General features: G+C 45.6%; 1 protein-coding gene across 1 annotated transcript; it reads left to right on the top strand.

Annotated features, from left to right (window-relative positions):
* The first annotated feature begins 46,598 nt into the window (after window positions 1-46,598).
* LOC309553459 (beta-1,3-galactosyltransferase 5-like) lies at window positions 46,599-135,108 on the top strand. The gene is made up of 3 exons (XM_082254667.1): window positions 46,599-46,709; window positions 129,873-130,446; window positions 134,284-135,108. Exons 2-3 carry the CDS (start codon window positions 129,879-129,881, stop codon window positions 134,739-134,741), a joined length of 1,026 nt encoding a protein of 341 aa, XP_082110793.1. The 5' UTR covers window positions 46,599-46,709; window positions 129,873-129,878; the 3' UTR covers window positions 134,742-135,108.
* The last annotated feature ends 9,071 nt before the right edge of the window (window positions 135,109-144,179 follow it).

Genomic DNA, 144,179 nt, shown 5'->3' with positions numbered 1-144,179 from the left:
CGCAAATTTAACGTGTCACCGGAGGCAGGGTGTCAGCATGGTGCACTTTCTGAAATCCGCCAGAGGGTGGAGGCAGAGTTCCTTCCGACAAGCTGACAATTTAGAATTGCAGGGAAATGTGATGAGAATTTTAAACTTTAGGCAGAAGTAGTGCAGCTGAATGGGAGAATTATTCCCACTCTGCTACTTTGGCCTCAAGTTTTCAATTCCCTTTTCAAATTCCTGTAATCCTCTCTTTATGAAGTAGACCCTATAATCTGATAAGTAGGCGGAGATTAATTATGCAGAGTGGGCGAAGCTTCGGGGAAGTAATTGATAGCTGTGCTGCAAAGTGTCCCTGGAAATTTTTTTCAAATGTTGGCAACTATGTAATCACCGTTATTATTTCTGAAAATTGGCGGGAAACTCAATTTAGAATAATAAATCGGGCTTACTATCCTTTTCGACATTGCCCAGATGATCCTACCCAAGCGCAATGTCCGTGGTGTAAAGTCACACGTCCTACACTTTAACATCGACTCTGGGAATGTCCGCATATCAGCAATTTTTGGGACAGCGTGCAGGGTTATATTTTTCTTATTTCGGGTATGGGTGTACCTAAGACTCCTACTACTTGCCTTTTTAACTGCATATCCTTTTCTTCACAATGGACTCACCTCTGCCTCTTGGCAGCACGCAGAACGATTATGGCTTACTGGATTAACTCCACCCCACCAAATCCCTCACAGGTCCAACAATCTTTGCTGTCTCTATGCCAACTGGAAAGACTTGACGTTATGCTTTCCAACTCACGTACTACCCTGAGATTTCTTACCAGATGGAGATCATTTCTGGAATATACATTTTCAGACGAGAGCTTGACAGATATGATACGCCCTTTTAGATTCACTGAATGGTATTCTTCTAGGGACACGGCCGATTTTTTTGGCAACGTAAGGGTTGCAACCTAGATAGGCTCAGGCTGAATCTTGAATCTCCAATACCCCCCCCCCCCCCCTTTTTCTTCTGGGTTTTTTTTTCTTTTGGTGTTTGTTTTGATTTTTTTGTTTCTTTTTTCGTGTTTTTTTTTTTTTTGTTCTTCTCCTTTTTTTCTTCGTTGTCTATTTATGCAAAGCCTTGGAGTGTTTGACCCAAGTAATTGGCTGCATTAACACTGCTTTATATTTTTTGTCTGATTTTGTATGTTAAAAGGAAAAAAATAAAAATTTATATAGATGTGTATTCCATGTACTTCAATGTAGGAGACGGACAGACTGTCACTGGCAGGCTCCCCCTATTGTCTTTTTCATTGAGGTGTGATGTGGATTGTGTTAAGTCTGTCTGTTCCAGGGCTTTTTTTCAGCAGGAACGCAGGAGAACGCAGTTCCGGCACCTCCAGGACTGAATATATGTAATAGCAAGGGGTGTGGGGTGTCTTGGAGGGTCACTTGATGCTGGCTGCTTGGGGATCTATTGTCACTGGTAGGGATCTGGTATTGTGTGAGGGTCTATTGTTGCTGCTGGTGGATCTATTGTTGCTGGGGGGGTCTTATGTTGTTGGTATGAATCTCCTGTTGAGGTTGAGGTCTATTGTTGGCTTATCCATTTATACTGGTTGCTGGGAGAGCCGTTATTGGTAGTGGAGGGGGTCTAATGTTGCTGGGGTGGAAGTTTTGTTGCTGGGTGAGGTATTTTGTTTTGTGTGGAAGGTGCTTAGGGGGTGGAACCAAGAGACAGTGCTAAGAGGTGGGTAGGGGGTGGAACCAAGGGACAGTGCTCAGAGGTGGGTAGGGGGTGGAACCAAGGGACCGTGCTCAGAAGTGGGTAGGGGGTGGAACCAAGGGACAATGCTCAGAAATGGGTAGTGGGTGGAACCAAGGGACAGTGCTCAGAGGTGGGTAGGGGGTGGAACCAAGGGACAGTGCTCAGAGGTGGGTAGTGGGTGGAACCAAGGGACAGTGCTCAGAGGTGGGTAGTGGGTGGAACCAAGGGACAGTGCTCAGAGGTGGGTAGGGGGTGGAACCAAGGGACAATGCTCAGAGATGGGTAGTGGGTGGAACCAAGGGACAGTGCTCAGAGGTGGGTAATGGGTGGAACCAAGGGACAATGCTCAGAGATGGGTAGTGGGTGGAACCAAGTGACAGTGCTCAGAGATGGGTAGTGGGTGGAACCAAGGGACAGTGCTCAGAGGTGGGTAGTGGGTGGAGACAAGGGGTTACTCAGAAGGGGGGAGTTCCTGCACCTATTTTCCAAGAAAAAAAGCCCTGGTCTGTTCCATTATTAAATGTTAATGACCTCACATTAAAAGAAAATGTGTGAAGGGTGCACTGATAAATAAACGTGAGCTGCAACCAAAGATCCAAATTTTGGAAATATAAAGTGAAAAGTAAATTCCGGTGCGCTAGATGATGAGATGTCACTCTCTGAAGGAAGTCCACAAGTACAGTGTGGGTTGAGGTTCCATTACATCTATAAAATCTGATATCTATGTTCAAGACTGGAGGAAGCCATATACTGATGGAAGAACGGAAGCACATTGTGCGTCGGTCCTGTCACAGGGGGCCTGAAGTTGTTTTGTTCGGTCTGCCCATTACCGAGCTTGTGCGGGCTGGAAGAGGTGATATTGGTCGCGGGAGTGCGGAGCTCCTCTATGCTGGTGCCATTCCCGTTGAGCACCAATCCACGCCCCTCCACATAGGTTTTTTTTTAATTATTAATATTTTTTTTTTTATACACACACTTTTTTTTTTCTTTGCAATGACAATGTACCTGCCTTGTCCATTGACAGAGACAGAAAACATGGGGCTGGCTTTACAATGACTGATCAATGTGATAGCCAATCTGGGTCCCAATCGTTAGAACGGGTCTCTTGGCGAGATCCCATTCTCTGTGCTAGGAGCGCCCTCTCAGCACAAAGGCAAATACACAAATATAAGGCCCCACGGCAAAAAGCCCTGTCCAGTGGGGCCTCATATTTGGTTATGGTCGGCGTAAAGGAGATAGCCACTTCTGGACCGGAAGATTTTCCCCCTTAATGACCAGGCCATTTTTTGCGAATCGGCACTGCGTTACTTTAACTGACAATGTACCCAAATAAAATTGATGTCCTATTTTCCCCACAAATAGAGATTTCTTTTGGTGGTATTTGATCACCTCTGCGATTTTTATTATTTTTTTGTTTACAACAGCAGACCGCTGTTCTCTCTTCACGGTGAGCGATCGAGGGTGCCCGGCGGCAATCGCGGCCGCCAGCCCTGTGGATCGACTTTCATGCTGGCGAGTGGGTGCAGCTCCTGGATCGCTCCCACAGACCGCTCTACAGGTACGGCGATTCGCGGCCGGGAACCTGCCGCCACATAACTGCGGCGGCTGGTCGGCAAGTGATTAATAAAGGAAAGGTGGTATTCACTTAAAATATTTATCAGCAAGCAAATACAGTAAATGAGGTTATAATTCAGCCAAAACAGATGATGTCATCGGTCTGCTCTCCCACAGTGATCAGTGTAGTAGAAATGAACTATTGCCCTCTCCATTGTGTCTCTTTGCCTGGAAGGTTTGGACATATAGCAAGGTCAGGCTATTGTTACAAAATGCTAACAACCTTGGATCCATCCAGTGTTTGGCAGAAGGCTTCTCTATGTACAAACTGACAGCGGGGGTTTTACACACATTCGCAGTGGCTACCGCCACCAGGATTGTGTGTAAACCCAACAAGCAGACTCCTGCCTTCCTGTCTGTCAAAAGGTCGCATTTGGGTGGCTGCGCTGCCAACCGATTGCTTCCACACACCCCCAGTAGTGGGGCAACCCCCCCTCCCTCCCACCATGTATCCTGGGCTACGCTTGCCCATCTGTGAGCCCAAAATCAGGATAGCGGGTGTCGCCAGGTAGAGGGGAGGGAGAAGAATGGACACGCATCCTCTCTCCTCCCCTCCTTGTTGCTGACCCAGAAAGCGTTGTGTATGACGTCACTTCCGGGTCCGCCTATCGGTATCCCCGACCAGAATGGCTGTAAAAGAATGTATTACACTGCGATGGTCATTGCATTACATTCAGTGGAGCACAGGGGAGACATCGGGGGACTTTTAGACCCTGGATGTCTCAATAAAGAGAACCTGTCACCCAAAAAATTCAGCACATAAGGGGACTTTTTTCCCTATGTGATAAAAAACATAATGTTTTAATAGTAAAAAATGAATCCGCATGCAAATATGTGGCCTATTGGCGGGTGGGCCTTGGTGCTGAGCAGCCGCATATTTGTGCACGGCTGTCGGCGCTTAAAGTGTAACTCCACTTTTGTTGAGGAAAAAAACATTCCCCTCTGGGTGATCTCTGTACATTACAAGGTTTTAACAAATTTTGTTGCAGACTCCTACCTTTTATTATTCTGAAGAAATCCCTGTGTGTTTGTCTGTGTCCATGTAGGAAAATTAGTCTAATGGGATTGTTTTTATAAATCAGCTGAGCACCTGCAGGGCTTTAATGATGAAAATTGCCGGGCCTGCATCCCTTTAGACATGTTCCTATTGGGAGTATCTCACCAAAAAATGAAATTTTTGTTGCAGGGGATGCCAGAAATCTTACTGCAGACTTCTGGGAAAATCAATGAGCCAATCACACAAGCAGGAAATTATGTTTCTGGGGTGTGGTCAGTATACATTCTGTCTACAGAACAGCTTCAGGAAGACATATTGAATTTAAAAAAAAATGACAGCGGCTGCAGATTGAAAAGGAAAGGTAATTTTTAAAAACATTCAATTACAATATGACTTGTGTCGCAATTGTATATGCTATATTATTTTTTCACTATTTGCTATATTTTTTCCCCACAAAAGTGGCGTTACCCTTTAACGGAAAGCTGCCAATCACTTACTCACGGTCGAGAGCTTTCCAATCATGTGACAGCAATCTAAACCCCTTAAAGGGTTGGGAGGACCCAGCTCAAAGGGGTTAAAGTTACACCAGTACCATCTTCACTGGCTAATTACCCTTAGTGGACTAAGATTAAATTAAATCAAAAATAAAAATGAATATGAAAATAAATAAATAAATAAAAATCGAGTGCACGTGCGTGAGAGCTCTAAGATGGACGCGTAGTGTAGGAGCTCCGCGTGGCTCCAGGCCGCTTCTCCTCACCACAGCCGCAATAGAGCCCGGTGTCTCCCCACACTACAGATACGGGTCCCACCTGAGACAAAGAAGCGCTCAGATGTTCAGAGGCTCAGTTAGAAGGGATCTCCCCAGACTTTTGGAGACCAGACCGAGGACACGGGAGATCTCCAAGATGGCGTCGGCAGTCCCACGAGGCTCTGTGGCTGAAGAAGACTGTTCTATTGCTGATCAGGATCAGACAGATGGAGGGGAGCACATTCCCACTATGTCAGCAGTGAGTAACCCAAATCTAAATGTACCCTCTCCAACATCTACTGAATCTCTAATAGAGACGACAGCAGATGAGATCCAACTTTACACCTATGGGGGACATTTTAGCAAGCCCTGACATATTTGGAGTGGCTGCACAGGAATACTCCCACCTACCAACTGGCTTTCCATCTATGATGACGTCCTTTTCCAAAATGCTATCCAGGGTTTAGCTCACACAGCGGCCCAGATTACATCTACTTTACACAAAGATATCATACACCTGGGGGCCAGAATAGAAGCCATTGAGAAGAAAACAGATCAAACTTTTGATAGAACCAACCAGAATACTGCACGCATACATTATCTTCAGGACCAACTGGATTCTGCTATATCTAAAATTCTATTCGAGACCCTATGCTCAGATCACATTTTTGGGCCACTGTTCAGACCCGATCCCAATAGCAAAATGAACTAGACAGGGATGTCCTTTATCTCCACCTATCTTTGTCATAGCAATCGAAACTCTGGCTATAGCAATTAGGAATCACCCAGACATTAAAAGTGTCCTATGCAGTTCTCATGAACACACATGTGCACTATTTGCCGACGATCTCCTTATTTTTGTTACTTCTCCCCTTATATCCACGCCCCATATCTTTAAATTACTTAAGGACTTTGGACTGGCTTTGGGCATACAGGTCAATATCACCAAATCCACAGCTATAAATATTTTGGTCCCAGCCTCTCTAGTGGACAGGTTGGGACCCCATTTTCCCTTCTCTTGGAGCACTACTTCTATACCTTATCTAGACATTAATCTCTCTAATAGCATGGATAATCTCTATTCTGTCAACTCTCCTCCTATGTTTACAAACTAGAAGAGGATTTAAAATCCTGGTCTAAGACCGATCTATCTTGGCTGGGCAGAATCAACTCCATCAATATGAAACTCCTACACCGGATTCTTTATCTTTTCAGATCCCTATCCATCCCAATAAAGAGAAATTAATTAAATAATTTTCAGTCTAAATTCATTTTCTTTGTCTTGGGGGATAGGGGTCATCACTGCTCCAAAACCGTGCTATACAGACTGAAGATGAATAGGGGACTAGCATTACCTAATTTATGGTGGTACTACCAAGCTGCACAACTGGTCCAGTTCTCTGTGATTTACTCTCGGGGTCCCAAGCCCGACTGGGTATCGGTGGAAAGACAAGCAATCCCACGTAACACCACTGACTTCTTAATCTGGAGTCACCTACAGCTTAGACCTCCTATATTGGCATTTACTCTGTCACACTCCATGGCTCTGTGTGACACCATACACAAACTTCCCTCCATAATCTCCACAGCATGCCCCTTAACTCATCTATTTAATAACCCAAAATTTCCCCCTGACATGAACATTAAGGTTTTCCAATGGTGGCTGGACAAGGGACTCCATAGGGTTAGTAATTTTTTCAACTCTACAGGACCTATTACACCAGGGTATTGTATAAGCAAATTGGACATGCCCCCTTAGGAAAGAGATTTAGACTCTCTCAGATTTCCCATTTCCTCACTACTATCCGGTCTAACAAACTTGAACCCCCAAAACTAACTGCTTACGAGAGGCGAAAATGTACCTGGGCACCTCTCCCTTATGTTTCTGAGGATGTAACCTCTCGGGAACTATGTTTCACATATGGTGGTCCAGTCCCCATATCAGGAACTATTGGAATAGAGCTTTTCATATGTTACGTAAGGTCACAGGAATAGACATTCCACAAGACCCCAAAATAGCCATCCTAAACTATAAAGTAGAAAAAGCCTCAAAACACACAAAGAGACTTATTTTTTTCATGCTACTGGGTGTCAAGATGACGATAGCCAAAGCATGGAAGAAAATGTGAGTCTCACTACACGCGGCCAACTGGAAAATATCATGGAATACGACCCAAGAAAAACTAGTTAGCATCCAACAGGGCAAAATAAAAGCTTTTGAAGCAGTTTGGGAACCATGGGCAGTTTATACACAAATACAGATAATCCCAGGAGTTCTGAATTTATGAAGATCTTTATCCCACAATGCCATCTTTACATCTCTATTTCTACTTTTCTCCTTTACCCTTCTAACTAAGTGTTTAGCTTATTGATAGTGTTGACACTTGTCAAACTTGAAACAGTTCTTTGGTTATTCTGACATAAGCCTGGGGTTTTTTAGCATCTATGCAAATTAATCTAATTGCACTATTAGTAATCCTGACTAACCTATAATGTACTACATAAATAGCTTCAATATGGGAAACTAGATAAATATAACTGTTGACTGGGACGTCCCACCTTTATGACACAGTTTTTTCCCAGTAGGGGTGTCTAGGGCTGATTGACAGGCCCAACAGTCTTCAGTTTTCTATGGTTCTTGTCAGCACTGTTCTTTATATTGAGCTCAAGGCAATATGTTAATTTTGTTATTCTCCATGTACATACCTACATGTAATTTACCATTGGACGACAGACATAGATTGCTTTTGTTTCTGTCTTTGCTTGTTAAAATTCAATAAAACTTTGAAATACAAAAAAAAAAAAAATAAAGTTTAGGCGGCATCAGATAATAATACCACCATTAATACATAAGTACAAGGGCCATAAATAAACTTCAATCCACGGCATAAATATAAAGATCCTAGAGACATGATCTCAGGATCAAATGAAAATACCAAATGTAGGCCTATATTCATTGATGGGTATAAAATATATCACCAAACCATCCCCTTAAACTACTAATAAATGTAAATTATTATCAAAATTATTATTACTTTATGCCATACAAAAATGAAAACAGGAAGTGTCTCATATTAAGGGCATGGAGACACATGTATTGAATATCCTCTAGTGGCCACCAACCAAAATGCATCCTATTTCTGAATTGCAATCAAAATTTAAATAAAACTAAAAAATAAAATGAAGAGTAGAATATAAATTTAAAATTAAAATACCTTGTCCTAATATTAATAAACCCATAAGTTCAAATGTGAACATAATAATGTACCATTTGGTGATCATAATATAATAACACATTGGATGGTAGTGTATTCCAAATTATACTCATCCTATCCAAATCTACAGCATATTAAATTATACATTGTGACCAGATATATCCAACAAGTATTACTTCAAGAGTTATCTAAAAAGGCATTCACGTCCACATCTATATTTAGCCCAAAGGGGATATATGATTTAACTCTATGTATCCAGGCCATCTCAAGTTTGGAGATCTCCCTCACCAAGGATCCCCCCCCCCCCCCCATTCAATGAGGGCTATATTTATCTATCCCAAAAGACAAAAGAAATGGTGTTTGTGGGGTCCTTATTATGTACCAACAGATAATGTTTGGATACTGAATGTTGTTTAAAGCCCTTTCTAATATTACTAATATGTTTGTTGAGTCGAACTTGTAGGGAACGTTTAGTTCTGCCAACATATTGAAGCCCACATGGGCATTGTAATAAATATATGTAAATGAAGAAGAAAGTGGCACTTCCAGACCAGTCTGTGGTCTTGTCTGATGTTGTACCTTTGATTTGAAGAATAAAACTCAAGTTTCCAAGTTCCTGGGTCTGGAAGTGCCACTTTCTTCTTCATTTACATGGATTTCTCAGGTCACGGACCTTGGTGAGCACCCATTCCTACAGGACTGCCACAGCTGCTCGGGATCCATCCGGCTCAGCTGATTGCCTTCAGAGCGGTGTTTTGTTTCATTTTGGTTTCCATTGTAATAAATATACAACCCCGGTACTGGAACATGTAATAAAGGGCTTAATTATAAACTCTGCCGCAGTGCTGGTGGAAATAAATTAATTTATTCTCTTCTTTTTACAAGCATTACTTGAACACACCTGGCATCTCCTACATTGGTAATAACCAGTGAGGTTACGAAAGAAACTTGGTCTCTCAATGGGGGGATTAGGTATATTGGGGGCAATCTTATCACTAAGAAAGGAAGCACCTCTAAACACTATCTGGGGTTTGTTGGGCAAAACCTTACCCAACACTCGATCATTCCCCAAGATATGCCAATGTTTTTGAATAAGGCGCTTAACACTCTGATGCTGTGTGGAAAAGGTGTTAATAAAGGGAACTATAGGCGAGGAGTTAACTCTTTCTTGTGGGGATTTTTCTCCTAAGAGGTCCACCCTATTAATTTGAGTAACTTGGCTCAAAGTATTATGGAGGAAAGGAAGATCATATCCCTTCCCCACAAATCTGAGTCAAGATCTCAGCTTGGGTCAGAAACTCACTCATCTCTGTGCAATTACGCCTTAACCTCATATATTGGCTCTTAGGTACTGATTTCAATGATGAACCATGATGACAACTATCAACAGGAGTATAATAATTCCTGTGGGTAGGTTTAAATTGGTTGTGGTAACAAACTTAAACTTATCTCCCCTAATTAAATGCTGAGATCCCAAAAAAATAATCATCTCCTGACTAGCCTCATAGTTCAGGTGTATCCCTCTACTATTTTTGTTTAAAAAACCCATAAATTGCATCAGATCAGAATCTTCACCATCCCAGAGAAGGAGAATGTCATCTATATACCTTGCCCACAGTACTATCTGGAGTGGTACGCTCGAGTGAGAGAAATATTTCTAGCACTGTAACATTGAATGGATGAGCTATAGGGGGCTTTGAAAGCGTCACCTATGGAAAATATAGAGTACTGAAGTTTGTCGCCCATTTCACAGGCATGTGCAAATTTAAGGTTTGACGTGTTTGGTATCTTTTTACTCGGTGCAACCTCCTTTTTTATATTTTACAAGACAATTGGGTATTTTATTACATGTGTGTGCCCTAAAATTTACAATAATGTACTTTTTAATTGAATTTTTTTGTTTCCTAGACCTTCGCGGTAATAACATGTCAGATTAAAAAAAAAATTGAAACTAACACTATTTTATTCTCTAGGGTGTCTGCTTTCAGAAAATATATAATGTTTGGGGAGTTTTATGTAATCTTCAGGGCCAAAATGATTTTTTAATCACATATGTGAAAAAAAAAAAACCCTGCAAAAACAGATCTGGCAGTGAAAAGGTTCACATAATAATATATGTGTTTTTCTAAGTCAGTGGATTGCTCCTGCATTTATGAATATCTAATGTTATCTAATTTTCATATTGTCTTGAATTGGTCTTGTGCAAACTCTGCTTGAAATCACAACCCCATTGTCTAAGAGGTTAAATCATCAGAAATGATTTCGCCTATTTCTCAGGAATATATAAAAACTGACTGAACCTGTAATAAAACAGAAATGTTCTCTTGACTGATCTTCATGGCGGTGCAATAGATTTCTCCTGCAGTTGCCTTCACAGGTTTCTTTTTCCGAAAGGATAACAGGACTTTAACCTTTGCGCAACATCAGACTTGTAACAAGCGACAAGATGAGAGGTTGCATCAGGGGTTAATCTGTTTCAGACATTTATGAAGACAGCCAGGAACTGCACAGTTTTTACATCTCTGAGCCGGGATCTCAGTCCAGGAATTAGATGGTGGCCCATAATCCATCCTTCTAGAGCATGGGTCTCCAAACTTTCCAAACAAAGGGCCAGTTTACTGTCCTTCAGACTTAGGGGGGCCAGACTGTGGCCATTGAGAGTAGAAAAGGTCTGGGTGTCTCGTAAAAAAAAACAAATGCCCCAATTTTTGTGTCAGTGGGAGGAATTGTGTACCATTGTTGGTGTCATTGGGAGGAATTGTGTTCCATCAATGGTGCCATTAGGCCCATTGTTAGTGTCATTGGGAAGCATTGTGTCCCATCATTGGAGTCATTGGGCCCCATTGTTAGCGTCATTATGAGAAATTGTGTTCTATCATTGGTGTCATTGGGAGGAGTGGTTTCCCATCATTGGTATCATTGGCCCTTATTGTTGTTGTCATTGGGTGGAATTGTGCCCCATAATTTGTGTCATTGCGCCTCATTGCTGGTGTAATTGGGAAGAAAAGTGCCACAGGATCTGTGTCATTGGGTGGAATTATTGTGCCCCATAATTGGTGTCATTGGGCCTCATTGTTGGTGTAATTGGGAAGAATAGTGCCCCATCATTAGTGTCATTGGGAGGAATTGTGTGCCAAGATTGGTGTCATTGGGAGGAATCATGTCCCTTCATTGGGGTCAGTGGGCGGAATTATTCCCCATTGTTGGTATCAGTGGATGAAAAAGTGCCCCAAGGGTCAGATAAATACGAGTAAAGGGCCGCATCTGGCCCCCGGTCAGTTTGGAGACCACTGTTCTAGAAGAAGGTATTGGTATGGAGGAGTGATGTGATTTCTGCTAGATTGATGCATCTGATGGTAAGCACATGCTGAAACATGTACAAAAAGCAGGCAGGCATTATTGGTTTCTCAGTCTGAAAATGATAGTTGTAATCCTTTAAGATACACTCTAAGGCAGCCAGCCTCTCTCAACCTTTCCAACACAGAGGAACCCTTAAAAAAAAACTTACCAGTCTCAGGGAACCCCTGCTAAAACTTACTATATCTACAACTCCTGATACCTTATTGTAATCAGTGGGAAGAATGCTTTTTACACTTGTGGTCATTGGGAAGTATTACACCCTTACAGATAGTTAAAAAGATCAATTGTGTCATTGGGAAGAATGCTCCTTACACGTGTGGTCATTGGGAAGAATGTTTCTTACACGTGTGGTCATTGGGAAGAATGTTCCTTACACATGGGGTCATTGGGAAGAATGATCCTTACACGTGTATTCATTGGGAAGAATGTTCCTTACATGTAGTGTCATTGGGAAGAATGCTCCTTAGACGTATGGTCATTGGGAAGAATGATCCTTACACGTGTAGTCATTGGGAAGAATGTTCCTTACACTTGTGGTCATTGGGAAGAATGTTCCTTACATGTAGGGTCATTGGGAAGAATGCTCCTTACCCTTGTTGTCATTGGGAAGAATGCTCCTTAGACGTATGGTCATTGGGAAGAATGCTTCTTACACTTGTGGTCATTGGGAAGAATTACCCCCTTACAGATATCTAAAAATATCAATGGTGTCAGTGGTAGACATGTGCGTTTTTTTTCTGAATAAATATTCGGACAAATTTTTTGTTATTCTGGAAATTCCGAATTTCCAAATTACAGTATAAATGAGGTTTACCTATTGCTCCAGATACCGAAACGAAATATGTTCGAAGTTCCAAAATTCGTCCAAATTTCCAAAATTCGAATTGAAATTCAAATCTAATTTTACATTGAATTCCATTCAAACTGTAAACATATTCCTTATTAAAAGACTGTGTGAGTTATTAAGAGTACCATTTCGAAATATTGCTGTTTTTGTTAAGCCAAAGATGATTAAAAGAGTCATTGTAATCATTTATGAAGATTTTTCTTTAGTTTGTTCACTTTGTGGTATTCCAATTGAAAAAAAAAATCATTTTTGATTCAACCGATTCAAAATTTATTGATTTGAACGCTTTGAATCTAAAAAAATTGGTAAGTGCAAAGAATATTCAAAGAAGACATGAAAAGAATTCTGAATATGAATTCTGAATATGGATTCCGAATACAAAATGAATCAATCAAATTTCACAAAACAAAATAACTAGATTAACGAATCTAAACAAATGTTTTCATCATGCACATGTCTAGTCAGTGGGGACAATGTTTCTTATGCTTGTGGTCATTGGAAAGAATTTCCCCCTTACAGAGAGCTAGAAAGATCAATGGTGTCAGTGGGAACTTATCTGAGGGACAGAAATTCTTTTTTTAATGCGAAGGCAGCCCATTCACTTGTAAGGGCTGCCCCACATGTGACGAACACCGCAAAGTAGCTCCAGAACCTTTTCTTTTTTCGATGCAGGTTTGTAACGCGTATCGTTGCATGACAAACACATGGCAAAATGCGAGTCTGCTAACCAATTTTGGAGTGTTTTTAACAAATAATTGCACCGCACCACAAAGTTGTCAGTGCAGCCTGAAAAGATTCAGGGTTTAAGAAAAAAAATTATACTCACCTAGGTGAATGCAGTATCTATCCCATGCTGCATCTGTCCCTCGCTTGCTATGTACTGAGAACTGAGTGACCAAAAACTGTTGATTGCTTAGTTTTCCCCCTCTGCTCTGAGCAGAGAGCCCTGACTGTCAGTCTCTGGCTCTCTGCTCTCACTGGAGCACTAGGTTGTGGTGGGGGCAGGAGGGGCTGGACCAGGTGGTGGTCCAGGGTCCTGGGTGGATCCCAACAGTATGGTTAGGATCTTTTCATAGCTTGGATGGGCTGATGACGTATGACGAAACACGGCTGGCTGAGCTACATACACACGCTACTACGCTTGCGCGGTCGATGTCTGCCATCTTAACTACTGTATAGACGGCTGTTATCATTACACGTTTATCCCAAGGTTTTTAACATGTGAGTGTTACGCTTTCTTAAAATCATTAAATTTAAATGAGATTACGCTATGTGGGTCCTTTTATTTACATGATACCCTGGTCATCTGAGCGCTCTTTGGTAGGTATCCATCGCGAACGAGAGACGATAATGCTGGCATTGTGTATCTGGTGCCGTTCATCTGGCTTGAGGGAATGACTTCCCAGGGATTTGGATTCAGCTCCTAATTATTAAACAAAGTGAATGAGACCTGCCTTATTCGGGGGTCACTACATATAGGGTAAGCATGGTGTGAAATAACAGGCTGGTGGCAGCTTTGCAATTTTTTCATCACTGTCCACGGATTGAGGGATTTCCTATCTTTCACAGTGTCTGATGGGACTGTTTACATGGACTTTTATTATGTTCATTCATTAATCACTATAAGCGCTGCACTTGACTATATGTACCATTGACGTGCAGGACAATGACCTAGGTCGGGCCCTCAGATATTGCTTATCAAAAGCAGAACACTTGCTTTACAGTTAATCGTCATTACACTAATGATTTTCCTTGGAATTTCATGGCCACACTATGATTAAGGAAAGAATAAAAGTCAAAGTGTATGTAAAGCCAATACCTTTTTTTTTTTTTTTTTTGCATTTCTTGTCACCTGTCTGTCTCAGTGATGAAGGTCACCAGGAGGAATAGAAAGCAAGCAACAGCAATAAAACCTCCACAGGGGTTCAACCCTTCCCTACTCCATCCAAAACTGGAAAAACAAAAGTTTGGCCTTGCCTTGCCTTTCCTTTCCTTTCTTTTCCTTTCCTATCCTTTCCTTTGTGCCTTCTTTTCTTCCCCTTTCCTTTCCATTCCTTTCCTTTCCCTGTTTTTTGTGCCTTTTTTCCTTCCTCCTTTCCTTTCCCTTTCCTTTTCCCTTTTCCTTTCCTTTCCCCATTGTTTGTGCCTTCTTTTCTTCCCCTTCCTTTCCCTTCTTTGCCTTTTTTCCTTCCTTTCCTTTCCTTTCCTTTCCCTTTCTTTTCTTTCCCCGTTGTTTGTGCCTTATTTTCTTCCCGTTTCCTTTCCTTTCCTTTCCTTCCTCTATCCCTCCATTCTGTGCCCATTTTCCTTTCCCCTTCTCTCTGAAATGTGTACTCCATATTTAATTCCAGCTTTCCTATTTTGAACTATTGACGTGCAGGACATGACTCAGGTAGGGCCATGAGATATTGCTTATCAAAAGCAGAACAGTTAAACCTCATAAATAAAATATATAAGACACTAATGATTTTCCTTGGAATGTCATGGCTACAGCTTTGATTAACCACTTCAGTACCCAACATTTTCACCCCCTTCCTGCCCAGACACATTTTCAGCTTTCAGCTCTGTGGCCATACTTCTCATTTAAGGAAATAATAAAACTTAAAGTGTATGTAAAGCCAATGCTTTTTTTTTTTTTTTTTTTTGATGGAGTATGGAAGGGTTAACACCCCTATCAGGTCATTTTTGACTGTCTGTGCCCTGCTGTGGAAATTCCCTTCATGTCTCATTCTGTAACTACAACAGGAAATTAGAAAAACTTCCAAAATGAGTGAAAACCCCCTCCTAGACTGTAGTCACCAGAACAGGTGTCCCCATGAAGAACAGGTGTCCCCATGAAAAGAACTCCCATCGCCTCCTGTTCTGGGGAAAACTTAGAACTTTTTAGTTCTTGTCACTTGTCTGTCTCAGTGATGAAGGTCACCAGGAGGAATAGAAAGCAAGCAACAACAATAAAACCTCGACAGGGGTTCAACCCTTCCTTACTCCATCTAAAATTAAAAAGAAAGTTTGGTCTTTACATAACCCTTTCTTTTCCTCTTCTTTCCTCTCATGTCCTTTCCTTTCCTTTCTCTATCCCTCCATTCTGTGCTTGCTTTCCCTTCCTTTTCTTTCCTCTCTCCCTCCATTCTGTGCTTCATCTCCTCCCCTTTTCCCTTCTTTTCTTTCCTTTTCCCCTCTTTTCTTCCCTTTCCTTTCTTTCCTCTATCCCTCCATTCTGTGCTTCCTCTCCTCTCCTCCCCTTTCCCCTTCTTTTCTTTCCTTTCCCTTTCTTTTCTTCCTTTTCCTTTCTCTTTGCTCTATCCCTCCATTCTGCATTTCCTTTCCCCTCCTTTCCTTTCCTTCCTCTATCCCTCCATTCTGTGCTTCCTTTCCATTCCTCTATCCCTCCATTCTGTGCTTCCTTTCCTTTCCTCTTTTCCTTTCCCTTTCTCTCTGAAATTCCTTTCCTTTCCTCTATCCCTCCATTCTGTGCTTCCTTTCCTTTCCTCTACCCCCCCATTCTGTGCCCCTTTCCCTTCCTCTTTTCCTTCCCCTTTCTCTCTGAAATTCCTTTCCTTCCTCTATCCCTCCATTCTGTGCCCCCTTTCCCTTCCTCTTTTCCTTTCCCTTTCTCTCTGAAATTCCTTTCCTTTCCTCTATCCCTCCATTCTGTGCTTCCTTTCCTCTATCCCTCCATTCTGTGCTTCCTTTCCTTCCTCTATCCCTCCATTTTGTGCTTCCTTTCCTCTATCCCTCCATTCTGTGCCCCTTTCCCTTCCTCTTTTCCTTTACCTTTCTCTCTGAAATTTATTTCCTTCCTCTATCCCTCCATTCTGTGCTTCCTTTCCCCTTCTTTTCTTAATTTTCCTTTCTTTGCTCTATCCCTCCATTCTGTGTTTCCTTTCCCATCCTTTCCTTTCCTTTCCTTTCCTTTCCTCTATCCCTCCATTTTGTGCTTCCTTTCCTTTCCTCTATCCCCCCATTCTGTGCTTCCTTTCCTTTCCTCTATCCCTCCATTCTGTGCTTCCTTTCCTTTCCTCTATCCCTCCATTCTGTGCTTCCTTTCCTTTCCTCTATCCCTCCATTCTGTGCTTCCTTTCCTTTCCTCTATCCCTCCATTCTGTGCTTCCTTTCCTTTCCTCTATCCCTCCATTCTGTGCCCCTTTTCCCTTCCTCTTTTCCTTTCCCTTTCTCTCTGAAATTCTTTTCCTTCCTCCATCCCTCCATTCTGTGCTTCATTTCCTCTATCCCTCCATTCTGTGCTTCTTTCCTTTCCTCTATCCCTCCAATCTGTGCTTCCTTTCCTTTCCTCTATCCCTCCATTCTGTGTCCCCTTTCCCTTCCTCTTTTCCTTTCCCTTTCTCTCTGAAATTCCTTTCCTTTCCTCTATCCCTCCATTCTGTGCTTCCTTTCCTCTATCCCTCTATTCTGTGCTTCCTTTCCTCTATCCCTCTATTCTGTGCTTCCTTTTCTTTCCTCTATCCCTCCATTCTGTGCCCCCTTTCCCTTCCTCTTTTCCTTAACCTTTCTCTCTGAAATTCATTTCCTTCCTCTATCCCTCCATTCTGTGCTTCCTTTCCCCTTCTTTTCTTCATTTTCCTTTCTTTGCTCTATCCCTCCATTCTGTGTTTCCTTTCCCCTCCTTTCCTTTCCTCTATCCCTCCATCTGTGCTTCCTTTCCTTTCCTCTATCCCTCCATTCTGTGCTTCCTTTCCATTCATCTATCCCCCCATTCTGTGCTTCCTTTCCTTTCCTCTATCCCTCCATTCTGTGCCCCCTTTCCATTCCCCTTTTCCTTTCCCTTTCTCTCTGAAATTCCTTTCATTTCCTCTATCCCTCCATTCTGTGTTTCCTTTCTTCTATCCCTCCATTCTGTGCTTCCTTTCCTTTCCTCTATCCCCCCATTCTGTGCTTCCTTTCCTTTCCTATATCCCTCCATTCTGTGCCCCCTTTCCCTTCCTCTTTTCCTTCCCCTTTCTCTCTGAAATTCCTTTCCTTTCCTCTATCCCTCCATTCTGTGCCCCCTTTCCCTTCCTCTTTTCCTTTCCCTTTCTCTCTGAAATTCCTTTCCTTTCCTCTATCCCTCCATTCTGTGCTTCCTTTCCTCTATCCCTCCATTCTGTGCTTCCTTTCCTCTATCCCTCCATTCTGTGCTTCCTTTCCTTTCCTCTATCCCTCCATTCTGTGCTTCCTTTCCTTTCCTCTATCCCTCCATTCTGTGCCCCCTTTCCTTTCCTCTTTTCCTTTCTCTCTGTGCTTCCTTTCCTTCCTCTATCCCTCCATTCTGTGCTTCCTTTCCTCTATCCCTCCATTCTGTGCCCCTTTCCCTTCCTCTTTTCCTTTTCCTTTCTCTCTGTGCTTCCTTTCCTTCCTCTATCCCTCCATTCTGTGCCCCCTTTACCTTCCTCTTTTCCTTTACATTTCTCTCTCAAATTCATTTCCTTCCTCTATCCCTCCATTCTGTGCTTCCTTTCCCCTTCTTTTCTTCCTTTTCCTTTCTTTGCTCTATCCCTCCATTCTATGTTTCCTTTCCCCTCCTTTCCTTCCTCTATCCCTCCATTCTGTGCTTCCTTTCCTTTCCTCTATCCCTCCATTCTGTGCTTCCTTTCCTTTCCTCTATCCCCCCATTCTGTGCTTCCTTTCCTCTATCCCTCCATTCTGTGCCCCTTTCCCTTCCTCTTTTCCTTTCCCTTTCTCTCTGAAATTCCTTTCCTCTATCCCTCCATTCTGTGCTTCCTTTCTTTTCTTCTATCCCCCCATTCGGTGCTTCCTTTCCTCTATCCCCCCATTCTGTGCCCCCTTTCTCTTTCTCTTTTCCTTTCCCTTTCTCTCTGAAATTCCTTTCCTTCCTCTATCCCTCCATTCTGTGCTTCCTTTCCTCTATCCCTCCATTCTGTGCTTCCTTTCCTTTCCTCTATCCCTCCATTCTGTGCTTCCTTTCCCTCTTCTTTTCTTTCCTCTTCTTTCTCTCTGAAATGTGTACTCCACATTCAATTCCAGCTTTCCTATATGAATCATTGACGTGCAGGACATGACCCAGATAGGGCCCTGAGATTTTGCTTATCAAAAGCAGAGCACATGACACTAATGATTTTCCTTGGAATTTCATGGCCACAGCTTTGATTAACCACTTCAGTACACGACACTTTCACCCCCTTCCTGCCCAGACCAATTTTCTGCTTTCAGAACTGTCGCACTTTGAATGACAATTGCGCAGTCATGCAAAACTGTACTCATATGAAATTTAGATCATCTTTTTTTCCCACACAAATAGAATGGTATTTCCATAACATTGGTGGTCAGTGTGCCCCCCCTATGGTCAATATGCCCCCTGTGTACCCGCTTACCAATCAGTTATGGTCATTGGTGGTCAGTGTGTCCTATTTATAATCAATATGCCCCCTGTGTGCCAAATTGCCACTTAGATATGGCCATTGGTGTTCAGGGTGCCCCATTTATGGTCAAGTATGCCCTTTTTGTACCCCCTTACCACTCAGTTATGGCCATTGGTGGACAGTGTGCCATATTTTTTGGCAATATGTCCCCTGTGTACCCCATTGCCTCTGGTTTATGGTCTTCGGTGTACAGTGTGCCCCATTTTTTTGAAATATACCCTTTGTGTACTGCCTTGCCTCTCAGCAGGGGCGTAACTACAGGGGTTGCAGGGGTTGCAATTGCTACCGGGCCCCATGCTCCAGGGGGCCCAGTAGCAAACCAGTGGGTGAACTTCCAGGATCTCAAAGGTCACGCTTGCAACCGGGCCCTGGCATTGCACCACTGTGGAGAGGCCCCAAGATTGCAGGAAGGGGGCCCACTGCAGAACTTGTGAAAGGATCCTGCTGCAGGACCATAATAAAAGGCCATGCAACGAGAGTAAAGAGCCCCAGGATTAGTGGGAAAAGCCCCGGGCTTGAAGGGAAGGGCCCCGGCCAGGGGTTTGGGGGGCCCTTCGTGGTTTCTTGCATCGGGGCCCTGAAGGTTCTAGTTACGCCTCTGCCTCTCAGTTATGGTTATTGGTAGGCAGTGTTTCCCATTTATGGTTATATGCCCCCTTGCCACTTAGTTATGGTCATTGGTGGTCTGTGTGACCCATTTATGATCAATATGCCCCCTTTTTATCCCCGTTCTACTAAGTTATGGTCATTGGTGGTCAATGTGTCCTATTTATGTGTCCTATATGCTCCTGTGCATCCCATTGCCACTAAGTTAGCATCATTGTGCCCATATATGGTCAATATGCCCCCTATGTACCCCTTTACCACTAAATTATGGCCTTTGGTGGACAGTGTGAAATTTTTTGGCAATATGTCCCCTGTGCCACTGGTTATGGTCATTGGTGGTCAGTATCCAGAACAGTTAGCACAGCGTGGTGCTGTGGGTGCACTGCTATTACTCCAACGTGCCTGCTAATATTTGTAGCATATGCTTAACCATGGAGAAATGATGGACTTTTTAGGCACATAGACACAATATTTTCATAAAAATGATGTTGCTGTTGTAAATGTTGCTGAATAAAATTATACATTTTTATGGAAATATTATGTCTGTGTGCCTAAAAAGTCCATCATTTCTCCATGGTTAAGTATATGCTTAATAGGTGGTCAGTGTTCCCAATTTAAAGTCAATATCTCTCCTGTGTACCCCTTGCCACTCAGTTATGGTCATTGGTTGCCAGCATGCCCCGTTTATGGTCAACATGCCACCTTTGTGTAACTCATTGCCACTCATTTATGGTCAGTGTGCCCATTTATGGTTATTATGTCCTCTATGTACCCCCTTGCTGCTCAGTGTACCCCTTTGCTACTTGGCCCTCATTTGTGGTTAGCAGGCCCCCTTATCATTGATAATTGGTGGGAGCAATGTTACTTACAGTGTTACAAATTGAGCATTTGCGGGGGCTGGTGACGGGATATTCAGAGTTGGTCCTCCACACTTTAATGTACAGGGGACTACACTATAAAAGGGTAATGATTACAGTGCCCTTAGCAAGCATAGCCCCCCATTACAGTGCCTCTTTTAATCTATGCTCACTGTGCAGATCTCCAGCTCTTCCCGCCCCTGCTCCCTTACATTAGAGTCCACACAGCCCCCCTAAATCAAAGTCCACAGAGCCCCACTTACATCACAGTCCACAGGGCCCCCTTACATCAGAGTTAGCTTAGTCCCCCTTACATCAGAGTCCGCACAGAGCCCCCCCCTTTGATCAGAGTCCACACAGCCCCCCTTACATCAGATTCCGCACAGAGCCTCCCTTACATCAGAATTCGCACAGAGCCCCCCTTACCTCAGAGTTCACACAGAGCCCCCCTTACCTCAGATTTCACACAGAGCCCCCCTTACTTCAGAGTCCGCACAGCCCCCCTTACAGGACTATAAAGCCCCCCATAAAGGACTATAAATAGAGTCACTAGGATGGGGGAGAGAAGTTTGTTTTTTTGGAGCTGTGGAAGGAGCTGTGGAAGGAAAGCATGCAGCAAAAAAACTCTTCACTGTCCTGTTCCAGATGTTGAGTGCAAGTTGTTGCCAGAGTTAAGTATTATTTGACCTTTCTTTGGGATATTTGGAATAGGAGTGTATGTTTGAGTCTTGTTAATGTCTATGGTAACTTTTATGTCTAAGAAGCTTTATGTATTTTGATGTCCAGTAAATTTTTGTTTTATGCTTTTTATCAAACCTGCTTTTGGTGTGTCTGTTCATTTTAAACATTCACTAGATATTTCAGTGATTCTATACCTTCATTATAAATTTTGTTTCCATTTGATACAGCCCCCATAGAGAGATTCTACTAAAAAATGTAAGCCCTGAGTGGTTCTGCAAGCACCATCCATCTCAACAAAATCTGAATTACAAGTCAACTAAGCAGGGACCCTGGTACACCCTTCCACATCTGTTGATCCTGCCAACATCTGTGAAATATTCACTGATCAGATCAGTCCTAAATGTCTTGATAGCATGCGAAAGCCCCATTGCATACTTCTATTCCGTCCTTGACCAAAGCCCAGAGGAAGCTGGTGGGGTTTGTTTCCTGGCAGACAGCGGCTAGGGCCTGGTGGCAGCCATTTCTCAATTTCTCTGGGGTCAAGCAGCGGCTTATGGGAACTATGGTCCATGAGAAGCTCATATCTATACTCACTGATACCCACGGCAAGTTCCTGAAGTTCTGGGACCTGTGGATAATTTTCAACAATCACCTAGGCCTGGACTTTACTTTAAAACCTATATGACTACTAGGACAGCCCATTCTAGTGGCTCTCTTCTTCTACCCCAGGCAAACTTCCTTCTTCCTCCATGTGTCCCTCTCCTCTACTGGCCACTGAGGATAATAGATGGTTATCTTCCATTCCTCTCTCTCTCCCTTCTAGCACTATGCTCTCCCCTGTGCCCAAGAGCCCTTTCCTCCTTTACTACCCCTGCTGAGGTGAATGCCTTTGTTGCACTTCCCTGGACATAGAGGAAATGGCCGCACTCCGAATAACGCCAAAATTCTGATTTATTGGATGAACATCCCAGTGTAGCAAACAATAACAGGTAGACGCGTTTCACACACTTACAGGTGCGCTTATTCATTACTAATGACTAATTACTTACATTAGTAATGAATAAGCGCACCTGTTAGTGTGTGAAACGCGTCTACCTGTTATTGTTTGCTACACTGGGATGTCTGTCCAATAAATCAGAATTTTGATGTTATTCGGAGTGCGGCCATTACTTCTATTTCCATTGAGTGCGAAGGCGAGCCGAGGCAGGCACCCGTTACATCATTAGGCTTCTGACTTCACCTGGAGCAGTGAGTTTTCTTCTTGTTTCTAAATACACTAACCCTATTGGCCCACCTCTTGAGTTTTGCAGTTGTTGGGCTTGTATACCTATCGGTGCCTTTCATGACTTGCGAGGAATCATTGTATGCTTCCTTAATGTCTTGACGGATTTGTTATCATGTGTCTGCCTGCTACTTTTCTTCTCACCTATACCATTGCACTATGCTGTGTATACTGTTTAGCGTAATTTTGTAAAAAAAAAAAAACAAAAAAACTTTGAAAACTCAATAAAAACCTTTGTGAAATAAAAGTCAACAGGGCCAAATAGAGGATTATCATCCGAAGAGTGGCTCCATACTATGTAGATGTAGATGCTGTTTGGCAGCACCAACACTCCCAGAGGCTGTGGATGTCTGATTACAATAGAAATTCTTCCATTTACACCATTAGGGTGGATGGGAGGGAATTGAATGATTTCTACTTATTTCTCGGTGGGCCGAAATGGCCAAAGCCTGAGCCATCTATGCCTGCCTTTATTCAACTCTATTCATTCCCATCAAGACAACATTACCAAGAGGGCAAGCAAATGTCTGTTCCTTCTCAAGGTCTTCCTAACCTCTAGCTTAGGGGTGGGGAACCTTTTTTCTGCCAAGGGCCATTTGGATATTTAGAACATCATTTGAGGGCAAGCGAATGTCTGTTACTCCTCAAGGTCTTCCTAACCTCTAGCTTAAGGGTGGGGAACCTTTTTTCTGCCAAGGGTCATTTGGATATTTAGAACATCATTCGAGGGCAAGCAAATGTCTGTTGCTCCTCAAGGTCTTCCTAACCTCTAGCTTAGGGGTGGGGAACCGTTTTTCTACCAAGGGCCATTTGGATATTTAGAACATCATTCAAGGGCAAGCGAATGTCTGTTGCTCCTCAAGGTCTTCCTAACCTCTAGCTTAAGGGTGGGGAACCTTTTTTCTGCCAAGGGTCATATCGATATTTATAACATCAGTCGGGGGGCCGTACAAAATTATCAACTTAAAAATGTGCCTGTTATATTTTGGTCAAACATTTAAATAACTCACCCCTAATGTGATGGCAGGAACTGCTTCTCTTTGGTGAGGTGTGTGATGTTAGCTGGTATTGGTGATGTTGCTACTCGCAACTGGAACCAGGTTTGCGTCGTTCAGTCTGGAGAGCAGTCGACTCTTTGCAGTGGTAAGTTTTGAAAAGAACTGCTGGCTGGTACTGCTGGCTGGTACTGCTGGTGGTTACTGTTGGCTCAGGCTGGTACTGCTGGCTGATACTGTGCTGTGGGTACTGCTGGCACGGGCTGGTACTGCTGACTGGTACTGCTGGCGTTACAGCTGGCGGGTACTGCTGGTGGTTACTGCTGGCTGGTACTGCTAGCTCAGGCTGGTACTGCTGGCTGGTACTGTGCTGTGGGTACTCATGCCCGGTTCTGTACTGCTGGCTAAGGCTGGTACTGCTGGCTGGGCCGTTCTGGAGGAAGATAGAGGCGTATGCAGCCTTCGTGCTGTGGGTTCCCCACCCCTGCTCTAGCTGCTTCCTTCCTGCTCCCTATATCCAGTGCCAGGTCAAGATCTAGATGACAAATGGCACCCCCCCCCCCCCCCCCCCCGCCAAATGGCTTTGTAAATTAACAGAAGCTCTGCTGACTTCCATCATCCAATCATGTGCAAGCAAAAAAGCTGTTTTTATTTTTTTCCCTGCAGGTGATTGGGTAAGTAGGTAAAGCTTTACCTCATTTACTAAGCTCTGGGGCAACTGCACTTTCAGAGCGCAACTGCATTTGCCTTTAGTAAATCAACCCCTATGTGTCAGCAAAAATCTCCCCCCCCCCCCACAAAATTGAGCACTAATCTGCACTTTTATCCCCAAGCTTTTCAAGCCCAAAACTCCCCCTCTTCCAGTTTCTCCCGCTGAAATCCCCAACCCAGCACAAATCTATGCCCCCATCATCCCCTCTCATATCCCAAATCCTCTACCTTCAATTCAAATTTCCCCTCTGAGCATAAATCCTTCCACCCCCTCAAATCTCCCCTCCTAGCACAAATCCCCCCAATCATCCCTACTAGCACAACCCCCCCCCCCCTCCCAAAATCCCCCTTCATAACAGAAATCTCCTTCTTAGTACAAATCCCCCGTCCTAGCATAAATCTCCCCCAAAACACCCCCACTACCCATTTCCATTTTTGGCCTCCTGAAATAATTAGTACGCCACTACTGCCACTAAATGTCCTCTTTTCATTACAAATCCCCTGCCCCCCCAATCCCTCTCCCAACCCCTCTCCTACCACTAATCCTCTTCTCCCTCCCCCTCCTAGCACAATTTTCCCCAATCATCCCTACTAGCACAAATCCTCCCCAATCCTCCTTCATAAGACAAATCCCCCCTCCTAGCATAAATCCCCCCAAATCACCCCCCCCCCCATTTAACCTCCTAAAAAAAATCATACGCCACTGCCACCCCCAGATTTCCTCTTCTCAGCACAAATCCCCCCCCAATCCTCCCTCCTAGCATAAATCCTGCCAAATCCCCCCCTAATTTAGCCTCATAAAATAAATCATACACCACTGCCACCCCCAAATTTCCTCTTTTCAGTGCAAATCCTCTGCCCCCCCCCCCCAATCCCTCTCCTACCACTAATCCTCTTCACCCTCCCCTCTCCTAGCACAAATCCCCTCAATCATCCCTATTAGCACAAATCCCCCACCCTCAATCCTTCTTCATAACACAAATCCCCCCTCCTAGCATAAATCCCCCCAAATCACCCCCCCCCCATTAAATCTCCTGAGAAAAATTGTACGCCACTGCCAACCCCAGGTTTCCTCTTCTTAGGACAAATCCCCCCAATCCCCCTCCAATCTTTTTCCTAGCACTAATCCTCTTCTTTCTCCCCTCCTAGCACAGATCACCCCAATCATTCCTACTAGTACACATCCCCACCTCAATCCATCTTCATTACACATCCCCACCTCAATCCTCCTTCATAACACAACTCCCCCCTCCCAAATCCCCCTCCTAGCATGAATTCCCTCCACCCCCCCCCCCCCATTTAGCCTCCTAAAATAAATTGTACACCACTGCTGCCCCCAAATTTCCTCTTTCTAGTACAAATCCTCTCACTCCCCAATCCCCCTCCACCCTTCCAACTCCCTCTCCTAGCACTAATCCTCTTCTACCTCCCCCTCCTATCACAGGTCCCCCCAATCATTCCTACTAGCACAAATCCCCACCCCAATCCTCCTTCATAACACAAATCTCCCCATCTAGCATAAATCCCCCCAAATCACCCACCAATTTAGCCTCCTAAAATAAATTGTACACCACTGCCGCCCCCAAATTTCCTCTTTTCAGTACAAATCCTCCCCCCCAATCCCTCTTCCAATCCCTCTCCTATAACTAATCCTCTTCTCTCTCCTAGCACAAATCCCCCAATCATCCCTACTAGCACAAATCCCCCCTCAATCCACCTTCATAACACAAATCCCCCCTCCTAGCATAAATCCCCCAAATCACCCCCCCCTCCATTTAACCTCCTAAAAGAAATCGTACACCACGGCCGCCCCCAGATATCTTCTCAGTATAAATCCCTCCCCCCCCAATCCTCCCTCCATCCTCTTTCCTAGCACTAATCCTCTTTTCTCTTACCCTCCTAGCAAAAAATTCCCAAACATCCCTACTAGCACAGATCGCCCCAATCCTCCTTCATAACATAACTCCCCCCTCCTAGCATAAATCCTCCCAAATCCCCCCCAATTGAGCATCCTAAAATAAATCGTACACCACTGCCGCCCCCAAATTTCCTCTTCCGAGTACAAATCCCCTTGCCCCCAATCCCCCTTCCAACCCCTCCCCTATCACCAATCCTCTTCTCCACCTCCTATCACAAGTGCCCCTAATCATCCCTATTAGCACAAATCCCAACCCCCACACCAATCCTGTTTCATAACACAACCCCCCCCCCTTAGTATAAATCCTCCCCATATCACCCCCCATTTAGCCTCCTTAAAAGCCACTGCCACCCCCAAAACCCCCAAAACAAGGAACATGTGTGCAGAAGAGAAGTGCCTACTGCAAGCTGGGGAGAGGCGACGCCCCTAATCATAACCCCCCAACTTAGTTTGGCATACAAAAACACTAGGCAAAGATAGGTCCTGAGAAAGCTAAGGATACCTAAAGCCAAGAGAGAGAAGGAAAGATGAGGCAGCACAAAGGAGGAAAGGAAAGAAAAGAAATAGCTCAAGAAGAGAAAAGAGAGAGGACAGAGATGCCGGAGTGGAGGCGAGAAGGGATAAGAGGAGATGAAACTCCTACCACCCCTCCTGTTAGAGAATTTATGTGGAAGGAGGTGTGATGTACAGACACCAGGGCTCCCATATGGCCTCAAATTCCGCTTGCTTGTCACGGAAGATACTAACCATCTTCTCCTGGGTCATGATCCAGGAGATTTTGCGTTTGGTCGCCCCCATAGAGACCGAGGAAGACTTCCACGCCCGAGCCAGGGTAAGCTTACCTCCCAACAACATAAAGTGCATGAGTTTCACACTGGTTCTAGGCCCCTTTATTCCAGAGCCAAGAAGCAGTGCTACTTCCGGGGTCTTGGGAGCAGAAAGCCCTGTAACTTTGCGGATCAAGCAAAACTGCTTATTCCAAAAGCTACGGATACGCGGGCATTCCCACCAAATATGGAGCATGGAGCCCTGATGTCCACAGTTGCGAAAGCAGAGGGGATCAGTGCCCAGATACATTTTAGCTAGACGGGTGGGAACAAGATACCAACGTGTAATAATCTTAACATTTGCTTCTATAAGAGACATGTTCAAAATACCTTTAAATGCCCTCCGAAAGATGGAGTTCCAGGTGTCCGGTTCCCACGAAAACTCGAGGTCCCTTTCCCAAGTTAGGGCGTAGCCAGGCTTTTCAGGTGAGTCAATCAAAGCCCTCAACGAAAAACCTCCCCTCTGGACCTGAGCTTGCGAACACCAGCATTCATACGGAATCTGAACCTGCGACCATAGAATACAGGAAGTGTCTAATCTGGTGTAACCTAAATTTCTCTGAGGGAGGCATATTAAGTTTACTCATACAGTTCTCGACTGACAAGGGGCCTTGAGGTGACAGAAAATGCTCTATGCTGAATAGACCCTTGTTGGTCCACCATCTAAAAGCACCAATGTTTAATCCCGGGACAAAGTCCGGATTGTTGAAAATATGTGTCAGGGGTTTATGAGCAGAGATGAGCATAGGTTGTGTATAAAGCCTGTCGCAGAGCGCGATAGAGTGAGAGAGGGTAGGTGCCAAGACAGGGGGTCTCCTGCGTGAGGGAGACCAAACTAAGAAGTCTATAGTGTGATTGGGAACAGCTTGCCGTTCCATGTCCACCCAGTCTGGTCTGTCCCCCATAGCATAAATTACCGAGAACTGTGCCAGTTGGGCCGCCTGGTAATATCTCCAGAGCATGGGGACCCCTAGACCCCCCTGTAGGTGGCTTCTGATGAGGACCCTCCGTGGGAGTCTGGGACCCCTGGTGCCCCAAATAAACAGAGCTATTTTGGTCTGGAGCTTTTGAAGTTTCCCCTTAGCTATCGGTATCTGGAGTGACCGAAAGAGGTACAATATCCTGGGGAGAAGGTTAATTTTAACTGAATGAACTCCTCCCAACCAGGAGATGTTCCCTCTAGCCCAAAGTTCCATTTCTGAGGACAGTTTAGCAAAAAGAGGAGGGTAATTGGCTTGGTATAAAGATGAAATGGTGGAGGTCAGATTAACCCCTAGGTACGGGATGGAGGTGGAGGCCCAGGAGAACGGGAAGTGTTCTCGGAGGGTCTGCAGTATAGGCGGTGGGAGACTGATGTTCAATGCTACAGACTTAGTAAGATTCACCCGGAGGCCTGACATTTTCCCAAACTCATCCAGAAGCTGGAGAAGGTTGGGACTAGTAACTATCTGGCTTGAGAGGAAGAAAAGAAGGTCGTCAGCGAACAATACACACTTGTGTTCCCTACCCCCGCATGAAATTCCTTTAATATCTGGATGGCTTCTAATTGCGATAGCCAGCATTTCGATGGCCACCGCGAAAATGAGTGGGCAACCCTGTCTATTCCCCCTGTATATCGGAAACGCGTCAGAATTGTGGCCCTGCAGTTTCACTTGAGCGGTGGGGGAGGAATAAAGGGCTCCCAAGGCGTTCAGGAAAGAGGGACCAAAGCCCCACCTGGCTAGGACATCAAACACGTACAGCCATTTGACCGTATCAAAGGCCTTCTGGAGGTCCAAGGAAAGGAGGAAGCCCTGTTGAGGTCTCCCGTCATCCCAAGGAGCCCCCAGAAGAGAAATTATGTCTACAGCCCTACGGATCTGGTCTGGGCCCTGTCTCCCCGGCATGAACCCCACCTGATCCTTATGGACATAGCGACCTATAAAGTCTGCCAGCCTGTTGGCCAATATTTTCGTCATAATTTTCAAATCGTTATTGATCAATGAGATCGTTCTATGATTTTTAATGTCCGAAGTGTCCTTACCCGGCTTCAGGATTACCGAAATGTACGCCGTATTGGCCGAAGCCTCTAGTTGCTGACCCGGTCGGAGGGAATTGAAGAAACTCGCCATATACGGTGCAAGCACTTGACCGAACGCCTTATAGTAACCTGAGGAGAACCCATCAGGCCCTGGGGCCGATCCCTTTTTCAAATGTTTGATGACATCTAGGATTTCTAGCTCCGATATGTGGGATTCCACGGAGGCCCTATGTGCTTTGGATATACTGGGTAGCGAAAGGCCATCCAGGAAAGCTGTCCTGCCCTGGGGGGTTGCTCCCTCACTGGAAGTGTATAACTGAGAGTAGAAATTGTGAAAAGCGGTCATAATTTTTTGTGGGTTCTGAGTCATGGACCCCTCCGAGGTCCTAATTTTAGGAAAGGCATAGGATCTTGGTCTGGGGGACAATTTGGCAGCAAGCTTGGGCCCTATTTTGTCACTTTGGTAATAAAACTGTGCAGAGGACCACCGCAGACTTTTCTCAGCCCGGGTGGTAAGAGCCATGTTTAGGGCCAGACGGCTAGCTTCCAAACGCTGCTGCGAAGCAAAAGTGGGTTGTTGCCTATGAGCCCTAGACAAGTCTTGAAACTCCCTTTCAAGTTTAGCTATATCAATTTGATTTTCCCGCTTAAGTTTAGTCACCAACTGTATAAGCTTCCCCCCCAAGACTGCCTTATGAGCAACCCACAAGGTTCCTGGCGAGACCTCACTTTGGTCATTCAATTGAAAGTACTCAGTAATTTCTTTTCTCTATCGCTCATTGACAGACGTAGTCCTCGGTGATACAGCACCTTCGGGTTATGTTGCCTCCACAGGAGCAGGACTAGACAGGAAATTAAAATGCTCTGGCCACACCCTAGGGGCAGTCCCAGAGGGTATATCCTCTCTCTCTCTGCCTCAGCAAATCAGTTATTTTCTGTCTAGTTAGGAGTAAGGACCTAGATACCTTGCTGGGATCTTCGGTCCTGGCAAGATTTTTTTCTTAAAAAGATTTTTTTAGACAGCTTTTTTCTCCAGTGTTCCTGTGAGATCTTCAAGCAAGAAAGATGAACTGGGTGACGGGCTGGATGTTGAGATCCGGTGGTCACCCCAGTTCAGCCTACGAGCGCGTGCAGGCTATAGCTCCGCGCTGGGTCGGCCGCGACAAAGTCCCATTAAGGGACTGACCCCGCGAGTTAAACATCTCGCTGAAACGCCAAAGACCATGAGTCACGGCGTCCGTATTGGTCGACAGCCCTCCCGCCCCGGTGGAGAGGGGTACTGTCAGGAGTTGGTGCCCGCCTGGTTCCGGTATGGTGAGTAGTATGTTCCCCCTTTTCCCCCTGACGGGTCTTGTGGTGAACGCGGGCCCCTCTCTGTATGGTAAGATAGAGTCCCCCTCTATCCTATAACAGGGCACAGATCCCCCTACTTTGAGTGTGATTTTATGTGCAAAAAGCCAGGAGGCTTGGTTTGGGATTTAACAATCTAATTGTATACATGTTTAAAAGATTGTAATCAGTGGCAGTCTGGGAATCTTACTGTGATAAGAATAAGGTACCTACCAGTCAGAAGCCACGGACATGTAGACTGCCTTCCTAGTCAAATCTCCAGCTATAGCAGGCCTTCCGAACGGCCATGAGGTCCGCCAGGGCCGGTACCGCCAACCACGCCAAAAATCCCCATGCAGAGATAGTGTTGTGTGCCTTGCAGCACACCGCTATTCGGTACAGGCCGCCGCCATTTTTTTTGCTGGATTGCACGAGCCGCCATTTTGGCGTAGCCTCGTGTCTCCAGCATGGGGGCGGCCATGTTTGAGGTGATTCAAACACCTCGTGGAGCTAGGGGAGGCGCCGGAAGGCGTGCAGAGGGGCGGAGCCGCCTCCTTTCTTCCTGGGCAGCCAGCCAAAAGACTTCCTGTTTGTCAAGACAGCGCTGTAACCTGTTGCAGTTAAACTCTGAGCATCAAGTGGTGAGCCTGGGGGTCTATCTCTCTCTCTCTCTCTCTCTCGACCGATAGGGATCCCTAGCAGGTAACACTAAGGGGCTTTTGTGGCGCTGGGGGTCTGTGAAAAAAAAAAAAAAAAAAAAAAGTTTTTTATTTTTGAATTATATTATCCGGGAAGTTACTGGAATAATCATGGACCCTGCCACACAAATTCCCTCGAGGGGGCCACGGGACCCGCCGGTGCACAGAGTGTAGAGACATTTACAGCAATTTTGGAGTCTATGGTGGCTCGGGTGGAGGCGGCCTGTCAGGGACGAGGGTCAAGGAAGCGACCCCCGCCTACCCCTATATTATCTGACACCTCTGACTCAGATTCAGAGATGGTCACTGCAGTTGCAGGTCCCTCTGCAAGGGCTGTTACCTCAGGTAAAGCTCCCTCAGACAGTGAGGAGGACGTTTCTTCTCCCGCTATAATTCAGGAAGAAGCATTGGTGAACGCACTAGTTGTGGCAGTGCAGGAAACCTTAAAACTTGAGGTTTTACCGGCAGAAGCAACTGATACAGAGATTCCTTTTGGTACTAACAAGCCCATCAAAACGGTGAAGGTTTTTCCTGTACCCAAGTGTTTTGGTAATAAGATTAAAGGAGAATGGGAACATTCTAAACGTACCTTTACTATTTCCAAGCGTATTGCTAGACGCTATCCGTTTGAGGAATCCATCATTAAGAAATGGACGGTACCACCAGTGGTGGATCCACCTATTTCCAGGCTGAATAAAGCCACGGTTATCCCAGTGGAGGACACTTCGTCCTTTAAGGATCCGGTGGATCGAAAGATGGAAGCAGAGTCCCGCACCATCTTCTCTCTGATAGGGTCAGCATTTAGACCAGTAATTGTTATTGGTCTAGTTTCCCAGACACTTACGGAATGGGCGAGATTGGTACGCCAAGACCTTAGGGGAAAAGATATTCCCCAGGAAACATCTGATTTGATGGAACAGATTATACAAGGGCTACTGTTTATCTGTGACGCAGCCTTGGACACTACTCCCCTATTAGGGCATGCATCTATGTCAGCGGTAATCCTCAGACGTGTGCTGTGGTTAAAATGCTGGTCAGCTGACCTAGGTTCCAAAAAGACCTTGACGAATCTCCCCTTTCAGGGGAATCGTCTATTTGGGGCCACCCTAGATGAAATCATTAAGGATGCCACTGGGGGCAAGAGCACTTTTTTGCCACAGGCTGCTAAAGCTAAGGGACCTCGCAACAAGCGAGGACCTTTCTTTACCGCCCATAAAGGGTTCGCACGCCCGGCTGGAACAAGCGGGAAAGGCAAGACTCCTCCAGGAGGGTTCAAGAAAGGCTGGTCGGACAAACAGAGGACCAACTCAGCCAAACCCGAAGCAAAGGAGTACACAGCCTGAAGGTGCGCCCCCACCCAGTTTGAGGGTGGGGGGACGTTTTCACCGGTATTCAGGACATTAGATCGAGCATCAACTACTACTACCGGTGCGATTCTTCCCTTCCAACATTTAAGTACTACAGGGAGCGGTAGTCACCGTTCCCTGAATAGATCTTTTCCTTTACCTTTTCCTAAGATTAGTCTCAATTCCCCACAGGAATCGGATCTGGTTGACCAGACAGGCCAAGAAGCCTCTAGCCGGGTGACTTCGGTCCCTGAGGTTCAACCAGAAAAGATCACCCTTCCTGATAGCAATCAGGTATCTGATAAATGTGTGGGAACAGAAAACGACCAGACTTTCTCAGATGGTCGGGCCAGATAGCTCTAGGGCCTGGTTCAGATCCAGTCAGCACCAGTGGTCCTAGAAATTCTAGGCTGGCCTCGTCAAGCCGGCCTGGCCGACTTGGAGAGGCTAGTCGCAGACGTTCCGTGGGAACTTCGTCTCAGGGAGTGTCTGTGGTCTCAAGGACCAATTTACCATCGTGCTTTACAGTCGCTGGTTTTAATGGCCTGGCCATTGAGACCCAAGTACTGAAGGACAGAGGTTTGTCAGCTTCAGTCATTCCTACCCTTATTAAAGCAAGGAAAGCGACTTCCAGCAAGGTCTATTATCACACATGGAAGACTTATATTGCGTGGTGCGAATCTTTAGGATTTCCTCCACGTACCTATTCGGTGACTCGAATATTGGCTTTTTTGCAACAAGGGGTTGAGCAGAAGCTAGCCTTGAGCACCATCAAGGGTCAAGTTTCAGCATTAGCAATCTTCTTTCAGAAACCTTTAGCTACCAAGTCCTTGGTGTGGAATTTCATCCAGGGGGTGCGGCACCTGGCTCCACCAGTCCGCGCGCCCTTACCGCCCTGGGATCTTAATTTAGTTTTGTCGGTTCTACAGAAACCTCCCTTTGAAAACATCAGGGAGATTCCCTTGTTTACTTTATCCCAGAAGGTGGCCTTCTTGGTGGCTATCACTTCTGCTCGCAGGGTGTCAGAACTGGCTGCATTATCATGCCAGTCCCCATACCTAGTGATTCATAGGGATAAGGTAGTACTTCATCCTAAGCCATCCTTTCTTCCTAAGGTGGTTTCAGATTTTCATCTGAATGAAGATATTGTATTACCTTCCTTGTGTCCTCAGCCCAAGCATCATCGGGAACATGCGTTGCATTCCTTGGATGTGGTTCGGGCAATCAGAGTATACCTGAAAGCTACGGAATCATTCCGTAAGACGGATTCACTTTTTGTGATCACGGATGGCCCCAGAAAGGGTTTGCCTGCATCTGCCGCGACCATTGCCAAATGGATTAGACAGACGGTGGTACAGGCTTATTCTATTAAGGGTCAGAGTCCTCCGTTCCCTGTTAGGGCGCACTCCACTCGAGCGCTCAGTACTTCCTGGGCCTTTCGCCATCAGGCGTCAGTGGTCCAGGTATGTAAGGCGGCCACCTGGTCGTCGGTACATATCTTTACAAAATTCTATAAAATTGATGTGACGGCATCGGCGGATGCCTCATTTGGCCGCAAGGTTTTGCAGGCCGCAATTTGAGGAGACCGGTGGTCTACCTCGAGAGTTTTTTTCTGTTTGAAAAATTTATTTTTTGAGTCTCATCATTAAGGATGAGCATTGTAAACTTCTAGTTGACACCAGTTGGGCCTTCTAGATTGGGATTTGATTTCCATTTTCCCACCCCTCATTTGTGATACTGCTCTGGGACGTCCCGAAGGTGCTGTATCACCGAGGACTACGTCTGTCAATGAGCGATAGAGAAAAATGGATTTTTGTAAAATCTTACCGTAAAATCCTTTTCTCTTAGCTCATTGACAGACGTAGTCCCCGCCCCTCTGTTTTGGAGTTGGGTTGGGTTAAAATCTCTAAAGACTGCTTTTTGACATAACTGATTTGCTGAGGCAGAGAGAGAGAGGATATACCCTCTGGGACTGCCCCTAGGGTGTGGCCAGAGCATTTTAATTTCCTGTCTAGTCCTGCTCCTGTGGAGGCAACATAACCCGAAGGTGCTGTATCACCGAGGACTACGTCTGTCAATGAGCTAAGAGAAAAGGATTTTACGGTAAGATTTTACAAAAATCCATTTTTTCCAGCATATTGCAGAGAGAGGGATTACTAAGCAAGGATTCGTTCAAACGCCACCTAAGCACCCCATCCCGTGATCGAGGGGACAGGAGGTCCAGGATGACCAAAGAATGGTCCGACAGTGGGAAGTCCTTAATAATCGCTTTGACGGCCAGAGGGACATCAGCAGAGGACAGGAAAATATGATCAATCCTGGCAAATGTACCATGAGGGGCAGAGAAGTGTGTATATTCCCTGGAATAGGGGTTGAGTTCCCGCCATATGTCTATCAGACCCAGTGAGTGAAAATGCTTAGCGATGGTGAGACCACGTTTGGGTGGGCCTAAGATCTGGGGTCGCCTAGGGCTTGATTTGTCTAACATCTTATCAAAGGAGGTGTTTGAGTCCCCCCCCCCCCCACTATCATAGAGCCCGTTAGATACGGAGCAAGCTTCGCCCACATTTCAGCGAAAAACCAAGATTGTCCCTGATTGGGGGCATAGTAGGAAACAAACGTATAGGGAGTCCCCTCCATAGTCCCCGACATCAGAATATATCTCCCTTCCGGGTCTCTAACTTCTGGTGTGGGGGGAAAAGCCCATGGGTTTAGAAAAGAAAATTCCTACCCCTTTGGTCTTATTCGTTGCATTGGCCAGAAAAAACTGGGGAAATTTGGAGTGAATGAATTTAGGCACAAAAGTGGCAGGAAAGTGAGTTTCCTGAAGCAGGAGAACGTCTAATTTTTGGGAGTGTGCATGTTGAAAATATTTCCGTCTCTTAACTGGGGAATTCATACCCTGAACATTGTGCGATGCTATTTTTACAGGAGCTAGTGATTGTTTACTTACAGCCATGAGTCCAGAGGGGAGCTAAATCGCCACATGAAAGACCCACCTGAAGTCCTGAATAGAGCGGGAAGTCGGATGAACCGGAGCACTTTCAAAGCAATCCACCAACCTTCAGACAAAAAGGAAAAGTCCACTCCAGCATCTGAGGAAAAAAGAGACAAGTAAGAAAGAGCAAAGCAAAGAGAGAGAGGAAGAATCGGGGAAGAGGAGGACCAACCCGAAGGCCCCTGAGGCAAGAACGCCAGGAGAACCCCACCTCCCCCCAGGTCTGGGACAGGCCCGCCTAGACCCAGACCAAAAGACCGGAACAAGATACCTGTCTGCATAAGCTGCGGACAGACGTCTGACACCGCCCAGGGCATATCGCACTGGACAGGGCCAGAGGGAGGGGCAAAGCTCACAACCCAGACCCCAACCCTAACGCTATGTAAACAACAAAATAAAATTGAGAAAAATGAGCAGCAACAGTCAACCCCGATCCCCCACCAAGTATAACTGGAAAGTAACCTCAGAGCACCTAGAGGTGTAACAGGAAGAGGTGACTCCTTCTACATACCCATGGAGAGACCCGGGCCAAGACCGCGCACCCCCGACTGGCAGCAGTCGGCAAGAGCACTCGATCCCGATGCCATCCACCACCCCCCCAAAGCAATAATTGGACCCCCATAATGGGGGTGAAGTATGGGCAAAACAAACATAAAACTACATTTCACTGTGGGGCCAACTGTGAGAAAAATAACAACCGATAGCAAAAAATACTACCAAAATACATCAGGCCTGATCCCAGGCCTAAAGCTTATTGCGAAAAAAGTCCAACCCGTGTGTCCATGGGGGCCCCTAAATGAAAAAAGAACAATTTTTCAAAGAGGGGAGAGATAGAGAAAAAAAAAAAAGGTAAAATTTAAGCTGATGAGCAGTTCAGGTGACATGTGTGTCCTTGGAACGCTTAGACTGTTTCTTCTGCCAATCAGGGGCAATGGGGCTGGCTGGAGAAGGCCTTTTGGAGGGGCCTGCCGGAACAGATGGAAGAGATTGTGAAAGTTCCAGGGAGATGATTCCTAATTGCAGGAGGAGTTTTTCCCCTTCCGGAAAGCTGGAGAAACCATATGTCTTACTCTTATAGGCAAAAGAGAGACGGAAAGAAAACGACCACCAGTACTTGATTGCCTTTTGAGTCAAAGCAAGCGGATGCGGTTTAAGAGAGCGCCTTTTCTGGATCGTCAGGGGCGATAAGTCCGCAAAAATTTGGACCGGGTGTCCCTGAATCTCCAGACGGTCTGAGATCCTGGCAAGTCGCATGATTTCCTCCTTTACTTTGTAGAAGTGGGGTTTGACCACAATGTCCCTGGGGAGATTGTCTTTCCGGGGTGCTTGAAGGGTCCTGTGTGCCCTGTCTAATTCCAGCCTGTGAGCCGGGATGTTGGGGATGAGGGAAGCTATAAAACCCTGAACAGCATCATGGACATCTTGAACTGCTTCAGGCAACCCCCTTATGCGGAAATTATAACGCCGTGAGCGGTTTTCAAGATCATCAATTTTGGAAATGGCGGCTTCCAGCCGATCGTTAAGATCTTGAATGCGGTCTGTGTTTTGGTTGGTTCTGGCAACTGTTTGATCCATTTTGGACTCCATTATTTCAATTCTGGAGCCCAGATTTTGCAGGTCTGCCTGGATTGTGTGAGTGATTTGGTTGGCTGTTTGAGCTAGTCCATCGGAAAGCATTTTGGAGAAGGCAGACATCATGGCATTAAAGTCCATATTATGAGCAGGGGGTGTAAGCTCAGAGATGTTGGAAACTGAGGGGCTGCACTGTAGGCCTCTGATAGGGGTGTGAATCATGTCCCCTAGAGAACGCCCGATAAGCGACTCCGTGGAAGCTGGGGATGGGACAGCATGGGAATTGTTACTCACTGTGCCCTCCGGGAATGCTTGGGGCAATTGGTGTCCCCCTGTATCGCTGTCATCCATCCCCTCGGTCCCGGGATCTCGATCCTCTGGCGTGTGCGGCGCCATCTTGTATAGGCCCGAAGCCTCAGCTCCAAAGCCCGGGTTGCGGGAGAGATCCCTGCGGACCGTCCCCGAGGCCATAAGATGAGTTCCTGAGGTGCCCCGACGTGGATGGTGAAGGTCAGAGCCGGCTGCCCGATACTAGCGGGATGGGGCTGGATGGTCCGGGGCAAGACAGAGCCTCGGAGTTAAGCGTCCATCTCTGATGCTCCGTGCATGCGCACTCACACACATGAACTTTAATGGCATCCCAGACTTAGTCCATAGGGTTCAATATTGAGTTGGCCCTCCCTTTGCAGCTATAACAGCTTCAACTCTTCTGGGAAGGCTGTCCACAAGGTTTAGAAGTGTGCCTTTGGAAATGTTTGACCATTCTTCCAGAAGCGCATTTGTGAGGTCAGGCACTGATGTTGGTCGAGACGGACTGGCTTGCTTTTCCCACTCTAATTCATCCCAAAGGTGTTCTATCGGGTTGAGGTCAGGACTCAGACCAGTCAAGTCAAAACTCGCTCATCCATGTCTTTATGGACCTTGCTTTGTGCACTGGTGGGCAGTCATGTTGGAACAGGAAGGGACCATCCCCAAACGGTTCCCACAAACATGTCTTTATGGACCTTGCTTTGGACACTGGTCCAAATGATTTGGTGGAGGGGGGGATTATGGTGTGGGGTTGTTTTTCAGGGGTTTGGCTCGGCTCCTTAGTTCCAGTGAAGGGAACTCTTAAGGCATTAGCATACCAAGTCATTTTGAACTATTTCTATTTCCAACTTTGCGGAAACAGTTTGGGGACGGCCCCTTCCTGTTCCAACATGACTGCTCACCAGTGCACAAAGCAAGGTCCACAAAGAGATGGATGAGCAAGTTTGGGGTGGAGGAACTTGACTGGCCTGACCTCAACCCCTTTGGGAAGCAGAGACTGCGAGCCAGGCCTTCTCATCCAACATCAGGACCCAACCTCACAAATGCGCTTCAAACATTCCCATAGACACACTCCTAAACCTTGTGGACAGCCTTCCCAGATGAGTTGAAGCTGTTATAGCTGCAAAGGGTGGTCCAACTCAATATTGAACCCTACGGACTAAGACTGGGATGCCATTAAAGGTCATGTGCGTGTAAAGGCAGGCGTCCAAATACTTTTGGTAATATTGTCTACATTGTCCCTTTTTAATGCTCATACCATTCCATTCATCTACCAGCCACACCCTGATTCTGAGAATCTCATATTGTATAACCAGATCTTTTTTAAGAGGTACACAAATTCTTTGTTACACACACTGTGTAAATAATCACTTCCTTGTATGAGCAAATTTATAGATTTTCCAGTACATAGGAAGGATTGAAACTATTAATCCATGCTGGCTTAAAAATGAGCCCAACCCAAACCAATAAAAAAGAAATGATGAATACATAAGACTGCAGGCACACACACCTTTGTGCAAGAAAAGGATCAATCAATGGCTCTAAGCTGTTATTGGGCAATACTATGTATAATGTGTACTCGCTGCTAATTGACAGCGGAAGTGTGCAACATAAAATGGATCAACAAACCTAAAATCAACGCAAATCTACTCTACAGTATCATAGTGTCCTATTATCTCCAACCAAAAAAATGCAATAATCTTAATAAATAATAATAATGATCAAAATTTCTAATGATTAGTGAAAAAAATGATGATAAAAAGTAAAAAAAAAAAAAAAAAAAATACTATTATATAAAAAACAAAACAATCAATATCAGTGAAAAAGTCCAGTGAAAATAAGTGCTAAAAGACGGCTACAGCGCGTCTATGTACGTCCTCTCATGCATGAGCATGCGTGGCTCGCTCTGTGATCAGCGAGTCCATGAGACGGTCCTGGCCCCTTACCCACGCGATCAGCCAATGACAGCTGATCATGTGTGGTAAACAGCAGCCGCTGTCAGCGGGAGGAGAAAAAAAATCTGATCACTGGCTGCTGTTAGAGGGACATCGGTCCCCGAAGAGGAGAGGATATTCTGTGCCCACCAGTGCCACCTACCAGTGCCGGACAGTGCCACCTGCCAGTGCCCACCAGTACCACCTATCAATGCCCACCAGTGCCACATATCAATGCCCAGCAGTGCAACCTATCAATGCCCCATCATCCGTGCTGAATAAGTTTCACCTACCCGTGCCTATCATTGCCACTCATCAGTGTCATCTATCAGTGCTTATCCATGCCACCTATTAGTGCCCACCAGTGCCCATGAGTGCCACCTATCAGTGATGCCTATCTGTGGAACCTATTGGTGCCCTTCAGTGCCACCTACCAGTGCCCTTCAGTGCTGCCCATCAGTGCCCACCAGTGCTGCCTTATCAGTGCCACCTTATTAGTGCCAATCAGTGCCCACCAGTGCCACCTGTTAATGCCCAACGGTGCAACTGTCAATGCCCAATGGTGCAACCTATCAATGCCCCCATCATCAGTGCTGAATCAGTGTCACCTACCAGTGCCTATAATTTCCACCCATCAGTGCCCATCAGTGCCACCTATTAGTGCCCATCAATGCCCATGAGTGTCACCTATCATGTAACCTATTATTACCATTCAGTGCCACCCACCAGTGCCCTTCAGTGCCGCCCATCAGTGCCACCCATCAGTGCCAACCATCAAAGCCACCCATCAGTGCCCACCCGTGCCACCTTATCAGTGCCCATCAGTCACGCCTTATCAGTGCCCATCAGTGTTGCCTATCAGTGCCCATCAGTGCAGCCTATCAGTGCCCATCAGTGCAGCCTATAAGGGCCCATCAGTGCCGCCTCATCAGTGCACATCAATGAAGGAGAAAAATTACCTGTTTGCAAAATTTTATAACAAACTATAAGCAACAGTTTTTTGTTTTTTCAAAATTTTCGGTATTTTTTTTGTTCAACAAAAAATAAAAACCCCAGTAGTGATGAAATACCACCAAAAGAAAGCTCTATTTGTTTGAAAAAAAATGATAAAAATGTAATTTGGGTACAATGTTGCATGACCGCGCAATTGTCATTCAAAGTGCGACAGCACTGAAAGCTGAGAATTGGCCTGGGCAGGAAGGGGGTGAAAGTGCCCGATAGGCAAGTGGTTAATATTCCTGAAAGTCCCAAAAGGAATCCAACAAAGCGCAGATAAGTGCATAAATTCTGTGCAGCAAATCTTTTTTTTTTAAAAAGGCGCACTAGCTGGTTTATAATTGTACCAGCCCCTCCATCTGGTGAGTCGGTTTGGGTGATCGGTGGAAGGAGCACACAGGGGGGATTTCGGCACGCATTTATTCACAGAAGATTTGTTGCACAGAATTTATGCACTTTTCTGCACTTGGATTCTTATTGGGACTTTTTAGGAATAATTAGGATATTGCTTATGAATTTTAGATTTTTTAACACTTATTTTCACTGATATGGATATTATATATATATGAATATTTTTTTTATTTTTTTATCATAAAGTTTTCACTAATCATTAGAAATGTTTATAATTACTATGTATTAATTAATAAATTAATTAATAATTTATTAATTAATTATTGCAAGTTTTGGTTGGAGATAATAGGATACAATAATACTGTAGAGTAGATTTGCGCTGATTTTAGGTTTGTTGACACACACCTTTGTACATGACATGAGGATAACATATCAAAAAATTCCATCACCAACATGTCTCTCAGTATTACACAATTAACCACTTCTGGACCAGAAGGATTTGCCCCCCTTAATGACCAGGCCATATTTTGCGATTCAGCAGTGCATTACTTTAACGGAGAATTGCGCGGTCGTGCAGCGCTGTACCCAAATAAAATTGTTGTCCTTTTTTTCCCACAAATAGAGCTTTCTTTTGGTGGTATTAGAACTCCTCTGCGGTTTTTATTTTGTTTTGCGCTATATATATATATATATATATTAAAGAAAAAAAAAAAAAAGGGCAATTCTGAAAAAAAAAAAAACAATGTTTTTCACTTTCTGCTATATAACATCCCCCCCCCCCCCCCCCCCAAAAAAAAAAAATTAAAATCAAAATTTTTCATCATTTTAGGCCAATTTGTATTCTGCTACATATTTTTGTTAAAAAAAAAAAAAAAAAAATCCCAATAAGAGTATTTTGTTTGGTTTGCACATAAGTTATCACGTCTACAAACTAGGGGAAAGATTTATGTCATTTTTATTTATTTATTTTTTTTAAATAAATAAATAAAGACAGACAGACAGACAGACAGACAGACAGACAGACAGACAGACAGACAGACAGACAGACAGACAGATAGATAGATAGATAGATAGATAGATAGATAGATAGATAGATAGATAGATAGATAGATAGATAGATAGATAGATAGATAGATATAGATGGATAGATGGATAGATATAGATAGCTAGATATAGATGGATAGATAGATAGATAGATAGATAGATAGATAGATAGATAGATAGATAGATAGATAGATAGATAGATAGATAGATAGATAGATAGATAGATAGATAGATAGATAGATAGATAGATAGATAGATAGATAGATAGATAGATAGATGTAGATAGATAGCTAGATAGATAGATAGATAGATAGATAGATAGATAGATAGATAGATAGATAGATAGATAGATAGATAGATAGATAGATAGATAGATATAATATCTCACAAAAGTGAGTACACCCCTCCCATTTTTGTAAATATTTTATTATATCTTTTGTGAGATATTATATATATATATATTTTTTTTTAATTTTATATATGTATATATATATTGTGACAGGAAGTCAGGTAAATCTGGGAATGTAGTCACAGAGAGGAGACCGATTCCCACCTGGTTTGGAAAGTTCACCAATTACTATAGGGTGTCGGCTGCCAAAGGCAGCAGGAAGGTGTAAAGAAGTTGAAAGGCCTTCAGCTGTTCGGAATAAGGAAATGAAGGCCTCTATAATTTGTCCAGAGGAAGTCTATGGATTGCTGCCTCCTGTCGCCGTGTGGGCTGGGAGAGGAGGACAGACAGATGTGTGCCTCCCGACGCTGAGGAAGCCTGGGAGAAGGACTGCTGCCTCCTGTCGCCGTGTGGGCTGGGAGAGGAGGACAGACAGATATGTGCCTCCCGACGCTGAGGAAGCCTGGGAGAAGGACTGCTGCCTCCTGTCGCCGTGTGGGCTGGGAGAGGAGGACAGACAGATGTGTGCCTCCCGACGCTGAGGAAGCCTGGGAGAAGGACTGCTGCCTCCTGTCGCCATGTGGGCTGGGAGAGGAGGACAGTCAGATGTGTGCCTCCCGACGCTGAGGAAGCCTGGGAGAAGGACTGTTGCCTCCTGTCGCCGTGTGGGCTGGGAGAGGAGGACAGACAGATGTGTGCCTCCCGACGCTGAGGAAGTCTGGGAGAAGGACTGCTGCCTCCTGTCGCCGTGTGGGCTGGGAGAGGAGGACAGACAGATGTGTGCCTCCCGACGCTGAGGAAGCCTGGGAGAAGGACTGCTGCCTCCTGTCGCCGTGTGGGCTGGGAGAGGAGGACAGACAGATGTGTGCCTCCCGACGCTGAGGAAGTCTGGGAGAAGGACTGCTGCCTCCTGTCGCCGTGTGGGCTGGGAGAGGAGGACAGACAGATGTGTGCCTCCCGACGCTGAGGAAGTCTGGGAGAAGGACTGCTGCCTCCTGTCGCCGTGTGGGCTGGGAGAGGAGGACAGACAGATGTGTGCCTCCCGACGCTGAGGAAGTCTGGGAGAAGGACTGCTGCCTCCTGTCGCCGTGTGGGCTGGGAGAGGAGGACAGACAGATGTGTGCCTCCCGACGCTGAGGAAGTCTGGGAGAAGGACTGCTGCCTCCTGTCGCCATGTGGGCTGGGAGAGGAGGACAGACAGATGTGTGCCTCCCAACGCTGAGGAAGTCTGGGAGAAGGACTGCTGCCTCCTGTCGCCGTGTGGGCTGGGAGAGGAGGACAGACAGATGTGTGCCTCCCGACGCTGAGGAAGCCTGGGAGAAGGACTGCTGCCTCCTGTCGCCGTGTGGGCTGGGAGAGGAGGACAGACAGATGCGTGTCTCCCGACGCTGAGGAAGTCTGGGAGAAGGACTGCTGCCTCCTGTCGCCGTGTCGGCTGGGAGAGGAGGACAGACAGATGTGTGCCTCCCGACGCTGAGGAAGTCTGGGAGAAGGACTGCTGCCTCCTGTCGCCGTGTGGGCTGGGAGAGGAGGACAGACAGACGTGTGCCTCCCGACAAGCTGGTGAGCAATGGAGAAGACCCCCTGAAGTGATGTGCGCTAAGGAGGGTAAACAAGTGTGAAGACGTCTCAAAGTGAGGTCTTGGATCGTTTCTAGGTGAAAAGAAACCAATGGACATTTCCTGTGTGAAGGGGAAATTAAGTAAGACTGAAGACTTCTCAAAGGTGAGGACATGGACTGTTTTTCTATGTGGAGAGAAAACAAAGGGACATGTTCCATATGAAGAGGAAAAGGGACATGTTAAATGAACTGTTTGCTGTGTGAAGAGATTATAAATTAACTATTGATGGTCTGCTGTAGGATCAGCAAAGTCTGCCCAACAGTAGGTTGGAGACAGACTCTTAGGTAGGTTCCAGTGTGAGAAGGTAGCCGCCCACAGAGGCAAGGATTTATTTTGATGTTTTATTTTATTTTGCTGTTTTTGACGCTTGCAGTCTGGTGAAGAAAAATTGCATTAATAAACCAAACTGTTGTTGCACTTTTCGGCTATCTCTCTGTGAAAACGCACCCCCAAAGGGGTCATCCACACCCGCCACCGAGCTAATCCCTTACAATATATATATATATATATATATATATATATATATATACACACATATATACATATAGATAGATATCTCTATCTCACAAAAGTGAGTACACCCCCCCTGTTTTTGTAAACAAGAGGAAACCCACGCAGGTGCAGGGAGAACATGCAAACTCCGGGCAGGTAGTGTTGTGGTTGGGATTCAAACTGACAACCCTAGTGCTGCTGGGTGAAAGAGATTAACCACTTGCCAACCGCTCACTGGAGCTCTACTGTGGCAAAGTGGCTCGTTCCCGTCCAGCGACGTCGCTGGACTCCTCCCCTTGTGGGAGGCGCACGCGTACCGCCAGAGGCTCGCTCCCACTGTATTCAGTCACAGCGGGAGTCGGGCCAGGGGAGGAGCAGCGGTGATCCCCGCTGCTCTTCCCCGATCATCGGGGAATCGAGTGTGGAGATCCGCCCACTTGTGTAAATAAAGCGGGCGGATCTCCAAAGTGACAGACAGGGTCAGATTGCAGGATTCAGCATAACTGAACATGCGATCTGTCCCTGTGTCACACAGTCCCCTCCCCCCACACAGGTCAGTAAGCACCAGGCATACATTAACCCCTCCCTCTCCAATAAAATTAACCCCTTCCCTGACAGTGTCATTTTGACAGTAACAGTGCATATGTATAGCACTGATTACTGCAGTAATGTCACTGGTAACCCCAAAAGTGTCAAAAATGTCAGTCAAGGGTCCGATCTGTCCGCCGCAATGTCGTAGTCCCGCAAAAAAAATCGCAGATCGCCGCCATTACTCGTTAAAAAAAAAAAAACACCAAAATTACAGAAATCATTCCCTTAGTTAGTAAACGCAATAACTTTTGCGCAAACCAATCAAAATACGCTTATTGTGATTTTTTTTTACCAAACATAGGTAGTAGAAAACAAATTGGCCAAAAATGTAAAAAAAATTTGATTTTTACATTTTTTTGGGGGAGAATTTCATATTAAAAAATGTGAAAAATATTGTTATTTTTTGAAAATTTACGCTCTTTTTTTGTTTATAGCGCAAAAAGTAAAAATCGCACAGGTGATCAAATACCACCAAAAGAAAGCTCTGTTTGTGGGAAAAAAAGGACGTAAATTTAGTTTGGGTACGGCATGGCACAACCGTGCAATTGTCAGTTAAAGTTGCACAGTGCCGAATCGCAAAAAGTGGCCCGGACGTAAGACAGCAAAATCCTCCGGTGGTAAAGTGGTTAAACATTTTGAATATCATTTTACAATTATTATTACCAGGGGCGTAACTACAGGGGTTGCAGGGGTTGCAATCGCTACCATGCTCCAGGGGGCCCGGTAGCAAACCAGTGGGTGAACTTCCAGGATCGCAAAGGTCACACTTGCGACCGGACCCTGGCGTTGCACCACTGTGGGGAGGCCCCAAGATTGCAGGAAGGGGGCCCACAAGATTGCAGGAAGGGGGCCCACTGCAGAACTTGTGAAACAATCCTGCTGTGGGACTGTAATAAAAGGCCATGCAACGAGTGTAAAGAGCCCCAGGATTAGTGGGAAGAGCCCTGGGCTTGAAGGTAAGGGCCCCGGCCAGGGGTCTGGGGGGCCCTTCATGGTTGTTTGCATCAGGGCCCTGAAGGTTCTAGTTACGCCTCTGATTATTACATTTTATTGAGTTGTAGTAGCATAAAAAATAGCATAATGGAATAACAAATGGCAGATCAATACGACATTTGGGATTTGACTTTTTTTTTTTTTTTGTAAATTTTCCCTATTTTTTTTTTACATAAAATGTATATACAATAAAAATACAATATTGTTAAACGACACTTTACTGTTGACCTTTGTTACATGTAACCTAGCGGCTGCGTCCGCATCCACGTTATCCTGTATTTGTTAATTTCTTTGCTTGAAAACCTAATAAAAATATTTACACAAAATAAAAATACAATATAATAAAAAGGAATATGAAAGACATCCAATGCAAGATTAAAAAAAAGCACAATATGCAACCCTAATAAAATAAATGATTGAATTTTACATGAATTGATAAGACAATAATCTGTAATACTCGTCAGCAAGACAAACAGTGCCGGGACAAGGTCATTCGGCGCCCAGGGCAAGGATGCCAAACTGCGCCCCCCCCCTTCCCTTAGGGTTAGGGTCAAAGCGCCCCCCCCCCCCCATCCCTGCAAAAAACCATTGCGCCCAGGGCAACTGTCTGTCCTGCCCACCCATTGTCCAGGCCCTGATGACAAATCATATTATTATTTTTTGTTGCATACCAAAAATATTCCCTTTTCTCTTCCTGGGAACTGATTTCTATGTAAAAGATTACAGAGTCTCCTCCGGGGCAATCAGCATTCTGTGATGAACGGATTGACAGATGGCTGATTACAGGTGAGGCCACCACCACGAGTCATATAGACAGGATGTAACCCGTTTGCACATTTTGAGTTGTTCGGTATAGATTGCAAGCTCCTGAAACAAGGTCACATGTCAGGGGCAGGACTCAGGATATCAGGATATAAATGCTGCTACAAACTCTGCCAGCAGATTGGAATCTAATTTTTATAGGTGAACATAAGAAGTCATCTGTGTTCCTCCTCAGTGGGTCCAATCATCTCCTTTGTGTTTGGCCAGACTGACTCCACCAGACCCTCAAAAATGATGAAGAAACCTTAGAGAGATTCCTCTGCTGAGCTATGCAGGGTTTATTCTCGCTTCCCTGAGCTGATAGAAAAAAAGGAAAGAGCTTGGCCAACTGCCAAGAGATATACGGGACCTGTAGACACTTGTAGTCTCCTCTACGACTGCTCACCGCGTCCCGGGGACAAGGACAACGCTTCTGGGAGTGAGGTATAATGAACCCTATTCTGGGGGAGATAACTGGGGTTATATATATCACATTATTAGGGGGGGTACGTTCATTTTCAGCACAGTCATTCCCTGAGGAGGGGGGGGGGGGGTCACCTCTAAAAATAAGTAACAGTAAGATAAAGTTTGGAAGCTAAGATAAAGGTTAGGATAAAGGTAAGCTTGTATTATTTTGATCTTTACCTTTATATTATCATTTTTCTATTGTAACCTTTAGCTTAGCCTTAGCCCTCTAATTTTATCTTAACCCTTACCTTTATATTATCCTTTTTCTTTATCATAACCTTTACCTTACCCCCCTAACTTTACCTTAACCTTTACCTTACCCCCCTAACTTTAACTTAACCTTTAACCTTTAGCTTACCCTCCTAACGTTACCTTAATCTTTACCTTACCCCTCTAACTTTACCTTAACCTTTACCTTACCCCCTAACTTTACCTTAACCTTTACCTTACCACCCTAAATTTATCCTAACCTTTACCTTTCCCCCCTAACTTCACTTTAACCTTTACCTTACCCCCTAACTTTACCTTAACCTTTAACCTTTACCTTACCACCCTAAATTTATTCTAACCTTTATCTTACCTCCCTAACTTTACTTTAACCTTTACCTTACCCCTCTAACTTTACCATAACCTTTACCTTACCCCTCTAACTTTACCTTAACTTTTACCTTACCCCCCTAACTTTACCTTAACCTTTAACCTTTACCTTACCACCCTAAATTTATCCTAACCTTTACCTTACCCCCCTAACTTTACCTTAACCTTTACCTTACCCCCCTAACTTTACCTTAACCTTTACCTTACCCCCCTAACTTTACCTTAACCTTTACCTTACCCCCTAACTTTACCTTTACCTTACCCCTCTAACTTTACCTTAACCTTTACCTTACCCCCCTAACTTTACCTTAACCTTTACCTTACCCCCCTAACTTTATCTTTACCTTACCCCTCTAACTTTACCTTAACCTTTAACCTTTACCTTACCCCCCTAACTTTACCTTGACCTTTACCTTACCCCCCTAACTTTACCTTAACTTTTACCTTACCCCCCTAACGTTACCTTAACCTTTACCTTACCCCTCTAACGTTACCTTTACCTTACCTCTCTAACGTTACCTTAACCTTTAACCTTTACCTTACCCCCCTAACTTTACCTTAACCTTTACCTTACCCCCCTAACTTTACCTTAACCTTTACTTTACCCCTCTAACGTTACCTTTACCGTACCTCTCTAACTTTACCTTAACCTTTACCTTACCCCCTAACTTTACCTTAACCTTTACCTTACCCCCCCCCCTAACTTTACCTTAACCTTTAACCTTTACCTTACCGCCCTAACTTTACCTTAACCTTAACACACATCAAAGTCTCCCATTCCCGTTACAGCTCCAAACAGGAATGGGAGACTTGTTACCTGCAGCGCAAAGCCCTTCTTAGTATTCCCCGCCACACCCCGCTATACGAGATTCTGCTTCAGCGGAAGCATATAAGCGTCACCTGGTTACCCGGGAACAACGGGGTTAAGCGTGCACAGTTTTTTCATATACACCCATATGGATGACGTGTGATTGGAGGAAGAGGAAGCGGATCCAGGATTTCCTTAGGGGATGTTAACCCATCATTAACCCTACCCAAGTGATAAGGAGTTGGTGACAGATGATCCGGTGTTTGGAGGCTTTATACCACGAGAGTTTGCCCTATCCATGAGAGTGGGTGGGGATACGTTTCTGGGGAGTTCCCAATCTCTCTGGGGTGACCAGCACATTGGTGGAGGACTAGGAGGTGTTCTCTTTTAAGCTGCACACTGGGATCTCGGCTTCCTTTTATCCTAGATGTCTGAGCATCTATAATGGACTTCTTCTTGAGGCATCTTTATGTGATGGACCTTATCTCCTCTGTTTATTATTATTTGCTAATATTTACTCTATAAAGTGTACAGCAATGTGCATTATATGACCATTGTCTGTTTGCGCTACTGATGCCATTCTTTTCAGTCAGGACAAGTTGGTGTTTTTTATGTTGCATGTTTCTTTTAGGTAGCAGTAGCTTGTCTTTACTAGATTACTAGAATTAGGTTTATCCCATATAAGTAGTCATTTCACTTCTGAGCGCAGGGGACCATTGCATTTTTTTGTTTGGTGTTTTTTATCCTAACCTTTACCTTACCCCCCTAACTTTATCCTAACCTTTACCTTACCCCCAAACTTTATCCTAACCTTTACCTTACCCCCCCCTAACTTTATCCTAACCTTTACCTTACCCCCAAACTTTATCCTAACCTTTACCTTACCCCCCCCTTACTTTATCCTAACCTTTACCTTACCCCCCTAACTTTATCCTAAACTTTACCCTACCCCCTAACTTTATCCTAACCTTTACCTTACCCCCCCTAACTTTATCCTAACCTTTACCTTACCCCCAAACTTTATCCTAACCTTTACCTTACCCCCCTTACTTTATCCTAACCTTTACCTTACCCCCCTAACTTTATCCTAAACTTTACCCTACCCCCTAACTTTATCCTAACCTTTACCTTACCCCCTAACTTTATCCTAACCTTTACCTTACCCCCCAAACTTTATCCTAAACTTTACCCTACCCCCAAACTTTATCCTAACCTTTACCTTACCCCCTAACTTTATCCTAACCTTTACCCTACCCCCTAACTTCATCCTAACCTTTACCTTACCCCCTAACTTTATCCTAACCTTCACCTTACCCCCCTAACTTTATCCTAACCTTTACCCTACCCCCTAACTTTATCCTAACCTTTACCTTACCCCCAAACTTTATCCTAACCTTTACCTTACCCCCTAAATTTATCCTAGCCTTTACCCTTCCCCAAACTTTATCCTAATCGTTAACCCTACCCCCTAACTTTCTCCTAACCTTTACCTTACTCCCCTAACTTTCTCCTAACCTTTACCCTACCCCCAAACTTTATCCTAATCGTTAACCCTACCCCCTAACTTTATCCTAACCTTTACCTTACTCCCCTAACTTTCTCCTAACCTTTACCTTACCCCCCAAACTTTATCCTAACCTTTACCTTACCCCCTAACTTTATCCTAACCTTCACCTTACCCCCCTAACTTTATCCTAACCTTTACCCTACCCCCTAACTTTATCCTAACCTTTACCTTACCCCCTAACTTTATCCTAACCTTTACCTTACCCCCAAACTTTATCCTAACCTTTACCTTACCCCCTAACCTTATCCTAACCTTTACCTTACCCCCTTACTTTATCCTAACCTTTACCTTACCCCCTAACTTTATCCTAACCTTTACCTTACCCCCAAACTTTATCCTAATCGTTAACCCTACCCCCTAACTTTATCCTAACCTTTACCTTACTCCCCTAACTTTATCCTAATCGTTAACCCTACCCCCTAACTTTATCCTAACTTTTACCTTACCCCCTAACTTTATCCTAACCTTTACCTTACTCCCCTAACTTTCTCCTAACCTTTACCCTACCCCCAAACTGTATCCTAATCGTTAACCCTACCCCCTAACTTTATCCTAACCTTTACCTTACTCCCCTAACTTTCTCCTAACCTTTACCTTACCCCCCTAACTTTATCCTAACCTTTACCTTACCCCCTAACTTTATCCTAACCTTCACCTTACCCCCCTAACTTTATCCTAACCTTTACCCTACCCCCTAACTTTATCCTAACCTTTACCTTACCCCCAAACTTTATCCTAACCTTTACCTTACCCCCAAACTTTATCCTAACCTTTACCTTACCCCCAAACGTTATCCTAACCTTTACCTTACCCCCTAAATTTATCCTAACCTTTACCCTACCCCAAACTTTATCCTAATCGTTAACCCTACCCCCAAACTTTATCCTAACCTTTACCTTACTCCCCTAACTTTCTCCTAACCTTTACCTTACCCCCCTAACTTTATCCTAACCTTTATCTTACCCCCTAACTTTATCCTAACCTTTACCTTACCCCCAAACTTTATCCTAACCTTTACCTTACCCCCCTAACTTTATCCTAAACTTTACCCTACCCCCTAACTTTATCCTAACCTTTACCATACCCCCCTAACTTTATCCTAACCTTTACCCTACCCCCTAACTTTATCCTAACCTTTACCCTACCCCCTAACTTTATCCTAACCTTTACCTTACCCCCAAACTTTATCCTAACCTTTACCTTACCCCCTAAATTTATCCTAACCTTTACCCTACCCTCAAACTTTATCCTTATCGTTAACCCTACCCCTAACTTTATCCTAACCTTTACCTTACCCCCTAACTTTATCCTAACCTTTACCTTACCCCCAAACTTTATCCTAACCTTTACCTTACCCCCAAACTTTATCCTAACCTTTACCTTACCCCCAAACTTTATCCTAACCTTTACCTTACCCCCTTACTTTATCCTAACCTTTACCTTACCCCCTTACTTTATCCTAACCTTTACCTTACCCCCTAACTTTATCCTAACCTTTACCTTACCCCCTAAATTTATCCTAACCTTTACCCTACCCCCAAACTTTATCCTAATCGTTAACCCTACCCCCTAACTTTATCCTAACCTTTACCTTACTCCCCTAACTTTCTCCTAACCTTTACCTTACCCCCCTAACTTTATCCTAACCGTTACCTTATCCCCCAAATTTTTTCTTAACCTTTACCTTACCAACCTAATTTTCTTTTAACCTTTACCTTACCCCCTAACTTTCTCTTAACCTTTACCTTACCAACCTAATTTTCTTTTAACCTTTACCTTACCCCACTAAGTTTATCCTAACCTTTACCATACCCCCTTAACTTCATCCTAACCATTACCTTACCCTCCTACTTTTATCCTAACCTTTACCATACCCCCAAACTTTATCCTAGGCTTTACCTTAACCCCCTAAATGTATCCTAACCTTTACCTTACCCCCTAACTTTCTCCTTACCTTTACCTTACCCCCCCCCTAACTTTATCCTAACCGTTACCTTATCCCTCTAATTTTATCTTAACCTTTACCTTACCCCCTAACTTTATCTTAAAGTTGTTGTAAATCTCAGACAAAATATGAACAAAGCATATCCCTCTATAGTGTGTTGTAACCCATTTATCATTTTCCTTCCATTTCACAGTTATGTGCCACTTTGTGTCGGTCTATCACATAAAATCCCAATAAAATACATTTTTACGTTTTTGGTTGTAACATGACAAAATGTGGAAATTTTCAAGTGGTATGGAAACTTTTTCAAGGCACTGTAAGAACTTCAGTCATTTTATTTGATACAATAAAATGAACCTCTGGCTACAAACTCTGGGGCTCAGCTCCACTGTAACTGGTATTTCAACTTTTTTCTGGAAGATTAGGATAATACCTACTTTGTATCTGCTACAGTTCCCCCATTCATATGAAAGAATTTTGGAATAAATTAAAGTTTGCAGTTTACCTTTTTTTTTTTTTTTTTAGGTGTTCTCTTCTGCAACTTCCGAAACACTCCTTAGATCTCTTTGTTATGAGGGGGCTGAGAAGCTGTGTTTACCATAATTAACCTCCTCTGTACTATGTGGGCACATCTTATCTCATCAGTTGTACTAGATCTGATTACGGTCTGTCTTAAGACAAAGTTAAAGGTTTAGAACATTGCATCACTAAATGGCGGACCGCGGTCCAGGTGGGACAATGACTCAGTCTGGATCTGGACCGCGGTCCCGCCATTTAGGAGCCAGTACTTCAGCTCAGCCGCTGCCACCACTGTTATTATCACAGAGAAGAGTGGGAGGCAGGACAGTTCTCGACACAGAGCTAGAGGCAGAGTCGCTTTGGATGGAGGAGAGGAACTTTAGGAGTTAACTTTTTAAGTGAACTAACAGGGGATTGGTTGCTAGGATGAAGGGCGGTCCTAGCAACTAATCGCCTGCTAGTTTACTTGAAAAGTTAACTTCGGCAGCTTCCGCCCTTCATCAAAAGTGGCTGTGGATCCTACTGTGAAGGGGCACAGTTGAGGCTTCAATGTAAATGAGGTTGTATTGTTGGTGGGCTATATTGTAAATGTGGTTGCAGAGCTGTGGGGTGGGGGGGGCTGAATTGTGAATGGAGTTGCAGAGTTGTGGGGGGCTGTATTGTGAATGGTGGGCAGAGCTGTGGGGGGGGGGGTGTATTGTGAATGGAGTTGCAGAGCTGTGGGGGGGGGGGGGGCTGCATTGTGAATGGAGTTGCAGAGCTGTGGGGGCTGTATTGTGAATGGGGGTGCAGAGCTGTGGGGGGCTGCATTGTGAATGGTGGGCAGAGCTGTGGAGAGCTGTATTTTGAATGGTGGAGTAGAGCTATGGGAGGGCTGTATTGTGAATAGGGGGGCAAAACTGCAGGAGGAGCTGTATTGTGTATAGGGGCAGAGCTGCGGGAGGGGGCTGCAATTTAAAAAGGGGAGCAGAGCTGAGAGGGGATTGCAATGTGAATAGGGGGCAGAGCTACCAGGGGGCTGCATTGTGAAGAGCAGGGCAAAGCTGTAAGGGGCTGAAATGTGAACAGGAGGCAGAGCTGAGGGGGGCTTCAATGTAAATTGGGGGGCAAAGCTGCGAGGGGGCTGCATTTTGAATTGGGTTCCAGTGTTGTGGGGCGCTGTATTGTGAATTGTGGTGTAGCGCTGTGGTGGGCTATATTGTGAATGGGAGGCAGAGCTGCAGGGGGCTGTATTGTGCATGGGGGAGTAAAGCTTCGGGGGGCTGTATTGTGAATGTGGGGAAAAACTACAGGGGGTTCTGCATTGTGAATAGGGGGCAGAGCTGCGGGAGGGGGCTGCAATGTAAACAGGGGGGCAGAGCCACAGGGGGAGGGGGCTGCAATGTAAACAGGGGGGCAGAGCCGCAGGGGGAGGGGGCTGCAGCAGGGGGCAGAGCTGCGGGGGGAGCTGCCTTGTGAAGGGGGGCAAAGCTTTGGGGGGCTGCAATATAAATAGGAGGTGGGAGGCTTGAATGTGAATGGGGGGCAGAGCTGCGGGGGGGGGGCTGAAATGTGAATAGGGGGCAGAGGTGCAGGGGGCTATATTGTGAAAGGGAGCAGAGGACACCACTGAGGGGGGTGCTGTGAAAGGGGGGAGAAGAGAACACTGCTGTGGGGTTGATGTAAAGGGGGGCAGAGGACACCACTGTGGGGAAGGGTATAAAAGAGGGGGCAAAGGACACTACTGGGGGGGGGGGGATGGAAAAAGGTGGTGGAGGACACTGCTGTGAAGGGGAAAATGTCTGTGACGTGAAGGGGAAATGAGGACACTGATATAAAAACGGAACTGTGATATCAGAGAGGGGCTTCAAGCAGAGTTCCAAACATGCAATTCGGACCTCTACTAGAAGAAAGTTTTACTGATCTGACCCTTGTATTTTCAAAGTAAATACCCCTGGTTTAGAAACTTGGCTCCTCCATTGTATTGTACTGAGAACTACTTGGGGAAATTCTTGCAGTCCGTCATGACAACTTCTCTTCAAACATCTAAAAGATAAGATATGTGTGCTGTGTAAATGGGAGCACCTAACAAACATATAATGGGCTTTTAGCTCGACTGTAAAAGTAGAAATACACTTTAATGTCAGCTTCTCTCTGGCGCCAGAAACGTATATAAAAATGTTATCAGCTCTCATGTTGACCAATGAGAGAGCTTAGTGTATCTAAGGTGATTATTACTGTTTGGAAGGTATTTGTCTGGGTGTGTGAAGGTCTTCCAAGAAAAATCCCAAGTATGATTCAACTGCCTGGAGCCGTGCATTTCGGACAACACAGAGGAGTACTGTCACAGACAAGCTTGTACAAATCTGTAGAGAGTTTCTCTCACTCTGAAAGTGAAGTCAGTCTACTTGAGTTGAATTTGCATGGTAGATGTAAAAGTGGACTCTTCAACATTCTGAGACATTTTTTATACAGTATGTCATTGTCACATGTAAAAGAGACGAGAAGAAGCATTGAAGGTTTGGGACTCTGACACCAAAACCCTACTTTGACTTGGGAGACCGAACCTCATTGATCTGTGAGAGCAGCTTGGAACCCCAGGATTGCAACCTGAAGACTGGAGGACTGTGACCTGGAGATTGGAGGGTCTACTGGATGGAGATTGGAAGAATATGACCTGGAGATTGGGGGTCTGTTATCTAGAGATTAGAGGACTGTGACCTGGAGATTGGGGGGGTCTGCTATCTAGAGATTGGAGGAATGTGACTTTGAGATTGGGGGGTATGCTAGATGGAGATTAGAAGGCTGTGACCTGGGTATTGGTGGTCTGCTAGATAAGGAATGTGACCTGGAGATTTAAGGTCTGCTATCTGGAGATCAGAGGACTGTGACCTGGAGATTGGGGGGTCTGCTATCTAGAGATTGGAGGAATGTGACTTTGAGATTGGGGGGTCTGCTAGCTGGAGATTAGAAGGCTGTGACCTGGGTATTGGTGGTCTGCTAGATAAGGAATGTGACCTGGAGATTTAAGGTCTGCTATCTGGAGATCAGAGGACTGTGACCTGGAGATAGGGGGTCTGCTATCTGGGGATTGGAGGACTGTGACCTGGAGATTGGGGGTCTGCTATCTAGAGATTGGAGGAATGTGACCTGGAGATTGGGGGGTCTGCTATCTGGAGATCAGAGGACTGTGACCTGGAGATTCAAGGTCTGCTATCTGGAGATCAGAGGACTGTGACCTGGAGATTGGGGGTCTGCTATCTGGAGATCAGAGGACTGTGACCTGGAGATTGGGGGTCTGCTATCTAGAGATTGGAGGAATGTGACTTTGAGATTGGGGGGTCTCCTAGATTGAGATTAGAAGGCTGTGACCTGGGTATTGGTGGTCTGCTAGATAAGGAATGTGACCTGGAGATTCAAGGTCTGCTATCTGGAAATCAGAGGACTGTGACCTGGAGATTGGGGGTCTGCTATCTGGAGATCAGAAGACTGTGACCTGGAGATTGGGGGTCTGCTATCTGGAGATTGAAGGGCTGTGACCTGGAGATTTGGGCCTGCCATCAGGAGATTAGAGGACTGTGAAATGAAGATTGGGAGTCTGCATATTGACGATTGGATGATTGCGAAGGAAGGGAGATCTGGACCTGGAAATTAGGGGTCTGCCATCTAGAGATTGCAGGACTGTGACCTGGAAACTAATTGTTTGCCATCTGGAGATTGGAGGACTGTAACCTTGAGATTTGGGGGGGTTGGCTAAATGGAGATAGGAAGAGTGTGACCTGTAGGTTTGGGGGCCTGCAGAATAGAGCTTGAAGACTGTGACCTGGAGATTGGTGGTCTGCTATATGGAAATTGGAGGACTGTGACCTGGATATTTGAGGTCTGCCATTTCGAGATCAGAGGACTGTGACCTAGAGATTGGGTCTCTGCTATCTGGACATTTATGGGATGTGACCTGGAGATTTGGATCTGCCATATGTAAATTGGAGGACTGTGACCTGGAAATTAGGGGTCTGCCATCTGTAAATTGGAGGACTGTGACCTGGAAATTAGGGGTCTGCCATCTGTAAATTGGAGGACTGTGACCTGGAAATTAGGGGTCTGCCATCTGGAGATTGGATGACTGAGAAGGAAGGGAGCCCTTGGCCTGACTGCCACTATTGAACATTGACTTTGATTATACCTTAAATTCTGTAAGTATACAATCTTACTCTTGTATCAGTGTTAGCAATACAGTTATGTCTGCTGCGTACTGAGTGTAATGATACCATCAGTTCTAAAACAGTAACAGGCGGACCTTAAAACTTTAAGTAACAATCCACTCAAAACGAATGCAGATATTACATCTAAGAACTGGAAGCTGCAAAGTATTACATTTTTGTTTTGGGGTTTAGATATGCTCTAAAGTACACTTACAGTATCTCACAAAAGTGAGTACACCCCTCACATTTTTGTAAATATTTTATTCTATCTTTCCATGTGAGAACACTGAAGAAATGACACTTTGCTACAATGTAAAGTAGTGAGTGTACAGCTTGTATAACAGTGTAAATTTGCTGTCCCCTCAAAATAACTCAACACACAGCTATTAATGTCTAAACCGCTGGCAACAAAAGTGAGTACACCCCTAAGTGAAAATGTCCAAATTGGGCCCAAAGTGTCAATATTTTGTGTGGCCACCATTATCTTCCAGCACTGCCTTAACCCTCTTGGGCATGGAGTTCACCAGAGCTTCACAGGTTGCCACTGGAGTCCTCTTCCACTCCTCCATGATGACATCACAGAGCTGGTGGATGTTAGAGACCTTGTGCTCCTCCACCTTCGGTTTGAGGATGCCCCACAGATGCTCAATAGGGTTTAGGTCTGGAGACATGCTTGGCCAGTCCATCACCTTTACCCTCAGCTTCTTTAGTAAGGCAGTGGTAGTCTTGAGTGTGTTGTTTGGGGTCATTATGTTGAAATATTGCCCTGTGGCCCAGTCTCTGAAGGGAGGGGATCATACTCTGCTTCAGTATGTCACAGTACATGTTGGTATTCACGGTTCCCTCAATGAACTGTAGCTCCCCAGTGTCGGCAGCACTTATGCAGCCCCAGACCATGACACTCCCACCACCATGCTTGACTGTAGGCAGATACACTTGTTTTGTATTCCTCACATGGTTGCCACCACACACGTTTGACACCATCCGAACCAAATAAGTTTACCTTGGTCTCATCAGACCACAGGACATGGGTGCTTGTCTTCAGCAAACTGTTTGTGGGCTTTCTTGTGCATCATCTTTAGAAGAGGCTTCCTTCTGGGATGACAGCCATGCAGGCCAATTTTAATGCAATGTGCGGCGTATGGTCTGAGCACTGACAGGCTGACCCCCCCACCCCTTCATCCTCTGCAGCAATGCTGGCAGCACTCATACATCTATTTCCCAAAGACAACCTCTGGATATGACGCTGAGCACGTGCACTCAATGTCTTTGGTCGACCATGGTGAGGCCTGTTCTGAGTGGAACTTGCTCTGTTAAACTGCTGTATGGTCTTGGCCACCGTACTGCAGATCAGTTTCAGGGTCTTGGCAATCTTCTTATAGCCTAGGCTATCTTTATGCAGAGCAACAATTCTTTTTTTCAGATACTTTGCCATGAGGTGCCATGTTGAACTTCCAGTGACCAGTATGAGAGAGTGAGAGCGGTAAAACCAAATCTAACACACCTTCTCCCCATTCACACCTGAGCCCTTGTAACACTAACGAGTCACATGACACTGGGGAGGGAAAATGGCTAATTGGGCCCAATTTGGACATTTTGACTTGGGAGGGAGGGGGACTAACTTTTGTTGCCAGCGGTTTACACATTAATGGCTGTATGTTGAGTTATTTTGAGGGGACAGCAAATTTACACTGTTATACAAGCTGTACACTCACTACTTTACATTGTAGCAAAGTGTCATTTCTTCAGTGTTGTCACATGAAAAGATATATTAATACATTATATATTATATAATAATAATAATAAATTATTTACAAACATGTGAGGGGTGTACTCACTTCTGTGAGATACTGTATCTAGAGAGACATGTGAAAATTGCCACTTCTTGCAATCTGCTGGTTGCCTGGTGGTCTCTAAAGCCTCGTACACATGATAAGAATATCGGACGAAGGGTCGTCTGTTTACATGAAAATCATTTGTTCTCTTATCATACGAGAAAAACTTTAATGACCGGCTCTCGAAAGCTTTGTACTTATGATCAGAATGTCGAACGATCGCTCCCAAAGCGGTGTTTTTTCCATCAGATTTTCTTATCATGTGTACATGGCATAACTTCAAAGTCACTTTAGCTTGGAATTTTCCATATCTCACCTGGAGACTCGGACTTATCACTCTTCCTGCAGGATCTCCAGCTGCCACTCCCCTGGCCATAGAATATTTAGAGTATCTAAAGCTGGCCAAAGACGGTGCGATTCATGGTTGCAGGAAAGAAAATTGCTTGATTCTCTCATCAACACAGTCAGTGTTGATGGGAGAATCCTACCCGCATAGCTATTTTGTTCTCCCAGCGGGGGGGGAGCCGCCCCTGACGAAGAACATAGTGGGGGGGGAGCCGACCCCGACGAAGAACATAGTGATTATTGCTAGCGGCTAAAGCTGCTGGCAATATTCAAATGAAAAATCCAACAGACTGGATCAGACGCGGCTCTAGGCTTTGTGAGGCCTAAGGCAAAACTTGGACATGAGGCCCCACTCACACCCATAATGGGAAAAATAATTCAAGCGATAAAAATTAACTGTATAAATTGCATATATTAAGAGCCTTAACATTTGTACTATGAATTCACAGTTTCTAGAATTTTCTCTAACCAATTCTTCTTTAATCAAAGATCATTAAACATCGGGTATGTATGTATATATAGGTATATATATATGTCTGCTCTTACATCACAGTCCCCAGCATTTCCCTATAGGTCATGAGTCCCTCCTTACATCAGAGTTCAGTGTCCCCCCTTACATAAGAGTTCTCCTTTAAATCAGATTCCCCCCAGCATCTCCTCCTTATATCAGAGTCCACAGAATTCCTCTTTACATTAGAGTCCCCCTCTTAAATCAAATTTCACAGAGCCCCCTTTACATCAGGGTCTCCAGAGTTTCCCCCTTACACTGTAAGAGGGAACTCTGAAGACTCTGATGTAATAGGAGTTCTGGGAACCCCGATTTAAGGGGTAATGCTGGAGACTCTGATGTAAGGAGAGTTCTGGGAACCCTGATTTGAGGGGGAAAGGGGAGTCTGGTGTAAAAGGGAACTCTGTGGTCACCAAAGCTCCCCCTTGCATCAGAGTTTCCAGAGACCCCCTTACACTTCCCTTCCTCAGTCCGCCACAGTCTAGGGCACGACAAGTCCCACGTCAGAAGGCTGCCATACCTGAGTCCCCACAGAGGGCACTGTAAATTCTAGTATAGTGCACTGCCATTCCTCCCTGAGGAATGGAAGCCTGCTATGCTTGGACTTGTACTGCTCTCTGTAGGGGACTGAGGAACTACTGTCTGCTATTCTAAGACATGTAGTGCCCTCTGTGGGGACTAAGGCATGGCAGCCTGCTATTCTGGAACTTGTAGTGCCCTCTGTGAGGGACTGAGGATTCCTCAGTCCTCCACATTCTAGAGCACTATAAGTCCCAGCATAGTGGGCTGTGATTCCTCAGTCCCTCACAGCTGGGGGGGAAAACAACAGAGTTAAACATCTAAAGGACAACTCCAACCAAAACTACCAATAATGTACAGAGTCCATATACTATAAAATGTCACAACCCCGCTACCCCTCACCTTCCACCTCGGGTGCTGTCATTGTGTTGGGAAAAGGGCTCCAGCTCCACCACATTTGGCTTTGATGTCAGATATGCAGGACTTGCTCAGCTCCACTCTCTTCCCTGGCAACTGACTCTGGCGTCACGGGGGGCCTCTCCTCCTCCCCCAGCCCCCAGGGGCCCCTCTCCTTTTCATCCAGCCACCCAGGGGCCCTCTCCTTCTCCTCCAGCCACTCAGGGGCCATCTCCTTCTTCTCCTCCAGCCACCCAGGGGCCCTCTCCTTCTCCTCCAGCCTCCCAGGGTCCCTCTCCTTCTCCTCCTCCAGCCACCCAGGGTCCCTCTCCTTCTCCTCCTCCAGCCACCCAGGGGCCCTTTCCTTCTTAACCTCCAGCCACCCAGGGGCCCTCTCCTTCAACCCCAGCCACCCAGGGGCCCTCTCCATCTCCCCCAGCCACCCAGGGGCCCTCTCCTTCTCCCTCAGCCACTCAGGGGCTCTCTCCTTCTCCCTCAGCCACCCAGGGGCCCTCTCCTTTTCCCCTAGCCACCAAGGGGCCCTCTCCTTCTCTCCAAGCCACCCAGGGACCCTCTCCTTCTCCCCAGCCACCCAGGGGCCCTCTCCTTCTCCCTCAGCCACTCAGGGGCCCTCTCCTTCTCCCTCAGCAACCCAGGGGCCCTCTCCTTTTCTCCTAGCCACCAAGGGGCCCTCTCCTTCTCCCCAGCCACTCAGTAGCCCTCTCCTTCTCCCCCAGCTACCCAGGGACCCTCTCATTCTCCCCCAGGCACCTAGGGGCCCTCTAATTTCCCCTTAGCCACCAAGAAGCCCTCTCCTTCTCCCCAGCCACCCAGGGGCCCTCTTTCTCCCTCAGCCACCCAGGGGCCCTCTCCTTTTCCCCTAGCCACCAATGGACCCTCTCCTTTTCCCCTAGCCACCCAGGGGCCCTCTCCTTCTCCCCCAGCCACCCAGAGGCCTTCTCCCTCAGCCACCCAGGGGCCCTTTCCCCCAGCCAACCAGGGGCTCTCTCCTTCTACCCCAGCCACCCATGCACCACAGGACTGGAGCACACTGCTGCAACTTTTATATCCGAAGATTTAAAACAATGTTTTACAACAATTACCCTGACAGCGCCCTTCTAAATGTTGCCGCTCCACCACTGCCCGCGAGGCCCCTGTAGGTGCGAGGCCATAGGTGATCGCCTAATTTGCCTAATTAGAGAGCCGCCTATGGACTGGATTGGTCAACTTGGGTACAATCAGCCTTCCCATACAGCACTGGCTTAAGGTGCTGCTACCACCCCGTCCGGTTAACCGCTTGCTGACCGCCGCCTGACTATTTACTGCGGCAGTCTGGCTCTCCTGGGCAAACCGACGTAGGGCTACGTCGCTCACCCAGGAGCCTCTAGGGGGTGAGCGCGTGCCGCCGGAGGCGCGCTCTCGCCCCCGCTCGTTCCCTGACATCCCCGTGCGAGTGACTGGCAGCTCCGATGTCCGCCGGCCACTCGCAATTTCCCGCTGGAGAGGGAGAAAGGCAGGCAGCTGATGTAAACAAAGCCGTCTGTCATTCTCCCTGATGTAACTGCAGAGATCATACGATCCTGCTATGTAGGATCGTATGTCTCTGTGGTTACATCACAAGCCACGCCCCCCACAGTTAGAAACATGTCCCTAGGGATACATTTAACCCACTGATCACTAATAAAGTTAATCCCTTCCCTGCCAGTGTCATTTTTACAGTAACAGTGCATATGTATAGCACTGATTACTGCAGTAATGTCACTGGTACCCCCAAAAGTGTAAAAAATGTCTGTTAGGGGTCCGATCTGTCTGCCGAAATGTCGCAGTCCTGCAAAAAAAAAAATCGCAGATCGCCGCCATTACTCGTTAAAAAAAAACCCAATAAAAATGACATAAATTTTTCCCGTAGTTAGTAAACGCAATAACTTTTGCGCAAACCAATCAAAATACGCTTATTGCGATTTTTTTACCAATAATATGTAGCAGAAAACAAATTGGCCTAAAATATTAAAAAATTTAGATTTTTACATTTTTTTGGGGGGGGAATTTCATATAAAAAAATGTGAAAAATATTGTTATTTTTTCAAAATTGTCGCTTATTTTTTTGTTTATAATGCAAAAAATAAAAATTTCACAGGTAATCAAATACCACCAAAAGAAAGCTCTGTTTGTGGGAAAAAAAGGACGTCAATTTAATTTGGGTACAGCGTCGCACGCCCGCGCAATTTTCCGTTAACCGGTTGCCGACCGCCGCACGACTATATACTGCGGCGGTCAGCCCCGGCCAGGCAGAGTGACGTATCGGTACGTCACTCGCCTGTCACTGACTTGCGAGCCTATAGCGAGCGGGCGCGCGCCCGCCGAGGCGCGCGCCCGCCGCGGCTCGTTCACAGGCAAGTCAGTGCGTGTGACCGGCGGACTCGATGTCCGCCGGCCACACTACGATCGCTCCTGTGAAGGGAGAAAGACAGAGCAGCTTGTGTAAACAAGCTGCCTGTCAGTTCTCCCTGTGTAAAAGTAAAGATCTGACCGTTCTACTATGTAGAACGGTTGATCTTTGCTTTTACACCAATAGCAATGTCCCTACACAGTAGAAAGCACGCCCCTAGGACACACTTAACCCCTCCCTTCCCAATAAAGTTAACCCCTTCCTTGCCAGTGTCATTTTTGCAGTAACAGTGCATATGTATAGCACTGATTACTGCAGTAATGTCACTGGTAACCCCAAAAGTGTCAAAAATGTCAGTCAAGGGTCCGATCTGTCCGCCGCAATGTCGCAGTACCGAAAAAAAAATCGCAGATCGCCGCCATTACGCGTTAAAAAAAAAAACACCAAAAATGACAAAAATCTTTCTCTTTGTTAGTAAACGCGATAACTTTTGCGCAAACCAATCAAAATACGCTTTTTGCGATTTTTTTTACCAAACATAGGTAGCATAAAACAAATTGGCCGAAAAATGTTAAAAAATTTTGATTTTTACTTTTTTTTTTGGGGAATTTCATATAAAAAAATGTGAAAAATATTGTTATTTTTGCAAAATTTACGCTCTTTTTTTGTTTATAGCGCGTGATCAAAAAATCGCACAGGTGATCAAATACCACCAAAAGAAAGCTCTGTTTGTGGGAAAAAAAGGACGTCAAATTCGTTTAGGTACAGCGTCGCACGACCGCGCAATTGTCCGTTAAAGTCACGCAGTAAAAAATCGCAAAAAAACCCCTGGTCCTTTAGCAGCCAAATCCTCCGGGGCTTAAGTGGTTAAAGTCACGCAGTGCCGAATCGCAAAATAGGCCCTGGTCTTTGAGCAGCCAAATCCTCCAGGGCTTAAGTGGTTTTAAACCTAATGCATCGCAAGCTGTGCTGCTGAGTCATCGGTGTGCCAGAGAAATTGAGGGCTGTGGAGTCAGATGGGCAAGAGAAGTCACCATCATTAAACCTTGTGGTTGCCTTCTCCTGCACCAGTTGATACTGGTAACAACATGCCTCTGGCAAAAAGCTATAGAGGTCTTCTGTACACGGGAGGTTAGAACCTGAAATGGACCTTCACTCCCTTCTCCATTCACTGCTATTTGGAGATTGGAGGACCTTTGATGAAAGTTGCTTCCCTCACCCCTCTTCCTTTCATGAAATCACAAGTACATTTTTAAAAATCCTTAATTGTGGAGTGCAGCCTACTCTTCTGCCTTTCTCCCCTCAGCAAGAATGACGTTCCCAGCTGCCTGAAGTAGAGTCACCATATGTCCCAGATTTCCGGGGACAGTCCCCTGATTGAGGACACTGTCCCCAGACCAAGTCTGTCCCCGGTTTTGTCCCTGGATTCAGGGCTGGATTAACATAGACAGGGCATCCCATGCTGGCTAAGAAACAGCCTGGTGGCTCGGATGCCGACGCCCCCTGCTGGACGATCTCACTGCGGCTCCTGCTCCTGCTCCTGCTCCTGCTGCTGTCTAGAGGAGGAGAGGCAGAGCCAAAACTTGACTGTGTGGAAGGCTTAGATTGAGAGGTGAGCAGATGGGAAGAGGGTCTGTTTGTAGTGGGGGAGCAGGGGTCAGAGCTGATGTGGAGGGAGGGCTAAGAGGTGGCTGCAGAGATAATCTGTGAGAGAAGGGTACAGAGGTGAGCTATAAATATGGGGGCAGAAGTGTGCTTTGTGCATTGCAAACCTCTGAACACTGTAGTCTATGCCTAACACCCTCCTGTATATTATGTAGTCCTGTACCCAGCACTCTATGTATTATGTAGTCCTGTACACAGCGCTCCGTGTATTATACAGTCCTGTGCACAACGCTTACTGTATTATGTAGTCCTGTGCCCATTGTTCTGTGTATTATGTAGTCCTGTGCCCAGCGCTCTGTGTATTATGCAGTCCTGTGCCCATTGTTCTGTGTATTATATAGTCCTGTGCCCATTGTTCTGTGTATTATGTAGTTCTGTGCCCATTGTTCTGTGTATTATGCAGTCCTGTGCCCATTGTTCTGTGTATTATATAGTCCTGTGCCCATTGTTCTGTGTATTATGTAGTCCTGTGCCCATTGTTCTGTGTATTATGTAGTCCTGTGCCCATTGTTCTGTGTATTATGCAGTCCTGTGCCCATTGTTCTGTGTATTATATAGTCCTGTGCCCATTGTTCTGTGTATTATGCAGTCCTGTGCCCAGCGCTCTTTGTATTATGTAGCCCTGTGCCCAGCGCTCTGTGTATTATGTAGTCCTGTGCCCAGCGCTCTGTGTATTATATAGTCCTGTGCCCATTGTTCTGTGTATTATGCAGTCCTGTGCCCATTGTTCTGTGTATTATATAGTCCTGTGCCCATTGTTCTGTGTATTATGCAGTCCTGTGCCCAGCACTCTGTGTTTTATGCAGTCCTGTGCCCATTGTTCTGTGTATTATATAGTACTGTGCCCAGCGCTCTGTGTATTATATAGTCCTGTGCCCATTGTTCTGTGTATTATGCAGTCCTGTGCCCATTGTTCTGTGTATTATATAGTCCTGTGCCCATTGTTCTGTGTATTATGCAGTCCTGTGCCCAGCGCTCTTTGTATTATGTAGCCCTGTGCCCAGCGCTCTGTGTATTATGTAGTCCTGTGCCCAGCGCTCTGTGTATTATATAGTCGTGTGCCCATTGTTCTGTGTATTATGCAGTCCTGTGCCCATTGTTCTGTGTATTATATAGTCCTGTGCCCATTGTTCTGTGTATTATGCAGTCCTGTGCCCAGCACTCTGTGTATTATGCAGTCCTGTGCCCATTGTTCTGTGTATTATATAGTCCTGTGCCCAGCGCTCTGTGTATTATATAGTCCTGTGCCCATTGTTCTGTGTATTATGCAGTCCTGTGCCCATTGTTCTGTGTATTATATAGTCCTGTGCCCATTGTTCTGTGTATTATGCAGTCCTGTGCCCAGCGCTCTTTGTATTATGTAGCCCTGTGCCCAGCGCTCTGTGTATTATGTAGTCCTGTGCCCAGCGCTCTGTGTATTATGTAGTCCTGTGCCCAGCGCTCTGTGTATTATGTAGTCCTGTGCCCAGCACTCTGTGTGTTATGTAGTCCTGTGCCCAGCGCTCTGTGTATTATGTAGTCCTGTACCCATTGTTCTGTGTATTATGTAGTCCTGTGCCCAGCGCTCTGTGTATTATGTAGTCCTGTGCCCAGCACTCTGTGTATTATGCAGTCCTGTACCCATTGTTCTGTGTATTATGTAGCCCTGTGCCCAGCGCTCTGTGTATTATGTAGTCCTGTGCCCAGCGCTCTGTGTATTATGTAGTCCTGTGCCCAGCGCTCTGTGTATTATGTAGTCCTGTGCCCAGCACTCTGTGTGTTATGTAGTCCTGTGCCCAGCGCTCTGTGTATTATGTAGTCCTGTACCCATTGTTCTGTGTATTATGTAGTCCTGTGCCCAGCGCTCTGTGTATTATGTAGTCCTGTGCCCAGCACTCTGTGTATTATGCAGTCCTGTACCCATTGTTCTGTGTATTATGTAGTCCTGTGCCCAGCGCTCTGTGTATTATGTAGTCCTGTGCCCAGCACTCTGTGTATTATGTAGTCCTGTGCCCAGCGCTCTGTGTATTATGCAGTCCTGTACCCATTGTTCTGTGTATAATGTAGTCCTGTGCCCAGCACTCTGTGTATTATGTGGTCCTGTGCCCAGTGCTCTATGTATTTTTCAGTCCTGTGCCCAGCGCTCTGTGTATTATGCAGTCTTGTGCCCAGCGCTCTGTGTATTATGCGCAAACCAATCAATATACACTTATTGGGATATTTTTTTTTTTTTACCCTAAATATGTAGCAGAATACAAATTGGCCTAAAAGGATGAAAAAATTCGATTTTTTTTACATTTTTTTTTATTGGGAATGTTATATAGCAGAAAGTAAAAAATAATGTTTTTTTTTTTTTACTTTCTGCTATATAAAAGTAAAGTAAAAATATTGTTTTTTTTTCAGAATTGTCGCTCATTTTTTTTGTTTATAGCGCAAAAAAATAAAAAAAATCGCAGAGGTGATCAAATACCACCAAAAGAAAGCTCTATTTGTGGGGGGGGGGGGGGGCATCAGTTTTATTTGGGTACAGCGCCGCATGACCGCGCACTTGTCAGTTAAAAGTTATGCAGTGCCGTATTGCAAAAAATAGCCTGGTCATTAAGGGGGTAAATACTTCCGGGGCTGAAGCGGTAAAAGTGTTTATTATTAGGAAGGATCTCTTGTTTCCTGTGTAACGCAGTTGGGCTGCTAGTTTGCAGAAACAAAGATGTCCCGAAATAGAGAGCTCTCTTCTGCTTCTAGATGGGACTTTACTTCAGTCTAAGCCTGCCGGGAAAAGCCAAAATATTTCTGCTTCCTGAAAAAGTAAGTTTAAAGTTCCTTCTTTATCTGTCACATCACTTTATGTGAGGGTTCGGGGGGAAACGCTCTGCAGACGGTCGTATTGCTTCCTCCGTACCAAGCAATTTGTAGGCACTATGGAAGGTAGGTGAGTTCATTAACCACTTTACCACCGGCGGATTTTCCTGCTTTACGTCCATTTCACTTTTTGCAACTCGGCACTGCGCGACTTTAACTGACAATTGCGCGGTCATGCAACGCCGTACTCAAACTAAATTTACGTCCTTTTTTCCCCACAAACAAAGCTTTCTTTTGGTGGTATTTGATCACCTCTGTGCTTTTCATTTTTTGCGACATTAATAAAAAAAAGAGCGAAAATTTTGCGAAAAAAATTGACATTTTCTACTTTGACAGTTAAAAAATATCCAATATATTAAATTTTTGTCATATATTTAGGCCAGAATGTATTTAGCTACATGTCTTTGACAAAAAAATTCTCAATGAGCGTATTTTTAACCGCTTTAAGACCGGAAGATTTTACCCCATTCCTGACCAGGCTATATTTTGCGATTCGGCACTGCGTTAATTTAACGGACAATTGCGCGGTCATGCGATGCTGAACCCAAATTAAATGTATGTTCTTTTTTTTCCCCCACAATTAGAGCTTTCTTTTTGTGGTATTTGATCACCTGTGCGATTTTTACTTTTTGCGCTATAAACAAAAAAAGAGCGACAATTTTGAAAAAAATAACAATATTTTTCACATTTTTTTATATGGAATTCCCCCCCCTAAAAATGTAAAAATCAATTTTTTTTAACATTTTTGGCCAATTTGTTTTCTGCTACATATTTTTGGTAAAAAAAATCGCAATAAGCGTATTTTGATCAGTTTGCGCAAAAGTTATCGCAGCTACTAACTACAGGAAATTTATGTCATTTTTATTGTTTTTTTTTTTTAAACACTTAAGCCCCGGAAGATTTTACCCCCTTCCTGACCAGGGCCTATTTTGCGATTCGGCACTGCGTGACTTTAACGGACAATTGCGTGGTCGTGCGACGCTGTACCTAAACGAATTTGGCGTCCTTTTTTTCCCACAAACAGAGCTTTCTTTTGGTGGTATTTGATCATCTGTGCGATTTTTTGATCATGCGCTATAAACAAAAAAAGAGCGTCAATTTTGAAAAAATAACAATATTTTTCACATTTTTTTATATGAAATTCTCCCCCAAAAAAATGTAAAAATCAAATGTTTTTAACATTTTAGGCCAATTTGTTTTCTACTACATATGTTTGGTAAAAAAAAATCTCAATAAGTGTATTTTGATTGGTTTGCGCAAAAGTTATCGCAGCTACTAACTACGGGAATTTTATGTAATTTTTATTTGTTTTTTTTTTAACTAGTAATGGCGGCGATCTGCAATTTTTTTTGCGGGACAGCGACATTGTGGCAGACAGATCGGACCCCTAACTGACATTTTTGACACTTTTGGGGGTACCAGTGACATTACTACAGTAATCAGTGCTATAAATATGCACTGTTACTGTAATAATGACACTGGCAGGGAAGGGGTTAACTTTATTGGTGATCAAGGGGTTAAATGTATGCCTGGTGCTTACTGACTTGTGTGGGGGAGGGGATTTTGTGACACAGGCACAGATCGCAGGATCAGCTATGCTGAATCCTGTGATCTGTCCCTGCCTGTCACATAGGAGATCCGCCCGCTTTGTTTACACAAGTGGGCGGATTTCCTCACTCGGTCCCCGACGATCGGGGAAGAGCGGCGGTGATCACCGTCTCTCCTCCCCTGGCCCGACTCCCGCTGTGTCTGGATACAGCGGGAGCGAGCCTCCAACGGCGCACGTGCACCGCCCACGAGGAGAGGAGTCCAGCGATGTAGGTCTACGTCGCTGGACGATAACGAGCCACTTTGCCGCAGTACCCTCAATGTGAGCGGTCGGCAAGTGGTTAAATAGAAGATACCTACACCCCAAATCTATACATAAACAAAACTCAAATTTGGGGGCAACTAGAGGGATTTTAATGGTACCGTCACCAAACAGGTAATTAGAACAGAAGATATATATACAAATTGCATCAAAGGTTTATTACATACAAAAACACAAAGCCATACAGTATCTCACAAAAGTGAGTACACCCCTCACATTTTTGTAAATGTTTTATTATATCTTTTCATGTGACAACACTGAAGAACACTGAAGAAATTACTCTTTGCTACAATGTAAAGTAGTGAGTGTACAGCTTGTATAACAGTGTAAATTTGCTGTTCCCTCAAAATAACTCAACACACAGCCATTAATGTCTAAACCGCTGGCAACAAAAGTGAGTACGCCCCAAAGTGACAATGTCCAAATAGGGCCCAAAGTGTCAATATTTTGTGTGCCCGCCATTATTTTCCAGCACTGCCTTAACCCTCTTGGGCATGGAGTTCACCAGAGCTTCACAGGTTGCCACTGGAGTCCTCTTCCACTGCTCCATGATGACATCACAGAGCTGGTGGATGTTAGAGACCTTGCGCTCCTCCACCTTCCATTTGAGGATGCCCCACAGATGCTCAATAGGGTTTAGGTCTGGAGACATGCTTGGCCAGTCCTTCACCTTTACCCTCAGCTTCTTTAGCAAGGCAGTGGTCATCTTGGAGGTGTGTTTGGGGTTGTTATCGTGTTGGAATACTGCCCTGCGGCCCAGTCTCCAAACGGAGGGGAACATGCTCTGCTTCACTATGTCACAGTACATGTTGGCATTCATGGTTCCCCCAATGAACTGTAGCTCCCCAGTGCCGGCAGCACTCATGCAGCCCCAGACCATGACACTCATAGGCGGCTCTCTAATTAGGTAAATTAGGCGGTCGCCTAAGGCCTCGCACCTACAGGGGCCTCGCGGCCAGTGGCAGAGCGACAACACTTAGAATGGCGCAGTCAGGGAAATCTCTCAAGTAAAAAAAAGATTGCTTTAAATGCTCGGATATAAAAGTTGCAGCAGTGTGCTGCAGTCCCTTTACTGCAACTGCCAGGTGTCTGTTGTCCGTTGACACTTACCCCCCTTCTCTGCCTGGGGATTGGCCATCTGATCATGTAATCCTAAAATGTGGAGGAATCGGTGGGCGTGTACCTGCATTAGTAGGAAGTGACAGCCCAGTCAGCTCACTCTGCTATCATCGGTTGTTGCTCTGGGAGGAGAGCTCTGCCCTGGCACGGGAACATAGAGGTAACCAGGCCCCGACTTGTCACTCTGCAGGCTGGTCATAGCTTTGTGGTGTCTACTACGCAAAGGGGGTGAGTAGCCCCAGGGAAGTTGGAAGAGTCTTAGAATGGTTGGTGGAGGAGGAGGAGAAGAATGCCCTGGGTGGCTGGGGGTGGAGAGGGTAGCTGGAAGAGAAAGAGAGGGCCCCTGGGTGGCTAGGGGAAAAGGAGAGGGCCCCTGGGTGGCTAGGGGAAAATGAGAGGGCCCCTTGGTGGCTAGGGGAAAATGAGAGAGCCCCTGGGTGGCTAGGGGAAGAGCAGAGGGCCCCTGAGTGGCTGAAGGAAAAGGAGAGGACCCCTGGGTGGCTGGGGGAGAAGGAGAGGGCCCCTGGGTGGCTGGGGGAGAGGGAAAGGGTCCCTGGGTGGCTGGGGAAGAAGGAGAGGGCCCCTGGGTGGCTGGGGTAGGAGGAGAAGCCCCCCATGACGCCAGAGTCAGTTGCCAGGGAAGAGAGTGGAGCTGTGCCATTCTGCCAGGGCTGTGACATTATATAGCATATGGACTCTGTACATTATTGGTAGTTTTGGTTGGAGTTGTCCTTTAGATGTTTAACTCTGTGTTGTTTTTCCCCCCAGCTGTAAGGGACTGAGGAATGACAGCCCACTATGCTGGGACTTATAGTGCCCTAGAATGTGGAGGACTGAGGAATCCTCAGTCCCTCGCAGAGGGCACTACAAGTTCCAGAATAGCAGGCTGCTATGCCTTAGTCCCCACAGAGGGCACTACAAGTCTTAGCATAGCAGGCAGTAGTTTCTCAGTCCCCTACAGAGAGCAGTACAAGTCCAAGCATAGCAGGCTTCCATTCCTCAGGGTTGAATGGCAGTGCACTATATTGGAATTTACAGTGCCCTCTGTGGGGACTCAGGTATGGCAGCCTTCTGCAGCGGGACTTGTCGTGCCCTAGACTCTGGCGGACTGAAGAAGGGAAGATGTAAGGGGGACTCTGGAAACTCTGATGCAAGGGGGAGCTTTGGTGACCACAGAGTTACCTTTTACACCAGAGTCCCCAGCTTTCCCCCTCAAATCAGGGTTCCCAGAACTCTCCTTACATCAGAGTCTCCAGCATTCCCCCTTAAATCAGGGTTCCCAGAACTCCCCTTACTTCAAAGTCCCCAACATTCCCCCTAAATCAGTGTTCCCAGAACCCCGTTTACATCAGAGTCTTCAGAGTTCCCTCTTACAGTGTAAGGGGGAGATTCAGGAGACTCTGATGTAAAGGGGGCTCTGTGAAATTTTGATTTAAGAGGGGGACTCTAATGTAAACAGGAATTCAGTGGACTCTTATGTAAGGAGGAGATGCTGGGGAGAATCTGATTTAAAGGAGAACTCTTATGTAAGGGGGGACACTGAACTCTGATGTAAGGAGGGATTCAGGGAATCATGACCTATAGGGAAATGCTGGGGACTGTGATGTAAGAGCAGACATATATATATATATATATATATATATATATATATATATATATATATATATATATATATATACATACATACCCAATGTTTAATGATCTTTGATTAAAGAAGAATTGGTTAGAGAAAATTCTAGAAACTGTGAATTCATAGTACAAAGGTTAAGGCTCTTAATATATTCAATTTATACAGTTAATTTTTATCGCTTGAATTATTTTTCCAATTATGGGTGTGAGTGGGGCCTCATGTCCAGGTTTTGCTTTAGGCCTCACAGAGCCTAGAGCCGCCTCTGATACACTCCCACCACCATGCTTCACTGTAGGCAAGACACACTTGTCTTTGTACTCCTCACCTGGTTGCCCCCACACACGCTTGACACCATCTGAACCAAATAAGTTTATCTTGGTCTCATCAGACCACAGGAGATGGTTCCAGTAATCCATGCCCTTAGTCTGCTTGTCTTCAGCAAACTGTTTGCAGGCTTTCTTGTGCATCATCTTTAGAAGAGGCTTCCTTCTGGGAGGACAGCCATGCAGACCAATTTGATGCAGTGTGCAGCGTATGGTCTGAGCACTGACAGGCTGATCCTCCACCCCTTCAACCTCTGCAGCAATGCTGGCAATAGTGATGGATGAACATCGGCCGGGGCGGTTCGCAAACGTCAGCCGCAAACTTTCTCAAATGTTCGCGAACCGCAAGTTTGCGGCAGGCCCCATTGACTTTAATGGGAGGCGAACTTTAAAAAGCTTTAGGTCATATTTGCAGCCACAAAATACTTACTAGCTGTGCACAAATAGTCCCACCACATGGACAATGTCATAAAATAAGTATTGCTATTGGAAAAGTTGCCTTAAATTTTTTTTTTTTTTTTACAGCAAAAAGCAAAAAAAAAGAACTGACAGCAGCCGGTAAATACATGTCAAATACATATAGGATCCATTCACGCGTCTGTAAAATGGGACCGCATCCCTTCCACAATTTGGCGGAACGTTTACAGACCCATTGATTTTCAATGTCGGTCTGAAATATTAGGCATTCACAGGATAAAGAAGTAGGTGTCGGCCAGTACAGGCCCCAAAAATTAGCCCACATGGGTTTACCTGACAGCTAAGAACATTGTATTCTGTGGCTAAAGGTACATTAGGCATTCACAGGATACAGAAGTAAGTGTTGGCCATTCCAGGCCCCAAAAATGAGCCCACATGCGTTTACCTGACAGCTAAGAACGATGTATTCTGTGGCTGAAGGTACATTAGGCATTCACAAGATACATATTCAAAAAAAAGGGGGGATATGTGGGACTTTAAATGAGGCAATGACTGGGTAGGGTCATGTGCCTCCATCCCTGGTTCAGATAAAAGAGGAGGGAGGTTTGGGACTTTGAATGAAGCACACAGCTATAACGTGATGTAGAAAATCAATGTATAAAATGTTTATTGGTACATATACACATATTGAGTCGTTTCAAAATACAATGAATAAATAGTATTGCTCATTAATCGCACATAGTACATATATATACACTAAGACATATCGCCACACCATCGTGTTATGGGTGTTATAAATAGACCTAGACTTCGCTGTCAAGATGCATTGATGAATAATGGTTGTATGAACAAGTGATATATCAGATAGGGGTAATTGCATAGCATCGAAAAGGGCTCTACGCGTTTCGTGGGTTCTTTCCACTCATCAGGAGCCGATGAAGGGTAAATAGGCTTGTACCTGCAATAAAGTATATTTGTAGTCTAGTATTAAATGCCAAAAAAAAAAAAAGGGGGGGGGGGGAGAAAAGTAAAAAGGGGGAGAGAGGAGCCTCCCCTGGTTACTCTCAGGTCGGCTAAAGGTTCCAAATGAGGTGCTGGAAGCCGAAGACATGGTGGGGGGACTCATCTCCGGGAGCTGTGGCAGTGGCCAGCGGCATGAAACCAACACAAACAAGGGTGGATAGACTGCCATGGGAGTGGGGTGCCCATTGAAAATCAAAAAGGACATTCTGGGGAGAGTAATAAAATATATATCAATGTAAATAATGCACATCTGATGATATATAGTGAGGACTGAAGCCCAAAAGCAAGGTGTCAGTAGGAGTAGACCCAGGTGAGAAATAAAAGTAGATAGTGACATAAAATGGAAACATATAGCTCTCAACAAAGGAAGGAATGATATGAGAAAACCACCAAGAGACCAGTAAAAACAAAACAGGCAGAGTGAACAGTGTAATCAAGTGATACCTGAATCCTGGGTGAGAGAGCATGATCCAAACAGGTGTGTAGTATAGCAGACAGCAAGAAACAGGAAGTGAATGCTTAACCTGGAAGTGATATTTGTAGTGAGGTCATGCCACTAAACCACTCCCAACGCCACGCTATTGGTGTGCTTGGCAAGGGCGGCGGCAACAGTTCCCAAGCAGCCATCTTTGCTCGGCACCAAGGAGCGCCCCCCCACACACTACACAACACAGCACGCAGATGGCAAACAGTACGCCAGCGCCAAAAGTGGCGCCATGCACACAGGGTGAAGGCGTCGCGTCGATGCACATCGAGAGCCCACCAATCCCCCCCGCGCATAAGTAAAGCGGAGTGGGGAAAAGGAAGGCCCCAGGTGGGCATCGCAGCTCCCAGGTGCGAAAACCCCAAAGTCTCCAGCAATCAGTCTAACTTGGAAGAAACAGCCATTGCAAGCAACCTAAATGGATATAGGCGATTTATGTCAAAAGCACATATTGGGTATATCACCTGACCCCACAACCTGCCAAGTGGCCACCCCTCCACTAAAGGGAGAGGGGGGGGGTTTAGGAACCTGCTCATGCATGGGACTGTGCATGGGCTAGGTGAACCAAGAAATAAATAGCTGTGTGCCTCCATCCCTGTATATTGATTCAAAAAAAAGGGGGTATGTGTGGGACTTTAAATGAGGCAATGACTGGGTAGGGTCATGTGCCTCCATCCCTGGTTCAGATAAAAAAAGGGAGGGAGGTTTGGGACTTTGAATGAAGCACACAGCTATAACGTGATGTAGAAAATCAATGTATAAAATGTTTATTGGTACATATACACATATTGAGTAATTTCAAAATACAATGAATAAATAGTATTGCTCATTAATCGCACATAGTACATATATATACACTAAGACATATCGCCACACCATCGTGTTGTGGGTGTTATATTTTTGTATTCTGTGGCTGAAGGTACATTAGACATTCACAGGATACAGAAGTAAGTGTTGGCTATTCCAGGCCCCAAAAATTAGCCCACATGCGTTTACCTGACAGCTAAAGAATGTTGTATTCTGTGGCTGGAGGTACATTAGGCATTGACAGAAAAAAAAATTGTCAGCCATGAAAGGCCCCAAAAATTAGGCATTCAATGGACATGAAATGCCTTTTATGCCGCTGTATTTACCGAAGACAAGGACCATGAATTGTTGTGGGTGGATGGCGGATATTTGTGGCCTGTCATGAGGAATTGTAATCAAACATGGTCTACTGGTCACATGTGTTGAATTCCTCTGAGATCCATGCCTCATTTATTTTTATAAATGTGAGTTAGTCAACACTGTCATGAGCTAGGCGAGTGCGCTTATTGGTCACGATCCCCCCTGCTGCACTGAACATCCTTTCGGACAGGACACTGGACAGGGGGCAAGCCAACAGTTCCATTGCAAATTGTGCAAGCTCTGGCCAGAGGTCAAGCCTGCCCACCCAGTAGTCCAGGGGTTCATCACTCCTCAGAGCGTCCACATCGGCCGTTAATCCGATGTAGTCGGACACCTGTCGGTCTAGGCGTTCCCTGATGCTGGATCCAAAGTACAGCTGTCGGTGGTTCGGCTGAAAGAAGGATCTCATATCTGAAGTGACCAAGACATCTTCAAACCTCCCTTTTCTTGCAGGCACTGTTGGATTGCTACCCGCAACTGTCTCTCTGTGACTGGAAATTCCTCTGCCAGCGCACGCGAAAGCAGAATGCAGCATGTGATGCAGCAAGGCCTGGAAGTGCTGCATTCTGACCGCCCTCTGTGATGGTGGTAAATTTCCGCCATTTTTTGTTTGTACCGGGGGTCTAAGTACGTTGCCACCTAGTACTGGTCCTTGCCCTTTATGCTTTTTATACAGGGGTACCACTTAAAACACTGGAGCATGAAGGCTCCCATTTGCACTAAACTCGAAGCGGTGTAGTGGCCTGGCACCAGCTCATGATCCAGGATAATGTCGTCCTCGCTCTACTCCCCCATCCACGGACAACACCAGGGATCCCAGAAAGGTTTGAAGCATGCTCTTCTTGCTCCTCCTCATCTGCCCCAGCACCATCCTCCTCTGACTCCTCTTCAGACTACTGTTGTTGACTTGTTTCAGATAGAGTAGCACCCCCTGGGAATTCATCCAACATTGCGACTTCTTCATCTTCCTGCTCCTCGACGGCTTGATCAATGACACAACGCAATGCACGCTCCAGAAACAAGGCGTGAGGTACGATGTCACTGATGGTGCCCTGGCCGTGACTGACTAGTTTGGTGATCTCATCAAATGGCCGCAGAAGTCTGCATGCGTCGGGCATGAGCAGCAACTGGCGAGGTGAAAAAAAACCCAAGCTCCCCAGAACCTGTCCTGCCACAGAGTTCATACGAGTAGTCGCTAACTGCACGTTTCTGCTCAAGCAGCCTATCAAGCATATACAAGGTTGAGTTCCATTGCGTCGGGCAGTCACAAATAAGACGCCTGACGGGCAGGTTGTGTTGCCGCTGAATGTCAGCAAGGCGAGCCATGGCTGTGTAAGATCTTCTGAAATGGCCAGAGATTTTCCTGGCCTGCCGCAACACGTCCTGGACCCCAGGGTATTCGACAACAAATCGCTGCACGACCAAGTTCAGGACGTGTGCCATGCATGGCACGTGTGTTATTTTGCCCAGTTTCAGCGCGCTCAGCAGATTGGCACCATTGTCGCACACCACTTTACCAACTGTCAAATTGAGCGGTGTCAGCCACTGATCTGCCTGTGAACGCAAAGCTGAAAGGAATGCAGGACCAGTGTGGCTCTTGGCTTCCAGGCACAACAGACGCAGCACAGCATGGCAACGTCTAACCTGGCATGTGGAATAGGTTCTGGGGATCTTGGGCGGTGCAGCGGAAGAGACGGTAGCAGCAGAAAAGGAGGAGTCAGCCGAGGAGGAGAGGGAGGATGGAGTAGGAGGAGGAGAAGAAGAGGCAGGTCTGCATGCAATCCGTGGAGGTAAAACCAAATCTACACGGGTGCCACGGGTTACATGCTTGACAACCGTCAGAAGGTTCACCCAGTGGGCAGTAAAAGTTATATACCTTCCCTGCCCGTGTTTGCTAGACCATGTGCCTGTGGTCAGATGTATCTTAGCACCGACACTGTGTGCCAGAGATATATTCACTTGCCGCTGAACATGGCCATACAGCTCTGGAATGCCCTTCTGCGAGAAATATTTCCTGCCTGGGACCTTCCATTGTGGTGTTCCAATGGCCACAAATTTCCGAAAGGCCTCCGAGTCCACCAGTTGATATGGCAGTAATTGGCAGGCTATCAGTTCCGACAAGTCAGCAGTCAAACGTTGGGCAAGAGGGTTATCCGGCGTCATCATTTTTTTACGCTCCAACATTTGGGCCACGGAACAACGTGAGGATGGCATCATGGAAGGTGGAGTGGAGGACAATTGTGAGGAGAGAGGAGAAGGAGAAGAGGCTGGACGGTGAGAACCTGGAGTGTGGCTTTGTGGGTTCTGACGGTGTTGCTCCCACTGGGATCGGTGATGGGAGTTCAAGTGCCTTCCTAAGGCGGTCGACCCTAGGTGAGTGTTCGGCAATTACAATTAAATTAAATTATTATTATAAACAATTATTATTAAATTACAATTGCCTAATTCAGCTCTGAGTTGCTTTACTTCTGGAGAGTCTTGCTTGTATTCTCTCTTGACCCTGTAAATTGTTTGTGCCCTGACATTTTTTGTTACGGCTGTTGGCTAACCATGCAGCAAATCATTCCGCCACAGGAGGCTGTCAGAAACATGCGGAATGTATTATCCATGCCGGCTTTTCAATGCTTCTGGGGAACAACTAGACAAGTGCAGTTCCTTTTGTTCCGAATTGAAATAGATTTTCCGTTTTCATAAATTCGGATGTATCCCAGTTTTTGAATTACAATAGTCCTGAATTTAACCGCTTTACAACCGCCTGCGGCAGTTATACCACGGCAGGCAGCCACTCCTGGGCAAACCAACATAGCTCGTCAGCGGGGAAGCCGATGTAGCGGGCAGGTGGCTCCGATTGCCGCCTGACACCTGCGATCTCTCCCCGCTGAGAGAGAAGAGCGGTCGGCTGTTGTAAACACATCTGACCATTCTTCTCCTTGGAATATAGGATCACAGGTCTCTCTGATCATTTCACAAGCCACACCCCCATACAGTTAGAAACACTCCCCTAGGCTCACATTTAACCCCTTGATCCCCCATACTGTTAACCCCTTCCCTGCCAGTGTCATTATTACAGTGACAGTGCATATTTTTAGCACTGATTACTGTAGTAATGTCACTGGTCCCCCCAAAAGTGTCAAAAATGTCAGTCAGGGGTCCGATCTGTCCGTCGCAATGTCGCAGTCCCGCTAAAAATCGCAGATCGCCGCCATTACTAGTAAAAAGAAAAAAATATACAAATGACATAAATCTTTCGCGTAGTTTGTAGACGCGATATATTTTGCGCAAACCAATCAAAATACGCTTATTGCAATTCTTTTTTTTTTTTTTTACCAAAAGAATGTAGCAAAAAACAAATTGGCCTGAAATGTTAAAAAATTTGATTTTTAAAATGTTTTTTTTGGGAATGATATACTGTATAGCAGAAAGTGAAAAATATTGGGTTTTTTTTCAGAATTGTCGCTCTTTTTTTGTTTATAACGCAAAAAATAAAAATCGCAGAGGTGATCAAATACCACCAAAAGAAAGCTCTGTTTGTGGGAAAAAAAGGATAAAAGTTTTATTTGGGTACAGCGTTGCACGACCGTGCAATTGTCCGTTAAAATGAGGCAAGAACCGAATTGCAAAATATGGCCTGGTCTTTAAAGCGGAGTTCCACCCTAAATTGATACTTACCTCCATCTTCTCGCTCCGGGTCACCTGAAAAACAAATGGATAATCGCAATTATTTTTTTATTACTTACCTCGTATAGAAGAAAATATACTTACCTTACTTCCTTCTTCCTCCCCTCGGCGGCCACGGAGATTCGTCACTTCCTTGGCTTTGCAATGATTCCTGGGAGCTGAACGTCATCGCTCCCAGAAATCAATGCGCCTGCACCGGCCCCGACGTCAGTTCCGGTGCGCGCACGTCATTCCCTTCTAAACAGCTTCTGGGCATGCCCAGAAGCTGTGGAGGGTTGACGTGCGCTCACCGAAGTGACGGCGGGGCCGGTGCAGTGCATCATGGGACCGAAGAAGACGGAAGAGGACGCAGAAGGGGATCGCGCTGGCTTCAAGCTGCCCACACCTGAGATGGCAGCGCTGGACAATACTTTTGCAAGGTAAGTATTTCTCCTAACAGGTAAGTGCAACCCGGGACAGATCAGAGGCTAGCCATTGTGGAATGTACTAGCCCTGACTGTCCCGGGGGTATTTTTATTACTATTCCGGTCCAGAAGTGGTTATACAACTCCGAAAAATAACGGAAATCATTCTGAATAGTTTTGGAATCAATTTTAAATAGTGTTTGAATTTGAATAGTTTTCAATTTGTTTTCCAATTTCAAAAGACAATAAAATAGAATAGAAATTTACATAGTTACATAGTTAGTCAGGTTGAAAAAAGACACAAGTCCATCTGGCTCAACTAATAAAAAAAAATAAAAAAAAACAGTAATGTGATGTAATACACTCCGATATACACAATCCTATACCCGCAGTTGATCCAGAGGAAGGCAAAAAAAACCCCAGCAAAGCATGATCCAATTTGCTACAGCAGGGGAAAAAAATTCCTTCCTGATGCCCCCTAGAGGCAATCTGATAGTATAGGAATAGAATAGAATAGAATAGAATAAAAAAGAACAGAATAAAATAGAAAGAATATAACTATCATCTGAAATTCGAATTTCAAATAGAATAAATTAGAATTTGAATACATATGAAAAGAATAGAATAGGAAAAAAAAATAATAGAATAGACTATAATAGAATAGAAAGAATATAACCATTTCTCACAATTCAAATAGAATCAATTCGAATTTTAGTAGAATAGAAAACAATAGTTTAGAATAGATTAGAAAATAGATTAGAAAATAACAGCATAGTATAGAAAAATAAATGACAGACTAGAATGGAATAGAATGCATATAACCACTTTCCGAAATTCGTATTTTGAATAAAATTTGAATAGAATAGAATAGAGTATAAAAGAATAGAAAGAAATAGAAAAGAAAACAAATAGAATATAATTAAACAAAATAGAATAGAATAGAACCGTTTTCCAAACTTCAAATTGAACCAATTTAACTTTGAATAGACTAGAAAAGAATTGATAAGAATATGAAGAAGGTTATATTCTTTCTATTCGATTCGATTCTGTTTTTTTTTTTTTCTATACTATTCTGTTATTTTCTATTTTATTTTAATCTATTATTTTCCATTCTATTCAAATTCGAATTGATTCTATTAAAATTTTGGGAAATGGTTATATTTTTTCTATTCTATTCTATTGTTTTTTTTAAATTTTATTCTTTTGTATTCTATTTTTTTCTACTCGAATTTCAGAAGATGGTTATAGTCTTTCTATTTTATTCTATTTCTTTCTATTCTGTTCTTTTATTTTCTATTCTATTTTGTTCTGTTTTACTCTGTTATATTTTACTCTTTCGTTTTCTGTTATATTCTTTTTTTTATTATTCTATTCTATTTTTTTTTCTATTCTACTCCTTTATCTTCTTTTTTATTTTATTGTCTTTGGAAATTGGAAGACAAATCAAAAACTCTTCTAATTCGAATTTGAAAACTATTCGAAATTTATTGGAAAACTATTCAAATTCGAATTTGGAAAATTAGATTTGAATATTAATATACAAAACGAATTCCGAGAACAAATCAAACGGATTAAACAAATTTAACTAAACAAATTTATGCAAATAACGAATTGAAACGAAACGAAACAAATGTTTTTGTTCTGCACATGTCTAGGAACAACACCCCTCCAGTTGCTCATAGTACTCCAGGGCTGAACGCCGTTACTGCTAATGGCCATATACGATTACAAGAGAAGTGTGGGAATTTTTTTTTTTTTAATCATACTTACCTAGGTGGATGCTGCACCTGTTTCCCACCGGCTCTAAGACTGAGAACCGAATGATCAGACACCCATAATCGCTCGGTTTTCAAAGGTCCGTGAGCAGAGAGGTGAGCTCTCTGCTCTGACCCCTCCCCATGCTCACTGGAGCATTGGGCTGTGGAGGGGGTGGGAGCAGCCAATTTAGGCTCTCAGCGGCTCGCTGAGAGGCTGAGCCTGGTGTTTGTCAAGACATTTGGGCAGATCCCAACCATATGATCTTGCCCCAGCCTGGACCGGCTCTGTGACGTCAGCTGACAGCGAACTTCAGCCTGCTGTCTGCAGAAAAATGGGTTACAGGAGAGCAGAATGAACTGAGCTCCTGTGATCCTCAGGCGAAACAATTTTTCCCCGTACTTCTTCTTTAACTACTTTCCACAAACTGACATACCTAACATCGGCTGGAGAAAGTGGTTGTACCGGGGGGGGGGGGGGTTCCCTGCAGGTAGAGGCATTACCCTGGTAAAATTTTTTAAAGCCGACGGTTGGCTTTCTGCTGATGACTATTGATGCGGCTCAGCAGCATTTCCCCCATCCCACCACCTTCCACCCCTCCGCCCGGGTCTCTGGTGATAACAACTGATGCAGCTCAGCAGCGTCCATCCATCTTCCATTGCTACGCCCGGGTCTCTGGTGATAACAACTGATGCGGCTCAGCAGCGTCCCACCATCTTCCATTGCTCCGCCCGGGTCTCCGGTGATAACAACTGATGCGGCTCAGCAGTGTCCCACCATCTTCCATTGCTCTGCCCGGGTCTCCAGTGATAACAACTGATGCGGCTCAGCAGCATCCCCCCATCCCACCACCTTCCACTGCTCTGCCCGGGTCTCTGGTGATAACAACTGATATGGCTCAGCAGCGTCCCCCCATCCCACCACCTTCCACCACTCCGCCCAGGTCTCTGGTAATAACAAATGATGCGGTTTAGCAGCGTCCCCCCGTCCCACCACCTTCCACCACTCCGCCCGGGTCTCTGGTGATAACAACTGATGCGGCTCAGCAGTGTCCCACCACCTTCCTCTGCTCCGCTCGGGTCTCTGGTGATAACAACTGATGCGGCTCAGCAGCCTCCCACCACTTTCCTCTGCTCCGCCCGGGTCTCTGGTGATAACAACTGATGCGGTTTAGCAGCGTCCCACCACCTTCCACTGCTCCGCCCGGGTCTCTGGTGATAACAACTGATGCGGCTCAGCAGTGTCCCACCACCTTCCTCTGCTCCGCTCGGGTCTCTGGTGATAACAACTGATGCGGCTCAGCAGCGCCCCACCACCTTCCACTGCTCCACCCGGGTCTTTGTTAATAACAACTGATGCGGCTCAGCAGTGTCCCACCACCTTCCTATGCTCCGCCCGGGTCTCTGGTGATAACAACTGATGCGGCTCAGCAGCGCCCCACCACCTTCCACTGCTCCACCCGGGTCTCTGGTGATAACAACTGATGCGGCTTAGCAGCGTCCCCCCATCCCACCACCTTCCACCACTCCGCCCGGGTCTTTAGTGATAACAACTGATGCGGCTCAGCAGCGTCCCACCACCTTCCACTGCTCCGTTCCGGGTCTCTGGTGATAACAACTGATGCGGCTCAGCAGCGTCCCACCACCTTCCACTGCTCCGCCTGTGTCTCTGGTGATAACAATTGATGCAGCTCAGCAGCGCCCCACCACCTTCCACTGCTCCGTTCCGGGTCTCTGGTGATAACAACTGATGCGGCTCAGCAGCGTCCCACCATCTTCCACTGCTCCGCCCGGGTCTCTGGTGATAACAACTGATCAGAGTTGTATAAAGTACTCGAAACCCATACTTGAGTAAAAGTACAAGTGCTCGATCAAAAAGTGACTTGAGTAGAAGTGGAAGTGCTCCATCAAAAAGTGACTTGAGTAGAAGTACTAAAGTATTCAACATTTTTTGTACTTAAGTATTGCAAGTAGTTTTTTTAAAAATGTTGCTACTCAAGTACTGGAAGTAAAAGTACAAGTACTGTGTTATGTAGTTATTAAAGAAAGAAGTCAAAAGTTTGAACATCATATTGTTTTTTATTATTTCAAATGCAGCTTTTATTTATACATACAGTAGCATTTATTTTCGTATGCGCTGATAATACACGTTATGAGCTTCATGAAACCTGCCATCTACTGTTCTGGCAGTGGTAATTTTTATAATAGTAACGAGTAACTATGCAGCACAAAAAAAATATTGGAGTAGAAGTATTGAAATCATTGAAAAAATGTAGTGAAGTAAAAGTGGAAGTAGGAGAAAAAAATTCTACTCTAGGAAAGTACAGATACCGCCTTTCGGTACTTAAGTACAGTAGTGAAGTAGTTCTATTTAGTTACTATACATCTCTGCAACTGATGCAGCTCAGCAGCGTAAATACCCCCCCCCCCCCATCCCACCACCTTTCACTGCTCCACCCGGGTCTCTGGTGATAACAACCAATGCGGCTCAGCAGAAATAATTCTAGCAAAAGACCTCCTCTGTAACTCTAAACTGGAAACCGTTACATGTTTCTAAAGCGTCGCCTATGGAGATTAGTGGTTAGTAAGTATAGTGGTTTGTCACCATTCCACGAGTGTGTACGCAATGTTAAACCGTAACATGTTGGGTAACTATTTACTCGGTGTGACGTAATCTTTCACAATATACAAAACAATTGGGCTAACTTTACTGTTTAGTTTTTTAAAATATTAGTGAAGTGTATTTTTTCCAAAGAAATTGCGTTTGAAAGATCGAATTTGCAAACACTGCGCGACAAAAAAATATTTCAACAACCGCCATTTTATTCTCCAGAGTCTTATAAAATATATATAATGTTTGGGGGGAGGGGGTTCTAAGTCATTTTCTAGCAAAAAAATACTGATTTTTAACTTGTAAGTGTAGCACCCTCCTAGATAGGTGCTAGGTAAAAGCTTAATTTTTGGCTCTGCCTGCTCATCAGGAGAGTCTGATCAGTAGGTTTGCCTGTTACATGTGTCCATGTGTGATTCACTTGGTCTGAGGGAGTGTACCCACTGTATCCAATAGGGGAGCCTGTTGGACAGTGGAGGAAACCCAGCCAGTGACACACAGGCTTTTGTGACAGTCCCAGTGGGAGGACACAACAGTGGTGCATCCTGGGATTGATCATAAAAGCCAGGGGCACATGTGAACAGGGTGTCTTTGGGTGGGAGGCCAGGTCCCAGGAGGAGGGTGACTGCTGTCTCTCCTCCTGTCAGCAAGGAAGGTGGTCACAGGCAGTTGGCCTAGTAAGCCAGGGTGTGGTGCTGAGCCAGGAGGTCCAGGATAGTGACAGTGGAGTTGAAGGCGGAGTGACCAGAGAAAAAACAGTGTCCGTGAGTACCAGGGAGCTTGCCAGGGGTCTGCCCAGGAATGCGACCACTCCAGTGGGGTCAGAGGACAGGAGCTAGCACACAAGTGAGAAAGGGGGTGCCAAGTTAGACCCTGAAGAGTAACCTAAGGAATAGTTCACCTTTCAAATCTTCACTTCAATGGCAAGGTGAAGCAGCGGCCTTGCCGCACTCAACACAGTTAGAGGTCCTCAGGATTTGTGCATAGTTGTCAAGTTGGAGTATTCCACTCATCCCTTCTCCCATCCCAGTTCTAAGTAAAACACAAAAACCAAATCCTCTGGACTGTTCATTGACTGAGCCAAGTACAAAGTGATAAGATTTTACAAACTGTTGCTATGGGTAACCCAGGGCAATCCATTTTCAGCAGCTCCCATGGGGCAGTGCTACATAAGCAAAAAGTGTCATAAATAGGCTGGACCCTAATTGGTTAAAGAGTTCAGCCACCATCACCTCCCTTTGTTTAGAAACCATCTGGAAATCTGTCACTTGGCACGGAGTAGTGACTGGAGGGGATCATCTCAGCGGTAGTGTGGTTTTTCTTTCATCAGATCAGCGGACGTTGTTCATTGCCCTGGGTGGGCGGAGCAGAGGGAGGGGTCAGGGGGACAGCATAGCTCCCAACTGTCCCTGATTTCGAGGGACTGTCCCTGATTCAGAACAAAGTCCCTCTTTCTTCCTCATTTGTCCCTCATTTTGGTCTATTCTTTATACACTGAGCAAAATTATAAACACAACACTTTTGTTTTTGCCCCCCCCCCTGGACCATACCAGGCCACATGCCCTCAACATGGGGGGGGTGTTGGTGCTTTGGGGCAGGGGGGGCTCTGCACTTCCCACCTCAAAGCACCTTGCCCCCATGTTGATGGGGACAAGGGCCTCATCCCCACAACCCTGGCCGGTGGTTGTGGGGGTCTGTGGGCAGGGGGCTCATCTGAATCTGGAAGCCCCCTTTAACAAGGGTGGCCGCCCAGATCCCAGACCCCCTCCCTATGTGAATGGGTATGGGGTACACTGTACCCCTACCCATTCACCCCATAAAAGGCAGTGTATGTAAATAACGACAGGAGACATTTTGGAAAGTTTATTAAAAATCTTCATCCGGACTTCTCCTCTCTGGTCTTCTCCCTCTCCGCTCTTCTTGTCTTCTGCTCTTCTGCTGTCCAATCTTCTGCTCTTTTGCCCTCGGCTCTTCTTCTTCCTCCGGTCCCCCTCCGACGATGTCCCCGGTGATTATGCCGTTCTCTGGTCTCTGCAGCTTGTTATATAGCCATTAGGGGCGTGGCCTCCCAATGACGTCATTGGGAGGCCCCGCCCCCTCATGTCACAGACGACGTCATCTGCACATTTTAGAGCGGCCTTTTATTGTGGCCAGCCTAAGGAACACCTGTGCAATAATCATGCTGTCCAATCAGCATCTTGATATCCCACACCTGTGAGGTGGATGGATTATCTCAGCAAAGGAGAAGCGCTCACTAACACAGATTTAGACAGATTTGATTGAGAAATCGGCCTTTTGTGTACAAAGAAAAAGTCTTCGATCTTTGAGTTCAGCTCATGAAAAATGGGGGCAAAAACAAAAGTGTTGTATTTATAATTTTGTTCAGTGTAATGTTATATAAAATGCACAATATGTCTTTCCAAAAAAGTGTTTCCTGGTGCTAAACCTTTCATACAATTTCTAAATTGCTGCATTTGTAAAAGTCAAAAGCCAATATAAAGAAATAGTAGTGGTTAAAAAAAAGAAAAAAGAAAATCACTTGTCACTTTAACTAACCTTTTTTTTTGTATAATTCTCCCTTAAGGGGGCGTGGCAGGGGGTGTGTCCTACAGACATCTCAACCTGCAAAAACTAATTTCAGGGAGGTGGCAAAGTAATTTCAGGGAGGTGAGCCCCCCCCCCACACGCCGCCGCCGACCCCCCCCCCCCCCCCTTTCCAATTTAACACTAGCAGAGAATAATGAAATGAAATGTAATCGGTATACCTGGTCACTGGTGCTGGTCACTGATGCTGGTACTGGTCACTGATGCTGGTACTGTTCACTGGTGCTGGTACTGTACTGGTCTGGTAACTGGTGCGGGTACTGGTCACTGGTGCTGGTACTGTGGTACTGGACACTGGTGCTGGACACTGATGCTGGTACTGGACACTGATGCTGGTACTGGTCACTGGTGCTGGTACCGGCCACTGGTGCTGGTACTGGTCACTGGTGCTCGTACTGGCCTGGTCACTGGTGCTGGTACTGGTGCTGGCCTGGTCACTGGTGCTGGTACTAGCCTGGTCACTGGTGCTGGTACTGGCCTGGTCACTGGTGCTGGTACTGGTGCTGGTCACTGGTGCTGGTACTGGCCTGGTCACTGGTGCTGGTACTAGTCACTGGTGTTGGTGCTGGTACTGGCCTCTTCACTGGTGCTGGTACTGGCCTGGTCACTGGTGCTGGTATTGGCCTGGTCACTGGTGCTGGTATTGGTCACTGGTGCTGGTACTGGCCTGGTCACTGGTGCTGGTCACTGGTGCTGGTCACTGGTGCTGGTACTGGTCACTGGTGCTGGTCACTGGTGCTGGTACTGGCCTGGACACTGGTGCTGGCCTGGTCACTGGTGCTGGTACTGGCCTGGTCACTGGTGCTGGTACTGGCCTCTTCACTGGTGCTGGTACTGGCCTGGTCACTGGTGCTGGTACTGGTCACTGGTGCTGGTACTGGCCTGGTCACTGGTGCTGGTACTGGCCTGGTCACTGGTGCTGGTACTGGCCTGGTCACTGGTGCTGGTACTGGTCACTGGTGCTGGTACTGGCCTGGTCACTGGTGCTGGTACTGGCCTGGTCACTGGTGCTGGTACTGGTCACTGGTGCTGGTACTGGCCTGGTCACTGGTGCTGGTACTGGTCACTGGTGCTGGTACTGACCTGGTCACTGGTGCTGGTACTGGCCTGGTCACTGGTGCTGGTACTTGCCTCTTCACTGGTGCTGGTACTGGCCTGGTCACTGGTGCTGGTACTGGCCTGGTCACTGGTGCTGGTACTGGTGCTGGTACTGGCCTCTTCACTCGTGCTGGTACTGGCCTGGTCACTGGTGCTGGTACTGGTCACTGGTGCTGGTACTGGCCTGGTCACTGGTGCTGGTACTGGCCTGGTCACTGGTGCTGGTACTGGCCTGGTCACTGGTGCTGGTACTGGTCACTGGTGCTGGTACTGGCCTGGTCACTGGTGCTGGTACTGGCCTGGTCACTGGTGCTTTGACTGGCCTGGTCACTGGTGCTGGTACTGGTCACTGGTGCTGGTACTGACCTGGTCACTGGTGCTGGTACTGGTCACTGGTGCTGGTACTGGCCTGGTCACTGGTGCTGGTACTGGCCTGGTCACTGGTGCTGGTACTGGCCTCTTCACTGGTGCTGGTACTGGCCTGGTCACTGGTGCTGGTACTGGCCTGGTCACTGGTGCTGGTACTGTCCTCTTCACTAGTGCTGTTACTGGCCTGGTCACTGGTGCTGGTACTGGCCTGGTCACTGGTGCTGGTACTGGCCTCTTCACTGGTGCTGTTACTGGCCTGGTCACTGGTGCTGGTACTGGCCTGGTCACTGGTGCTGGTACTGGTCACTGGTGCTGGTCACTGGTGCTGGTACTGGCCTGGTCACTGGTGCTGGTACTGGTCTCAGGTGCTGGCTCTCTGGTGCTGGCTCTCTGGTGCTGCTCTTGGTCACTGTGTCTGTCACAGAGTGGGGTGTCACGATGATTGGTCCCGGAGTAGACGATGTGGCTGTAGTAGAGAGCAAAGCCGCTGTTTGCTCTCTGCAGCTCCTCCCACAGGCGGAGTGCATGACTCATATCACTCCGCCTGTGAGCCGGTGTTCCGTGAAAAAACCATACCCTCGTCACTTCCGGTGCACCTACGGAGGGTATGGATTTCTCACGGTAGTTAAACTTGCGGCGCTTACATTAAAACAGCTGCTATGCAACATAAATCATCTCCGCTCCGTCCCCTGTCACTTCCCTCATCTCCGGTAATAAATATAAAAGCGGATCACGGAGCCGTGATCGCCGTCATTTACATCTCATACACCCGCCACCGCTTTTATATTTATTACCGGAGATGAGGGAAGTGACAGCGATAGCAGAGGAGATGATTGATGTTCCAGCCGAAGTGTTTTAATGTACCCGCCGCAAGTATAACATTAGAAACGGTGCCGTGATAATTTCATGCCCACCGAGCATGCGCTCTTCTCAAATCCTTTCATGTTCTATTAGGTATCCGGGGCTCTGAGCATGCGCACTGCTGCGCTGCTCAGCTGTTTCAGACCGGAAGTGACGAGGGTATGGTTTCTTCACGGGGTATGGTTTTTTAACGTTACACCGGATCTACTTCGGCTCTGTGCAGGCTCAGCTTGCTGACAGCTGACACACTCTTCTGCCTGCATCGATGAGTCATCTCATCTGACTCACACACACAGCCGGGATATTGCCCTGAGCTCGCGGGTGTCCGTGAGCTCAGGGCGGAAAGCGGGAGTCTCCCGCGACTTGCGTCAAACATTCATAAGAGAACTGCAGTCTGTCAGAGGGGAAGACGGAGATCCTGTGTTTTGCTAAGCAGGAACATGGATCTCTGTCTTCCCCCAGTCAAACCAACCCCCTCCCACCCCTACACACAGTTAGCAAGCACTCCCTAGGCACACATTAAACCCTTTGATCATCCCCAATGTTAACCTTTTCCCTGACAGTGTCATTAGTACAGTGATACTAGAATTTTTTTTTTAACACCGATCACTGTATTTGTGTCACTGGTCCCCAAAAAGTGGCATTTAGTGTCAGATTTGTCCGCCGCAATGTCTCAGTCCCACTAAAAATTGCCGTAGAAAAAAAAAAATAGTAAAAAAATAAAAATTCCATTAAAAGATCCCCTAGTTTGAAGACACAATTACTTTTGCGCAAACAAATAAAAATATACACTTATTGGGATTTTTTTTAACCAAAAATATGTAGCAGAATACATATTAGCCTACATTCATGAAGAAATTAGATATTTTTACATTTTTTTAATTGGATGTTTTATAGCAGAAAGTAAAAAATATTATTTATTTTTTTTTTTTAAATTGTCGCTCTTTTTATTTTTGTTTATAGAGCAAAAAATAAAAACAGCACAGGTGATCAAATACCACCAAAAGAAAGCTCTATTTGTGGGGGGGAAAAAAGGACATCATTTGGGTACAGCGTCGCACGACCGTGCAAATGTCAGTTAAAATAATGCAGTGTCGAATCGCAAAAAATGGCCTGGTCATTAAGGGGGGTAAACCGTCCAGGGTTGAAGTGGTTAAAGAGCCACCTCTGCTCTTCTGCCTAGGGGGGTGGCCCTACCCTCGTTGAATAATGCCGCCCAAGGCCACTGCCTTGTTTGCCTGGCGGTATATACGCCCCTCGGTGAACCTATAACATTTCTTTTCGTTTTTTGCAGGGGGTACCCTCTTAAAATCCATACAAGACCTAAGAGGTCTAGTATGACTACTGGGGAACCACTTTCATTTTTTTGTTACTGTATTCTCTAACTACTAGCCAACCTCGATATATATGTAGATAGATAGATACATATGCATATATATATATATATTTATATATTATATTTTATATATATATATATATATATATATATATATATATACTGTATATATATATATATATATATACATATATATTTATATATTATATATTATAATTCATATATATTTATATATTATATAATATATATAATAATTCATATATAATTCATATATATATATATATATATATATATATAATCTGCAAGTGGTTTAGTAAAGCTACCAACCATAACCCTAGTATTTTTTTTTTTAAGCAGGCAGCTTTCTATTTTAATTAAAGCGGTCCAAGCGGCTCATGAGCTGCTGGAATGCTTTCAGAAGCAGCGGGAGGGAGTGTCTCCCCCCCCCCCCCCATCGCCGTTCGCCGGTGTTTCTCTGGCTTATTGTTTTTACCAGTGCACCCGAGAAACGATCCGTCAGTGCAACCGGCTGGTCACAGAGGCAATGAAAGACTATATCGTCTTTGATTTCCTCTATGGCCTTGGAGAGCCAGAGCGACGTCATGGCATCACTTCCAAGCCAGGGTTGAAGTAAACAATATTTTTTCTTTTAAAGCAAAAAAAAAAAATCAAAAAATGTTTTTGCTTTTAGGTAATGGAGAGATTTGTGGTCTTTTTGACCCCAGATATCCCCATAAAGAGGACCTGTCATCCTTCTTTGTATTACAAGGGATCGTCTTTGATTGCCTCTATGGCCTTGGAGGGCCAGAGCGACGTCATGGTGTCACTTCCAAGCCAGGGTGGAAGTAAACAATTTTTTTTTAGGTAATGGAGAGATTTGGGGTCTTTTTGACCCCAGATATCTCCATAAAGAAGAACTGTCATCCTTCTATGTATTACAAGGGATGTTTATATTCCTTGTAATAAGTATAAAAATAATAAAAAAAAAAAAAATTAAAGGGACAGTGTAATAAAATTAAAAACATAAAAAAATAAGAAAAAAAATTAAGCACCCCCATCCTTCAGTGCTCACGCGCATAAACAAACACATACGTAGGTCGTGTAGGCATACTGTAGGTTCCTATGGTCTGTGTAGATTGTGATCAGATGAGGCTAACCTTCCAAGAGGTAATGCCAATCTTCAAGGGTCAGTTTCACAGCTGGTAATTCTCAATCTCTGGTGGAGTAGTTTTTTTTCCCTGGTAGGGAAAATGTATTTGAGAAAAGGCACCTAGCTCCACTAGGGGAATGGAAAAGGACTTTTCCAACAACTACAGAGGAAGCATTAACTTCAATAGCAGAAGTCTTGGTAATATCCGGCCTCAGGAAAGCTGGACCAGAAAGGAAGGTTAGTATGACCCAGTTTGGTGTGGAAGAATTTGAGTGACCTGCACAAAGCTCTGACCTCAACCCTACTTGAAGCCATGGAATGCCGACTGCGGGCCTGGTCTTCTCATCAAGCATCAATACCTCACCTAGCAAATGGGCACAAATTCCATCAGACACACTACGAAATCTTGTGGAAAGCGTTCTCAGAAGAGTGGAGGATGTTATAGCCCCAAAGAAGGGGAGACGCATATTAATGCTTATAGTTTTGGAATGAAGTTTCCAACAAGTTCATTTAAGTGTGATGGTTTGGTGTCCAGAAACTTTGGCCATATAGTGCAAAAAGCCTGACCTTTCCAAATTTCGGGTGGCTGAAGAAAATGGCAGGAGAAGCAAGGAAAAAATTGTACGTTATGTAGCGAAGGATGGGGGCATTACACCATAATTTTGACTGAAGCTGGGCTTTACTGAGGCATTCATGAGAAGTAATATGAATTACAAAACATATAAACCTGAGAAAATGGAATTGACCCTTCATAGTTTCTATTTAACAAATCCCAACTAATTTATAAACTAGAACAGAACTGCGCAAAATGAATAGAGTCGATGAGGTAGAACTTGACAACACAATAGAGAATAATTTCTTTCCATTCAATCTTATCAGCACAATGCACTGTTTTACTGCCAGACTTGCTGCTGCCCTAAACTGGGACTGGAACACACACATTCAGTCTCTGTTGGTGAATTCCCATCAAGGACCCTCTGTGCCACCTCTGTTGTCGGGAAATGGGGATGATCTTCCTAAGTGGAACCTCTGCAAGCGGGAACAGTCCTGCGGACAGGTACTACTGTGGCTTGAAACCAAACTGAAAATACTGTATGGTTGCATCATAATAACTAACTTGGTAGTAGCTAACCCGATGACTACTCTTCCTGAATAATGTTTTCCTATATATATATATATATATATTTATTTATTTATATATTTATATATATATATATATATATATATATATATATATATATATATATATATATATATATATATATATATATATATACTGTATATTTATTTATATATTTATATATATGTATATACTGTAGATTTATTTATATATATATATATTTTTTTTTATATATATATTTTTTAACAAATATATATATATATATTTATATATTTATATATATATACTGTAGATTTATTTATATATTTTTATATATATATATATATATATATATATATATATATATATATATATATATAATTTTTTTTTTTTTTTAATAAATGGGTAAAATTCCTAGAGGAGGGAATTTTTTTTTCTAATAATATCAGAAAATTGTAATGAATATGGGTGTAAAGATATGTTCTACTTACTGGAGCAGCATGGAGTAAAAAACATAGGCATATAGAACAACCATTCTCAACCAGAGTTTTATAGAACCTTAGGGTTCCTCTAGGATTCCTCTAGGATTCCTTGAGCTGTGGCTGATTGACCTCTCATCATATGGTTCCTGCATAGTTCTGGGGCCAACATCACTTGGCAAATCCAGTGGCAAGGCATCAAAATTCTTTTTACCTATCCGTAAAGGCGACATTCTGGGGTTGCATCCATCCTACTGACCCTCTGATGTAATGAGCATCCATTCTACTCACTACCAATATAAGAAGCATGCATTCCACTGAGCCCCAATGTAAGGAGCATCCATTCTACTGACCACCGTTGTAAGGACCATCCATTCTACTGACCACAAATATAAACTGAATCAATTCCACTAAGCACTAATGTAAGGAACATCCATTCCACTGAGAACCAATGTAAGGAACATCCATTCCACTGACCACCAATGTAAGTAACATACATTCTACTGACCACTAATATAAAGAGAATCCATTCCACTAAGCACTAATGTAAGAAACATCCATTCTACTGACCACCAGTGTAAGGAACATCTATTCCACTGACCACCAATGTAAGGAGCATCCATTCTGTTGACCACCAATATAAAGAGAATATATTTCACTGAGCACCAATGTAAGGGGCATCCATTCCACTGAGCCCCAATATAAGGAGCATCCATTCCACTGAGCCCCAATGTAAGGGGCATCCATTCCACTGAGCCCCAATGTAAGGAGCATCCATTCTACAGACCCCCAATATAAGGAGCATTCATTCCACTGAGCATCGATATAAGGAGCTTCCATCCTACTGACCAATGATATAAGGAGCATCCATTTCACTGACCACCAATATAAGGAGCATTCATTTCACTGAACACCGATAAAAGGAGCATCCATTCCACTGAGCACCAATATAAGGAGCTTTCATTCCACTGAACACCAATATAAGGAGCTTTCATTCCACTGAACACCGATATAAGGAGCATCCATTCCACTGAGCACCAATGTAAGGAGCATCCATTCTACTGATCAGTGACCATCAATTTAAGGTGCATCTATTCTACTGACCACCGACATAAGGAGCATCCATTCCACTGATCACCAAGGTAAGGAGCATTCATTCAAATGAGCATTAATATAAGGAGCATTTATTCCACTGAGCACCTATGTAAGGAGCATTCAATGCACTGACCACCGATATAGGGGGCATCCATTCTACTGTGCATCACTATAAGGAGCATTCATTCCACTGAGCATCAATATAACGAGCATCCATTCTATTGACCACCAATGTAAGGAGGATCCATTATACTGAGCACCAATGTAAGGAGCATCCATTATACTGAGCACCAATGTAAGGAGGATCCATTATACTGAGCACCAATGTAAGGAGGATCCATTATACTGACCACCAATGTAAGGAGGATCCATTATACTGAGCACCAATGTAAGGAGCATCCATTATACTGACCACCAATGTAAGGAGGATCCATTATACTGACCACCATTGTAAGGAGGATCCATTATACTGAGCACCAATGTAAGGAGGTTTTTATTCCACTGAGCATCAATATAAGGAGCATCCATTCTACTGACCACCGGTGTAAGGAACATACATTCTACTGACCACCAATGTAAGGAGCATCCATGCTGCTGAGCACCAATGTAAGGGATCGTTTTCCCTTTGACCTTTCATGAACTGGTTTAATTATGAGTTTGAAGAGATCTGAAAATAATTTAGGGGTAAAAAGGCTGAGAAAGGCTGATATAGAGTGAAGTATATGTAACCCAAACCACAGTGCAGAGACTGGAGTGATCTGTAGCATGTCATGAACAGCACAGCATAGAGAGAGACACAGGGCAGAAAATGAAAGGTATAGAGCAAGTTGCAGACTGGTGCCATCAGGAATATGTAGCATATAGCACAGCGTACAGATTAATGTGTTCCAAAGTGTAATTGAAAACATAATGTTAGAGTGAAGCCATATGGAGAATATAACATACACATACTGTATATATCACACCACAGTGTACAGCAGTACACAGCATATATCATACAGTATAGGTGAGGTGAGAAATTGGATCACTCCCAAATAACACAACCACTGCCTCCATTGAACATAAACCTGAGCATCCGCAGAGCAATGAGGTTGATTACATATCTCGCTTCGCGGGAGGAGGGCACATGAGGAGGTAAGTCTGGCAAATTGTGCACCTATGCTATGTATCAATTCATATACTTGCACATCAGAGTAGGAGCTCTTGGGGACATTGTGTGGATGCAGTGCTGTTTTAGAGTCGGTTCACACTAGCGCGACTTGTCAGGCAACTTGTCAGCCTGACAAGTCGCGCTCCCTCGCGGTCCATTGACCGCTACAGGACCCATTCTAATAGGAGCGACACAAGTCGCTCCGACTTAGAAAAAGGGTCCTGTACTACTTCGGGGCGACCTTGGAGCGACTTGCATAGACTTCCATTATATGAAGTCCGTGCAAGTCGCTCCGAAGTCGTGGTGCACGGGACTTCACAAGTCGCCCCCGAAGTAGTAAGGAGTCGTGTCGCCTCAGTGTGAACCGACTCTTAATGTGCAGTGTATGACTTCATCCCAAAATAAGTCATTTTTTTGTATGCAGATTAACAATTCCTATTTAAAAGGATCTTAACCCCCCCCCCTCCAAAAAAAAATAAAAATACTGTGGTAGCTGACTTTTAATAAAAGGACACTTACCTGTCCAGGGATCCTGTGCTGCCATCATCCAGGCTGGTTCTTCACCAGTCTTCGGCCATGCTAACCGTCAGAAGCCAGCTGTCACTCCTTTCGACTTCAAGGCCGGCTCCCCAGTGGTGTATTTTGGTTTTGTGCTGCCCTAGGCAAGACTAAAATTTGGCGCTCCCCCCTCCTATGTAAATTTTCCCATTCCTTTTTTAACCGATGTAACTACCTCCAAAAGAACTACAAGTCCCAGCATGAACCCCTGAGATCTCACGAGAGGGGGGGGGTGGGAGAGAGAGAAGGGGGTGGCAGAGGGGGGTGGGTGAGGCAGAGAGAGAGGGGGTGGGTGAGGGAGGGAGAGAGGGGGGATGAGAGAGAGAGGGGGTGAGGGAGAGAGAGGGGGGAAGACAGAGAGAGGGGATGAGAGAGAGGGGGGATGAGAGAGAGGGGGAGAGAGTGTGAGAGAGAGGGGGGTGAGAGAAAGAGGGAGATGAGAGAGAGAGAGGGGGGATGAGAAAGGGGGACAAGAGAGAGAGAGAGAGGGGGGGATGATAGAGAAAGAGGGAGAGAGAGAGGGAGAGAGAGGAGGGGTGAGAGAGAGAGAGAGGGCAATGAGAGAGGGGGGTGAGAGAGAGAGAGGGGGTGAGAGAGAGGGGGTGAGAGAGGCGGCTCTAGCAACCAGTGGCCAATAGAGTCTCAATAGAGCAAAAAAGCTGCCCCCCTGCAAAGTGCCGCCCTAGGCCTGGGCCTTGTTGGCCTAGGCCCAAATACAGCACTGCGGCTCCCCACTGTGCAAGCTGCGCTGTGCCCTGTGAATGGTTCCACAACCTACCGGGATCTGTGATGTGTTTCCAAAAGGCTTCAGGTGAGGTGGGGGCGAACCTCCACTCGGAACACGTAAGCGATCCAGGTTTGACCTGGAAGATCAAAAAAAAAAAAAATGTCCAAAAGTTGAAAACGAGGGGGGGAGGAGGCAGAAAATTGGAATTTCTTTTTAGGGGTGAAAAAAAATTATTTTATAAGCCTCAGTTAATTTCGGCATTTGGCCAAAATAGTATCTAGTACTTTATCTGTAGAAGAAGCTAATGTTCCAAACCCTTAACCATGAGGCACAGATTTAGCTCATGATCCTAAATTTAACCTTTATAATAAAATAAAAAAATATAATATAGCGCAGTTTACCAATTCTTAGAAGTTAATTTCTAGGGTTTACTGTTGTAAACTTCAAAGCTTTCTAAATCTCGTTACAGTATGATCGATGTACAATGGTCAGTGAGATCCAAACTTGGATTGTGTCCATCATAATTTTCCAAGAGGCTACAGCTTTAGGGACGGCTCGGTGAACATAATTGTTTAGCTCAGTCAGGCGATTCCTGGTCAGGCCAATGGAGGGGACACATGCAGAGGGTCATTATCATCCTCCTCGGCATCATATACTCACCTCTCCTCGGTCCGGGGGGGGGGGGGGGGGGGGCTCCATTTAGCTATGGTAACTGGAGATAAAAGCTTGTACAAGCTTACAAAAATTGTGCGTAAAAGCCTAAAAAATAAGTATTTTACATGCTTTTTATTTGCTAATTTTCTCACTCTCAATACCATTTTGTTAATTTTATTGTCTCTAATAAAGTACATTTTTCAATTTTCAATACCTGTGTTTGAGCCAATTTTTGCAACTTTTTTTTCCCCCTGGTTCTTTTCACTTGTCCGAGTTGCCTGGCTCACCGGTTAAGGGCCGTACACACGTGACGAAAATCGGACGAAATATCCTCCGATTTTTCTCTGTCTTCTCAGACCCCGTTCACACTGGGGCGACCTGTCAGACGACCTGGTCGCCTGACAGGTCGCCGTAGGTCACCTGCCATAGAGAAGCTGTGGACCCGTTCTAATAGGAGCGACACAAGTCGCTCCGACTTAGAAAAAGGGTCCGGAGCTTCTTTGGGGCGACCCTGAGCGACCTGCATTGACTTCAATGATATGAAGTCCGTGCCGGCCGTTCCGAGGTCGCGGTTCACAGGTCGCCACCGAAAGTCGGGTCGCTCATATGTGAACCGGCTCTAAGCGTTCATTACCGTTTTTAGTTGACAGTGCATAAATGTTCACAAAATTTCTCGTCCGATTTTTCTTTTTTTTTGGCACATTTGTTCCTAGACTTCCGGGTTGTCAGCAACTTCAGATCATGCGCGGTCTTTCGTATCCGATTTTTCACGGACATACTGCATACACATTAAACGAAAATCGGTCGTCTGGGGACGGACGAAAAAAATTTTGGCGTTTGTCCCTCCATTTTTTTTTTCGTTGAAAATGTCGGCATCGGCTTCTGAAAGTTGTGTACACACTAGGCGAAAAATCGGACGATTTCACATCGGGCGGGAATTTTCTGCAGATTTTCTACTAGTGTGTACCCCACTTTACACACGTAAGATATTTAAATAATGGTGTCATGCTTTCACGCCCCTTGGGACTCTCTAGGGCGGTGAAACCATCCCTGGTGATTCTTATCCCCCTCCCTTCTCCCTAATATATTGCAATTCATATACCCACCTCTCCTCAGTCCAGGGGGGCTCCATTTGGCTATGACTGGAGAAAGAAAGCTTGTACAAGTTTACAAAAATTGTGGGTAAAAGCCTAAAAAAATAAGTATTTTACATGCTTTTTTTTTCCTTTCTATAAATGATTTCTTATTGGTTTGTAATGTGCCTCTGAACCTGCAAATTTGACAATTCCAGGAAAAGAGTGCTGTCCCAGCTCCTATGCCCCTACATAAACTTTTATATGGCAGGTAGAGGAGAAAAGAAAGTCCTAAAAGTCAAATATCACAGAAAATCCCCATGAGGAGGTGTATAACAGCCCCAACCAGGCCACGCCCCCCCCCCAACGCGTTTCATTCCTCCCTCTAAGCTTAATCATTGGGAGGAGAGAAGGGAAATACTTTAGCGCATCACTTGACTGACAGTTGTGAGCCAGCTGGGGCTGCTGGTAACACATCCAAGATGGCGGCACCAAGCAGCAGTCTAAGGATTTTGAATGTCTACACCAGGGGTCTTCAAACTATGGCCCTCCAGTTGTTCAGGAACTACAATTCCCATCATGCTTAGTCATGCCTGTGAATGTCAGAGTTTTACAATGCCTCATGGGATGTGTAGTTCTGCAACAGCTTGAGGGCCGTAGTTTGAGGATCCCTGGTCTACACAAAGGAGGCTTTTACAGGTAAACAGGACAATACCATACATTACATGCACTTATAATGGGTAGCAATGGGGCTTAGTGGTTAGCTCTTCTCTCTTGCAGCACTAGGGTCCTCAACTCAAATCCCAACCAAGGCACCTATCTGCGTGCAGTTTGTATGTTGTTCCTGTGCTTGTGTGGCTTTTTTAATGGGTACTCTGCTGTTCTTGCAAATTCAAAAGACATGGTAGGATAATTGGCTCTGGTCTGAGTTGGCCCTAGTATATGTATGCTTGTATGTTTGTGAGATGGGGACCTTGGACTGTAAGCTCCTTGGGGGCAGGGACTGATGTTAGCGTACACTATGTAAAGTGATGTGAAAATTGTCGGCACTATATGAATACCTGTAATGATAATAATAGAACGATAAATAGTCTGCAAGGATGGGATTTTCTAGGCATCCAAAAAATGCCACAGAATTAAAATATACAATTTTATTAAACAATAATTAACCACTTAAGCCCCAGAAGATTTTACCCCCTTCCTGACCAGGGCCTATTTTGTGATTCGGCACTGCGTGAATTTAACAGACAATTGCGCGGTCGTGCGACGCTGTACCTAAACGAATTTGATGTCCTTTTTTTCCCACAAACACAGCTTTCTTTTGGTGGTATTTGATCACCTGTGCGATTTTTTGATCATGCGCTATAAACAAAAAAAGAGCGTCAATTTTGCAAAAATAACAATATTTTTCACATTTTTTTATATGAAATTCCCCCCAAAAAAAAAGTAAAAATCAAAATTTTTTTAACATTTTAGGCAAATTTGTTTTATGCTACATATGTTTGGTAAAAAAAAAAAAAAATCGCAAAAAGCGTATTTTGATTGGTTTGCGCAAAAGTTATTACATTTACTAAGTAAGGGAAAGATTTTTGTCATTTTTGTTGTTTTTTTTTTTAACGAGTAATGGCAGCGATCTGCGATTTTTTTTGCGGGACTGCGACATTGCGGCGGACAGATCGGACCCTTGGCTGACATTTTTGACACTTTTGGGGGTACCAGTGACATTACTACAGTAATCAGTGCTATACATATGCACTGTTACTGTAAAAATGACACTGGCAGTGAAGGGGTTAACTTTTTTTGAGAGGGAGGGGTTAAGTGTGTCCCTAGGGGCGTGTTTCTTACTGTGATTGGCTGTGGCTTGATGTGTAAGAACAGAGATCAACGGTCCTACATAGCAGAACTGTATGATCACTATTCTTACACAGGGAAGTATGACAGGCGGCTTTGTTTACATTAGCCGCCTGCCTTTCTCCCGGGGTAACGGACGATCGTGAGTGCCTGGCGGACATCGGGTCCGCCGGGCACACGCGCGCGGGGGGGGGGTCCGTGACCGATCGGGAGCGTGCCTCGCTCTCCAGAGCCTCACAGGCTAGTGACGTAGCCCTACGTCTCTTTGCCTGTGAGGGGTCCGTGACTGAGCGGGAGTGCGCCTCCGTCGGCGCGCGCTCGCTCCCTAGAGCCTCACAGGGGCTGACCGCCGCCGTAAATAGTCGTGCGGCGGTCGGCAAGTGGTTAAAACTGATATAGTTGCACAAGACCTAATTGTAGATTAAAAAAATATTTACAAAACACCACCCTGAAAATAACTTTGCGTTTTAATTCGAATAATCATCATGGGCATTAGATTTTGGTGGTTTATTCTACAATAGCAATTATTGCATATCAATACATGAAAGCAACAAAAATATAATAATATATTAGTTTATACCCTTGCAATGTCAAAGACCAACTATTGGGGTGTGTTGGGTCAACAGCGTGGATAGCTTGTGAATCGAACCCAAAAGGCACAGAGGACACCCAAAAGAACATTCCACTAATGGAAAGTCGAAAATCCAAAAACTCAAATAAATAAAATAATGAAAAAGTTGTCCATATAATAAAGAGTATCAATTGATACTCCCGTAGCTAGGGAGGATAAGTCACTACTTGTAACAGACCCTGGTACTCAAGAGGAGTATGTCCATCTTGGAAGCTTCCCTTGCCCAGTAACAGAATGGTAGAAGATCCCGCAGCCCACCCAGTCACTAGTTGGGACACAGTGTAGGGTGGTGAAAAACATAAAACCGTTACAGAGAATTTATACACCACACAAAATCAGATAAAAGCTTGATCATATTTGTATGCAAAGGAAACTGTATACAGGAACATATTTCCATAACTAAGGGACAGCCAATATACAGTATACTTATGCTAATCCACATCGAGCAACTAATAGCTGACTGTGATATAATTAACATGAGCTAAGTAAGTAGGCACTTAAAGCAGCCTAGGTGACCAGACCGTTCGGTACCTACAACCCTGAATACAAATTACTGTACAATACACATGACTCAGGTAATTCAGATCCCACCTGTTTAACCATATTACCCGGATCAGTACCCGACACCCCCCCCCCTTTACCTTTAAATGACAAAACTAATTCAGCATTGGGATTAAATGGCCGGTTCAGCCTTTTATTAACCACTTGCCGACGGCCGCACAACTATTTACGGCAGCGGTCAGCCCCTCACAGGCAAAGCGACGTAGGGCTACGTCGCGAGGCTGTGGGGAGCGAGCGAGCGCCGCCAGAGGCGCGCTCCCGCTCGCTCACGGACCCCCCCGCGCGTGAAAGTACAATTAGGAAGTAAAACCTGTAAAGTGAGTGGGATCCACTGACCTGATATGGTCAGTCTAGGTTCGGTCCAGTGGTACGATCAGTACCCGACACCCCCCACCCCCCTTTACCTTTAAATGACAAAACTAACTCAGCATTGGGATTAAATGGCCGGTTCAGCCTTTTATTAACCACTTGCCGACGGCCGCACAACTATTTACGGCGGCGGTCAGCCCCTCACAGGCAAAGCGACGTAGGGCTACGTCGCGAGGCTGTGGGGAGCGAGTGCGCGCCGCCGGAGGCGCGCTCCCGCTCGCTCACGGACCCCCCCCCCGCGTGAAAGTACAATTAGGAAGTAAAACCTGTAAAGTGAGTGGGATCCACTGACCTGATATGGTCAGTCTAGGTTCGGTCCAGTGGTACGATCAGTACCCGACACCCCCCACCCCCCTTTACCTTTAAATGACAAAACTAACTCAGCATTGGGATTAAATGGCCGGTTCAGCCTTTTATTAACCACTTGCCGACGGCCGCACAACTATTTACGGCAGCGGTCAGCCCCTCACAGGCAAAGCGACGTAGGGCTACGTCGCGAGGCTGTGGGGAGCGAGCGAGCGCCGCCGGAGGCGCGCTCCCGCTCGCTCACGGACCCCCCCACGCGTGAAAGTACAATTAGGAAGTAAAACCTGTAAAGTGAGTGGGATCCACTGACCTGATATGGTCAGTCTAGGTTCGGTCCAGTGGTACCTTGACGGTTAATTTAGCCGGGAACCACAGGCAACCAAATACAATATATGAAAACCGAAAAATATGAGAGGGAAGAGACCCTCTCAGAAAGGTTGCATAGACCGGGCTCACAAGGTATAAAGTGCAGAAAAATACTTTAAAGCGGAGTTCCGGGCACAAAAACGATTTTTTTTTTTTGTGCCCCTCCGCTAGGTAGACCTGACCTGAAAAGGAATTGGATAGTTATTTTTATTTTTTTTGTTTACTCACCTTTTTATTGAAGATCGTAAATACTCACCTCTGACTGCTTCCTCCCTCGGAGCCGCGGCTCACCCCGTCACTTCCTGCGCTGCGATGATTCCTGGGAGCTAAACGTCATCGCTCCCAGGAATCAATGCGCCGCACCGGCCCCGCTCGTCACTTCCGAGCGACGCCGCATTCCCCTGCTAAACAGCTTCTGGGCATGCCCAGAAGCTGTTTAGGAATGCGGCGCCGCACCGGAAGTGAGGAGCGGGGCCGGTGCAGGTGCATTCTGGGACAAGAAGACGCGGAAGAAGACACAGAAGAGGACCGCGCCGGCTTCAGCTGCCCACAAGAGAGATGGAAACGCTGTGGAAGAAATTTTCTAAGTAAGTATTTCTTCTAAAAGGTATGTGCGAACCGGGACAGATCAGAGGCTAGCCATTGTGGAATGTGCTAGCCCTGACTGTCCCGGGGGTATGTTCATCAAAAAATTACATCTGTGCCCGGAACTCCGCTTTAATAAGACCGGATGTCCGCCGGGCATTCGCGATCGTCCTTTACAGCGGGAGAAAGGCAGGCGGCTGATGTAAACAAAGCCGCCTGTCATTCTCCCCTGTGTAAGAATAGTGATCATACGGTTCTGCTATGTAGGACCGTTGATCACTGTTCTTACACATCAAGCCACATCCAATCACAGTTAGAAGCACGCCCCTAGAGACACACTTAACCCCTCCCTCTCAAAAAAGTTAACCCCTTCACTGCCAGTGTCATTTTTACAGTAACAGTGCATATGTATAGCACTGATTACTGTAGTAATGTCACTGGTAACCCCAAAAGTGTCAAAAATGTCAGTCAGGGGTCCGATCTGTCCGCCGCAATGTCGCAGTCCTGCTAAAAATCGCAGATCGCTGCCAATACTAGTGAAAAAAAAAAAAATAAAAATGACATGGTAGCTTCGATAACTTTTGCGCAAACCAATCCAAATACGCTTATTGTTTTTTTTTTTACCAAAAATATGTAGCAGAAAACAAATTGGCATAAAATGTTAAAAAATTTTGATTTTTACATTTTTTTGGGGGGTTATCAGTAGTGGGGTTAATTGCTGGAAGATAAGGGAGATTGGGCCCTTGGACACCATAAAGAATTTCCAACGGCAGTGGACCATACCACTTTACGACAAAGAGGTGTGCTTCAAACGTGCGTAGTGTGTAGAGCTACAGCTAAAACTGAAGAGGCTGGTGACCCTCCAGGAAAGGATGTTGAGCCAATGGAAAGTGGTACATCTTTTACTCTTCTGAAGAGGAAAGGGGTGAGTGTGTTTGGATGCCCATTGGGAGCTCCAGGGAGAGTTTTGTTTCTCTGTGCTCAGCAAAGCAGGTCACAGACCCTCCAAAACGGTGCCTAGGGTCTGCTTTTGCAGCCATTTTCATACTGAGACGGGCAAAGGTCTGCATTTTTGGGGGGCAACCTTGTCGTCATTGGATAGTGTGCTCCAGGCAAAAGCTGGGCAGGTGTAAACTTGGTGGACTACATGACTATCTTTATAAAAGGCCGGCCTTACATCTCTACCTTGCCCTATTGTTTGGGTAGATTGAGGCAGCTTGGTGCTGGGCTCAATGCCTAATGACTGAATTGTCCTGACAGCAGGTTACAGAAAAGATTAACATTGTGTTGAGAAGATCAGCTTGGAGTCAAGTATACCGGCTATTGTTATTTAATACTTTGCTTCTGCTGCATCCTTTCCAGGGTAGAGTAATTTCCTATATTGGCATGAAATAAATAGTTTCTATTTTTCACCAAAGTGAACCTTAACCACTTGACCTCCAGAAGGTTTTACCCCCTTTATGACCAGGCCATTTTTTGCTATTCAACACTGTGCTACTTTAACTAGTTTCCGACCAGCTCCTGTATATTTACTGTGGCAGGCTGGCTCGTACAGGCAGAACGACGTAGGTCTGCGTCGCTCGCCTGGGAGGAGCTAGGGGGCGAGCGTGCGCCGCCGGAGGCGTGCTCCTGCCCCCGATCATCAGCGGGGAAGCCAAGGCGCCGCTGAATGCACGCTCCCGCTCGGTCACGGCCCCCCCCCCCCGCGCGTGTGCCCAGCGGACCCGATGTCCGCCGGTCACTCGCGATCGTCCGTTAGAGCAGGAGAAAGGAAGGCGGCTGATGTAAACAAGCCGCCTGTCATTCTCCCCTGTGTAGGAATAGTGATCATACGGTTCTACTATGTAGGACCGTTGATCACTGATCCTACACCTCAAGCCACAGCCAATCACAGTTAGAATCACACCCCTAGGGACAAACACAACCCCTCCCTCTCAAAAAAGTTAACCCCTTCACTGCCAGTGTAATTTTACAGTAACAGTGCATATGTATAGCACTGATATTGTAGTAATGTCACCGGTAACCCCAAAAGTGTCAAAAATGTCAGTCAAGGGTCCGATCTGTCCGCCGCAATGTTGCAGTCCCGCAAAAAAAAAAAATCGCAGATCGCCGCCATTACGTGTTAAAAAAAAACAACAAAAATGACAAAAATCTTTCCCTTTGTTAGTAAACTTTTGCGCAAACCAATCAAAATAAGCTTTTTGTGATTTTTTTTTCCAAAAAAATGTAGCAGAAAACAAATTGGCCTAAAATGTTAAAAAAGTTTGATTTTTACATTTTTTTGGGGGGAATTTCATATAAAAAATGTGAAAAATATGGTTATTTTTGCAAAATTGCCGCTCTTTTTTTGTTTATAGCGCATGATCAAAAAATCGCACAGGTGATCAAATACCACCAAAAGAAAGCTCTGTTTGTGGGAAAAAAAGGACGTCAAATTCGTTTAGGTACAGCGTCGCACGACCGCGCAATTGTCCGTTAAATTCACGCAGTGCCGAATCGCAAAATAGGCCCTGGTCAGGAAGGGGGTAAAATCTTCCGGGACTTAAGTGATTAATAATGATGTTATATAGCAGAATGTCTTTTGAGGTGTGATTGTGGATTGTGTTAAGTCTGTCTGTTTCATTGTTAAATGCTAATGACCTTACATTGTTCTGTCCAGGTGGCTAGATAATTAGTTCAGGTTAATTCTATTTCTGTATACAATTTCATCTGCATATGATAATGTAATCAGGCAGAGGGGAGGGATTGTGTACACTGTATGGGAGTGACTGAGTGTAAAACTCTGTTTTATTTGGATTGTGACTTTCATGTCCTGTTCCCCCACAAAGTCCACCTGGGCGGTAACCTTGTGGGGGAAAACTGTATAAACGAGCAGCTGTACCATTAAACCTTGAGTTCTACTTCACCCTTAATCTAGAGTCCTGACTCTTATTGGGGGAACCTGCTACAAGGGATTGCTATGCTCTTCATACTCCCTTGAATAATCACTAAGCTCTTGTAAGAGCTTGTTCCTGTTCCTGCTTCACTCTCTGGGAACCTGGAGCCTTGTCGGAGGTTCAGAGTGGGTAGGAGACGGCGAGACCCCAACCAAGCTGCGGCGGTTCGTGGGGTCTGAGGTGGTTATGGTGCCTGGTGGAGTGCTTATAGCCCTTGGGAAGCACTAGGAGCATCCGTCAACAGAGGTACCCAGTAGGGGTGCCAGTTGATCCGTTACATTAACAAAAGAAAAAATGTCAGTGCCTAATAATCAGCAAATAACAGCAGCTTGCAAACAGTGTGAACATACAAACACCAGTGAATATATAAATAAAAAAGGTTGCAGCGCTAAATTAGTGATTAAATGTGATGAATTGTATATGATAATCCAGTCCATCAATAAACAAAAAGTCCATCAAACAATCAATCCATAAAAATGGTGATAATCCGTGTCAATGCACTTTAACCGCTTGCCGACTGCCGCACGACTATTTACTGTGGCGGTCAGCCCCTCACAGGCAAAGCGACGTAGGGCTACGTCGCTAGCCTGTGAGGCTCTAGGGAGCGAGCGCGCGCCGCCGGAGGCGCACTCCCGCTTGGTCACGGACCCCCCTGCGTGTGTGCCAGGCGGACCCAATGTCCGCCAGGCACTCGTGATCGTCCGTTACACCGGGAGAAAGGCAGGCGGCTAATGTAAACACAGCCGCCTGTCATTCTCCCCTGTGTAAGAATGGAGATCAAACGGTTCTGCTATGTAGGATCGTTGATCTCTGTTCTTACACCAGTAGCCACATCCAATCACAGTTAGAAGCACGCCCCTAGGGACACACTTAACCCCTCCTTCTCAAAAAAGTTAACCCCTTCACTGCCAGTGTCATTTTTACATTAACAGTGCATATGTATAGCACTGATTACTGTAGTAATGTCACTGGTACTCCCCAAAGTGTCAAAAAAAAAAATGTCAGACAAGGGTCCGATCTGTCCGCCGCAATGTCACAGTCCCGCAAAAAAAAAAAAAAAAAACGCAGATCGCCGCCATTACTCGTTAAAAAAAAAAAACAACAAAAATGACAAAAATCTTTCCCTTAGTTAGTAAACGCAATAACTTTTGCGCAAACCAATCAAAATACGCTTTTTGCAATTTTTCTATCAAACATATGTATCAGAAAACAAATTGGCCTAAAATGTTAAAAAAATTTAGATTTTTACATTTTTTGGGGGGAATTTCATATAAAAAAATGTGAAAAATATTGTTATTTTTGCAAAATTGTCGCTCTTTTTTTGTTTATAGCGCATGATCAAAAAAAATCGCACAGGTGATCAAATGCCACCAAAAGAAAGCTCTGTTTGTGGGAAAAAAGGACGTCAAATTCGTTTAGGTACAGCGTCGCACGACCGCGCAATTGTCCGTTAAAGTCACGCAATGCCGAATCGCAAAATAGGCCCTGGTCAGGAAGGGGGTAAAATCTTCCGGGGCTTAAGTGGTTAAACAGACACCGTCAAGTGTTCCTACACCAAAGTAAGAAGTGAGAACTCACCAGACCAATATGCTGTCCTTATCAGGACAACTAATGCGTATTAGATGAAGCCAGAAAGGTCAGGTGGGGAATGATCTTCTTATCCCTCCAAAGAACATACTCTCCTCAGATGTTAAATCCAAAAACAGGTATGACAAATTACCAGGCAAATAAGAAAGGAGATCTCCTCATGGTGTAGTATTTATTAAAAAATGATAAAAGGTAGCTAAAACAATATTCAGTATAAAACAAATGGAGATCCATACAGTGCGACAACATACAAAGCGCTTACATATAAAGCCACCAGACTCGGATTAAAGCGGAGTTCCGCCCTCGGGGTGAATTTTAGATAAAAATACCCCCGGGACAGTCAGGGTTAGTACATTCCATAATGGATACCCTCTGTACTGTCCCCGGTCATACTTACCTTTTAGAAGAAATACTTACCTTTAAAATTTCTTCTCCAGCACTGCCATCTTGGGTGTGGGCAGCTGAAGCCAGCGCATCCTCTTCTGCCTCCTCTCCGGTGATGTCGGAGTCCCAGAATGCCCTGCATTTGCCCCGCTCGTCACTTCCGGTGCAGGCGCGGCATCCCTGCACAGCTTCACGGCATGCCCAGAAGCTGTTTAGCAGGCAATGCCGCGCCTGCACCGGAAGTGACGAGCAGGGCCGGTGTAGGCGCATTGACTCCTGGGTGCGATGAGGTTCAGCTCCCAGGAGTCATCGCAAGCCGGAAGTGACAGGGTGGGCCGCGGCCACAGAGGGAGGAAGTGGAAGGAAAGTGAGTATATTTTCTTCAAAAACAAGGTAAGTGAACAAAAAAAAAAAATTTGGGAGCATCCATTTCTTTTTCAGGTGACCCTCAGCAAGCGGATGGCCCAAAATCGATTTTGAGGCCTTAACTCCGTTTTAAGAATAGTGGCTTATGGACCTCTGGCATATAACCCTGCTCTACGGCCGTTTCGCACCACGTGCTTCTTCAGGAGCATTAAGGGTATATGTCAGATGATGGGACTTATATAAGGTAGTCTCACCTGGAGAACCGAGCAACCCGGTGGCACCTCCGCCGACTGGATGGAGTCCCAATCAAAGCCAGATGCGGCTTCGATCGGGTCTCCGATGACGTAACCTGGAGGCGGCGTCCATGACGTCAAGTCCGGGTTACTCGGCTGCTAAAGGTGCCAAATTTACAATACATGGAAGTGCAGTGGAGGGGTTTGGGGTCTTTTAGACCCTCGATCCCTCCATAAAGAGTACCTGTCACTGCCTATTACTGTCACAAGAGATGTTTACATTGCTTGTGACAGCAATAAGACCCCGTTCACACTGGGGCGACTAAAAGTGATTTGATTTTTATTTTTTTTTAAAAAACCTGTGCTAAAATTTAAAAAATAAATAAAATAAATAGGGAAAAAAATGTTTAACCGCCCCCCGTCGCCGTGAGCTCGCGCACGAAAGAAAGCGTATACGGAAGTCGCGCCCGCAAATGAAAATGTTGTTCAGACCACACATGTGAGGTATCGCCAGAGTGAGAGCAATCATTTAAAAAAGAGCTACACTCTAACTCTAAACTGGTAACCGTTAAAATTTTTTAAAAAACGTCCCCTATGGAGATTTTTATTGACCGTAGTTGGTCGCCACTCCGCGGGTGTGCGCAATTTTAAACTGTAACATGTTAGGTATCTGTTTACTCGGCATTACATCATCTTTCACAATATACCAAAAAAAAATGGACTAATGTTTAGTTTTTTTAAATGCAGTGAAATGTAATTTTTCAAAAAAAAAATGGTGTTTGAAAGACCGCTGCGCAAATACCGCATGACAAAAAATATTGCAGAGTCTTTGTTAAAAATATATACATAATGTTTGGGGGTTCTAAGTAGTTTTCTAACAAAAAATACTGATTTTAACTTCCCCACTTTCCCTTCCCCACTTTTTGTGTTTGTGTATTTTTCTTTGTGTGTTTGTCACTTTGCATGTGTGCACTTTACTCACAGTGATTAGTAGGGTGTGGGTCCTCGGGTCTACCCTGAAAGTCTTGGGAGGGGGTGGATCTAGCCTTTTGGCTTGGTTTGCCCTCTCTCATTGGGTCTCTCTTTGGGGGAAGCCCCACCTAGCACTTGGAGTAGGCTGTTTCGGCATGGGGTCTGCCTGGTTTTGGCCAGATGGACCAGTGAGTACCTCAGTCCCCGTCTGGAGTCTCATGCTCCGGGGGATCAGGGTCTGTCCTCTTTAGAGGTGGACCAGTCGCGCACCTTGTGTACATTTTTGTGTTCTTACATTTTGTGTGTGCACTTTTCTTCTGCGCTGGGTGTTTCACACACCACGGGCTTAAAAAGCTGACCGTCCTTCTCTCTCAGCGGGTAGCGATCGCAGGTGCCCCGCGGCAATTGCGGCCACCGGTCCCGTGGAATCGGAAGAGCGGCGGCGTCGTGCGCTCACCCCCCAGCACCACGTGCGCGACCGATGTAGGGCTATGTCATTTCGTGCAGGAGAGCCACCCTGCCACAGTAAAACTAAGAGAAGATCTCCCTTTTCGCCACTAATAGGGAGATAATTTTATCCAAATAAATTGCTAAAGGTGCACACAGATGTAGCACCCTCCTAGATGGGTGCTAGGCAGGTAAAGTATAGTTTGCTCTGTCTGCTTATCAGGGGAGTCTGATTGTTAGTTAGGCCTGTTGCATGTGTCCATGTGTGGTTAATCAGGTCTGAGGGAGTGTCCCCACTGTGTCCAATAGGGGAGCCTGTTGGACAGTGGAGGAAACCCAGCCAGTGACACACAGGCTTTTGTAGCTGTCCCAGTGGGTTGGCACAGACAAGTGGTGCATCCTGGAATAGCCTGATTGTTAGTTAGACCTGTTGCATGTGTCCATGTGTGGTTAATCAGGTCTGAGGGAGCGTCCCCACTGTGTCCAATAGGGGAGCCTGTTGGACAGTGGAGGAAACCAAGCCAGTGACACACAGGCTTTTGTAGCTGTCCCAGTGGGTTGGCACAGACAAGTGGTGCATCCTGGGATAGGCTACAAAAGCCAAGGGCACATGTGGCAGGGCGTCTTTGGGCGGGAAGCCAAGTCCCAGAAGGAGCTATGATGAAGGCGTAAAGCCGAAACTCGTCAGCATTTGTCATGTTGTCACTGCTATCCATGCTGGAATAAAGAATTTTACTTGGAAGAAGCTATTTCATGTGCCGGCATTTTTCATATAACAAGTCCCAGAAGGAGGGTGACGGCTGTCTCCTCTTCTGAAGAGATGGAAGGTGGTCACAGACAGTTGGCCTGGTGAACCAGAAAGTGTGGCTGAACCCAGAGGTCCGGTGGAGGCTGACTGGGGAAGTTCGGAGGCAACGGGGACTCTGGAAAAACAGGGTCCGTGAGTACAGAGGAACTTGCCAGGAAGGAGACCACTCCAGAAGCTAGGGTCAGCGCAAGCGGGTGTCAGCACACAGGTATTGAGAGTAAAGGGGGTGCCAGTTTCAGAACCCTGAAGAGAATATTTACACAGGAGCATTTAAAGTATCTTCACTTAGTGGCAAAGTTTCGCCTTCTACAGTAAGCTGCCCTTCAGACTGTGAATAGTTCATAGTTTAGAGCAGGCATGTCCAACCTGCGGCCCGGGGGCCGCATGCAGCCCGGAACCGCAGGCAATGCGGCCCACTGCCCCCTGACAATTTATTTTTTTTTTTTGCTGGGGAGGAAGGAAGTTGAGGGCACCGCCACAGCAGTTTCCAACTAACTGTAGACAGAGGCCACCTTGGAGGGGAGGGGGGCGAGCGCCACCGGATTACAAACAGAGGGGGGATCTCCTGTTTACCCGGCGGCCGCTGTCATATGAAGCCCCGCCTCCTGGACTGGCTCCTGTGATAGACAGCACATTGGTGACGTCTATCATAGGAGCTGGTCCAGGAGGCAGGACTTTGTATGACAGCGGTCGCCGGGTAAGCAGGAGTTCCCCATTCTGTGTCCTCCAGCGGCTCTCCTCTCGCTTCATTGCAGACTGCATTGGATGGGCTTGCACTGGTGAGGCTACATTGGATGGGCACTGATCAGGCTTCATTGGATGGACATGCACTGGTAAGGCTGCTTTGGATGGGCACGCACTGGTGAAGCTGCATTGGATGGGCACTGTTAAGGCTGCATTGGATGGGCACGCACTGGGCTGCAAGTGCTGTGCGATCTTCCGGCTGCTGCAGGAGACTTAGGATGTCTGCAGTCAGTGACAGAGCCGCTGCTTCCCGTATAGTTCCAGCTCTGTCACAGGCGGAGTGATATGAAATGCATTCCGCCTGTCACAGGAGCCATACAGGAAGCAGCAGCTCTGCTCTCTACTGCAGCCGCTGCTTCCTTCAGCAGTACCCGCATGACCAGCAGTACCCGCCAGCAGTACCTGCCAGCAGTCTACAAAATAAGTAGAAAAGGTATGTGCATTAGCGTGTGTAAATTGTTGCAATATGTTTTTTAATAACTAGTAGTGTTTTGTCATAATATGTCATGACATTCTATGTCATGTCCTTGTTCATACATGTATAAATAAGGACATGAGATGTTCTGGCTTTCCAGGTCATATGTGCTAGGAGTGCAACTAGCCTCCAGCACATAACTGTAAATATCCCAGCATGTGCAGTGTTTCTGACTCCTACCAACATGACCACTTCAAATCACTGAAGTGGTCATGGTGGTTAGAGTGTTCCTTTAAAGAGGTTGTAAACCAAGAAAAAAATTTTTTCTCTTCTTTACATCCTGAAAGAGAAACCCATAATGAGCTAGTATGCATCGCATAGTAGCTCATTATGAAATACTTACCTTAGAACGAGCCCCCGCCGTGCCGTCCGCTTACCTGTATGACGGGCGACATGTATAGTCGCCCGTCTTCCGGGATCGCGGCATCCGGCCATCTGATTGGCCGGAGCCGCGGTGACGTCACTCCCGCGCACGCGCGCGGGAGCCGACGGTCACGGCACGGGGCTCTGAAGGAACGGCACGATCTGCCGTTCCTTCAGAGCGCATGCGCCAGTGACGTCACTGGCTGCATTAAAGGTAAATATCTCCTAAACGGTGCATGTTTAGGAGATATTTACAGTACCTATAGGTAAGCCTTAATATAGGCTTACCTATAGGTACAACTTCCTGAGGAGGGTTTACTTCCTCTTTAATATCTCTCAGAAGAAGTAAACCTCTGTATACTGATTCCAAATTTTTTTGATTGTCCTCTAGTTGTGTTAAATTAGTGCTGGGGGGGGGGGGATAATCCCCTGGATTGATTATTGACTGAGCCAAGAACTTTCATTACTGTTTATCTGTTGTCAGTTGCTAAGGGTAACCCAGGGGAATCCAGAAGGTGTAATTCTCAGCAGTCCTCTAGGGGGCAGTGCTACGCAAAGAACCCATAACTGCCACTATAGGTCTCCCTGGTGGGGTGGAGGGGGTCTAATGAATTTTAGGTAATGTATAGAGAACTGGTACAACAGGATGAGGTTCCAGTAGAAAAGTGACAGTTCCCTTGTCAATCAGATTATCTCCAATGCGGCAAAAACCACTTTCCCAATTTTCCTAGTAACCTCAGCCTAATTATCTGTGTATCTCCCTGGCGTAATCCTCAGAATCCATGACAGCCAAGCAGCCGCCCTTATTAGCTCTTATTAGCCGGCTTGATAGTTATCCCGAAATGCTGAGACAATACTTTCAAAGCATTTAGTTCCTGCTTAGTCATATTGTACACCTTCCTATCAGCATCTCTATTGACATTATTCACAAATTGCTCCACTGGACGGATATGTAGTGGGTTGAACAAGTTTACTTTTGTGAAATAATCCCACTTCTTTGAGTCTAAAAACCCAAAGGCAGGTACAGGATCAACCTGTGTGAGTTTCAGATGAACTGGGAAAAGGATTACATAATACACAGAGCGCTGGGCACAGGACTACATAATACACAGAGCTCTGGGCACAGGACTACATAATACACAGAGCGCTGGGTACAAGACGACATAATACACAGAGCGTTGGGTACAAGACGACATAATACACAGAGCGCTGGGCACAGGACTAAATAATACACAGAGCGCTGAGCACAGGACTGCATAATACACAGAGCGCTGGGCACAGGACTAAATAATACACAGAGCGCTGGGCACAGGACTACATAATACGCAGAGCGTTGGGTACAAGACGACATAATACACAGAGCACTGGGCACAGGACTGCATAATACACAGAGCGTTGGGTACAAGACGACATAATACACAGAGCACTGGGCACAGGACTACATAATACACAGAGAGCTGGGCACAGGACTACATAATACACAGAGCGCTGGGCACCGGACTATATAATACACAGAGCGCTGGGCACAGGACTACATAATACACAGAGCGCTGGGCACAGGACTAAATAATACACAGAGCGCTGAGTAGAGGACTACATAATAAACAGAGTGCTGGGCACAGGACTACATAATACACAGAGCGCTGGGCACATTACTGCATAATACACAGAGCGCAGGGCACAGGACCGCATAATACACAGAGTGCTGGGCACAGGACTGCATAATACACAGAGCGCAGGGCACAGGACTACATAATATACAGTGCGCTGGGCACAGGACTGCATAATACACAGAGCGCTGGGCACAGGACTGCATAATACACAGAGTGCTGGGCACAGGACTACATAATATACAGAGCGCTGGGCACAGGACTACATAATACACAGAGTGCTGAGCACAGGACTACACAATACACATAGTGCTGGGCACAGGACTACATAATATACAGGAGGGTGTTAGGCATAGAGTGCAGGGTTCAGAGGTTTGCTATCACAGAGGACACTTCTGCCCCCATATTTATAGCTCACCTCTGCACGCTTCTCTCACAGATTATCTCTGCAGCCACCTCTTAGCCTTTCCCTACATTAATCTGGCCCTGAATCCGGGGAAAAAACTGGGGACAGACTTGGTCCGGGGGCATTGTCCTCAATCCGGGGACTGTCCCTGGAAACTGGGGACGTCTGGTCACCCTAATATAATCTATACAAGTCTTGTTGTAGAATAAATCGATTCATTTTAGTAGTAGGACAAAAGTTCAAACCTTTACTCAAAGCGCATTCCTCCTCTGATGTAAGGGAGTGCAATGATATGTTATGTATCAATGTCTTCTCTGCCTCCCCTGACCTCTCTGCTGTGCTGTCAATCCATCCATGTTTGGATCTGCGATGGTAATGTCGGCCCCCTCTCCTCTGTTTCCTCTTCCAGCTGCTGCTCAAGTCAGGGGAGGACTAGGCCAGGGGGGCAGTTGCCCCCTGGGCCTCTCTGATGTCCCCGACTGCACTGCTTCTGCCACAGACATGCCTAAAGGATTCCTGTTGAAGAGAAGTAAAAAGTCCCCACCGCTGTCCTACTGAGTGCAGGGTGAAGACAAGGACAGAGTATGGATGGTGTAAACTCTCTGAGCAGAGGCAGGTTCCATGCCCCACTGGAGATTCTTCACCCCCAGGCAGCCCCAGCCGAGCTGTCCCAGCTCCCCCCAACAACCCACTGCTGGCCAGCCGGTAAGTAGAGAGTATCTGGAGCAGAACTTCAGGTTGGAATGGGGCTCAGGAGAAGGACGGAAGGGGGAGAGTGGGAGGAGGGGCTGAGTCGCACCATGGGCCTCTGGGTTGTACTTGCCCCCTGGGCCGGAAGTTGCCAGTCTGCCCCTGCTTATAGTATTAGTTGAGCGCACATCTGGTGTCAGTGTTGCACAGAAGGCGGAGGAAGGTTTGACGTGGAGTGGATTAAAGAATTGTGGATAATAAAAGAGACCTTTTTATTAGATGTTTATTAAGGCACAGAATTGCAGATACAAATATGTAATAGGTGTACCCCCCTCCTAGGTAGGTGCTAGAGGGTGAGTATAGTTTTTGGCTCTGTCTGCCTATCAGAGGAACAGCAGGCAAATCCTATATTGCTTTCTGCTTACTAGAGAGCAGGCCTGCTCATGGTGCTCAGTGTGTGATTCATCTGGTTTTGAGAGTGTTTCACACTGGTCCAATAGGGAGGCATATTGGACAGTGGGAGGAAACCTGACCAATGGGTACACAGTCTTTGATACAGCCCCAGTGATTGGCACAGGCTGTTGTCTCAGTGCATTGTGGGTTGTGGTATAAAAGCCAGGAGCACATGTGCTGCGAGGTCTTTGGCTGGTGAGCAGAGTCCCGGAAAGAGGGTGGCGGCTGCCTCCACTTCTGCAGCAGTTGGTGTATGGTCATAGGCATAAGCAGGTGAGCCAGAAGGAAGGAGCTGAACCCAGAGGTCCAGGAGAGCTGACTAGAGGGGTTGAAACACTGGAGAACCTGAACAAAACAGTATTGAGAGTCAGTGGCGGCTGGTTCATCGGGGCGCAGGGGCGCCGCCCCCCCCATCCATGCGTCCGGCCCCCTAATCTACATGCAGGGCACCGGACGCATGGAGTTCAATGGGGCTTTTTCTTTTTTTTAACCATGTGATTAGAGCCAGAGGCTCTAATAGGCTAAAAGAAGCGTGGGTTTGGGGCGCAGAGCACTATGCCCCGAGCCCACCCAGTTGTGTGACAATAGCGAATTAATATTCACTATTGTCACACGGATCCTCCTCCTGTCCAATCAGGAAGCAGGTCCTCAGACCCGTTTCCCGATTGGCCAAAAGGAGAAGCCATGCCATTGGGCATGGAGGAGGAGGGAGAAGATGCAGAAGACTGAGGGGGAGGAAGCCGAAGCCACCGCCGCTGCCGTCTTTTGATGTTGCTGCTGCTGTCCAGTCAGGGTGAGTGAGCTGGGGGGGGGGTCCTGCTGTGGTCCTGGTGTAATCCTGGGGGGGGGGTATAGTGTGCGGCCTGGTGTGGTCCTGGGGGGGTTGTATGGTGCGGTCCATCTGCCGCCCCCTCCCCACAGCCCATGGAGCCAGGGCCGGCCTTTGGGGTGTGCGAGCTGTGCAGCTGCACAGGGTGCCATGGTCAACAGGGGCGTCGTGCGGCCATCACAGCTCGCACATGATCAGGCCACACAGTGGCCTGGAGAGGGTTAACACAGTCCGCGGCCGCCACTTACCTCCCGCTGTGCCTCGGTCTCCTATTGCTCCAGGGCTGAGCTGTGTATGTCTCACACAGCTCAGCTTCGATCCGCCGCCACTGACAGATCCCTCCTCTCCAGGGACGCCAGAGGAGAGATCGTCAGCTCCTCCTCCTCCCGCCCCTTCTCCTCCTCCTCCCGCCCTTCTCGTGGTGAGCCTCCGTACTAAGGTAAGTAAGCTCTCTCCTGCATCAAATGTAAAGGGGGGGGGCTCTTTGTGGGGGTCTCTCATGTAAGGGGGGGGCTCTGTGTGGGGGGTCTCTCATGTAAGGGGGGATCTGTGTGGGGGTCTATTATGTAAGGGGGGGCTTTGTGTGGGGGGTCTCTAATGTAAGGGGGGGCTCTGTGTGGGGGGGTCCCTGATGTAAGGGGGGGCTTTATGTGGGGGGTATCTGATGTAAGGGGGGTCTCTGATGTAAGGGGGGACTCTGTGTTGGGGTCTCTTATGTAAAGGGGTCTCTGTGTGGGGGTTTCTGATGTAAGGGGGCTCTGTGTGGGGGTCTCTGATGCAAGGGGGCTCTGGGGGGGGGCTCTGGTGTAAGGAAGCTTTGTGTGGGGGTCTCTGACATAAGGGGGGCTCTGTGTGGGGGGTCTCTGATGTAAGGGGGCTCTGATGTAAGGGCGGCTCTGTGTGCGGGGGCTCTGATGTAAGGGGGGGCTCTGTGTGGGGGGGCTCTGATGTAAGGGGGGTCTCTGATGTAAGGGGAGCTCTGTGTGGGGGGGCTCTGATGTAAGGGGAGCTCTGTGTGGGATGGTCTCTGATGTAAGGGGAGCTCTGTGTGGGGGATCTCTGATGTAAGGGGGGCTTTGTGTGGGGGGTCTCTGATGTAAGGGGGGCTCTGTGTGGGGGGTCTCTGATATAAGGGGGCTCTGTGTTGGGGGTCTATGATGTAAGGGGGGCTCCGTGGGGGTCTCTGATGTAAAGGGGGGCCTTTGTGGGGGGTTTCTGATGTAAGGGGGGGCTCCGTGGGGGGGGTCTCTGATGTAAAGGGGGTCTCTAATGTAAGGGGGGCTAGGTTATTAGTGATCATAAAAAAGGAAAGTTAAATGAAGTGCAAAAAAAGTGCAAGAAAATGTGCAGGGCGCTTGGGGGGGGGGGGGGGGCGCCACAGGATTAGCTCGCACAGGGCGCCTGAACACCTAAGGCCGGCACTGCATGGAGCACCAGCCGCCACTGTTGTGAGTACAGGGGATCATGTCTAAGGGCCTGACCAGGAAGGGGGCCACCCCGGAGTAGAGTAGTCAGAGGACGGGTGAACAATCCAGCAGTCCTCGAGGGGGCAGTGCTACATAGGTATATGGATTAGTAAAGTAGCGCTGCGCCATATTTTGCGGTTTTACAAATTTTATTCCATGGCATTCCAACAGTCTTCTCTGGTTTTGCTGATGGTAATGGCTTTATGGCCCCATTTACATCCTAGAATTTGGTAAATGTGCAAACAAGCACGTGTTTTAGCAAACATTTATAAAACGCGCCAAAACGTGCGTCACATTTCCAGTGTTCCTCGCCGTCAATGACACCCCCAGATGCGCATTTTGCCGCATGCAAAAATATGCAACAAATGCTGAAATATGTGCGGTATTAAAAAAAAATGAAACTGAAAGTGCCGCACATAGGGCTGTCACGTGTGTTGCAAGAAAACGCACACAAAAAAATGCATGTTTGGAAAACGCTAGGTGTGAATGGGGACGGTATGTGTGAACAAGGCTTTATTTCTGCATCAAGTTGCTCTAAGTATATTTGGGTGATGTTGAATGCTGACTGGATGACCTTTCATGTTCTGCAAGCTTTTCTGGCTAGGTGGACGAGTCTTAGCTAGCCCGTCCCAGCCCCTCCATCCAGGCTGCTGGTCAGTCTATCCCTAGTTGGCTTCGCAGTCAGAAGGTACGTACCTGAATGAATCCCTTTATCTGCAGGAAAACCAGGGGGCCAAGGAGCTCCCAATTGGACCAGGGTACCGAGACATGGGATGTCCGGCTTATGGTGGGTGTAGTCAGGCTTATGCGTGTGTGTAGTCAGGCTTATGCGTATAGGGAAACCCATTCACTTCAATGGGCGGCCCTATATGTGACAAAGAAACCAATGCATCTTAATGAGCTTCACATTTCTTGCATTTTGGAGTGTTCTCATGCACACATACTGTACATACACCTATTGCGTGCTGCATTTGGGGTGTATCTAACAAGGAATGGCATTGCAAGAGTGATGCGTGTTTGCTGAGGTTTTCCTGAATGAGGACAGAATCGAGGAATGTGGCACGCAAACAAGCGCTACACTCGTGTGAATGCGGGCTGAGACATCCATTGGAGTGCGCTTATGCGTTTCCATTAATGCATGTTATGGCATGTGTTACTGAGTGTTGCATTTAGGGCACTTTATCACACTGTGACTGGTGTAGTGGGGATCAGGGACACTGTAACTGGTGTGAAGGTGATCAGGGACACTGTGACTGGTGTAGTGGGGATCAGGGACTCTGTGACTGGTGTAGTGGGGATCAGGGACTCTGTGACTGGTGTAGTGGGGATCAGGGACACTGTAACTGGTGTGGAGGTGATCAGGGACTCTGTGACTGGTGTAGTGGGGATCAGGGACACTGTGACTGGTGTGAAGGTGATCAGGGACACTGTAACTGGTGTAGTGGGGATCAGGGACACTGTAACTGGTGTGAAGGTGATCAGTGACACTGTAACTGGTGTGACGGTGATCAGGGACACTGTGACTGGTGTGACGGTGATCAGGGACACTGTGACTGGTGTGACGGTGATCAGGGACACTGTGACTGGTGTAGTGGGGATCAGGGACTCTGTGACTGGTGTAGTGGTGATCAGGTAATCTGTGACTGGTGTAGTGGGGATCAGGGACTCTGTGACTGGTGTGACGGTGATCAGGGACATTGTGACTGGTGTGACAGTGATCAGGGACACTGTGACTGGTGTGACGGTGATCAGGGACACTGTAACTGGTGTAGTGGGGATCAGGGACTCTGTGACTGGTGTAGTGGTGATCAGGTACTCTGTGACTGGTGTAGTGGTGATCAGGTACTCTGTGACTGGTGTAGTGGGGATCAGGGACTCTGTGACTGGTGTGACGGTGATCAGGGACACTGTGACTGGTGTGACGGTGATCAGGGACACTGTGACTGGTGTGACGGTGATCAGGGACACTGTAACTGGTGTAGTGGGGATCAGGGACTCTGTGACTGGTGTGGAGGTGATCAGGGACTCTGTGACTGGTGTAGTGGGGATCAGGGACACTGTGACTGGTGTGAAGGTGATCAGGGACTCTGTGACTGGTGTAGTGGGGATCAGGGACACTGTGACTGGTGTAGTGGGGATCAGGGACACTGTAACTGGTGTGGAGGTGATCAGGGACTCTGTGACTGGTGTAGTGGGGATCAGGGACACTGTGACTGGTGTGAAGGTGATCAGGGACACTGTAACTGGTGTAGTGGGGATCAGGGACACTGTAACTGGTGTGACGGTGATCAGGGACACTGTGACTGGTGTAGTGGGGATCAGGGACACTGTAACTGGTGTGGAGGTGATCAGGGACACTGTGACTGGTGTAGTGGGGATCAGGGACACTGTAACTGGTGTAGTGGGGATCAGGGACACTGTAACTGGTGTGGTGATGATCACCCAAAGTCCTGCATGATGCATCTTTTGTAACCTTTCAGAAAACACCCCAAAAACACCCGATTTAATATAAGCCTATGGGAAAGTCCCGCACTAATGCCCCATACACACGTGCAGATTATCTGAAGACTTTTGTCTGCAGATTTACCTTTTCTATGTAGTGCAAGGGCCTGCCGGATTGCATACAAATTGAAAGTGTTTAGGTTTGACCTCATATTATATGGTTTTGGAAAGTCTGCAGATAATCTGCACGTGTGTATGGGGCATAAGACTGCAGGTGCTCCCTTGCTGAGGCCAAACTGCAGAGAGAGATTGATGATCCCCTATGGGAGTCAGTTTTTTTTTTTTTTAAGGTGAACACCGGGTACAAATATGTTCATTTAAATACAGTCAGGTCCATAAATATTGGGACATCAACACAATTCTAATATTTTTGGCTCTATACACCACCACAATGGATTTGAAATGAAACAAACAAGGTTTTACTTTAACTGCAGACTTTCAGCTTTAATTTGAGGGTAATTACATCCAAATCAGGTGAACAGTGTAGGAATTACAACAGTTTGTATATGTGCCTCCCACTTTTTAAGGGACCAAAAGTAATGGGACAGATTAACAATCATAAATCAAACTTTCACTTTTTAATATTTGGTTGCAAATCCTTTGCAGTCCATTACAGCCTGAAGTCTGGAATGCATAGACATCCCCAGACGCTGGGTTTCATCCCTGGTGATGCTCTGCCAGGCCTCTACTGCAACTGTCTTCAGTTCCTGCTTGTTCTTGGGGCATTTTCCCTTCAGTTTTGTCTTCAGCAAGAGAAATGCATGCTCAATCCGATTCAGGTCAGGTGATTGACTTGGCCATTGCATAACATTCCACTTCTTTCCCTTAAAAAACTCTTTGGTTGCTTTCGCAGTATGCTTTGGGTCATTGTCCATCTGCACTGTTTGGCTGAATATGAGCAGATAATATTGCCCGAAACACTTCAGGATTCATCCTGCTGCTTTTGTCAGCAGTCACATCATCAATAAATACAAGAGAACCAGTTCCATTGGCAGCCATACATGCCCACGCCATGACACTACCACCACCATGCTTCACTGATGAGGTGGTATGCTTTGGATCTTGAGCAGTTCCTTTCCTTCTCCCTACTCTTCTCTTCCCATCACTCTGGTACAAGTTAATCTTGGTCTCATCTGTCCATAGGATGTTGTTCCAGAACTGTGAAGGCTTTTTTAGATGTTGTTTGACAAACTCTAATCTGGCCTTCCTGTTTTTGAGGCTCACCAATGGTTTACATCTTGTGGTGAACCCTCTGTATTCACTCTGGTGAAATCTTCTCTTTATTGTTGACTTTGACACAAATACACCTACCTCCTGGAGAGTGATCTTGATCTGGCCAACTGTTGTGAAGGGGGTTTTCTTCACCAGGGAAAGAATTCTTCGGTCATCCACCACAGTTGTTTTCCGAGGTCTTCTGGGTCTTTTGGTGTTGCTGAGCTCACCGGTGCGTTCTTTCTTTTTAAGGATGTTCCAAACAGTTGATTTGGCCACACCTAATGTTTTTGCTATCTCTCTGATGGGTTTGTTTTGTTTTTTTCAGCCTAATGATGGCTTGCTTCACTGATAGTGACAGCTCTTTGAATCTCATATTGAGAGTTGACAGCAACAGATTCCAAATGCAAATAACACACCTAAAATGAACTCTGGACCTTTTATCTGCTCCTTGTAAATGGGATAATGAGGGAATAATACACACCTGGCCATGGAACAGCTGAGCAACCAATTGTCCCATTACTTTTGGTCCCTTAAAAAGTGGGAGGCACATATACAAACTGTTGTAATTCCTACACCGTTCACCTGATTTGGATGTAAATACCCTCCAATTAAAGCTGAAAGTCTGCAGTTAAAGCAAATCGTGTTGGTTTTATTTCAAATCCATTATAGAGCCAAAAAGATTAGAATTGTGTCAATGTCCCAATATTTATAGACCTGACTGTATATCCTTCAATAGCCACAAAGGATATAAATACACTTTGTGTGCACCAAAACCCTTTGCAAACTCAGATATTACCTTGTAAAAGGAGGAGTAATATCACTGTAATTTAAATAGCCTGTGCAGGGAGCAGAGTGGAAGGGAACCAGCAGATTCCCCCCCCCTACCACCACCACCACTACAGGCGGCCTGCTGAAAAATGGGCGGAGACAAGACCAGTCCCCCTGCAGCAGTGACCAGTATATTTATTACGGGAAGCTCCAAGTTCCACTCTGGATTACTGCAACCTCTGAAATCAGGCATATGAAAAAAATCTGCACAAATATCGTACAACATAAAAAAGAATTGCAACGTCCACCATCTTATTCTCGAGGGTCTTTGCTTTGTGAAATTATAGACTTTTTGGGGGCTTACAGTAATTTCTAGCATAAAAATGGAGATTTTAAAATTAAAAATTGCCCTCGTAAGCAAGTGGTCAAAGATGTCAAAAATGTTCCTTGTGCCCAAGAAATCCACCGTGTCAAGTCTGAAGGCCTATCGCCTTGGGCCACATACACCAATCATAATTAACCACTAGCCAATCGTCCGTCGCAGTTTTACTATGGCAGGCTGGCTCGGCTACGCAAAACGACGTAGAGGTACGTCGGTTCGTGGGAGTGGTGCTGGAGGGCTCCCGCCCCCACTAGGCAGCGGGGATGCCGATCCACAGGACCGGTGACCACGATTGCCGCTTGGCACCCAGAATCGCTCCCCGCTGAGAAAGGACAGGCAGCTGTTGTAAACACAGAGCTCCTGTGATCCTTCTATAGAGGATCACAGGTCTCTATGATCATTTCACAAGTCCCTCCCCCCACAGTTAGAAAACACCCCATAGGCTCACAATTAACCCCTTGATCACCCCTAGGTTAACCCCTTCCCTGCCAGTGTCATTATTACAGTAACTGCATATTTTTAGCACTGATTACTGTAGTAATGTCACTGGTCCGTCCCAAAAGTGTCAGTTAGGGGTCCGCTCTGTCCACCGCAATGTTGCAGTCCCGCTAAAAATCCCAGAGGGCCGCCATTACTATAAAAAAATAAATAAAAAAAAAGGGTATAAATCTTTCCCCTAGTTTGTAGACGCGAAAACTTGTGCGCCAACCAATCAAAATACGCTTATTGCATTTTTTTTTTTTTTACTAAAAATATGTAGCAGAATACAAATTGGCCTAAAAGGATAAAAAAATCAGATTTTTAATTTTATTGGCAATGTTATATAGCAGAATGTGAAAAATATTGTTTTTTTTTTTTTTTTTTTTTTTTTTTTCAGAATTGTCTCTCTTTTTTTTTGTTTATAGTGCAAAAAAATAAAAATCGCAGAGGTGATCAAATACCACCAAAAGAAATCTCTATTTGTGGGGAAAAAAAGGACATCAATTTTATTTGGGTACAGCGTCGCACGATTAAAATAACGCAGTGCCAAATCGCAAAAAATGACCTGGTCGTTAAGGGGGCAAATCCTTCCGGTCCAGAACTGGTTAAACGCTTTAAAAAACTGCTTTGCGCCATATGAAAGGAACCATGCCAGTACAGTTTGCTCCCTTTCAGTTTGCATCCCGGTCAAGCAGGTGAATTGAGGATTTTATTGCTGTAGCCCTTGATACTGCTCTTACTCACCTTGAGGGAAAAAATAATTATGTCTGTAGCCAGTCTGTCCTGAACAGGGGTGACTATTTCAATGTAGTCTTGCTGGGTGCTGATCAGCTCAATCTAAATGATAGTTTTTTTGTTCACTTGGTTTTACCCTAGCTGTTGTTTCTCTCTGCTGCCAGTAGGTGTCACTGGTACCCCTAGCAATAGTGTGGGATGTCACAACGATCCTGAGTTATGAGTCTGTAGCACTGCCCCCTAGGGAGCTGCTGAGTGTGGATTCCCCTGGGTTACCCATAGCAACAGTCTGTAAAACCTATCACTTTAAGACTTGGCTCAGACAATGAACAGTCCAGGGGATTTGGTTTTTGTGTTTTATTTAGAACTGGGATGGGAGAATGGATGAGAGGGATACTCCAACTTGAACTATGCACAATTTCCGATGGACAAGTGACTGTAGTGTGTGCGGCAAGGCCGCTGCTTCACCTTGCCAATGAAGTGAAGTAAAAGATATGTTCCTGAATGAATTCCACTCCAGGGTCCTAACCTGGCACCCCCTTTCTCACTTCCCGTGCATGCTAGCTCCTGTCCACTGACTCTCCACTGGAGTGGTCCCCTTCCTGGGCAGACCCCTGGCAAGCTCCCCAGTACTCACGGACACTGTTTTTCCCTGGGTTGCTCTGCCTTCAGCTCCACTCCTCAGTATCCTGGACCTTCTGGCTCAGCATCCCACACTTGGTCCACTAGGCCAACTGCATGTGACCACCTTCCAACCTGACAGGAGGAGAGACAGCCATCACCCTCCTCCTGGGACCTGGCTTACCGTCCAAAGACCGCCCTGTCACATGTGCCCCTGGCTTTTATGACCTATCCCAGAATGCACCACTGTTGTTCCAACCCACTGGGACAGCCACAAAAGTTTGTGTGTCACTGGCTGGATTTCCTCCACTGTCCAACAGGCTCTCCCATTGGATACAGTGGGGACACTCCCTCAGCCCAGATGAATCACGCCCTGGACACATGCAACAGGCAGAACTAACAATCAAGCTCCCCTGATAAGCAGATAGAGCTGCAAAGCTTTTACCAACCTACCACCTACCTAGGAGGGTGCTACGAGTAATTATGTTCCCTCTGGCCAACCAGTAGGAGGTTTGTTACCGCTGGTGCATGCTGGGGGAGATATAAATATTTGGGGTGAACTACTTGAGCCCTCTCTTCCCCCCTAGCTTAAGCCTAGGGAGGGGCTGCCTGCTGTGTCTGTAATTATGTATTAGGTCCATAGCCTGTGTTGGGGGGTTTAGCATGTGCTCTGTGCTGGGAGATTGGCCATAAGTGGTCCTGAAAGTTGTCCTGACTGAGGAGGAGGCTGTGTCAAGATTGAAATCCAGGAGGAAGACCTTACTGGTGGAAGGAGCCAAGATGAAGTTTGGTTTTCTCGCAAGGGCGTGGTGATTCTCAAGAGGACACATGGAGGTCTGAAAGGAGACACAGAGGCATGCAAATAAGCACAGGTGCTAATTGCAGTGTGGCCGGTGTCAGCTTAAAGTGGTTGTAAGCCCTTCCATGTACCCAGTGAAGTGACTAGCCTCAGGTGATCAGTGCTGGGACAAGGTCATCCAGTGCCCAGGGCAAGGATGCCAAACTGCACCCCCCTTAGGGTCAAGGCGTCCCCCTCAAGGTCATCTAGTGCCCAGGGCAAGGATGCCAAACTGCACCCCCCTTAGGGTCAAGGCGCCCCCCATCCCTGCAATAAGCCATTGCGCCCAGGGCAACTGACCCTTCTGCCCACCCCTTGTCCCGGCCCTGCAGGTCATACACAGAGATAAAATAAATCCTCCTGCATTGGTTGTACCTATTTATCTGCAGTGTTCTCTACATCCATTCAAAATACCAGATTTTTAAAGCTTGTCTGAGATTTCTGAAAAAGGTGGGCGGAGAGCAGTGATCAGGGACACTGTGATGGTGTGGCGGTGATCAGGGACACAGTAACTGGTGTGGTGGTGATCAGGGACAATGTAACTGGTGTACCCAATGAAGTGAGTGGCCTCAGGTGATACACAGAGACGAAACAAGTCCTCCTACATTGGTTGTACCTGTTTATCTGCAGTTTTCTCTTTTCTACAGCCATTCAAAGTACCAGATTTTTAAAGCTTTTCTGAGATTTCAGAAAAAGGTGGGCGGGGAGCTAAAGTTACACTCTGCTGAGCTCAGTGAGCAGAGCTCTTAGAGCTGATTGGAGGGAAAGGACACACACTTAGTCACACAGCACACAGGAACAGAGCTAAGGCTTTCAATCACAGGCTGTGTGGCGGAGCTCTCTTCCCTTCCCTTGGTGTCAAGAAAACTTGTCAGAAGTGACTCCTTCAGATAGCAGAGAAATGAAGCAGCAGACAGAAATGACACTTAGTGCTCTGGACTGAGACAAGTACACACTATAGAGGGAAATGCTTTGTTCATATTTCATGTCTGAGGTTTACAACTACTTTGAGGTTAGATTCAGATCTTTGCATGTCGGGAGCTCATGGAAAATTGTGTGTTTTCTTGATGTGCAGAGAAACACACTGCCATTTAACAGAATAATTGTTAACAGCACCCCCCACGCAGCTACAAACACGTGCACCAACCCGCACCATGCAATATGGTGTGCTATGTTTTAAAAACAAAAGTCAGGGGCATTCCTTGTGCATAGGGCAGCGCATTGAAATGAATGAAGAAGGCAGGGGTATATCTAAGAACTGAACCAACTAGCCCCAAAATGCAGGTGAACTGGGTTGTACCATTTAGGAACAAAATAATAACAAGCTGTAGTGTCACTTAATTGACACTAGATGTCAGCACAAAGATATGTATACCTACATAATGGAATCCAATGCAACAGTGATGGATACATGATGTGGTCCTGTTCACCTGTACTGATGGGGCTTGAACAGATAGATTACAGTGTGGCAGTGTGGCTTTTAAATTCATTAGGTTAAATAGTTGGGATAAAGGGATGTGATTCATTTTGATGTGATGTGATATATATATATATATATATATATATATATACTGTATACTGCTCAAAAAATGAAAGGAACACGTTTTAATCAGAGTATAGCATCAGGTCAATTAAACTCCTGTGATATTGATCTGGTCAGTTAAGTAGCAGAGGGGGGTTGTTAATCAGTTTTCAGCTGCTTTGGTGTTAATGAAATTAACAACATGTGCACTAGATGGGCAACAATGAGACGACATCCAAAACAGAAATGGTTTTACAGGTGGAGGGATTTTTTCCTTACTCATCTTTTCTGGCTGTTTTTCACTGGTTTTACATTTGGCTAGGGTCAGTGTCACTACTGATAGCATGAGGCGATACCTGGACCCTATAGAGTAGTGGTTCTCAACTCTAGGAGAGCTGGACAGGGCCATAGAAAGTCCTTAACCCATCAACAGGACCGGTATCTGCTCCTTTGTGCAAGGAGGAACAGGATGAGCTCTGCCAGAGCCCTACAAAATGACCTCCAGCAGCCACTGGTGTGAATGTCTCTGATCAATCAGAAACAGACTTCATGAGGGTGACCTGAGGGCCCCAATGTCCTCTAGTGGGCCCTGTGCTCACTGCCCGACACCATGGAGCTTGATTGGCATTTGCCATTGAGCACCAGAATTTGCAGGTCCACCATTGGCATCGGTTTGGTGGTGGGTCAGTGATGGTCTGGGGAGGCATATCCATGGAGGGATGCACAGACCTCTACAGGCTAGACAATGGCGGCAACCTGACTGCTATTAGGTTTTAGGATGAAATCCTTGGACCCATTGTCTGGCCTCATGTGGTGAGAGTATGCAGCCAGTTCCTGGAGGATGAAGGAATTGATACCAATGAATGCCCCCCCATGCTCATCTAACCTAAATCCTATAGAACACCTCTGGGACATTATGTTTGGGTCCATCCGATGCCGCCAGGTTGCACCTCAGTCTGCTCAGGAGCTCAGTGATGCCCTGGTCCAGATCTGGGAGGAAATACCCCAGGACACCATCCGTCATCTCATTTGGAGCATGTCCCGATGTTGTCAGGCATGCATACAAGTAGGTGGGGGCCATACAAACTACTGAGGACCATTCTGAGTTGCTGCAATTAAATTTCAGTAAAATGGACTCGCCTGCTGCATAATTTTTTCACTTTGATTTTTGGTGTGTCTTTGAATTCAGCCCTCTGTAGGGTGATAATTTTCATTTCCATCAAACGACGTGACATCCTTTTATTCCAAACACATTACCCAGTCCATATCAGTATAGATCCTAACACATTACCCAGTCCATACCAGTATAGAGACCAACACATAACCCAGTCCATACCAGTATAGATCCTAACACTTTACCCAGTCCATACCAGTATAGATCCTAAGACATTACCCAGTCCATACCAGTATGGATCCTAAGACATTACCCAGTCCATACCAATATAGATCCTAAGACATTACCCAGTCCATACCAGTATAGATCCTAACACATTACCCAGTCCATACCAGTATAGATCCTAACACATTACCCAGTCCATACCAGTATATATCCTAAGACATTACCCAGTCCATACCAGTATAGATCCTAAGACATTACCCAGTCCATACCAGTATGGATCCTAAGACATTACTCAGTCCATACCAGTATGGATCCTAAGACATTACCCAGTCCATACCAGTATAGATTCTAACACATTACCCAGTCCATACCAGTATAGATATCCAGCAAGATATTTTTCCCCATTGAGATCTGATTTGTTTTCAACGTGCTCCTTTCATTTTTTTGAGCAGTGTGTGTGTGTATATATATATATATATACATACAGTATCTCACAAAAGTGAGTACACCCCTCACATTTTTGTAAATATTTTATTCTATCTTTTCAGGTGACAACACTGAAGAAATGACACTTTGCTACAATGTAAAGTAGTGAGTGTACAGCTTGTATAACAGTGTAAATTTGCTGTCCCCTCAAAATAACTCAACACACAGCCATTAATGTCTAAACCGCTGGCAACAAAAGTGAGTACACCCCTAAGTGAAAATGTCCAAATTGAGCCCAATTAGCCATTTTTCCTCCCCGGTGTCATGTGAATCGTTAGTGTTACAAGGTCTCAGGTGTGAATGGGGAGCAGGTGTGTTCAATTTGGTGTTATCGCTCTCACTCTCTCATACTGGTCACTGGAAGTTCAACATGGCACCTCATGGCACTCTCTAGGGGTCTGAAAAAAAGAATTGTTGCTCTACATAAAGATGGCCTAGGCTATAAAAAGATTGCCAAGACCTTGAAACTGAGCTGCACCACGGTGGCCAAGACCATACAGCGGTTTAACAGGACAGGTTACACTCAGAACAGGCCTCGTTATGGTCAACCAAAGGGGTTGAGTGCACGTGCTCAGCATCATATCCAGAGGTTGTCTTTGGGAAATAGACGTATGAGTGCTGCCAGCATTGCTGCAGAGGTTGAAGGGGTGGGGGGGGTCAGCCTGTCAGAGCTCAGACCATACACCGCACACTGCATCAAATTTGTCTGCATGGCTGTCATTCCAGAAGGAAGCCTCTTCTAAAGATGATGCACAAGAAAGCCCGCAAACAGTTTGCTGAAGACAAGCAGACTAAGGACATGGATTACTGGAGCCATGTCCTGTGGTCTGATGAGACCAAGATAAACTTATTTGGTTCAGATGGTGTCAAGCGTGTGTGACCAGATGAGAGCATGGCGGTGGGAGTGTCATGGTCTGGGGCTGTATGAGTGCTGCCGGCACTGGGGAGCTACAGTTCATTGAGGGAACCATGAATGCCAACATGTACTGTGACATACTGAAGCAGAGAATGATCCCCTCCTTTCGGACACTGGGCCGCAGGGCAGTATTCCAACATGATAACGATCCCAAACTCACCTCCAAGATGACCACTGCCTTTCTAAAGAAGCTCAGAGTAAAGGTGATGGACTGGCCAAGTATGTCTCCAGACCTAAACCCTATTGACCATCTGTGGGGCATCCTCAAACGGAAGGTGGAGGAGCGCAAGGTCTCTAACATTCACCAGCTCCATGATGTCCTCATGGAAGAGTGGAAGAGGACTCCAGTGGCAACCTGTGAAGCTCTGGTGAACTTCATGCCCAAGAGGGTAAAGACAGTGCTGGAAAATAATGGTGGCCACACAAAATATTGACACTTTGGGCCCAATTCGGACATTTTCACTTAGGGGTGTACTCACTTTTGTTGCCAGCGGTTTAGACATTAATGGCTGTGTGTTGAGTTATTTTGAGGGGACAGTAAATTTATACTGTTATACAAGCTGTACACTCACTACTCTACATTGTAGCAAAGTGTAATTTCTTCAGTGCTGTCACATGAAAAGATAGAATAAAATATTTACAAAAATGTGAGGGGTGTACTCACTTTTGTGAGATACTGTGTATGTATATGTACAGTATATGTGTATATATATATATATATATATAATACACGGGAGTTTTTTTTTTTTTAATGATGATTTAAGAGTGTCTGTGATATGGTCCGTGTGGAGCTACACCTGAATTCCACTGTACAATCTGTAATTGTATAATGACAATACATTGTTTGAATCCCTTCACTGCCATCTAGCGGCATAAGGTGATATTTTCCTGATTGAGGAATTTCAGTTAACACTGCATTGTGGCCACTAGATGGAACTGACAATAATATAAAATAAACATTACAAAATGGGATTATTCATGACAGCAATTTTTTTCATAAGCAGACCTCAATGTGCTTTTATTACAAAGTAACTTCTCATCTGCTTTTGCAGGCCAACATGAAGATTCGTACGGTATTTTTGCTCCAGACCTGCCTGTCTACATTTATATTCCTTTTTATTGCAAAAAAAATTCTGAATCACCCCACTACGTACAACGGCACCCAAGAAAACCCACCTCAACCTCAACGACGGTCGGTGACTCTCCGAGACGCGACTTACACCTATCACCTGAATTTTTCTTGGTTCCTGCTTGAGTACCCTCACCTGCAGAATTATAGCTGCTCGGCCCTTCTTTCCCCACAGTCAGAGCTGGCTCAGGACCCGCCAGAACCCTTGCTACTGCTGGCGGTCAAGTCCCACCCAAGGTCCACCAACAGGAGGTTTGCACTAAGGCAGACGTGGGCCCGGGAAGGGGTTTTTGAGGGCTATCGGGTGAGGCCGGTCTTCCTGATGGCTCAGGTTGACAGTGTTGGCTACATGAACTTAGTGGAGAGGGAGAGTGAGGAGTATAATGATATCCTGCAGTGGGACTTTATTGAGGACCATCATAACCTATCTCTGAAGGAGAGGTGCTTCCTGGAGTGGCTGCAATTTAACCTGCCCCATGTAGCCTACGTATTCAAAGGTAAGTGGCCACGGTCAAGATGTGATTGCACTGCTAATGTCAGCAATTTCAAACATTTTGAACAAAAATCATACAAAAAAGGGGGTTGCTGAGCTCCTAAAATATTTGAAGTCACCCAGAATTTCAAGAGCCCATTTAGAATTGTCTGTTCCTGTGCGTCGCTTTAATGTCTGTTGCAAATATGTCCCCCCCTTGGCTTGTGCAGCCACATCCTATGGATTCCATCCAGGGTGCAGGCTGGGTTGAGAGTCCATCTAAACCACTCTCAGAGTTCAGAATGAAAATAGAGTCCAGAAAGCCACACACTGAGCAATCCTGCCTATCAGAGAGATGACAGAAGCCTCAGTCTATTTCTATCCTGGCTACACCCTCCAACACGTTTCACCCCACCCACGGGACTCAGTCATAGAGGCCTCCATGACTAAGCCCTGTGAGCAGGGCGAAACGCGTTAGCGTGTAGATAGACTGAGGTTGCTGTCATCTCTCTAAAGTGTGGGATTGCTCAGTGTGGGGCTCTATTTACATTCTGTTACAAACATTATTGACACACTATGTATTATTAAATGGCATTCAATATATGAGCAGCAGAAAAGAAGGCGAACTTTACCGCTCACATGCATCCAAGGTTTCTGTGCTGACAGCATGCTCCCAGCTCAGTGACAGATGAGTCCAAGACAGCCTTTAGCTCCAGGAATGAGTTGGCAAGATGAGCTCCTGATCATGTGATCACTGTGACAGCCAATCACAGTGGTTATGTGTTTGGGCAGTCCTTCCTGCCCCTCAGGCTTAAAAACCCAGTTAGAGGGACAAAGAGCTGGTCAGGGAAGGGTTAAAGTGTACGTCTTGCAACTTATAGGCTCGGTTCACACTGCTGCGGTGCAAATTTCATCTGTTTTGAGTGTGATTTAGGTGCAAATTTCATAGCGCAATTTCTGTTTGTCAGGTGCGGTTCCAATGCGAACTGTAGAAATTGCAGCTGTGTACAAGCCGGTTGTTAAGGAGCGGGGCCGCCATGTCCTTAACAACTGATTACTCATTAGCTGTCAGTGGGGTTCCCCGCTGACAGCTGAAACAACATTATTTGTAGCTGCTGACTTTTAATTTTTGGGGGGAGAACTTAAACTCCTCTTTAAGTCCAGGGATAGAGGAATTATCTGTAAAACTTACCTTATTCCACCCTCTGGCAGGCTTCCACCATTTGTGCAACTGGCCTCCCAAAGTCTCTTCCTTTCGCTGCACTACAGCTTATTACCCCTAGACTTAATGATTATTTAACTCTGGTTGGCCCCACTGCAAGGGTGTTTTTTTTTAATCCCTTGCCACCACCTCTTATTGGTTCTTTAAGTGGATCCTAATGCCCGGAGGTGGAGTTCCTGATCATGGTATCACTGTAATTGGCTGTCAGAGCACTCTGCGATCGGGAGCCTGTCCCATCCACTTCCGATGACAAACGATGTCTATGTCAGGGATCTGCAAACTTCCTAAACAAATGGCCATTTTGCTGTCCTTCTGGCTATAGGGGGCCAGACTGTGGCACTTGAAAGTAGAAAATATCTCAGGTTTGGTGGCCAGTGCAAAAAATAAATGATATAGGGAGCGTGGTCAGCAGGAGGAGGAATAGTGTCCCATCATTGGTATTAGTGGAAGGTATAGTTTCCAATTGGTGGTATCCTTGGGAGAAATAGTGCCCCATCATTGGTATCAGTGGGAGGAATAGTGTCCCATCATTGGTATCAGTGGGAGGAATAGTGTCTCATCATTGGTATCAGTGGGAGGAATAGTGCCCCATCATTGGTATCAGTGGGAGGAATAGTGTCCCATCATTGGTATCAGTGGGAGGAATAGTGTCTCATCATTGGTATCAGTGGGAGGAATAGTGCCCCATCATTGGTATCAGTGGGAGGAATAGTGCCCCATCATTGGTATCAGTGGGAGGAATAGTGCCCCATCATTGGTATGAAGGAATAGTGCCCCATCATTGGTGTCAGTGGGAGGAATAGTGCCCCATCATTGGAATCATTGGGAGGAATAGTGTTACATCATTGGTATCAGTGGGAAGAATAGTGTCCCATCATTGGTATCAGTGGGAGGAATAGTGCCCCATCGGTGTTATCAGTGGGAGGAATAGTCTCCCATCATTAGTAACAGTGGAAGGAATAGTGTCTCATTTTTGGTATCAGTGGGAGGAATAGTGCCCCATTGGTGGTATCAGTGGGAGGAATAGTGCCCCATCGGTAGTATGAGTAGGAGAAATAGTGTTCCATTATTGGTATCAGTGGGAGAAATAGTGCCCCATCTGTGGTATCAGTGAGAGGAACAGTGCCCCATCGGTGGTATTAGTGGGAAGAATAATGTCCTATCATTAGTATCAGTGGAAGGAATAGTATCCCATTATTGCTATCAGTGGGAGGAATAGTGCCCCATTGGTGGTATCAGTGGGAGGAATAGTGCCCCATCGGTAGTATGAGTGGGAGAAATAGTGTCCCATCATTGGTATCAGTGGGAAGAATAGTGTCCCATCATTGATATCAGTGGGAGGAATAGTGTCCCATCATTGGTATCAGTGGGAAGAATAGTGTCCCATCATTGGTATCAGTGGGAGGAATAGTGTCCCATCATTGGTATCAGTGGGAGGAATAGTGTCCCATCATTGGTATCAGTGGGAGGAATAGTCTCCCATCATTAGTAACAGTGGGAGGAATAGTGCCCCATCATTGATATCAGTGGGAGGAATAGTCTCCCATCATTGGTATCAGTGGGAGGAATAGTGTCCCATCATTGGTATCAGTGGGAGGAATAGTGTCCCATCATTGATATCAGTGGGAGGAATAGTCTCCCATCATTAGTAACAGTGGAAGGAATAGTGTCTCATTTTTGGTATCAGTGGGAGGAATAGTGTCCCATCATTGATATCAGTGGGAGGAATAGTCTCCCATCATTAGTAACAGTGGAAGGAATAGTGTCTCATTTTTGGTATCAGTGGGAGGAATAGTGCCCCATCGGTAGTATGAGTGGGAGAAATAGTGTTCCATTATTGGTATCAGTGGGAGGAATAGTGCTCCATCATTGGTGTCAGTGGGAGGAATAGTGTCCCATCATTGGTATCAGTGGGTAGAATAGTGTCCCATCATTGGTATCAGTGGGAGAAATAGTGCCCCATTTGTGGTATCAGTGAGAGGAATAGTGCCCCATCATTAGTATCAGTGGAAGGAATAGTATCCCATTATTGGTATCAGTGGGAGGAATAGTGCCCCATCGGTAGTATGAGTAGGAGAAATAGTGTTCCATTATTGGTATTAGTGGGAGGAATAGTGCCCCATTATTGGTGTCAGTGGGAGGAATAGTGTCCCATCATTGGTATCAGTGGGAGAAATAGTGCACCATCTGTGGTATCAGTGGGAGGAATAGTGTCCCATCATTAGTATCAGTGGAAGGAATAGTATCCCATTATTGGTATCAGTGGGAGGAATAGTGCCCCATTGGTGGTATCATTGGGAGGAATAGTGCCCCATCGGTAGTATGAGTTGGAGAAATAGTGTTCCATCATTGGTATCAGTGGGGGGAACAATGCCTCATATCAGTTGGAGGAACAACAATACCTCATATCAATGAGTGGAACGGTGCCCCAAGGACCAGATAAAAGCAAGCAAAAGGCCGCAGTTTGGAGACCACTGATCTATGTGATAGCCCAGTGTTAGGACCCACCGCCATGCTACCACACATATGCATTCAACAAGCGCTAATAGGTAAAATCTTGAAGTTCAGCTTTATTGATCTACAAAACACCGAATTTTATATTTCTTTAAACTTATGCCATATAATGTTGCTATCTTTCAGGTGACGACGATGAATTTGTGAATCCTGCCGCATTGGTACGGTACATCAAGGAATACGGTACCCCACGCTCGCTACATGGCGCGGTGCAGCATCACTCTATCGTCCTCCGTTACTCCAAATACAGAGTCTCGGAGTCTCTGTTTCCCAATTCCAAATATCCTTATTTTCTGTCGGGCGGGGGATTTCTCCTCCCAGGAGCGGCAGTCCCACTCCTTTATCAAGCTTCACAGGAAATCCCCGTCTTCCCTTTGGATGATGTGTATCTAGGCTTCCTGATCCTGGCCAACAACTTAACCCTGCGGGACGAAAAGCACTTTTATGTTTGGGGACTAGATTTTGATGCCTGCAGCTTTCAGAAGGCCCTGGTGGTCCACAGTATCAATATGGAGAAATTAACAGAAATGTGGAGAGAGGTCCAAGAAGCAAAGTGTGAGCCTAGAAATGTTGCTATCAAATGACCACAATGAGCGGGCCAAGCTGGTCCAAAAAAAAAAGACTGTCCTTCGTTATTGCAAATAGCACTTCTCAAGGTCCCTGTCCCCAAATTCCCAATACCCTTATTTTTTGTCCAATTAGGTGTTTCTCCTGACAGGAGCCTCAGGCCCTTTCCTCGTCTACCAGGATATTCAGGCTATCCCTGTCCTCTCATTGGATGATGTGTATCTGGGCTTCCTAATTCCGGCCTCCAACCTAACCCTGCACAATAAACTTTACATTTGGGGGCTGGATTTTAATACCTGTGGCTTCCAGGTGCCCTGGTGATTCATAGGTCAAGAAGAAAAGTGTGAGCCTACAAAAGTCATTCTCAAATGACCACAATGTGAAGGCCAAGCTGGTCCAAAAAATAAGACTATTTTCAATGTATCAGTGACCATGAAACTTCTGGAAAAATGGAAATGCTGGATGCTTTTTAATTTATTTATAAACTGAAACTGACTCACATGTTATTTTAAACTTTCTTATTGAAGAAAGAGGTGTATATGGTGTATATATTTCACCAGTGTTTCTCAACCTTTTTCCAGTTGGGGCGCCCTTGAAAAGTATTTTCAGTCTTGAGGCACCCCTGTCCAAGATTCAGTTCACGTTACTGTATGACGCGGGACACGCACAAAATCATGCTCAATCCTGACACACAGACAAATGCTCTGCTCTTTAGGGGTGCCAATAATTCTTAATGGTACCCCACACTTGGAAAACATGGGGTGCTTTTGGTGCGGTGCAATTTTAAAAAAAGGGTCAGGGACTTCTTTCTCTAAATTTCTGCAGGTAGGGAAGCCCATTGAAATGAATGTGCTGCCCTACACATAGCACGCAGCCATGCAGATGTGAACCAAGAGCTTGTTCACATGTCAGGTTGGAGGGGCGGTAAAACCACATGGTTGAGTTGTTTTTACCACTCCCAACTTCTCCCCCTTTAGCTGCAGAGGCAGCAGCTGGGGATGTACACATGCTGTGGCTGCAGTTAAAGGTATACTCAGGGTGAATGGGGCTGGACTGCAACTACCCCGCAACTGAGTGCATTGCATAGTTGTGTGTAGTGATGCTGCATTTACAGGCTTCAAACAGGTGGTGAGTAGGCAACCTATTGCCAAATGCCTCTGAAAAGCAATCTTAGCATGGATTGCTTTTCAGAGGAGCAGCAGTCCTTGGTGCTATCACAAACAAGCCCTAAAAAAGCATTTCTGATGGTACAGGAATGGGAAGGGGGGTCAGAATTAAAAGTAACATACATAAACACATACATACGCACACGTACACACACAAACACACATGCACATGAACACACACAAACACATATACACACATACAGACACATGTATATATGCACACATACAGACACGTGTACACGTACACAAATAGACACATGCATACATGTACAAACACACATGTACACAAGCACGTATACAAATACAGACACATGTGCACACACACACACACACATATATATACACACACCCATGTACAGACACATGAACACACACACACGCGTATAAAGCCCTTTTAAAACATTCTAGTACAGTACCTTTTTCTCATTCAGAAACTCAGTACTGCCCTGGAGGGGGTAGCAGAGAGCACATCACACATCCCCTCCCTTTACATTCCCTTCTGAGGCTGACCGAGCTCTCTATCAGTGCCGATGTACAGCTCGGCACAAGATCGGAAGATTGGGCTCATCTGACAGCCCTTCTCTCCCATGATTCCACAGCACACCTCAGGACCTCTGGCGGCACACCAGTGTGCCGCGGCACATTGGTTGAGAAAGGCTGTTACACAGTATGGAGTCTATTTACTATGGTGAGGTACACTTAGGAAAAGGAGATCCACTCCCAAATATTTTATTTTCAGCACCTCACCTCATCTTATATATTGCAATGGGGTTGGCTTCATCCTTTTTGCTTTCGTACTGTCTTCTATTTACAACACATATTTGTATGAACTATAGAGGTTTGTGCACTGTACATACCAACACTTGTTTTCAGGGCTTAAAAATAATTACTATGACTACCATGCAAAAGGCAATGGTGGAACTGTTATCAAATGTACCATGTACATCTTACAATGCTTGTATTTTTTTTTTGCTACTGTTGGTTAGAAATATTTGTCTGCGTGACCAATGTCACTAAGAGAAAAAGAGTAATAAAATCCCAAGGAGGCCCTGGTGGTTCACAGTATCAATATGGAGAATTTAACAGAAATGTGGAGAGAGAGGTCCATGAAGTATAATGTGAGCCTACAAATGTTGCTATCAAATGACCACAATGAGCGGGCCAAGCTGGTCCAAAAAAATAAGACTGTACTCCGTTATTGCAAATCCACTTCTCAAGGTCTCTGTCGCTAAATTCCCAATACCCTTTTTTTTTATCCAGTGGGGCTTTTCTCCTGACAGAAGCCTCAGGCCCTTTCCTCTACCAGGATATTCAGGCTATCCCTGTCCTCTCATTGGATGATGTGTATCTGGGCTTCCTAATTCTGGCCTCCAACCTAACCCTGCACAATAAATTTTCCATTTGAGGGCTAGATTTTGATACCTGTGGTGCCCAGGTGCCCTGGTGGTTCACAGGATCAATAATATATAAAAGAGTAAAAAAATTCCAAATTTGGGGTTCTTACTAGTAATGAGCTAAGGTTCCCGCCATACTGGGATGATGCTGTTGACTAAATATGGGCATGTGGCCGTATAAAGTCAATGATGTCACTAGCATCCCTGGCTTTTTAGTGTGTGTATTGTGTTTGTGCTGAAGACTACGCTGGACTGACTGGATTAGTCACTGGTCTTGGTTGGGTGATTATATGGGTGATTAAGAAGAGGTAGGTCGTGCCCAATGGTAGATATCGGCGATAAACCCTCTTGGGACTTGGGCCACAGCTTTTCTGGTACGGCCTGAAGGCCGTTTCCACATGTAGCCTTGGAATAATAGGGAAGAAGGAGCGCCCGATGTCCAAAAAAATGCAAGTTTGATGGTAGATTAAGAGGCGGTAATCTAAAATATATATATATATCAAGCCAGCGCATTTTGGGAGAAAGGGCTTTCCCTTCTTCAGGGCCATCAAACAAGTACAAAAAACATACAGAAAACAGATGTATTCAGTCTTATACATCTGTTTTCTGTATATTTTATTCGATAGCCCTGAAGAAGGGAGAGCCCACTCTCCAGCAACATGTTGGCTTGATATACCGTAATTGTCTCTATTCTCAATAAACGCCTCTTAAACTACCATCAAACTTGCATTCTTTTGGACATTGGGTGCTCCTTCTTTCTTACTACCCTTTGTTATGTGTGGCACAGGGGCAAGCAATTGCCCAGACACAGTTGATTGGGCCTCTCATGTGACCGCTTCGAAATCCAGTTTGGGTTGAACCTTGGCTCATCACTAGTTTTCACCAGAACAGGAGTTAGAGGGGAAATATTCCCGTTAGGACACTCATTTTGGTGATCCTGGAGCCAACCAGGAATTGTCCTCACTTTGGAAGAATTTCCTCTCACTTCCCTTTGTGGCTATGGGACAAAAAGTGAAGGGAAATGTACCCAATGAGAGACAGGTGGCATAAAACCTAATAATTATCACTTACCCTATCCAAAATTAAAATAAAATGTTTTTGGCCTTAGTTCTACTTTCTAGGACAAGTCTCATGATGCCCAAAGCATCCTAAAATGTTCTTCTCTCATCTGTAGTGGAGATTAGACACCTTCCTCCTACTCTGCCTAATCCACATGTCTTGGCCGGCCTATGGACCATGGAAGTCTAACCATATTGTATAGAGAGATGGAAGGGGAATCTATTTCCTTTTTTACTTTTTGTCTTTTATGTTAATGATGTTTTATGTCAGATATTTTATCGGCCTCATAGGTTGGATTTAACCATGTTTCCATAAAGTTCCCCTCTGATATTTATAGTGAAATTGTCTTTCCTTTATGTGATCTTAAGGGTCCCCCTTAGAGGTGAACTTCAAGAAGATATATATATATATATATATAAAAGTGCTGTACGCCTTGTTCAGGTGTCTATAAAATATTTGTTTGATGAATGTCTTAAGAATTCGCCCAGCCCAGAGGAATTATGACCATATTTTGCCCAATATGCTGATTTCCTATGATCTTTAACTCCATCTAGTGGTCATAATGTATGGGGGTATAGTGTTTCTCAGAACTACAGAAGAAAAATTATTCTAGATGATTGCAAAACAAACAACATAACCAAAATGCAAAAACAGAGGGGGAAGCTAATATAGTTCTGGGGTTCATTACTAGAGGGGGTCCATAGCAAGAGGTCCTAAATCCTCTGTATAGATCTTTATATCACTAAAGGAATCCCCAGCAGGAGGAAGGAGGTCCTGATTCCTCTATATAGATCTTTATATCACTAGAGGGATCACCAGCAGGAGGAAGAAGGTCCTGATTCCTCTATATAGATCTTTATATCACTAGAGGGATCACCAGCAGGAGGAAGAAGGTTCTGATTCCTCTATATAGATCTTTATATCACTAGAGGGGTCACCAGAAGGAGCAAGAAGGTTATGATCCTCTAGATAGATATTTAAATCACTAGAGGGGTCAACAGCAGAAGGAACGAGGTCCTGATTCCTCTATATAGATCTTTATATCACTAAAGGGATCACCAGCAGTAGGAAGGAGGTCCTGATTAAAGTTATTGCCCCAAAAAAGTGTATGGGGGTCCGGGTCCTGACCTCAGAAACATGTGAAAAAAAAGTTTTTAAAAACAATCGTTTTTAAAGGAGCACTGATTTACTGATTTTATTGAGGCTTAAAGTGAAACTATAAAAATTAAAAAATTCCTTCAAATATCGTGCCTGGGGGGTCCCCTAATGTGCCTGTAAAGTAGGGCATCTCTACGATGTATGTAGCCTGCTGCAGCTATACTGACATTTCTAAAGCAACAAATGTCATATACAAATATACATACAAATTTCAAATCACATGTACTTGTCATACGGGTGCAGAAAAATTGGGCCTTGGTTGTTGATGGTGCCTGAACACCGTAACCCCTCGAAGTTACTCTTGCTGGGTGCAGGAATGGGCCCTGCTGCTAAAATATCCATACAAATATGAAATCGCATGTACTTGTCATACAGGTGCCAAAAATTGGGCCTTTGGTGTTGTTGGTGCCTGAACACCTTAACCAACTCCTCACAGTTACTCTTGCTGGGTGCAGGAATGGGACCTGCTGGTAAGAATTCCATGCAAATTTGAAATCGCATGTGCTATACAAGTGCCAAAAATTGGGCCTTTCCCATATGTGGTGCCTGAACACCGTAACCAAGGCCTCGCAGTTACTCTTGCTGGGTGCAGGAATGGGACCTGCTGGTAAGAATTCCATGCAAATGTGAAATCACATACTGTATGCTATACAAGTGCCAAAAATTGGGCCTTTGCCATATGGTGGTGCCTGAGCACCATAACCAATGCCTCACATTTACTCTTGATGGGTGCAGGAACGGGACCTGCTGGTAAGAATTCCATGCAAATATGAAATTGCATGTGCTATACAAGTGCCAAAAATTGGGCCTTTGCGGAAGGTGGTGCCTGAGCACCGTAACCAAGACCTCGTAGTTACTCTTGCTGGGTGCAGGAATGGGACCTGCTGGTAAGAATTCCATGCAAATGTGAAATTGCATGTACTATACAAGTGCCAAAAATTGGGCCTTTGACGTATGTGGTGTCTGAACACCGTAACCAAGGCCTCGCAGTTACTCTTGCTGGGTGCAGGAACGGGACCTGCTGGTAAGAATTCCATGCAAATTTGAAATTGCATGTGCTATACAAGTGCCAAAAATTGGGCCTTTGGTGTTGGTGGTGCCTGAACACAGTAACCCCTCACAGTTAGCAGGGCACAGGGACAGGGCCTGCTGTTAACCACTTAAGCCCCGGAGGATTTGGCTGCTAAAAGACCAGGGGGTATTTTGCGATTCGGCACTGCGTGACTTTAACGGACAATTGCGCGGTCATGCGACGCTGTACCTAAACGAATTTGACGTCCTTTTTTTCCCACAAACAGAGCTTTCTTTTGGTGGTATTTGATCACCTGTGCGATTTTTTGATCACGCGCTATAAACAATAAAAAAAATAATTGTCAATTTTGCAAAAATAACAATATTTTTCACATTTTTTTTATATGAAATTCCCCAAAAAAAAGTAAAAATCAAAATTTTTTAACATTTTCGGCCAATTTGTTTTATGCTACATATGTTTGGTAAAAAAAAAATCGCAAAAAGCGTATTTTGATTGGTTTGCGCAAAAGTTATCGCGTTTACTAACAAAGGGAAAGATTTTTGTAATTTTTGTTGTTTTTTTTTTTTAACGCGTAATGGCGGCGATCTGCATTTTTTTTTTTTTTTTTTGCGGTACTGCGACATTGGGGCAGACAGATCAGACCCTTGACTGACATTTTTGACACTTTTGGGGTTACCAGTGACATTTCTACAGTAATCAGTGCTATATATATGCACTGTTACTGTAAAATTACACTGGCAGTGAAGGGGTTAACTTTATTTGAGAGGGAGGGGCTGTGTGTGTCCCTAGAGGCGTGATTCTAACTGTGATTGGCTGTGGCTTGAGCTGTAGGAACAGTGATCAACGGTCCTACATAGTAGAACCGTATGATCAGTGTTTCTACACAGGGGAGAATGACAGGCAGCTTGTTTACACTTTCTCCCTCTCCCCCGACGATCGCAGAGTGACCGGCGGACATCGGATCCGACGGTCACACGTGCGGGGGGGTCCGTGACCACACGGGAGCACGCCGCCGGCGCGCGCTCGCTCCCCAGAGCCTCACAGGCTAGTGACGTATATATACGTCACTTTGCCTGTGAGGGGCTGACCGCCGCAGTATATCTACTTGCGGCGGTCGGCAAGCGGTTAAAAAAGACATACAACATTTAAATTGTATGCACCTGTCATACAAGTGCAGAAAAATTAGGCCTTGTGGGTTGGTAGTGACCTAAACCAAAAACATTGTTGGAATATAGCAGAATAAAGGTAGAGGAATAGGATAGGCAGCATATGCAGTCTTCAAGGGATGGCAGACCCCTATCAAATTCAATCTGTTACATCAGCATCAGGGGCCTGATAGCTCTTGTTGATCCAGGACTGGTTCATTTTGATGAAAGTCAGCTGATCAACAGAGTCTGTGGACAGACGCACTCTTTTGTCCGTCACAAAACCTCCAGCAGCACTGAACGTCTGTTCGCAAAGCACGCTGGAAGCAGGACAGGGCAGCAGCTCCATTGCATATTGAGCAAGTTCTGGCCAGTGGTCCATCCCCAATACCCAGTAAGCCAGTGAATGCGCAGCTGGAAAGGTCTTTAAGTCTGCTCTTGCGCCTAGATAATCATGCAGCATATGATGGAGACACTGGCAAAGGTTGCTTAAACCTAACAGCCCTGGGTGCTGCTGAGGACAAAATAACTGTTTAAAGGCATCAGTCAGCCGGCCGCCTTCTCCACCGCTGCTCCTTTGGCTGAACGATGCCTCACAAACACGTCCGGAGAATGTTGAACTCCCAGTGTCTGGAAAGGCAGTACACAATTTTTTTTTCAAGGCCTCCTCAAGATGTTTCATCCTCTGCTCCCTCTGCGAAGGCAGGATGAGCTCTGCAACTTTACCCTTGTAAAGTGGATCAAGAAGAGTTGCCAACCAGTAGTTATCCTTCTCCTTGATAGCATGAATCCTGGGGTCCTTTCGCAGGCTTTGCAGAATCAGGGAGCCCATGCAATGTAAGTTGGAGGAGGCATGAGCTTCTGACTCCTCTGGGTCACTAAGGATGACATTGTCAGCAGGAGCAACCTCTCCCCAACCACGTACAACTCCTGTGGTTTCTGGGGAATCAAAACCATCCTTTGTAGACTGCTGTATACTATCCTCTTCCTCTACATCCATGCTGCCAAAATCCTCATCCTCCTCTTCCTCTTCCTCCTGTGTGTTTTGTGGCCCTGCAGGAATGATATCTGCATAAAGGGGGCCATGTGAGGAAAGGAAGTCCTCCTCTTCCTGCCGCTGTTCTGCCTCAAGTGCCCTGTACACGATTCCATGCAGCGTGCGCTCCAGCAGGTAGACTAGCGGGATAGCATCAATGATGTATGCATCGTCCCAGCTCACCATCCGAGTGGCCTCCTCAAATGGTGACAGGACGATGCATGCATCCTTAATCAAAAGCCACTGGCGTGGCGAAAAAAAAGCCAAGCTCCCCTGACCATGTTCTTGTGCCATACTCAAGGTACTGATTGATGGCCCTCTGCTGCGTGTGCAGCTGCTGCAGCATTGCCAATGCTGAGTTCCACCTGGTGGGCATGTCACAAATGAGGTGGTTGGTGGGCAGGTTGAATTCCTGTTGAATGTCAGATAAGTGGGCACTGGCATTGAACGAACACCTGGAATGGCCACAGACTTTCCTGGCCTGCCTCAGGAGATCTTGGCAGCCCGGGCATCTGCTCAAGAAACGCTGCACCACCAGATTCAGAACATGTGCCAAGCATGGAACATGTGTCAAGTGTCCCTGTCGGAGGGCGGAGAGAAGGTTGGTGCCATTGTCGCATACAACCATTCCTGGCTCAAGCTGTCCTGGCGTCAACCATCTCTGAGCCTGCCCTTGCAGAGCTGACAGAATCTCTGCACCGGTGTGACTCCTATCCCCTAGACAGACCAACTGAAGCACGGCATGGCATCTTTTAGCCTGACTGATTGCGTAGCCCCTTGAACGCTTAGGGCAGTGTTTTTCAACCTTTTTTGTGCAAAGGCACACTTTTTTCATGAAAAAAATCACGAGGCACACCACCATTAGAAAATGTTAAAAAAAAAATTAACTCTGTGCCTATATTGACTATATATAAAGTAATTCTCTTGAATAGGAATCAAATAAACACAAAGAAATTATTTTATAATTACTTTATTATGAAATAATAAAGTACTTTATATTTTTTCATATTTCTGTTTACTTACTCAGTGCGAAACCTGGGCCTGTTTGGCTGAACACAAAGCTGATATTCTGGCTTGGAATCGAAGAAAGACACACACGTAGCTCTTCGTCAACAGCTCTCAGTCTCTCTCTGTCTTTAGTTTTTATAGCAATCAGGCTTGAAAAGCTCATCTCACACAGATATGTAGTGGAAAATGGGAGCAATGTCAAAATAGCTTTGTTTGCCAGAAGGAGGAACTCCTTGGCAGTATCCAAACAAAAACTGTCCAAAGGTAGATCAGCAAATCTTAGCTTGAAATCACGATTTTGTCTCAGTTCAGTTAGTTCCTCCTGCTCCTGTAAAGTCATGTCCTTTCAACCAACTGTCACTCAGTACTTACTGCGCTTGTCTCCTCCAGATAGCCGCTGTCCGTCACACTCAGAACTCTTCTGCGCATGTCTCCATCCAGATCCATCAGTCAGCG

The sequence above is a fragment of the Pelophylax lessonae genome (genome assembly GCF_965119305.1).
Source record: "Pelophylax lessonae genome assembly, chromosome: 4".
In the NCBI taxonomy this organism is placed as follows: Eukaryota; Metazoa; Chordata; class Amphibia; order Anura; family Ranidae; genus Pelophylax; species Pelophylax lessonae.
The sequence above is the reverse complement of the archived record's forward strand: the minus strand, read 5'-3'. Positions and strand labels throughout refer to the sequence as shown.

Coding starts and splice junctions, on each gene's coding strand:
- LOC309553459 (XM_082254667.1), top strand. CDS start 129,879: ATGAAGATTCGTACGGTATTTTTGCTCCAGACCTGCCTGTCTACATTT. Junction 130,447..134,283: donor TGTAGCCTACGTATTCAAAG/GTAAGTGGCCAC, acceptor GCTATCTTTCAG/GTGACGACGATGAATTTGTG.